The sequence below is a fragment of the Rhinoderma darwinii genome, chromosome 8 (assembly GCF_050947455.1).
Source record: "Rhinoderma darwinii isolate aRhiDar2 chromosome 8, aRhiDar2.hap1, whole genome shotgun sequence".
NCBI lineage: Eukaryota > Metazoa > Chordata > Amphibia > Anura > Rhinodermatidae > Rhinoderma > Rhinoderma darwinii.
In genome coordinates, this window is record NC_134694.1 from 84,599,610 (window position 1) to 84,743,788 (window position 144,179).

General features: G+C 43.3%; 3 protein-coding genes across 3 annotated transcripts; 1 reads left to right on the forward strand and 2 right to left on the reverse strand.

Moving 5' to 3' along the window:
* Positions 1–1,554: 1,554 nt before the first annotated feature.
* On the reverse strand, positions 1,555–45,994 carry LONRF3 (LON peptidase N-terminal domain and ring finger 3). The gene is made up of 12 exons (XM_075835860.1): positions 45,292–45,994; positions 24,749–24,867; positions 23,564–23,686; positions 20,826–20,978; positions 17,483–17,726; positions 16,658–16,748; positions 14,658–14,772; positions 13,889–14,010; positions 12,114–12,272; positions 4,667–4,829; positions 3,374–3,523; positions 1,555–2,054 (listed from the first exon to the last, which is right to left on the reverse strand). Exons 1-12 carry the CDS (start codon positions 45,911–45,913, stop codon positions 1,896–1,898), a joined length of 2,220 nt encoding a protein of 739 aa, XP_075691975.1. The 5' UTR covers positions 45,914–45,994; the 3' UTR covers positions 1,555–1,895.
* Positions 45,995–101,611: 55,617 nt separating this feature from the next.
* Positions 101,612–114,223, reverse strand: COMMD5 (COMM domain containing 5). The gene is made up of 7 exons (XM_075835862.1): positions 114,032–114,223; positions 110,753–110,913; positions 110,186–110,214; positions 106,263–106,313; positions 105,898–105,993; positions 104,141–104,216; positions 101,612–102,036 (listed from the first exon to the last, which is right to left on the reverse strand). The coding sequence occupies exons 1-7, from the start codon at positions 114,186–114,188 to the stop codon at positions 101,935–101,937; spliced, it is 672 nt and encodes a 223-aa protein (XP_075691977.1). The 5' UTR covers positions 114,189–114,223; the 3' UTR covers positions 101,612–101,934.
* An 8,159-nt stretch (positions 114,224–122,382) lies between these two features.
* Positions 122,383–138,245, forward strand: FAM199X (family with sequence similarity 199, X-linked). The gene is made up of 6 exons (XM_075835863.1): positions 122,383–122,812; positions 124,253–124,472; positions 127,194–127,343; positions 132,296–132,457; positions 132,850–133,110; positions 137,944–138,245. Exons 1-6 carry the CDS (start codon positions 122,646–122,648, stop codon positions 138,112–138,114), a joined length of 1,131 nt encoding a protein of 376 aa, XP_075691978.1. The 5' UTR covers positions 122,383–122,645; the 3' UTR covers positions 138,115–138,245.
* The last annotated feature ends 5,934 nt before the right edge of the window (positions 138,246–144,179 follow it).

The window sequence follows — 144,179 nt, forward strand, 5'->3', positions numbered from 1 at the left end:
CAGCCGTACCGGCATGTGCAGGCGCTTGAACGCCGCGTCAATTACGGCCGTAATTAGCGCTGCTATTCATTGGAGTCAATGAATAGCGGCTCCAATTACGGCCAAAGAAGTGACAGGTCACTTCTTTGACGCGGGCGTCTATTTACGCGCCGTCATTTGACAGCGGCGCGTAAATACACGCCTCGTGTGAACAGACAAACGTCTGCCCATTGCTTTCAATGGGCAGATGTTTGTCAGCGCTATTGAGGCGCTATTTTCGGGCGTAATTCGGGGCAAAAACGCCCGATTTACGGCCGTAAATAGGCCGTGTGAACATACCCTTAGGTATAGCTTGTATTTTCAGTCAGAAACGACAAATTACCCACAACACGATTCTCGTATCTTCGATGTAAAAGAAGCCAAACACATAATGGGAAGGAGGAAGCTATGGTGATTTAGGACTCGAGTATACTTGAATGTTTTTATGGATCAGGAGTTGTTTTTGTAGGCTACTTGCCTGTGGGAGTATTCTGATATGGTTGGCAGACTCTTTTCATTCAGGTTGATTTTCAGTTTGTTGGTAATTTCTTAGCTTGTTAATATTTCTGTAATATCAAGCTGCAGCTTCTTCTTGATAGGATCACCAACTGAATTACATGAGAACTGGTATTATGAGAGTGTCACTTGGCTACGAATAAAGACTTCTGAGGCTAAAAAAGACTTTGTGAAATAATATATCCTTAATCCCGCTCACCTGGGGTCCGTGGAAACATCTCAGGGGGTACTCCACACTTCTAATGTCCCTTCTTAACATCAAGCAATCAGTCATGCTCCAGAGAAGTCCTACATGGAGAACTCCCAAGATCTTCCCATTATGGGACCTCAGGGTAAGTAAGTTTTTGGAAAGGGGGGAATCAAGCCTAACTTAACATATTAAATAAGGTAATTTAAACCCATACATGGTCTTCCTTCTTTAGCCAAGACTTTTCTGAATTGTGGTCCCAATCATGACAGATTTCATAGGCATCATGCACATAGGCATATTACAAATCCATGTTCTACGAATCCATAGTACGGTGCCCATAGCCTACTATGGGCCCACACTGCACCGCTGTATGCCTCGTTTTCTTTGGAGGGTTTATTTTTCCCCCTCACATATTCTATAGGAATCTGTAAGATCAAAAATATGGGAAATATTCTTTAGAGGCATTGATTCCCTCCTCAGAGGCACCATACGGGGCACACAAACAGTGTATTGCGAACCCATAGGGACTCGTAGCTGCTTTGCCATGTGCATGAGCCCTTAACATTATGTAGATTTGTCTATTTACTGCTTTTATGGAAAATATTTTTTCCTGGGAAAGGAAATCTCGTGCAAATATTCAGACATCAGCATAGACATTTACTGACTTCCTCCAATGTCCCTCCTTACAAAAATAATATATTTAATCACACAAAGTAAATATAAATGGAAAAGTGTGTTTCTCAAATTTTTTTTAATTGTTTTTTTTTTTTTAAATTATAACAAAACTTCAATAACAGGAAATAAATATAGCAGTCAACAACATTTTTCCTTTTTTTTTTTCTTTTAACCATGAATCAGTACATCAAGCAGGAGAAATGGTAATGAAAAAATAAATTATTAAGCGTAATGATGATCACAAATCTGTACAGCTCTGTAAAAATTCAGATTTTGTATAACAAAACTTTATCAAAATTTTGAATTCCAAAGAAAATATTTGTATACTGCATTTGATATAAAAGGCGTCCAGGCTTTTCAGCGATTTCTTTCATCAGTTGAAAAAAAAATTGCAGGTTAGTTTGAAGGAGTGAAGACCTTGCAATTTGTAACGTGACAAATTTCTGGCACGTACAATATGTATGCACTTGATGGAATGTAACTAAGTACAATGGCATTATCGTGTTCGTGTACGACACATAAAAAGTAGAACACGCCGAATACTGGTTAATCGATCCTTCAGTGATGTCATAGCAAGAAAAGGAAGCTGTGCCCTGCTCTCAAGAGGAAGGACAGCTAGAATCCACCAGCACCATGCAGGACCATTGGGGTTTACCTGGAAAAGACAAGGACTAATGTGAATGCACATATTTTCTTCAATTACATAATATCAACTATCTGCCCAACATTGATTGTTCTGAAATATGTTTTTTTAAAGAACACTTTCCCAGCTGGTAAAATCTAAAAACAAAACATTTAGCGAGCAGTTTATTATGACTAGAAGAACATGTTATGTAAAGTGTTTTTTACTGAGATATTGCTGATGTCAGATCACTGGGACGTATAAGGTGGTGAAGGTTAAACCATTCATCAACTAGCAGACTGCTTAGTACAAGACATAAATAATGTCATCTCACAAACTTTGATCATGGGTGTAAACAGAAGAACAATCGCTGCACTTGAATTGTTGCAGAGCGGAAATTGTTACGTTTTCAGAGGGTTGGAGCACAAGTAAAAAAAACAACTGAACACAAAACCTGTGCTGTTAAATGGCTATTGGAGTTGAGTGGAAGAATGTTATGACTCGTACAATCACAGACTTGTAACAGTCACATAACAATGCAATGCTGGACATTACAACGTATAGGGATGGATAAAAGGTGGTCCAACACTATTTACAGACGTAATTCTGGTGTTTTTGCCCCGAATTACGTCCGAAATAGCGGCTCAATAGCGTTGGCAAACATCTGCCCATTCATTAGAATGGGTCTTACGATGTTCTGTGCAGACGGTCATTTTTTTACGCCCCGCTGTCAAAAGGCCTGCGTCAAAGAAGTGCCTGTCACTTCTTCAGACGTAAATGGAGCCGTTTTCCATGGACTCCATAGAAAAACAGCTCCATTTAACGTCTGTAATGGACGCAGCAAAAAGCTCCTCAACATGCCATTACGGCTGAAATTACGGTGCGGTTTTCTCCGGAAACCAGCACCGTAATTTCAGCCGTTTACGGACGCTGCCGCGTGAACATACCCTTAAGTAGGTGGTCGTAATAAAATGGCCAAGTGTATCAATGTGTCATTTAAAAAAACAAAAACATCCCAGTGATGGATTCTGCCCAAGTATTGTTGCTTGTCATTCCTTCTATAAATGTAACCCCTACATAGCCCATGATCAGCCTACAAGAACACAAGGGGTCTGCGAAACCCTGTTTGGTAAGTACTGTCCTAGACTATGGAAGCAGAATCTGACCCAGCACTATAGACTAACAAGCCATACCAGTCCAGTGCCATACTGACTAGTACTGAAGTGATAGGGGTGATGGGTTGACTACTTGTGTAATGATGTTGGGGCAGAGCTGTTGCATTTTTCATAGCCTATTCCCTTAAAATCTCTTTTACACGGATAAAGTATCAGCATTTTATATTACCCATTTACCTGTAAATCTATTTCCTTGGCAGGCATAGGTCCAAAATGACTCAAAATGCGACTTTTTAGTGCTGGTTTCAGTGTTGTAAACCAAGTGTAAGCTTGATCGTACACAGAATCGTGCAATGCAAGCAATTCTGCATAATTTTCTCCCTGTACCTGCAAGACAAGGAGGAGTACAGTAACTTAGTCATTAACGGTCATTTTACAAACAAACAAAATTCTGAAAATCCTGAAATTGATTTGGTCATATTTTATCTTTTTGGATTTTGTTAAGATAGTCGGTGAAGGAATGTGACCGTGAAGAACAACAGACTTGGTGAATTGTACTCATAAGTCTGCCTGAAAGATTTACAAATTCCTATTGTTCGAGTTAAAAACTTTCACTTTAGTCCTATTACAAAATACAGGCAAGATGACCAGTATAATGCAAAATATAATATCGTTGATCTTCTCCTTTGTTTACACTAACCAATAATCAATATGATTTGCTCAGAAACGAGGGAATCATGACAATTGTCGGCGAGTGTAAACGGGAGCGTTCAGGCTGAGTGCATAGGACAGCGTGAGTTGTAAATATGTCCTTGTGAATCAGCATCATCCACTTCCCTTCGTTACCACCCAGCTTCTGGCAGTTCAGACACACAGCGTGTCCTCGCTCATCCGACGCGATGAAGTTCCTGTGGGAGGAAGTGAGTGACGTCACAGCGTGATCTCGCGAGGACACGCTGTGTGTCTGTGCACTGGCAGAAGCTGGGTGGTAACGAAGAGAAGTGGATGATGCTGATTCGTCAGCATCATACACTTCTATTCACAACGCCCAGCTAGTAAAACAAGTAAAAACGCCCAGATGTTACACACACAATACACGCCCACTTGGACATAACTTTAAACACGCCCAGTTGTACTTAAGAAAGGCTCATTTGCATAAATATAAAAATGGTCATAACTTGGCAAAAAATGCTCGTTTTTGAAAAAAAACAAAACGTTACTGTTCTCTACATTGCAGCGCCGATCTGCTGCAATAGGAGATAGGGGTTTGAAAATCTGGTGACAGAGCCTCTTTAAGATCTGGTTAAGCAAACCAAGACATATGGGATTATTATTTTAGCTGCAATGTATGATTTTTTGTGTGATTTGGACACAAACTGCAGCAGTAGAAATCCTTGAACTGATGGCTAGCAAAATAGCAAAACGTGTCTTGTCATCTGGAAACGACAGCATCCAAATAGCCACCAGTGAAAGGGTTAAAGTATAAAATACGCAAACCACTCTATGTCTAAAGGAAGATAAAGCACTTACTTTTTCATCCTCAATATACTCTATATCAGCTGTGTTATATCCATCTCGTTGACTATGTCGAATGACCTTAAATCTCCTTTTTCCAATGCTATCCACTACAGAGCGGCCATCAGCAAAGAACTCCACATTCCGGATCTCCAACATGCAGCCGTAATCTGCAAACCTATAAAAAGGGGAAAAATACAGAAAATTAAAGGGTCTCAATAGAGTCTGGCCTCTTTTACCCGGCAGTATTTTAGATCATTATTTATAAGCCAAAACCAGAAGCTTTTTTGGTGTTCATTTTGACGCAGAAACCACGTCTGAATCAGTGCCAAAAAAATGCCCCTAAGCTCCCTTCAATAAATTCATTGGGAAGTAGAGGCATTTTTTTTTCTGGGCGGATCTTGTCTACTCGCAGAAAAAGAAAGCGTCATGCCCTATCTTGGAGCAAATTCCACTGAAATCAATTTCAAAATCCGCCCCAAAAGTCCAAAAATAAAGTTTGAGGCAGATTTTCCTGCCTGACAAAAAAAACAAAAAACTGTGTAAACTAGGCCTAAGAGTCTAATTAAAATATATTTTTTTAGATTAAGTGTTTTGTTTTTTTAACAGTGGGGGATCTCCAGAATAGTGGCATTTAAATAAAACATTTTTGGAAATGTTGTTACTATAGGCAAAATGGACAGTTATTCTGTCATATAAGGCGCATAGACTTTACTTCATAAGAACTAATTCACTTAATTTAAAAAATACACCAAGTATTTAGTACAAGCGCAAAAATCTAATTCCCACAAAGGGCTCCTGCACAAGGCACAGCCGTGTGCTTGGAGCCTATAAGGCATTGCACGAAGGCGGTACGGCACCATTGCATGGAACCGCACTGCGTCCGTGTGTCGTCATACAGTCTGTCAGGTACAGAGGTATTTTCTCAGTTTAGTATTGCTTCAGTGTTTTAGACTAGCTCCGGGTCTTGGCCTACAGACCCTGATTGAAAATCCTGACCAAAATACTGCCGTGTGACAGAGACCATGGGCCCACTGCACACTGGATGGAAAAGTTGCAGAATTTCCGTGCAGAATTTCTGTGTGGAAATTCCGCAGAGTTTACGCAAAATAGATGTTGCAGATTGAGAATCCACGACGCAGGTCAATTTCTAGGCCATGTTCACACAGGGTGGACACACCAAATTGTGGGATATGCCATTTAAGGAACGGTCTATGGTGAAATGCTTTTCTCTACATCATATATTCAATATGTTCTCTGTCTCTTGAACAACCTGGGCCACCCACATAATGCGAGCGCTGTTTATGTCACATCATATATGTATGTATATATATATATATATATATATACACACATACATACACTACCGTTCAAAAGCTTAGGGTCTCTTAGAAATTTCCTTATTTTTGAAAGAAAAGCACAGTTTTTTTCAATGAAGATAACATTAAATTAATCAGAAATACACTCTATACATTGTTAATGTGGTAAATGACTATTCTAGCTGCAAACGTCTGGTTTTTAATGCAATATCTACATAGGTGTATAGAGGCCCATTTCCAGCAACCATCACTCCAGTGTTCTAATGGTACATTGTGTTTGCCAACTGTGTTAGAAGGCTAATGGATGATTAGAAAACACTTGAAAACCCTTGTGCAATTATGTTAGCACCGCTGTAAACAGTTTTGCTGTTTAGAGGAGCTATAAAACTGACCTTCCTTTGAGCTAGTTGAGAATCTGGAGCATTACATTTGTGGGTTCGATTAAACTCTCAAAATGGCTAGAAAAAAAAGAGAGCTTTCATGTGAAACTCGACAGTCTATTCTTGTTCTTAGAAATTAAGGCTATTCCATGTGAGAAATTGCCAAGAAACTGAAGATTTCCTACAACGGTGTGTACTACTCCCTTCAGAGGACAGCACAAACAGGCTCTAATCAGCGTAGAAAGAGAAGTGGGAGGCCCCGCTGCACAACTGAGCAACAAGACAAGTACATTAGAGTCTCTAGTTTGAGAAATAGACGCCTCACAGGTCCTCAACTGGCAGCTTCATTAAATAGTACCCGCAAAACGCCAGTGTCAACGTCTACAGTGAAGAGGCGACTCCGGGATGCTGGCCTTCAGGGCAGAGTGGCAAAGAAAAAGCCATATCTGAGACTGGCTAATAAAAGGAAAAGATTAATATGGGCAAAAGCACACAGACATTGGACAGAGGAAGATTGGAAAAAAGTGTTATGGACAGACGAATCGAAGTTTGAGGTGTTTGGATCACACAGAAGAACATTTGTGAGACGCAGAACAACTGAAAAGATGCTGGAAGAGTGCCTGACGCCATCTGTCAAGCATGGTGGAGGTAATGTGATGGTCTGGGGTTGCTTTGGTTCTGGTAAAGTGGGAGATTTGTACAAGGTAAAAGGGATTTTGAATAAGGAAGGCTATTACTCCATTTTGCAATGCCATGCCATACCCTGTGGACAGCGCTTGATTGGAGCCAATTTCATCCTACAACAGGACAATGACCCAAAGCACACCTCCAAATTATGCAAGAACTATTTAGGGAAGAAGCAGGGGGCTGGTATTCTATCTGTAATGGAATGGCCAGCGCAGTCCCCAGATCTCAACCCCATAGAGCTGTTGTGGGAGCAGCTTGACCGTATGGTACGCAAGAAGTGCCCATCAAGCCAATCCAACTTGTGGGAGGGGCTTCTGGAAGCATGGGGTGAAATTTCTCCCGATTACCTCAGCAAATTAACAGCTAGAATGCCAAAGGTCTGCAATGATGTAATTGCTGCAAATGGAGCATTCTTTGACGAAAGCAAAGTTTGAAGGAGAAAATTATTATTTCAAATAAAAATCATTATTTCTAACCTTGTCAATGTCTTGACTATATTTTCTAGTCATTTTGCAACTCATTTGATAAATATAAGTGTGAGTTTTCATGGAAAACACAAAATTGTCTGGGTGACCCCAAACTTTTGAACGGTAGTGTATATATATATATATATATATATATATATCATGCCCTATATGCCTTTTTGTGAAGTAGAGAGTAGTGCAGGATCATAGTGGAAACAAATGTGTTGTATTTTATAAGGGCACTATGACTAGATTTTAGATGGGCTATGCCATTTGGCTGGCGCAATAGGCAGGTGCTATGTGGCCTTAGTGTGGGCACATTCCACCCTCCCACTGGTGTCAGTATTGCAATAATAATAAGGGTTGGTTTTGGAGGGGTATGTAAGGGGTGGAGAGAATACATCTTAATAACTTGCTGTGTCATCACATGCTTCTAGTCTTCTTTGCTTGAGACTCCTAAAAGGCAGATAGACATTATTGTGGCTCCCAAAAGAAGTTTGCTGCCATGACATCATTCATTGCTGAGCATATTAAAATGTTTTGTTCTACTCAAGAAAGGGCAACATTATTGGACCAACTGGAGAGTTAGACTAGGAATATACTGGCCCAAAGTTACTGATCAGTTTATGCAAGTTTTTGACATAAACTGAGCCCTAAAAAGTCAGAAAATATGGCTAAAACCATTTTGGTGCAAAAACTTGGCACTTTTCTAGGCACTCGCAAGTTTTAAAAGTTCAGAGAAAAGTGGGCGTGGTCTACAACTTTTAGACAGATTTATCAATACTAAAGCCAGAAAATAGTGCAAATTTTGCAGCAAATTTACGCCTGCTTTCATGTTCTTACATTAAGACAAAATTCGCCAAAATTATAATGAGGCGTGCATGCGCCTTTTAATAAATCAACTCCATGGTGTAATAAGGATGCATTTTGCTCAGCATTTCACTTATACAATATAATTACTATATTAATATAGTGCTAAAGTTGGGATGCAGGGGTGGGAGCAGCGAGGCATAATACGACTGAGTCAGTTGTACGAGGGAGACATATTCAAATCCTTTCAGCAATTAAGGGAGGGGTTTCAGTTGGATTCCCGCATGTTCTATCAGTACCTGCAGATTCGGCACGCTGTGCAGACACAAGCTGCTAATGTAGACATGACGATGTTGGAATATATTGCGAAAGCAGTTACGTCAAGGGGGTTGATCTCATTGGTCTATCGCACGTTACTGTCGGAACATCTGGGAGATCTTATGGCACCAGTCAAAGCTACATGGGAAAGAGATGTGGGTCCTATTCCTACGGACCACTGGGAGGCTGTCTTGGCGTCATCATGTACTTTGTCTATTAATGTAGCGCAACGGAGGTCCCAATTATTTCTGATACATAGGGTGTATAGGACCCCCTGGGTTCTGAAACGGATGGGATTACGGGCGGATGCCAGGTGCCCTAGATGTCCGGAAGAAAAGGCAGACATCTTTCACATGTTCTGGTCCTGCGGGAGATTGGGGACCTTATGGAAAGAAATGTCAGAGTTAGTGGGCCGAGTGTTTGAGGTGCAGATTCTATTGGATCCCGTGGTTATGCTGCTTGGGTATGTTGGTGATTTGGAGGGGGATAGGATGACAGGGCTGGCAATTGCAAAAATATTATACCAGGTTAGGAAGGGAATAGCAAAACACTGGCTGGATGCGGAACCACCCTCGAAGCAAGAAATCATAGGTGCGCTTAACTCTCAGGTTCTGAAGGGATATAGGATATATTCCAAGAGGGGGTCCAGGAACAAGTTTGAAAAACAATGGGCTAGGTGGATTGATCACTCTGGGTGTGCTTCCTCGGAACTCCTGGCGCTCCGCGCGCTTGTTTCAATCTAAATGGTCCTGAGGTTCCAGGGAATACTACTGGCACATGGGGCACTGGAGCAGGGGTGGCGGGGTCCCACATTCAGGAATGGTGCTACTGACGGGAGTGTACATATGGGGAGTTGGAGTGGGATGGGGAGCAGAACTGGAAAGGAGAAGGAGATAGGCTATGGAAGCCTGTAACGTGATGGCCGGCTGGGGGTTGCAGGGGGGAGTTGGGGAAAGGGGAATGTTTTGTTGGAAATACATGCTTGGGTCCTTGAAGTTATGTTTTCACAATTTATCAGATTGTATAATGACCTGTACTGATATGGAGTTTGTTGAATAAACTTGAACTGATTAAAAAAAAAAAAATAGTGCTAAAGTTAAATGAGTAGGCACACAACCTTTTTTGGTCCAAGGGCCACATGGTTGGATTGCAGTACTCGAAAGCGCTGAAATTAAAATGTTTCGATTTTACTGTTCGGATATAAGAGCTTTATGTATACTGTATAAACTGTACAACGCCTTTAGGTCTATAACGGAGTTCTAAGCGAGGCTACAGCGGCCTGCCTGGCTGCAAACAAGCGACATCACCTTATAGCCTTAGTTCTGTTCACATATTTCTTTATCAATTCCGTTGTTCTGCTCCGTCATAGTGCTGGATCCGTCGCACAAGTGACACCAATGATGCCCGACAGACTACTGACTTATAATGTGGTCCATCAAATTCTGTCATGGTGTTTGCCATGTTACAGGAAAAAAATAGCGCTACATGATATTTTTTGAAATGTGACAGAATCTGTGACAACAGAGCCTCCAACACAGATGTGAACTGAGCCGTGGTACGGGTGCTACTGTGAAGGAATAATTTCAAAATTCCATGTTTTGTATTTTGTGTCAGTATACACTGCACAGTGTGATATTCATTTTTGTCTTTTAGTTTGCCTTGTAATAGTCTGCAGATGCTCTGTAGATTACTTAAGGTATTTCTTCTTGGCAGTAAAACAGTTGATAGAAAGGAACAGTTTGGGATGGAGCTCAAGGTCAGAGGGAGGAATTCTCCCTTTGCTGATTACAATATGAGTTATGCTCTTTGTTCTGTGTTTTATAAATATACGCTGTGTATGATAATAAATTGGAGGCTTTCTTTTTGAGAACATGGTCTCAGACTGATTTGACTCACCGAGCTCGTGTATATATATACCAACTTCTAATTTGGAACCTACAGAAATCAAGGCGTAGTGGTACCGTTGCGACCACACTACTTAGGAGCAAAGAGAGAGTGATCATATAATCCTATAGTACACAAATGAGCCCAAAGTATATTTAACCAAAAACCAATAATCAGAGAGATCGGGCTTGTGGTAAATAAGAATGAATATACTTGAACTGATTCACAGGCAGCATGACTATTAACTTGTTATTACTGCAAGGCATGCCATTCTGTGTCATGGCGGGCAGGACAGACCATGCATAATTTGTCTAGTGCAGTTTGTTAATGCTTAGCACTATAGACCACAGAGGACTGTCACTTTGTGCATTGACTGTTCCTCCTACCATAGATGGCATAGAATGCAATGGCAGGTTGCATGAGGCCCAGTCTGTACATTGTACTTGTCTGGTGTAGAGAATAAATGCGAACTTATTTGTAATATGTGTCCACACCCAAAGGCACCACAGTTTCCCTATAATAGTTGTGATGAGTAAAACCTATTTCCCCTACTGACAAAGGATTCATCCTTGGGTTTATGTTTGTGTAAGGCAAAGCTGTGTGCACGGAGACCTTACGGTCCTGCACTTCGTATTTTCTGTGTATCGTCATATGGTGCATCCATGTAACACCAAATTCTCCTCCACAAGCAATGACCCTGGGGGAGAATTCCTCCATAATACGGCATCTGATGGAACATGCCACCATTTTGTTTCTTACATATTCCCTATAATTCAGTGAACCAAACCTTCGCGTGTCTCTGTATGAAATCGGAGACATACACAGGTGTGGTATTGGCCCATAGATTTCTATGGGTGCCTTATTACAATTCCATACAACACAGATCTGTAATACTGGTGTGGACATGCGGAAATAGTAATATAATTTGGTTATTTTATCCACAAAAAAAGCACACGATACAAAAGGTTTCATCGACTTCTACCAGGTACTCTACTTGTTAATGAAATCATAACACATAAAGGGGTTGTCTCACAACAGACACTTATGGCACATCCACAGAATATTCCATAAATGTTTGATAGATGCCTACTCTCCTCCAGGACCCACATCTATCAGGGATCCCTCGACCCTGTTCTTCCCGGTGAGGCAGCTGCTGGCTGGCCGCATCCAGGTGAAAGCTCAGTGCAGAAGCGGCCAGGGATTCCGCAGAGCTACACTGTTTCTGTAACGCCAATAAAAGTGAATGGGAGTTACAGAAATAGCGTCGCTTGCAGTCCTACGCTGTTTCTATAACTTCCATTCATTTCTAGAGCAGTTACAGAAAAACAGTGTAGCTCAGCCGTTTGCGTAATCCCCGCTCACCACTGCACTGACCCTCCGCCTGGATGAAGCAGGCAGCAGCCGCCTCACCAGGAGTGACGAGGTCGGGGAATCTCCAATCTGAGGATAATTGCTAGTCCCACTGAGATAGGTAGGGAACCGCATCTATCAGAAATTGATGGCATACTAACAAGAGTAGCTAAGAACAATTGCTCTAGTTGAAGAAAAGGCAGGTGGATGAAAATAACCTAAATCTATGTAATATCCTAAATTTACCTACCCTTTAACAGAGTCTCCGATACACATGCCAAACTGCTTGGTACCAGTTTCCATGCATCTTCGAATCATCAAGCGATAACAAGGTTCAAATATGTGTAGTGGACATGGTACTGTAGGGTAAGCCATTGTACACACAAATATGGGCACATTTGTGTTTAAACTAAAAGAGAACAAAACAGGGACCATTCAAAATCAAGTGAAATCGAAATAAAATTCAGAAAACTGTATTGACAGTGTCATGCACCTGTTAAAGGAGGTAGTACTTAGGTGGACATGACCTTCTCACAACCTTCCCTCTTTGGCTAGGGATGTCTTTAAAGGGTAACTAAACTTTTAACATGTCATAGTGACGTGCAAGACGTTTTGATCTTTGGGGGTCCGAGCACTGACGTCCCCACCGATCGCTAGGGTGAGCGCTGTGCCGCTTAGTTTCTGACCAGCTTTCCTCTGAAAGCTAAGCCAGTGGTGTACGGACTCAGACTTTCTATTGAGCACATACAACGCTCCGAGGAAAGCTGATCAGAAACAAAGCGGCACAGTGATCACCCGAGCACTTCTGCTGCTTCGTATTAGCGATCAGTGGGGATCTCAGTGCTCAGACCCGCAACAATCAAAACGTCTGACGTGTCACTAGGACATGTCAAAAGTTTTTTCCAAAGTTTATTTATTCTTTAAAATCAATAATGTAAAACAGTTTGTATGTCTATAGTAACGCCAATTCAAAATTACACAATTTTAAAGGTTACAAATATAATTGTTTCCTTATATACAAAGTGTTTTAGACCCATGCTACACTGCAACCTGTTGGACAACAAATAATATAATGTCAGTGTTGTGTAATTTACATGATCTTTTAAGATTTACTGTAAGACTTTATTCACACGAACGTGTTTTACATCCGTGATACGCGCGTGAAAATCACGCGTGTCGCACGGACGTATGTTAGTGAATGGGGCCGTTCAGACAGTCCGTGATTTTCATGCAGTGTATGTCCGCTGCGTAAAACTCACGACATGTCCTATACTTGGCCGTTTTTCACGCATTACGCACCCATTGAAGTCAATGGGTGCGTGAAAATCGCGCACGGCACACGGAAGCACTTCCGTGTGTCGCGCGTGATTCGCGCAACAGTAGATAAACAAATGAAGGAAAAAATAAAATCACTTCATTTATTTTTCTAAACATCAAAACCGCGTGTCATAAGAATGGCATATGCGTGAAAATCACGCAGACACGCACCATTCACTGATGACACACGGAACTGGAACGCACGCAAAACGCTGCATTTTTTGCGCGCGCAAAACGCACACGCTCGTGTGAATTCGACCTAAAGAGAAGCCATGTCACTAGTGTGAATAGAGATTTTGTACTGACTGAAGTTACAGTCTGTATTATACGAGTCAAAAGTTTGCTGACAGAGAACCTCTGACAACTTAGAATTCAGTGCAGGTATTACAGAAGTTCATACATTACATTACCCAGAAAGGATCTCATGAGAAAAAGATCTTTACAGACACTGAACAAGCAGGGTATGCTGGGAGATTTCATCTCAACAGGCTATGAAATTCTGAATGCCACTTTGAATAAAAATGACTTATAATACAGGCTTTAACTCAGGACAAAACAAGCCAAGTCATGCAGTGTATTTACAAAGTTACTCAATCTATATGTCAACTGTAAAATGTTGTTCAAAGATGCCCATATGCTTTATATCAGTTCAAACCAGCGGGCACATGGTTTCATGGATATATAGCGTTTTATTCTTTGTGGACTTACTTGGAAAGTTCTGCTATTTCCTCTTCATAAACCATCTTCCTTTCTTTGAGTTCCTCAGGAAAGTATTTGGCTATGAGATCTTCCATCAGCTCAGTTATACAAAACTTCCTTATGGCCAGGTACTGAGAACGAATGTTGGAAATATTAAATAAATGGAAATGATTTGTAAGCTGTTGGAGGAGTTGAGTTGAGAGATACTGAATGAACATTTTCACTTGTCTTGAATTTGTTTGAATGAAACATTACTAAGTTAAAACTTAACAATTCGAAACACAGGGATAGCGTCATCTCTCTTTTAGAAATACGTCTACGTTCCCTGGTAGACATCACAACTCCATAGTCATACGATCCTCCATTTGTATGTTAAAATGTGCTGTACTAACAGAAATTCCCTTTTGTAAGACTACAATAAAAGCCTAAATGCAATACAGAATTAGGAATACCCATACTGCTCAAGAGAAAATCCACTACCATACCTCCACTGTTTGGCCTTGTACTCTCTGCTATATAACGTAATGCCTTAGATAGTATTAATACTAGCTGATGGTGAGGAATGTCCTAAAATATTGAAGGGCAACCTGTCAGGGAAACAATCAGACAGATCCTTGATGTAGTGACACCTTCTAAGTCACCCTCTTACGTACCGATTATCTGAATCAAGCCTTATACGCTAATCCATCCTTACTTCTAAGTGCTCATATCTAGGTGGCCTGTTTGGTATAGTAATAGTTTAGTTTACACAATGTTATAAAGCTATGACGCAACAAACCTCACATAGGTCTTCTTTGCACAATGGACACTTGGGGTTGTGGTCAAGGCATCGCTCAAGACATTTCAGGCAATATGTGTGTCCGCAGGGAGTAGTAACTGGTTCATATAGCAGCCTGCAGTCAAAAAAGTAAACAACAACAACAATATCTTGCAACAAGAGAAAGATATGTGTGAGTCATCTATGCAGTACAACGTCGGTCTTTACTGAAAGGGAGTCCTATGGAACACCTGTGAGGCTGGCTAAAACTTTACTGTGGCAGGAAAGCCTTGAACATATACTATATGCTCACATTTGAATATCAAGCACTTCTATAGCAACATTGGGTTGTATTAAGAGGGTCATAGTCACAACTACAGCACAAACAGCACCAGTAACCATATATTACCTTACAACTTTTTTCTCAATCTGAAAGTTTTTTGTTGCCTGAAAAGTAGAACTGGGTTAATGCCAGCTTGGTTTTTAGGCTGGACAATGGGCAATTGGTTAATCCAGGGAAAGGAGGACATACTGCCCTTTAAAAAAAAAACAAAAAAAAAAAACAGCCTATGATAAATAAGGCTACATAAGCTGCGAATAAGGCAGACTCCCAGCGTCTGAGTGGGCACTTCATATAGACGCTTCCCTTTGCTCTACTCTCATAGGACTATACTTTACATGCAGCATTTGTAGATTATCCAAAATACCTGTAATAAAGACAATGAACGCTGTGGGTGTAAATACACAAACATGCATAGTCCTTACTAATCATGACTATTCTTAGTTAATGGAGATCACCAATTTTTTTTTGCACTGCCGCCTTAACCATTTTTCATCCAGCGGTAGATATTTGGTCTACTATTATAATTTCTACAAGTAAGGGTGGCCATACATAGGCAAACGTCTCACCAGCACTCACTAGTCAGTGAAACGCCTGCCCGCCCTAAGCCCCCTATGCATCACTGGCACATATTAGAACAGGTTTCTCAGTTTTATATGATGTGATATTAAACACTGCTGATCATAGGAAGCACTGAATATCTCCCTTCTTCAAAACATGGCTATGTTGATTCTAAATAAATTCTCATTTTGGCTCCTAAATGTATAGGGTACTATAGATATTAATACATGTTGTGTATCTATCCTTAGAAGTAAAACACACATATAGTTGTAAAAATTCTCAAACTGAATTTCCATAAATTCTATTTTTTTTATCTAAATAGGCTCAATATTCTGTGCTGATTAATTTCATAAAGAGTACCTACAATTATACTGACATTATATAGAAAAACGACTATAGTGCAGGAGCGTGAATGTTTTTTCTAAATTACTTATATTAGCGGTTCTGCTTCTAAATAGAGCGTTGATTGTCTATAGTCTGTGCTGTTGACTGCTCATAACTCAGTAGGAGAGAGAGCGTCCTGCTCGTCTCCGTGGCTCCCGCATCCAGAACGGCCGTCAGCGCCGTAGAATGTAATCTGATACTACAGCGTTGGCGGCTGTTCTTTAAAGTGTGATTTCACTTTGAAACTGTGTTGTAGTATTTGACTGGAGAGTTGGGTGGGTATACCATCAACTTTAAGTGATTTCTAATCTTGCAGCTGATTGGGCTCAGAGGAGTAACTTGACTGCATCCCCTGTAGTTACGCTCCTGATTGGGGCTTTCAGTGCCCCAAAAACCATCAAACTCGTTATATTCATTCTACTGGTGGCCACATAGTTGCCTGTAGAGGCTATAGGATAATGTCACTTTTCCACCACAAGATGTGTGAGGAGACAGGCGGAAATTTAAGAAGGAGTACCTCTGAAGTCTGTACAGGTGTTAATGGCCAATAGTAGACTGGGTGAGACAAGTATTGGAAATCTTCATTGGTACAAAAAGCCACAGTTAGCTGGAAGGTTAGAAGCACTGGTATTAGAGCAATTGGCTGTTATTTAAATGTGGTTCTCCAGTCACAACATCTGTACCAAATATTCACTTTTCGGATATGAAATTGTTTAATAGAGGAAAGAAGCGTTACCTCATACAGAGAGAACAGTCCAGATCTGATGGGTCAATGTATGAAGAGACAGAGGATTCTTGGTCTCCACCGGTTGTAGATACGGATACATCTACAAAAAAAATTACAATTACAACCCGGATTTAGGGAAAATATTTCTACACTAATATGATATTTTCTCCTCGTGCTCAGACAATGTTCATTCTGTCCATGATTTATACATGTATTTGTATGAATTAGACAGAAAAAAGTTGTGGCATACTGTAAAGGATCTGCCAGGCACAACTTCTGTGTATACTCCCATAGGTAATCAGTCTGCACCTGAGTCTATGTCTCTGAGACTGACTCCATCTTCCACCACTCAGCATGGCAGGCTTAGGAGTGGGAGAGCCTATCGCAGCCTGGCCAGGCTGGCCTATCGCAGCTAGCTCCGTCTGGCCAGGCTGCGATAGGCTCTCCCACTCCTAAGCCTGCCATGCTGAGTGGTGGAAGATGGAGTCAGTCTCAGAGACATAGACTCAGGTGCAGACTGATTACCTATGGGAGTATACACAGAAGTTGTGCCTGGCAGATCCTTTACACATACTCTATTGGATGCCATAACACAGAGGTATTCTCCCCTAGAAGCAAACAGCGGCACAGAGAATACCTACGGCTTCTTAGTACAGAGCCACAGGGACTCCGTGCGCCTCTGTACAGGCTCCTTGTGTATGACACAAATACTGAGTGAAAGTTGGACTATTGTTTGTCAAACAAAAAAATGGACTTTCGGAAATAATTGCGACCTACTTCTAAGCCATATTTGTCCGGACATTGCTACCTACTTCTAAACCATATTTGTCTCACCTCTTTTGAGGAGCTTGTAGGGCCCCCCTGTCTTTCTACCATCACTTGTATCATCTGAAGACAGCTTCCTCTTTAATGAGTTACACGTCAGAGGCATTTTTAGGGAAATCTCTGCTGATGAAGTCTTTTTGCTCTCCACATCAGTTTTATCTTCTGGAGTCTGCAAAAACTTCCATGAGGTTTTACACCCGGTTGGGCCAACGTTTTCTGGAAACATCAGGGATTTTTTATATTCCATGTTAACCTGGTCATAAAGATGCAAATTGTGTTTAAATGGATTAAACAGAAAAAAAAATTACTTTTCACTTGCAATTTCATGTTAAAGGGGTTGTCTGGACCACAACCGATCACCAGGGGTCGCATTGTGGAGAAGTTGTATGGAGCGGTGGCTCAGGGGATAAATGTCTGGAAAACCCATTTAACCATTAAATAATGTAAATGTGTGCAACTTCCTTATATACTTTTTGTTTCAACTCCTAACCAATGTCAAGATCTCTGCTTGCCGTCAGTGAACGTACCATGTCTAAGGATGAAAACCAGTTCAGAACTAATAACTCACAGCTGAGGGTTTGCTATAGTTATTTTCAAACTAGGGAATCTTCTATAGATTCGAGGCTGATACATGTAACCTATACCGATACGTTGAAAACTGAGGATTGAGATAGATTTTTGCTGCTGAAGTGCTTCGCTCGCAGAGGATTCAGAAGATTGCCTAGACTTGACACCGTTTTTAAAAACTCCCTGTGATATATATTAGGAGTGTACAGGTTTTCAGCCTACGGGTGTACACAAGGGCTTTATTATTTACTAACAAACGGAAATTTGTGAGGAATTGATACACAAAGTACATTAAAAAAAAAACTGCCTTTTTACAATAATGTTTTTGTTTTTTTTACCTAAAAGTGGAAAATCGGTTTAATATTTATTGACTTTTAAAAAACGATATAGCTATCCGGTCTTCATCTTTTAGGTTTCTTTTTAAAGTCATTATGTTCTGTTTTACTTATCTTCCTTATTCGTGGTCTAGCCCTTTTAGTATTTGCCATTTTCGCTGTCCTTGCATGACATTTCTGGCCAATAATCCAGTAATTCTATCATCTAAGTGGTCAATTTGTCCCATTTCTTCTAGAACATTAATATCGCAACTTCGTATTGATAATAATTATTCTGATTAACTTGTCCGTATCAGTGAAAACAGCTCCATTCTTTCATGAAAGGGAAACTCCCTTATAAAGGGTACATCCACAACGTGGCGTAAACACTGGAATTTCCGATCTGATTTATTTTCAGTGCGGAAAGTCCACACTTTATTATAGTAGCAGCAAAGTGAATAAGGTCTGAACAAATCTCATCCACACCCTGCGGACAAAATGTGGAGAAAACAAGTGCAGAAAATGAACAGTAGTACGGAAATTCAAACTGCAGCATGCACATTTTTTCTTGTGAAGACGCTGCGGAATTTCCGCACAGAAAATCCTGCAGTGTTTACGCTATGTGTGAACATACTGTTAGGCCTCATTAATACACAAAATTTTTCTGGCAACTTAAACTGCATCAAAAAACGCTTTTAAAAATGCAAAATTATTAAAATGTAACATGCATTTTTTTTTATGGCGTTTTTAGTGGCTTTTTTATTTGGTGTTATTTTATACATGCTTTTTTTTATGGCGATTTTGAAATCCTATAGAGAAGCCTATGGGAAAAACACCAGAAAAAATGCCATATCCAGAGCATGTTGTGTTTAGAAAATATCGGCACTGACCACAAAATTGCCTCAAAAGCGCCACAAGACGAAACTCAGTTGTGTGTAGCGCATTTTATATTTTACTATAGACTTTATTTAACATCTGACCACACCAAAAAAAAGCCAGTAAAAAAGCCACTAAAAAAAAAAAAAGAACAAAAACGCTGTGTGAATCCAGCCTAAGGGTATGTTCACACGGCCTATTTACGGACGTAATTCGGGCGTTTTTGCCCCGAATTACGTCTGAAAATAGCGCCTCAATAGCGCTGACAAACATCTGCCCATTGAAAGCAATGGGCAGACGTTTGTCTGTTCACACGAGGCGTATATTTACGCGCCGCTGTCAAATGACGGCGCGTAAATAGACGCCCGCGTAGAAGAAGTGACCTGTCACTTCTTTGGCCGTAATTGGAGCCGCTATTCATTGACTCCAATGAATAGCAGCGCTATTTACGGCCGTAATTGACGCGGCGTTCAAGCGCCTGCACATGCCGGTACGGCTGAAATTACGGGGATGTTTTCAGGCTGAAACATCCCCGTAATTTCAGCCGTTACGGACGCCCTCGTGTGAACATACCCTTAGGCAAATTTCACATGCCAGTATTTTGCATCAGTATTTGGCCCAGTTCACACAAAGGCTTTTTACGCTGATTTTGACGCGGAAACCGCTACGGAATCAGCAGCAAGACAAAGCCTAAACCGCTTCCTGTTGATTTCAATGGGAGACGGGGCGTTCATTTAGCCACTCGCAGTAAAAGCGGCATGCTCTTTCTTGCTGTGGTTCCGCCTCTGATCTCCCATTGAAAACAATGTGAGGCAGAGAAAGTGTTTCTTACCCGCAGCGCTCAATAGCCGCTGGTTAAAAATGCAGCGAAAACCGCAAAAAGCATTTGCAGGCAGGTAAAAATCAGCCTCAATTTTTCTGCCTGCAAAAAAAACTCCATGTGAACAGGGCCTTTTGAAACCAAAACTTAGAGTGGGTCCAAAATATGGAAAGGGGTACAATGCTTTTCGTTATACTTTTTCTTTGTTTGTTTCACTCCTGGTTTTGACTTCCAAATACAGATACAAAATACTGACAAAAATACTGCAATGTGAAAGTGGCCGTATACAGCTTGTCAGGTGCAAGTTCTCGTAGGCTGGAAGTGCTGGATCTCTCTATATGAATGCTAAATTGCTACACCTCTAATCTGGTGTGACTCGTACATAATGACATCCGTGGACAGGTCACTGCTGCCCCCACGTTCAGTGAACTCATCCCCCTCTAGTATCTGATGATCTGACTGTGGATATTCCAATGACATTAAACCCCTGGAATATTCCAATGATGTCACCGGCTATTAATAAGAAACATACAAACTGAAAAAGAAGACTGGGTGTAATGGAGAAATGAAAAGTGCTCCTACAGAACAGGTTTGTGATACCCTTATGACGGTTTCACCTGTCATTTTCTGTTCGATAATGTACAGCGCTACAGCAGGTGATGACGCTATATACATCAATATTAGTAACAGAATGAAAAAGTAGACATAAATCTAATACATGTTATTTTGTAAAACACAAACACATAAAATAAAGCCAGCACACCATTTTACTAACCCTATATAATCTCTGTGCGGTACCGCTGTAGTCTGAGGTGCATAGTGAATTTGTAAGACTTCCCTTTAGCCTTGAGGGATGTGGTGGCATCATTTGGAGGATATCTGGCAAGTCTCCCTGACTGTGTCCAGGACTTAACATGTTAAGCAGCAACTGTGGTTATAATAAAACAATAATATATTTATTCATATTATAAAGTACATAAATACTTGTACATCAAGACCTATTCAGAGATAAGAGGCGATGCTGGTTATGTGGGCTCAGTCATTAGAACTTTGACTGAACTTAATCTGCTGGGTTTACATGAGGTGATTATTCTACAATCTGACTGGGAATGTTGGATTGCAGCAATAATCTCCTATAAACTCATGATGATCAAGATTGTCAGGTTTTTTTTTTCATTTATGACGTAGTCCTTCAGTCACTAATAAACAACCTCCTAATTTCCTGTCTGCATTCACTTTTCTTGGCTCCTTGACTTCCCCATAAACATACACACATTGATCAGCCGAGCAAAGCATGTTTATTGCTATACGGAGGGGATTAGCAATTGTAAGAGAATGTTCACACAACCTATTTTCAGACGTAATTCGGGCATTTTACGCCTCAAATTACGCCTGAAAAGACGGCACCATTACACCTGCAAACATCTGCCCATTGCTTACAATGGGTTTTACGATGTTCTGTTCAGACGAGGTGTAATTTTACGAGTCGCTGTCAAAAGACGGCGCGTAAAAAGACGCCCACGTCAAAGAAGTGCATGTCACTTCTTTGGACATTTTTGGAGCCGTTTTTCATTGACTCCATTGAAAAACAGCTCCAATTAAATCCATAATGGATGCCGCACAAAACGCGAGTACTTGCAAAAACTTCCGAAATTCAGGAGCTATTTTCGCCTGAAAACAGCTCCGTAATTTCAAACGTATTTTGCGTTTGCGTGTGAACATACCTTTAGACACTTCTGGCAACATTTATTTTGCGAAGGAACAAAGCATCGGACATATTAAACCTAGAATGTCCAACATCCAATACATTGTATCCCCGAGACCGCAAACATCACAGGACAGACTACCTCGAGATACATTAGCTTGTCTGGGGATCCCATGGCAAGTCAGGTAGCAACCCAGATCTCCATGCTCCATCGCTCAGATCTCCATTGCCACTCTCATTGTGCGCTACTAAGGCAATGTTCCCACAGGCAGGATACGCTGCAGTTTTTCTGCCATGAAATCTCAAAAAACCTGAGGTAATTCAGAGACAGAAATCCACATCAAATAGTGTGTTTTACTTGTGAAGCATTGATTAAAGCAAACTTTGTGTGCACCTGCGGATTTCCAGCGTAAAGGCTATACAAAACGCAATAAAACTCCACTTGCGTATTTTAGTGTGGAATTTATACTCCCCATTGAAGTCTATGGGCCAAACACGCAGCATCTCCGCACAGAATACGCAGCATAAATTGACATGCTGCAAATTTGAAAGTCGTACCGCAGAACACTTGTTAGGGTATGTTCCCACAGGCTGGATACATAATGGATAAACCGCATCAGATTAATGTGCGGGAAATCCGCAGCGTTTACAGTAGCAGCAAAGTGAAGGGGATTTCAACAAAACTCACCCCCACGCTCTAGCTAAAATCTGCACATAATTTGTGTGGAAAATTACCTGCGCTGCGGATTTTGAGCGGAGATGCTGCGTTTTTTCCCCATAGACTTGTATGGGCAACATAGAAATTGGTTGTCAAAAAGTTGTATTCTGCTGCGGTTTTTACAGCGATTCTGCAGTTAAAACCGCAGTGAATCTGCAGCTGCAAATAACGTTTTCTACAATCAATGCATCATACTAAATCTGAAGGTAAAACCACTGTGGAAAATGTGCAATGATTTCTGCCGCTACATCAAGTTTCCACAGCAATATGCGCATCAAAAATGCATTGTTTGCTGCGGATTTCTATGACTGATTTTTCTGTGATGGGAAATCTGCAACGTATGCGGCCTGTGAGAACATACCCTTAAACTTGCTATGATATGCTAATGCATTTATCACACTGCTGTTTATAACCTCATTAAAAATAATGGGTTTAATTTTTATCCTAAATTAAGTATATTTGGGTGGATTTATAAACTGAAATATCACAAAACAGCATATTTTTAAAGAGTAACTATGTCAGAAGTTTTGATTGGTGAGGGTCCGAGCACGGAGACCCTCACCAATCGCTAAAACTAAGCGTCAGAAGCACTCGTGTGAGCGCTCAGACGCTTAGTTTCTGTTTGCCAATGTAGCAGTGTACAGGCTCAATAGAAAGTCTATGAAAGGCTACATCGGCTTTCCGGAAAAAGCCAAACAGAAACGAAGCGGCTGATCGCTCACAATGCACTTCTGCCTCTTTGTTTTAGCGATTGGTGGGGGTCTCAGTGCTGGGACCCGCACCAATCAAAACTTCTGACATGTCACTATGAAATGTCAGAAGTTTGTTAAGTTACCCTTTAGGATGGCCATACAAGTAGGATAGCTGATAACAACTATCTCCCGACTGATTATTCTAAGGAAGAGAGGAAGACAAATGATTGCCAGACCCCTATAAACATTAGAATGTCAGGGGGATTCACTGATATTAAAAAGTGTATTGCCAACATTATAAACATCATTATTATAGAGTAAGATGTCCTTATGCTCGAAATACCGGAGTAACACATGTTCAAATGTAACAGTAGGTAAATCACAGTTTCTTACGCTACCTTCTGAGCTTCTGATTTTGCCGTCTTATTCCCAGAATCAAGTACGAGACAGTAAAGGAATTCTTTTAAAGCATCTTCAGTTTTTCCTAGGTTCACCAGTGCTTGTGCTTTCCTCAGATGCCCCTAAATATATATAAAAAAAATAATCACTAAAAAATTCAAAAAAAATAAATCTATGAATTTGATTTTGGTAGCTGTATGTGATTATATATATATATATATATATATATATATATATATATATATATATATAAAATCACTGTACTCATGGAAAAATTTAGGGAGTGGTTTCCTAGTACATGGGAACCCCCTTCCCTCCCTGGGCAGGTCAGGTCAGTTAAAGCGCTTTGAAATAGGTTGCACTATATAAAGATTAGTATTATTAAATAAAAACAATGTATTTCTGTGGCCACTAAGTGTTCAATAGAAGCGGCATAAATCGAATATACAGAGAGCTCCCTCTAATGGCGGCTGGAGGCAGCCAGAAATTTTATTATACGACTATGGCTGTGTAAAGGGAAGCAGGACATTTGGAGCTCTGTGTCAGAAAAATAATTCAGGACCTATTTAGATTAAATTTAATTATAGGTACTGTCCTGTCCTAGACAACCACCACTACTAACCCCTTACAGCCCTAAACCATATAATAATAATTATATATTATTAAATAATATTGAGTTTTAACCAGTAAACCGCCCTAGACTTCCATGGATATTAGATATCAACCCATAACCATTCTAGACCGACAAGAATAATGGATATTAATATTAACCCCCTGACCCCCCTAGATCACCAGGGATACTAGGTGTTAACCACTACGCATCTCTAGGTCTCCAGGCATACTACACTAACCTCTAAACCCGCCTATGCAAAAATGTATGATGTATATGTAGAAAGGCAAAGTTGGCACATAAAGTGTAATCAGGGGTAGAGGGATAAGTAGGGGAAATTTGCCATCTCGCCTGGAATCCCCACTTTAAAAATGCTGCATTGGCCCCTAGTATTATATTGTATTGTTGTATACCAAACCTCCATCCATTCCAATTCTGAAGATGATTAAAAACACAGTCCACATAAAAAGGGCACACTGGATGGACCTCTTTTTCTGCCATCATGCTTCAATGTTTGTGGTATATCGTTATGCATCTAGCTATAAGTATTAAAAAATGCTTCTCGAATACTTACTTTTAACCAATATGGCTGTAACTTGCAAGCAATTTCAGCATCCTTCAGTGCCAATTCATAGGACTTTAGACTGAGGTGAATCATGGAACGGTTGCTATACAGTAAATGGTCAAGTGAAACTGTAACAACAAACAGCACAATATGATATTAATGGGACATTATTATACAAAAATTACCTCTAAGGCCCCATGCACACATCCGTGACCATTTATATGGGCGCAAAACATGGATAAGCAAAACACGGACCGCACACGGATGAACAGAATCGGTGAGACTGATCTGAAGAAACTGACAGGAATATTACCTGTCGGGAGTTTTACGGATCGGGCACATGGATCCGCAAAAAAAATGTATGTGTGTATGGCTCCATTGAAATGAATGGGTCAGTGTGATATCTGTTAAAAAAAACAAACAGATAACACACTGAAGAAAATAACTGGCGTGTGCATGTGCCCTAATGCCTCATGCACACGGCTGTTTTTGACGGGATCGTAGTGGCACCTGATAGTCTTCACTTCAGCGAGTGAATCGGGTCCGTGAAAAATTATCCGAGTCTCCCATCCGAGGAAAGATAGAACATGTCCTATCTTTCCTCGGATCACTGACGGGACTCGGCCGGCGCACACGGTCGTGTGCATGAGGCGTTAATCTTTATTTATTTTTCATCAAAAGTGTCTCCTATCTGGTCATTTTGTTCAGTGATGTGCTGCACTATTGTAATCAATTTATATAATATTCATTTTAAAGGAGCGGTTCTTTATACCCTGAAATATTTCTAGTGCATACTAACATTGGGGGCAGGCATTGTAAAAGCTGATAAAGCTAAATTGTTGACCTCACTAATGCTAAAAACGAGAACGATAGACAAAAAAATGGGGATTAGACTTGAAAGATTTGTCTGGTTTAGAAAACCCATTTTCAAATACCCTATTAGGCGTCATGCACACGACCGTAGCTGTGTGCACAGTCTGTGATGATGGCATGGACGGCCCGAGAAGTGTCAATCACAGGCTGTTCGCAATCACGGACTGTGCACACACAAGAGTGCATTGAATTCGGACCACAAACGCGGCACGTAAAACGACATGTCAATAGGGTATAATGTGCCCTATACTATCCGCAATTGCAGCTCCGCAATTGCAGATTGTATTTAGACACAAATGCACAGTAGTGTGCATGGTGCCTTAGAGAGTTTTGAGCTAAAGAGGTATTCCAATCTTAAACATTTAAGGTGCCGAACCTCCTTTATCCCTATATGTGAGGGTCCCAGAGGTAGGGCCCGTAACTATCCTATGAATATGCCATATATGCTTAAGATGGAAATACCCCTTTAATAGAGGGAGTTCCACTGTCCAAGATCTTTATCTATAAGCGAGAGTGGAGAGGAGCTACAAAGAGCGTCTCATGCTTTATAGGACCAAGTATGTCCGTGCATTTTAATGAAGATAGTGTTAGGACTTGTCCACACACAACAGAATTGCTGCAGAAATTTTCTGAAGCAATTCCGTTGAAAAACGCAGACATTCCGCTGCGGCAAAAACGTGTTTCCGGCAGAAAATGGTGCGTATTTTACTGCGTTTTTCCCAATGTTAGGAGATGGAGACATATCCTGTGAAAAACGTAGCAATTCTGGTCACTTTCCGCAGCAGGAATTTACATGCTGTGGTACGAAAAATACGCACCGCAGGTCAATTTCTGTTCGGAATTATTACGCAGCATGTGGATGAGATTTGTTAAATCTCATCTACTATGCTGCTACTGTATTCTGCTGCGTTTTTTCCATGCGAAAAAACATGGCAATTCCGCAGCGTGTGGACGAGCCCTAATTACCTGTCCACACGTAACGGATTTGCTGCAGAAAATTTCTGCAGCAATTCCGCAGAAACTAGCAGGATTTCCGCTGCGGAAAAACCGCACCATTTTCTGTGTGTCTTTTACTGCAGAAAATGGTGCGTATTTTTCTGAGTTTTTCTCAATGCTGGGGGATGGCGACATCTCCTCTGAAAAACGCAGCAATTCAGTCCACTTTTCGCAACAGGAATTGACATGCTGCAGTACGAAAAATACGCACCACAGGTCAATTTCTGGTCGGAAATTTTACGCAGTGTGTGGATAAGATTTGTTAAATCTCACCCACTTTGATGCTACTGTATTTTGCTGCGTATTTTCTGTCCGCAATTCCGGACGGAAAATACGAAGCAATTCCGCTACATGTGGACGAGCCGTAATGCTTCGTTTCTTTTGTGACGGCACTTAGGAATGAAACACTTGCTTCCAGTTTTCACCACAGATTATATTTGATGACTGGGGGTCCTAGCAGCAGGACACCCTGTGATCTGCTTATAGTTGAAGGACCCTTTAAACAAAAAAGGGATTGTACAAAATAGAAATCCACTTTAACCTTTCTTTAAAGAAAACCTGTCACCAGCATTTCACCTATTGGACTCTACTCACCCCTTGCTGGCCACTGCTGTCAAACGGTCATTGCGTTTGACATAATCAGGGACACATTGCGTTTGACATAATCAGGGACACAGTGTTTGGTTCTATTAGAATTAGAGGAGCATTGTATGGCGCTCAGTGGCACTGATACGGGGCCCGCCGGCACGGCCCCCCCCCCCTTGGCCGGAGGCTCTGCTAGCAGCCGCTATGGCTGCTACAGAGTGACGCCACTGAAGGGGTTGTTTCTACAAAAGACATGCATCCCCTATCCACATGTCTTGGCGTTATCTACAGGGGGAGGGCTGTATGGCGTTATCTACAGGGGGAGGGCTGTATGGCGTTATCTACAGGGGGAGGGCTGTATGGCATTATCTACAGGGGAGGGCTGTATGGCGTTATCTATAGGGGGAGGGCTGTATTGCGTTATCTACAGGAGGAGGTGTATGGCGCTATCTATATGGGGTGCGCTGTGTGGCGGAACCTATAGGGAGGCACTATGTACAAGGGGGGTTGTATGATACCCAGGGGAGGGGGGGCCCCAGTCAAAAGTTTGCTATGGGGTTCTGTCTTTCCTAGTTACGCCCCTGACGGCGCTATTGTATTTAGAAGCGTTGTGTGTGGCACCAAGAGACTTTTATCTTCGTTTATAGGTGCAGAAATGTTTGAAAAGTGAGAAGCTGAAGACATCTGAGTGGAAAACTGCAGAAATGGGCTGTGGGCGGGAGAAGTCATCATAGAGGTCTGGACCGGATGGAGACATCACCTGTGAGTCACTTAATGTAAATGTTTATTCTGCCTCTAATCAGTAATGTAGTCACTGTATGATCTGCAGCGAGATAATGGGTGGTATGATTTTTTCTTTTGTGAGGCTGCTAGTGATATAGGACAGCCATGGGGATGTCATTCATAATCTGGTGTGCGCCATTTCAATTTCCTCCTCAGGCAGAAGAAAAGCTAGAACCGGGCCTGCGCACGCACCAGAACATCGATGCGCAAGTGCGGGATTTCGTGTGTGCGAGGAGAGGAACTGTCAATCAAAAGCAAGGAGGCGGGGTTAACTCAAAAAAAGGCTTGAGGAATGAGGCTATGACTCAAACTCATTAGCATATGGCACAGGATCACTAAAAAATTGAATACTAAAGATACAGAGCCTACTTAGAAGATAATTATAAGTTATATAAAAATGATTTTTCACCAACTTCCATGAGGTATTGTTGGGTTAATAGTGAAATGTTGGTGACAGGTTCCCTTTAACTCCTGACCAACAATCTTTGCATGGATAACTGCTCAGTCCATCTCTCCAAACTTTTCTTTTCAACTTTAGATTGAGGTTGCCAGCAGGATTGCGCACAGTCATTTAGGAGCCATTACCAGTCCAAATCTCCCTGTCTGCGCTGAGAAGCACAGGGTGAAACCGTATTACAGTTCATTTAGCTCTTTATATAAAATCACAAGTCTGAGGCCTCAGGCACACGGCCGTGCCCGTAATTAGGGTCCGCAATTACAGGCACGGCCGGCCACTGATGGCCGTGGACAGCCACTCACATTTTCATCCCGTGTTCCTATATATAAAGTATGAGAACACAGTCCGTAAAAGCAAAAGATAGGACAAAAGATAGGACATGGCTTTCTACAGCACGGACACCTTCCCGCAAATATACGGGAAGGTGTCCGTGGTCAATAGAAATTAATGGGTCCGTAATTGCGGACCGTAATTATGGTCCGCAATTACGGACTAATTCCACGGTCGTGAGCATGGGGCCTGACTGTGTGTTTGTTTGTTTTTCTGTAAAGTTCAACAAAACTTAAGAAGAGAGATTATGAGGAGAGCTGATATAATTCACAAACCTATAGTGATTTTTTAATGCACATTAAAAGATTTACTTCTTGGACCAGATATAAATGAACGGCCATTATAGTTTAATAGCCGAGAATTCTCCAGCTCATTTTAATAATCTGTTAACCAGAATAAGTGCCCTCAGGTGGTCAGAAGATTTCATATACATCCAGGTACATCAAGGTTGTTAGGTCAGTAATAATGTTAATGGGAAGGAAGCTCATGAAGTTTCTAATTATCATTTTTCCATTACAGTATATGTTCCAGGAGAGTAGTCACTTGGGACGGAAAGTCCATAACAATTTATAAAATGTAAGTAGGTCTTCATAGTATCTAATCCTAGAGAAATATGTCTCAGGTCTAGTATTGTAGTAAACTATGGTCTGAAGACTGGAAATAATTTTGATTCTCAGTCTCTTATATTCTAGTTGTATTCTCAGGAATTTACTAAACAGGTCTGCATAAGTTGAACTCTTCCAGAAGGTTAGTAATTATTAGACGGTTTTTCTACTACAAAAATGCTAAAAGGCTATGTACACCTTTGAAAACTTTTTTTTTTTTTTAAATAATAATGTCAATGTGTTTAGTGCAACTTTCTAATTCCTTTTTAAAAAAATTATTTTTACTTCTTAAGCTACAGCTGCTTTGCATTCTGTATACAGAGCAGCTGTATTGTGCGATGAGACCTGAATCCGTCAGGTCAGCGGTATGGACTTATATGTGAGATGTCATTAGTAACAACTCGACCCGCAGGACCCACTGTCACTGAACCAGTCACTGCCTCTCAGGGCCGGCCTTAGGGGTGTGCGACCTGTGCCATTGCAAGGGCGCATAACTCAAGCAGGTGCGATGGCTCCCTTCCCCTGTTGTGTTTTAGAAGTGCCCTGGTCTGGCAACTCAGCAGCTGCATTTCCGCCCGGGCGCTTCTTCTTTCAGTGGCGTCGCTACCGATGTAGCAGCCATATCGGTTGCAAGCGGCGACACCGGGCATGAGGGCGCCCGTCAGGATGGGTCCCCCCTTGGCCGGCAGCGACGCCACATTATCTCCATGCTCTGCTATCTACTTTTGCCACTGTAGCTCCCTGAAGGAGCGGAATCCCCCTGTGGCCAGGGATTCCACTCCTGACGGAGCGCTTGATGTCTCTGTCCATATATAGACAGTTACATCAGGGGCAACTTGTGAAGCGGAACCCCTGTCCACAGCGTTGCGGACGCAGTGGCCGGTAATTTGGCTCCAGGATTCCGCTTCTGGACTGAGCGCTTGAGGTCTCAGAGATGTCAGGGGCTTCTCCTGGAGTGGAATCCCTGGTCATAGCGTCGGCAACGCTGTGGACGGGGATTCCACTTCAGGAGTTGCCCCAGATTTCACTCTCCATATATGGCCAGAGACATCAAGTGCTCAGTCCAGAAGCGGAATCCTGGCCACAGAGGGATTCCGCTCCGTCAGGGAGTTACAGTGGCGCTATCTAGAGGAAGGGGGGGGGGTGCTATCTACAAGGGGGCTGTGTGGCACTACCTACAAGGGGGCTGCGTGGTACGGGCTGATGGTCATTTTAGTGAGAGTGGGAGGCTGATGGTTATTTTACTGTGAGCGGGTGGCTGATGGTCTTCAAGTTGTTTCCACCTCTGACCTCCAATTAAAATTAATAGAAGGCAGAAAATACCTGCGGAACTCGTTTGAAGTGCTTTTTTGCCTGTGTCTTTTGCCTTAGCTTCAACGGCTTAAAAAAAAAACCACTAAAAAAAAAACTCAACTAACGCTGTCAATTGAAAATCTGCCTCAAAATTCCTGAATACCTGTTTTTAGCCATTTTTTTTCTTTCTCTAAACTATTTTTGGTAGGGGTGTCCTCAGGAAAAAAAAATTTCCAGGGGTTCCTCGAGTTCGAAAAGTTTGGAAAACTGTGTACTAGGCTACAGGATCAAGCCGGCGTACACAAGGATCCCGTCAACGGCGTTGTGGAGCAGCTCTGTTCGTCTTGGGAACAGGACCTAGGTGAGTAAAAATGTTTTTGTTTGGGGGCACTGTGTACATAGGGGATGTGGGGGCTGTATGGCACTGTCTACAAGGGGGAGGTGGGGGATTATGGCACTGTCTACAGGGAGGCTGTATGGCAAAATCTACAGGGTGGCATTATCTACAAGGGGGGCTGTGTGTGGCAGCCAGGGGAGGGGGGATTTATACATTGTGGAGGCCACTAAGTGGACATAATACTGTGTGGGCACAATTAGAGGACAAAATACTGTGTCCTTAAGGGGTTATAATATATTATAATAATACTGTATATATATATATATATATATATATATATATATATATATATAGTGAAGGAAATAAGTATTTGATCCCTTGCTGATTTTGTAAGTTTGCCCACCGTCGAAGACATGAACAGCAGGGGCGTAACTAGGAAACACTGGGCCCCATAGCAAACTTTTGACTGGGGCCCCCCCCTCCCCTGGGTGTCACACAACCCCCCCCCCCTGGGTGTCACACAACCCTCCCCCCTTGTAGATAGTGCCTTTTGATAACGCCATACAGCCCCCTTTGTAGATATCTACAGAGGGGGCTGTATGGCGCTATCTACAGAGGGGGCTGTATGGCGTTATCTACGGGGGGGACTGTATGGCGTTCCCTACAGGGGGGACTGTATGGCGTTCCCTACAGGGGGGGACTGTATGGCGTTCCCTACAGGGGGGGACTGTATGGCGTTCCCTACAGGGGGGGACTGTATGGCGTTCCCTACAGGGGGGGACTGTATGGCGTTCCCTACAGGGGGGGACTGTACGGTGTTCCCTACAGGGGGGACTGTATGGCGTTCCTTACAGGGGGGGACTGTATGGCGTTCCTTACAGGGGGGGACTGTATGGCGTTCCTTACAGGGGGGGACTGTATGGCGTTCCCTACAGGGGGGGACTGTATGGCGTTCCCTACAGGGGGGGGGACTGTATGGAGTTCCCTACAGGGGGGGACTGTATGGCGTTCCCTACAGGGGGGGGGATTGTATGGCGTTATCTACAGGGGGCTGTATGGCGCTATCTACAGAGGGGGCTGTATGGCATTATCTACGTGGGGGCTGTATGGCGTTATCTACAGGGGGGACTGTATGGAGTTCCCTACAAGGGGGGCTGTATGGCGCTATCTACAGGGGGCTGTATGGCGCTATCTACAGAGGGGGCTGTATGGCACTATCTACAGAGGGGGCTGTATGGCACTATCTACAGAGGGGGCTGTATGGCATTATCTACGTGGGGGCTGTATGGCGTTATCTACAGGGGGGACTGTATGGCGTTATCTACAGGGAGTCTGTATGGCATTCCCTACAGGGGGGGTCTGTAGGGAATGCCATACAGCCCCCCCCCCTGTAGGGAACGCCATACAGTGAGCCCCTCCTGTAGGGAACGCCATACAGCGTCGTCCCCCCTGTAGGGAACGCCATACAGCTTCGTCCCCCCTGTAGGGAACGCCATACAGCGTCGCCCCCCCCTGTAGGGAGCGCCATACAGCGTCGTCCCCCCTGTAGGGAACGCCATACAGCCCCCCTCCTGTAGGGAACGCCATACAGCCCCCCTCCTGTAGGGAACGCCATACAGCGTCCCCCCCCCTGTAGGGAATGCCATACAGCGTCCCCCCCCTGTAGGGAACGCCACACAGCGTCGTTCCCCCTCCCTGTAGGGAACGCCATACAGCATCCCCCCTCCCAAAAAAATGCGACCTACAGTGTGTCCTAATAAAAGACATGTATCCCCTATCCACAGGATAGGGGATACATGTGTGATCGCTGGCAGCGATAGGGAGAACGGGGGACTGAAAGTCCCCTGAAGTTCTCCATGACTAACCTCTGACTTCCGGCGTCTGCACAGCTCACTAAAAATGAAAGGTGCGCTGGTCACGCATGCGCACAAACGGGACCGGCGCTCCATTCATTTCTACGGAGCTGCCGACACAGACCCCGGAAGTCCGAGGTTTGTGATGGAGAACTTCAGGGGACTTTCAGTCCCCCGTTCTCCTTATCGCTGCCAGCGATCACACATGTATCCCCTGCCATGTGGAGAGGGGATACATGTCTTTTGTTTAAGGGCAGAGCGGGGAGATACCTCCCTGCTCTGCCGTACTGTTCAGTGGCGTCCCGCTGTAGCAGCCATAGCGGCTGCTAGCGGAGCCTGCGGCCATGGTGGGGGCCTGTGCCGGCGGGCGACACTGGCCCCCTCATGCCGCGGGCCCCGTAGCAGCCGCTACTGCTGCTACGGCGGTAGTTACGCCACTGATGAACAGTCTAAAATTTTTAGGCTAGGTTAATTTTACCAGTGAGAGATAGATTATATTTAAAAAAAAAACAGAAAATCACATTGTCAAAATTCTATATATTTATTTGCATTGTGCACAGAGAAATAAGTATTTGATCCCCTACCAACCATTAAGAGTTCAGCCTACTCCAGACCAGTTACACGCTCCAAATCAACTTGGTGCCTGCATTAAAGACAGCTGTCTTACATGGTCACCTGTATAAAAGACTCCTGTCCACAGACTCAATTAATCAGTCTGACTCTAACCTCTACAACATGGGCAAGACCAAAGAGCTTTCTAAGGATGTCAGGGACAAGATCATAGACCTGCACAAGGCTGGAATGGGCTACAAAACCATAAGTAAGACGCTGGGTGAGAAGGAGACAACTGTTGGTGCAATAGTAAGAAAATGGAAGACATACAAAATGACTGTCAATCGACATCGATCTGGGGCTCCATGCAAAATTTCACTTCGTGGGATATCCTTGATCCTAAGAAAGGTGAGAGCTCAGCCGAAAACTACACGGGGGGAACTTGTTAATGATCTCAAGGCAGCTGGGACCACAGTCACCAAGAAAACCATTGGTAACACATTACGCCATAATGGATTAAAATCCTGCAGTGTCCGCAAGGTCCCCCTGCTCAAGAAGGCACATGTACAGGCCCGTCTGAAGTTTGCAAATGAACATCTGGATGATTCTGAGAGTGATTGGGAGAAGGTGCTGTGGTCAGATGAGACTAAAATTGAGCTCTTTGGCATTAACTCAACTCACCGTGTTTGGAGGAAAAGAAATGCTGCCTATGACCCAAAGAACACCGTCCCCACTTTCAAGCATGGAGGTGGAAACATTATGTTTTGGGGGTGTTTCTCTGCTAAGGGCACAGGACTACTTCACCGCATCAATGGGAGAATGGATGGAGCCATGTACCGTCAAATCCTGAGTGACAACCTCCTTCCCTCCACCAGGACATTAAAAATGTCTCGTGGCTGGGTCTTCCAGCACGACAATGACCAGAAACATACAGCCAAGGCAACAAAGGAGTGGCTCAAAAAGAAGCACATTAAGGTCATGGAGTGGCCTAGCCAGTCTCCAGACCTTAATCCCATCGAAAACTTATGGAGGGAGCTGAAGATCCGAGTTGCCAAGTGACAGCCTCGAAATCTTAATGATTTACAGATGATCTGCAAAGAGGAGTGGGCCAAAATTCCATCTAACATGTGTGCAAACCTCATCATCAACTACAAAAAACGTCTGACTGCTGTGCTTGCCAACAAGTATTAAGTCTTGTTTGCCAAAGGGATCAAATACTTATGTCTCTGCACAATGCAAATAAATATATATAATTTTGACAATGTGATTTTCAGGTTTTTTTTAAAATATAATCTATCTCTCACTGGTAAAATTAACCTAGCCTAAAAATTCTAGACTGTTCATGTCTTTGACAGTGGGCAAACTTACAAAATCAGCAAGGGATCAAATACTTATTTCCTTCACTGTACATACATTATATATATATATATATATATATATATATATATATATATATATATAGGTCCGACTGTGTAGTCAGGTACTTACTATGTTTTCATTGTTTACACTTTTTGTTTTGTAGCTGGACTATCATATCTGATCCACTGATCTAATTTTTAGCCTGGTTTACAAAAATAGTTGTTTATAAGTAATTTTACACCAACACATACCAACAAATTGTGTTGCCGTAGCAACCAAATCCTCCGAGATGGAACAAGACATCTTGAAATTTACCAGAGAATGAAAAACATTCAATTGTGGTGTTCTTTTAGGTCTTTCGTATTGAGATTGACTAGACTCAACCACAACGTGTGAATTGACGCTATACCTTACACTAGATAGGCCTAGGTATAAGGGAATCCTGCCTGCCCACAGGCTCTCACTAAATTAGCAATGGGGCCGATTCTGGTTCTGGGCCGGCTTCCCACATAGTGCAAACGCTGCGGAATTCCACAGAAATTCTGCAGCATTTACAGTAGAAGCAAATTGGATGATGTTCAATGGGTGCGTGAAAATCACGCATGCCCCACGGAAGCACTTCCGTGGGACAAGCGTTATTCACGCAACAGCAGTAAAAGAATGAATGTAAACAGAAAAGCACCCCGTGCTTTTCTGTTTACAAACATCCAAACGGAGTGTCATAATGATAGCGGCTGCGGGAAAATCCGCGCATCCATATGAACAGGGCACACAGAGCTGTCAAGTGCCTTTTGCGTGCGCAAAAACATCACGTTCATCTGAATCAGCCCTTAGGGTGTCTACAGGATTTCCCTAGAGTTTTCCTTAAATGCAATGTATTATTACAATGATTTTCAGGGGGGGTCTGCGGAGGTGCCCACAATACCATTCACTGGCCTGCAGCTGAGAAACAAAATGCAGATTATTGTAATATTGACCTATATTCTAATAGGCATGGGAGCAGCTTACATCGCTGTGTTATATAAGAGAAGTTATTCATACTCGCTCTGTCATTTTCATACCGTTGGCAATTGTTTTACCATTAATTGGGCTACATTGTGGCTCTCTGTGTTAAAATTTGTCACCTCAACACAAAATTAGCTACGGCTCTAAAATAGCTGTTAGTAAAGCGCCATTTCACACTAACAAATGTCAACAAAGTGTGTTGTCATGGCATCCGGATCTTAATGGAGGGAACACAATAGTAAAGTATTCATCGGGTTGTTCTTCACATCATGCTGCCACTATGTTCATTCATAGCAGAGGAAACAAAGGAAAACAGGATGCCAAATAATTAAAGCAAAGGGCCACCTCTGTTTAATCGTTGCTTGTATTCTAGGAGATAATATTTTTAGCAATTCCTTCGTTTACTATATATATATATATATATACCTGAATTACTAACTGAACTGATTGAAGTAATAAGAAGGTGCGAGAAGATCAAATTCCCTGTGGCTGAAGGGAAGACGTACATTTGCGATATTTTTTCCCAGGGAGCATTGCCCTTAAAGGGATTTTCCAGTCCTAAGAAATTGATGGCCTATCCTCAGAGAAGGACATCAATATCTCATCGGTCGAGGTCTGACTCCCGGCACCCTGCCGATTAGTTGTTTTGAAGGGTCTGCGGCGCTCGTACAAGCGCTGCTTCCTCTACATTTCTTTTACTGCTCAGATTGTGAATCGCCGAGACACTTGTAACGGCGGTTCACAGTATTACAGCCTTCTCCCATTGAAGTGAATGGATAAAGCAAGCATAAAAGTATTACAGTCTAATGACACACCCAATATTAACCAAACTTAGATGTACATAAAGGGGTTTTCCCAAGATTAAATGTTATCCCCTAACCACAGTATAGGTGATAACATGCTGATCGGTGGGGGTCCAACCGTTAGGACCCCCACCGATCTTGAGAACTGGGATCCCGTTCCTCTAAATGAATGGGACTGCCAGAGATAGCCGAGTACAACGCCTGGCTATCTCCGGCAGTGCCATAAAGAATGAATTGAGCAGCAGGGCACATATGGGTTCCCAGCGGTCGGACCCCCACCGATCAGCATGTTGTCACCTACCCTGTGGTTAGGGAATTACATTTAATCTTGGGACAACCCCTTCCATCACAGAAAGGTGAAATTCATACGAACATGTGCATTTTGCGCGTGCAAAAAAACGCAGCATTTTTTGCGGGTTGCAGCTCCGTGTGTCATCAGTGTTTGGTGCGTGGCTGTGTGATTTTTGCGCATATGGCATCCTTATGACAAGCGGTTTTGAGGTTTAGAAAATGAAATTAACGAGGTGGTTTTATTTTTCCCTTCATTTCTTGAACAAATGTTGCGCGAATCATGCGTAGCACACGGAAGTGCGTCTGTGTGCTGCGCGTGATTTTCACTCACCTATTGACTTCAATAGGTGCGTGATGCACAATAAACGCACAAGTATAGGACATGTCGTGAGTTTTTACGCAGCGGACGCACGTTGCGTGAAAAACACGGAATGTCTGAACGGCCCCATTGACTAGCATAGGTCCGTGCGACGAGTGTGATTTTCACGCGAGTATCACGGACGTGAAATACACTCGTGTAAATAAGGCCGAAGTCTGTCAGCAGCTGGAACCCCAACCATTCTTAAAAACAATTAGAGGCTGCTGAGCTGCTTTAATGCTGCGGCCCCTTCTTTGAACGTAGCTGGGTTGGAATTCCCTACAGTAGTGGGGTACAGGGAAAAACTAACAAGGGGTTGCAGCGCTTAACCAGCGATGCGGCTCCTTCATTCTTAGGATCAGAAAGAAGGGTAAAGCCAAACGTGGCAGATTTATGGTGCGGATTCCGCATTTCAAACCTGCAGTAATTTACAGTATAATACAAGTGTATGGGGTCTTCAAAAACTCATTCTTGTATGGAGAAGCTGTGGATTTTCGCAGCGGATTTCACCCTTTGCAATGCTGAAATCTGAGACCAAATCCACAAGTATTACATGTGGATTTGGCTATGGCTTCATCGTGGATTTGCGGAATTTATTCGCCACATCTGGCTTCAACCTAATGGCATATCCTAATGATATACCATCACTTTCTGTGACAGGAATACCCCTTTAATGTACACATCGCTATGACGTGATTATATAAAGAATTGACTTGCCCAGTACATGAAAGCTATAATATTGTATAATAGGAAGATTAGCTTTAGATTGCTGTGTATGTACTAATCCTTCTACGACGAGATCAGTTTTAAGTGATTTGCTCGGTTGTACACAATTCCTATTTGTGTAGTTGCCTACAAGCGCTGACAATGAGCTGCATTGTCTGTTCTAGATATACATAAGCTCAATAACGTTTCATTCTCTGTTTTATAAAATTGAAGTACATTCGAATATTTCCGCTGTATAAAACGTACACAATAGCTCAGCGATCTAGTTAAATGACAGTTAATGTTGGAAAAGGTTGCAAATGTTTGACCCAGTTCTTTGTTACCTCACTGGTTATGCAAGCATTGAAGAGGGAGGAGGGGTAGGAGCGCTGGCAGACAGTATATTCTTCATGGTTATGCAACTCTGCTCTCCTGACCCACTTTCTCAACATAGCTCCACTTCCAAGGATCAAGCCGGTCAGACTTCTTATAAGAAGTATGTTGTATGCCACCGAGTCTGCGAAATATGTGCCAGCTCAAAAACATAATACTTCAGTACTAACAAGTGAAATCCCTAAAGTCAAACGCTCAAATCCTCCGCATCGCACAGGGCATCAGGTAACACGGGAAATGTAAAGAGATTTGTAAATATTTTTGAAACGGAATAAAGTAATAATTTTTCCATAATATGTTGTTTATAAACTACTTTAAAAGATTTGTCTGCTTGAGCTGATATTGGGGGTCCCCTGATCGGAGCTCCCTTTTATTATCTACAGGACTGAACTGTTGATTGACAACAATGGACACATCGGGGCAGATTTACTATTTCAGTTGGGCCACAATTTTGGCGTACATGCTGCGTGCCACATTCATTAACTGTTTTGGACACTTATTTCAACAGGGTCGACGAGGGGCGAAGCATGAAAGGGGTGTGGTTTTTCAAAGGGGAGTGGCTTAAAATGTGACACCGTGCACCAAATATGCGCAAAAACATGGTGTAAACTAAAGGCCCTTTTACTCCGGCTGATAAACGCTAGTTTGCTCCTGATAGGGCCCCCCAGAGCAGTATTGCTTGGGGGGGGGGGGGGGGACACATGATGGCATAGGGGCCTTCATGTTACGATTTTATTGCTGGTTCATTTAATTATTATATTTTTGTTAGGTGGTTTGGTCCGTCCGTCCCCCCCCCTTCTTTTCCCTTATATCTTGCAGTTGGTACTTACCTACCTTTTCCAGAAGATTCTGATATTCTGCCCAGCACCAGGTTACTGTCGCTGATTGGTTGTCTAATTACCGGGGAGATTCTTGGAAGCGTCTATTCTTCTGCCCAGCACCTGGACTTCGTCGCTGATTGGTCATTCAGTCTGAAGGCGGAAAGATTTTGCTTTAAAAAACCCAGCTTTCCCGCTGTTTCTGTCAGTTCCAGATTTCCTAGGACCAGCGTCCCCACCCTCCCTTCCAATTTATTTAATTTCTGCTTGTCGCAACGTCTTATTAGTGGGGTTTTTGTCTCTTTTGCTGGGTGGACTGAGTTTTAGGCCTCATTTACACGAGCGTAATATACGCGCGTGCGACGCGCGTGCTTTTCACGCGTGTCGTACGCACCTATATTACTCTATGGGGCAGTTTAGACAATGCGTGAATTTTGCGCAGCGTGAGTGCGTTGCGTAAAACTCACGACATGTTCTATATTCGTGCGTTTTTCACGCAACACGCACCCATTGAAGTCAATGGGTGCGTGAAAACAACGCATGCCACACGGACGCTACTGCGTTGCATGCGCGAAAATCACGCAAGAGCTGTCAAAAGGATGAATGTAAACAGAAAAGCACCACGTGCTTTTCTGTTTACAAACATCCAAACGGAGTGTCAAATTAGAGATGAGCGCACCGAACTTCACCGGGTTCGGCCGAACTCGTTTTGACCGAACCCGGCAAAAAATGTTCGGGTACGCGACGTCAGGAGACAGTCACTGCCCACGGTGCTGAAAGACTTAAACTGTTTCAGCACCATGGACAGTGACTTTCGATCGCCATATACATATACGTGTAAAAAAAAACAGAAGTTCGGACTTACCGATAAGTCCCGGCTCCTTCCTCCAGTCCGACCTCCCGGGATGACAATTCAGGCCAAGTGACAGCTGCAGCCAATCACAGGCCAAGCACAGGCTGCAGCCAATCACAGGCTGCAGCGGTCTCATGGACTGCCGCGTCATCCTGGGAGGTGGGGCCGGATGACAAGAGAGGGACGCGTCACCAAGGCAACGGCCGGGAGACCGGACTGGGGGAAGCAGGAAGTTCTTGGTAAGTATGAAAGTCTTTTTTTATTCACAGGTTGCTGTATATTGTGATCGGCATTCACTGTCGAGGGTGCTGAAAGAGTTACTGCCGATCAGTTAGCTCTTTCAGCACCTTGGACAGTGACGGGCGTCGACTACCTCATCTCTATGATGGCGGCTGCGCGAAAATCACGCAGCCGCGCATCATACACGGATGACACACGGAGCTGTCAAATGCCTTTTGCGCGCGCAAAACGCAGCGTTTTTTGCGCGCGCAAAACGCACACGCTCGTGTAAATCAGGCCTTAAACTGGTTTATTATTATTATGGTGATTTTTAATTTATAATGGTTTTCATCATTTATTTGGTTCAAGTATTTATCTTATTGATTCAAGTATCAATATCTTTTGGTAACCCTTAATAAAAACATTGCAGCCTTTTTTATCCACATATTTTTGTCATGCCCGTAATGACAATTCCGCGATTACTGGCACGGACGGCCGCAGACAGACACTCGCATTTTCGGCCTGTGCTCTGCTACAAAGTATGGGAGCATGGCCCGTAAAATGTAAAGGAACGAACATGTCCTATCTTTTGTGGTACACTTCTACGGCCTGGACACCTTCCCGCAAATATACGGGAAGGTGTTCGTGGTCAATAGAAGTGAATGGGTCCGTTATAGATGATTTTTCCGGTCCTGTGCATGGGGCCTAAAACTTAGGCCCCATGCACATGACCGTAAATTTGGTCCGCAATTACGGACCGTAATTGCGGATCAAAATACGGTTCCGTTAAGTTCTATGGCCCATTGACACCTTCCCGTATATTTATCTGAAGGTGTCCGGGCCTTAGAAAGCTTCCGTAAAAAATAGGACATGTCCTATTTTTATTTATTTTACGGACTATGCTCCCATACTTTATAATGGGACCACGGCCCACAAATGCGGGAGACTGTCTGAGGCCGTCCGTGCCCGTAATCATGAACCGTGATTACGGGCATGGTTGTGTGCATGGGGCCTTAGACAGGAATAGGCCGGATTCACAGGAGCGTGTGCGTTTTGCGCACGCAAAAAACGCGGCGTTTTGCGCGTGCAAAAGGCACTTAACAGCTCTGTGTGTCATCCCCGTATGATGCATGGCCGCCATCATTATGAAACTCTGTTTGTATGTTTGTTTCATTCATACTTTTGACTGCTGTTGCGTGAATCACGCGCGTCCCACAGAAGGGATTCCGTGGAGTGCGCGTGATTTTCACGCACCCGTTGACTTCAATGGGTGCGTGATGCGCGATAAACGCAGAAATATAGGACATGTCGTGAGTTTTACGCAGCAGACACCCGCTGCGTAAAAATCACGGACTGTCTGCACTGCCCCATAGACTAACATAGGTCCGTGCGAGGTGCGTGAAAATCACGCGTTGCACGGACATATATCACGTTCATCTGCATAAGCCCTTAGAGTGTATTCATACTGTGCAGTTTTGCCACGTAGTTTGCCGCACAACCAAGAATTGTACTGCAAAACCGCATGCGTTTTACAGCAGAAAATAGCGGTAAACAGACACACGTTTTCACAAAGCAGTTTTCAGCCGCGCAGCAAAAAAACATCAAAACTGCACCATGTGAATACACACACAAAGTAAATCTGCCCCATTGATTTCAGTAAGGCCTCCATTCACACGAACGTGTCAGTTTTGCGCGCGTAAAAACTGCAGCTTTTTTCTTGCGTTGCAGTTCCGTGTGACATCTGTGTACAGTGCGTGTCTGCATTTTTTACTCTCGTTTGTCATCTCTATGTCACTCGTTTTTTACGTCAGCAAAATAAACTGAAGGTGTTTCTTTCCCTCTATCATTTCTGTTGCGTGAAAAACGCATGGCACTCGGATGTGCGTCCGTGTGCCGTCCGTGATTTTTATGCATGTCTGAATGGCCCCATTGAATTGCATAGGTCCGTGTGACGCACTTAACACGGACGTGAAATACGCTTGTGTGAATAAGTGCCCTGTAATGAGAAATTATACAGCAGCTCTCTCGCAGGTAACACCTGATTTCAGGGGACAGCGGAAACCAAATCCCTCCATTCAGGTTTTTTTTTACTAGCATTGACCGATATCTGAGCTGCGGTGGCCCAAAACAGATAATCCCTTTAGATTGTACAGTGCCTGGCTCGGATGATAATCTCTTGCCTGATCAGAAGCTATAAGGCATACAGGACACTTCAGCTTCACTAGTTTGCACTGGTAGATTATATCCAGCATATTAGCAAACAAGGGAAAACAAATATATTAGGAAGTGGTTTTATATACAGTATATATATATATATATATATATATATATATATATATATATATATATATATATATATATAGCAATGTATATATTAATAGTAAAGGTTGTCTAGTTTTATCTACATAATGGTTAACATTGTATAATGAAAAGTTATGCAACATTATACTGTAATCCGCTTGCTTCACCGAATAGAAAAATAGTTGATATTCAGAGACAAACCCGTCGCTCACCTTGTCCTGTTACATTATTTTAATATAGCCAATCCTTAATAAAGCACAGCGGCAGCCTAAGGCTATGTTCACACCTGATCTCTATATCTCCGTTGTTTTACTTTGTAATAGGAGCAGAACAACGCAAATAATGGCAGTGACGGATCCGTCGAATGAAGGACAACACCAGTGCCTTACAGGCCCTATTAGGGCCGGTCACAGACTAAGGGTAGGTTCACACGAGGTCATTACGTCCGTAGTTGACGGACGTATTTCGGCCGCAAGTACCGGACCGAACATAGTGCAGGGAGCCGGGCTCCTAGCATCATAGTTATGTACGACGCTAGGAGTCCCTGCCTCTCCGTGGAACTACTGTCCTGTACTGAAAACATGATTACATCATTAACGCAGCTTGTGGATGAGATTTGTTCAAATCTCATCCACTTTTCTGCTACTGTATGAGGGCTTATTCAGACGAATGTATAATACATCCGTGCTACGCGCGTGATTTTCACGTGAGTTGCACGGACCTATGTTAGTCAATGGGCCCGTTCAGACTGTCCGTGATTTTCACGCAGCGTATGGCCGCTGCGTAAAACTCACGACATGTCCTATATTTGCCCGTTTTTCGCGCATCACGCACCCATTGAAGTCAATGGGTGTGTGAAAACCGCACACGGCACACGGACGCACTTCCGTGTGCCGCGCGTGATGCGCGCTACAGTAGTTAAAACTGTGAATAAAAACAAAAGCACCACGTGCTTTTCTGTTTACAAACATACAGAGTGTCATAATGATGGCGGCTGCGCCAAAATCACGCAGCCACGCATCATACGCTGCTGACACACGGAGATGTTATGGAACTTTTGCGCGCGCAAAACGCACACACTCGTGTGAATACGGCCTTATGGTGCAGATTTTCCGCAACTAAATCCATTACGGAAAATCTGCCGTATTTACGCTATGTGTAAACTTACCCGAAGGCCGAATTCAGACAAACATGGGGAAACTCCGACGTGAAAAATGGATGTGCGGGTCCCACTTTCACGGATCCCCATAGACTTGAGTCTATCGAGGGATCCGTGAAAACGGAACAAAACAGGACATGTTCTATTTTTCATCGGACCCTTCACACGGTCCGTTGAAGCAACGGCCGTGTGAACGGCCCCATTGAAATACATTCGGCTATTGTTTTAATGGCCGTCACATGGACGTATACTACGGTTGTCTGAATTCGGCCCAAGCGTGCAGCCAGATATCCACATGTTATCTGCATTGTCAATCTACATGTAGTTTTAGATTAGATTTTTACTTGTGGATTTACATAAGTATCATTTGAGGATTTCCATCGTTAATAGAAATAGATGAAATCCGCCAGAAGTCCTAAAATCTGTACTAAATGGTAAATTCAGTCCTGGTTCCCCAGCACGTAAACTAGGCCGTATTCATGTTAAAAAATGTCAGGCCACGAGCCTGTTGTAACCTTCAGAGGCAGCACATCACTACAGAGGTAGAAAATCAGTTATTCAACCATTTGTGCCACATTTCGGCTCCACGTGAGCCTGGTTTATCAAGACGTACAGTGCAATGATAAGGTTATACGACTTTTCTACCTGCTACCTGGTTCTATTATAGTCCAACATTGCAGCTTTGCACCCCAGGATACATATAACAGCAGGATCCAGATAAGTGCTGTCACAGGATACAGAAAGTTGTATGCCGACCCCAAAAACATGGCTGCTAACTTTCAAAAAAATCATTACTTTTGTCCATAGGCTCGGTTTGGAATTGCAGTTCAGCCCCATTACCATGAATACGACGGAGCTGCAATACCCCACAAAGCCCATGGACAAGAGTGGCGCTGTTTCTGGAAGAAAGCAGTTCTTTTTATAATCTCATAAAACCCCTTTATATCCTATATAGAGTAACGTAAGAAAGCGTCAGGAGTCAGTAAGGTTACAGCAGACCAATGAACTTATATAACCACAGTCTACTCCAGGACATTCACTTCTATATACTCTGTACCCAGGTGAACGGTTGCTCTCACAGTCTGTTTTGTGCTCACTTTTTTGCATAGTGTTAATATTATACAGGTGCAATGCCTAGAAGTCATACAAATTAACACAGGTAACGTCCTACATTTAGGATCGTATTTTCTGGAAAACCTACATTAATTAACCATTTGGTTATCACAAAGGAATGTCATTAGATTATTAATTAGAGTATTAAAATTATATATATGCCATTTGGATGACAAAATGTCCTTTACGAGGGACAGACTAGACCGGTCAGACAGTTTTATACCCATCGCTGTATTTATTAACTGAATGGTGGCATTTTTAGGAATATGGTACCAAGACAGACAATAAAATCGACTATTTCAGCCAATACTCTATTTTGTATGAGTGTCAGGATATATATATATATAGATATGACCAGTGAAAGGTTCAGAGGATCATCATGCAGTATTTGGGCTCATGCCAGGCTAGATCTGAGAGCCCTGTGTGAAGCGGACAGAAATGCCATGACTCTGTGTGTGATCTCCACAGTGTGATCAGATCACATAACTCAGAGACAATACAAGGTTCTTACCTGATGAGATTGCTTCATTGTATTTGTCCAGTGCATCTTGTACCCGGCTGTCACTGAGCATGGCATTGCCTTCATGTCTGAGCTTGGCAGCCTGGACCTCACAAGAGAACCACTTAGCTGTGATGTTACTCAGGAGCACATTGACTCTGTAATGATATTCTGTGCCCTCCTGAGTCACCCTGCACATTTTACACTGGCTCCTAGTTCTCGGCTTCTCCAGGCACTTCTTACAGAACGTGTGCCCACATTTCAGAGTTACAGGTTCGTATAGGAAGCCATGGCAATCCTTACAGGTCAGGATCCCCCACTGTGGGCACAGGGGCAGCGATTCTCTTCCTTTGAGCTGATCTGCCAAGCAGGACACCAGGGTCTCCAGCTGTTCCACAGGCAGCTTCTTCTGGGCAGCAGCTTCCTGATACAAATCGAAGGCATCCTGCAGTTTACCAGAGCATGCCAGGCACTCTGCCCTCCTGAGCAGCAGCCCCCAGTCCACCACCCCTGACTGCTGCTCCTGCAGCTGCCTCTCATAGATCTCACATGCCAACTGGAAGTTTTTGGCTTGGAAGGCTTGTGCCGCAAACTCCAGCATCAGGCTTGTACTGCCTTCCTCCTGGGTGCCCATGCTGACCCCCGCTCCGTCTCTCACTTCACCCCTCGTTTCTTGAGTCGCTTCATTCCTGCAATACGGCTAATAAGAATTCTTCCAGCCAAGTGTTATATAAAAAGCCCGTCACGTGATGCACAGCAGCGCCTCCCATTGGTTGTTCGTCTTCAAATTGTTACAAAACCTCTCTGGGTTTTGTAACAAGGTTGCAGTTGTCATTGTCCGTGATCAAATGTCGAAGTAAACTAATGATAGTGCCCTCCCAGCCCAGAGCTCAGGAGCTATGAGTATACAATGTATAGAAGGCTATATACAGAATATAATAATATAATATGATTAACTCCTAGCCCAGAGCTCAGGAGCTATGAATATACAATGTATACAAGGCTATATACAGAATATAATATAATATAATATGATGAACTCACAGTCTACAGCTCAGGAGCTATGAATATACATACAATGTATACAAGGCTATATGCAGAATATAATATAATATGATTAACTCCTAGCCCAGAGCTCAGGAGTTATGAATATACATTATATACAAAGCTGTATACAGAATATAATATATAATATGATGAACTCACAGCCTACAGCTCAGGAGCTATGAATATACAATATATACAAGGCTATATACAGAATATAATAATATAATATGATTAACTCCTAGCCCTGAACTCAGGAGCTATGAATATACAATGTATACAAGGCTATATACAGAATACAGAATATAATATAATGTGATGAACTCACAGTCTACAGCTCAGGAGCTATATGTATGCAAAGCTGTATACAGAAAATAATATGATACCCTCCCAGCCCAGAGCTTAGGAGCTATGAATATACAATGTATACAAGGCTATATACAGAATCAGGGGCGTAACTAGGAAAGACTGGGCCCCATAGCAAACTTTTGACTGGGGCCCCCCCTCCCCTGGGTGTCACACAACCCCCCCCCCCCTGGGTGTCACACAACCCCCCCCCCCTTGTAGATAGTGCCTTTTTTACAAACCCCCCCTTTTGATAACGCCATACAGCCCCCCTGTAGATAACGCCATACAGCCCCCTCTGTAGATAACGCCATACAGCCCCCCTGTAGATAGCGCCATACAGCCCCCCCTGTAGATAACGCCATACAGTCCCCCCTGTAGATAACGCCATACAGTCCCCCCTGTAGGTAACGCCATACAGCCCCCCCTGTAGATAACGCCATACAGTCCCCCCTGAAGATAATGCCATACAGTCCCCCCTGTAGATAACGCCATACAGCCCCCACTGTAGATAACGCCATACAGCCCCCTGTAGATAACGCCATACATCCCCCTGTAGATAACGCCATACAGCCCCCTCTGTAGATAGCGCCATACAGACCCCCTGTAGATAACGCCATACAGCCCCCCTGTAGATAACGCCATACAGCCCCCTCTGTAGATAACGCCATACAGCCCCCCCTGTAGATAACGCCATACAGCCCCCTTTGTAGATATCTACAGGGGGGACTGTATGGCGTCATCTACAGAGGGGGCTGTATGGCGTTATCTACAGAGGGGGCTGTATGGCGTTATCTACAGGGGGCTGTATGACGTCATCTACAGAGGGGGCTGTATGGCGTCATCTACAGAGGGGGACTGTATGGCGTTACCTACAGGGGGAGCTGTATGGCGTTACCTACAGGGGGGGGCTGTATGGCGTCACCTACAGGGGGGACTGTATGGTGTTACCTACAGGGGGGACTGTATGGCGTTATCTACAGGGGGGACTGTATGGCGCTAACGCCATGCAGTCCCCCCTGTAGGGAACGCCATACAATCCCCCTGTAGGGTACGCCATACAGCCCCCCCCTGTAGGGTACGCCATACAGCCCCCCCCTGTAGGGTACGCCATACAGCCCCCTGTAGGGAATGCCATACAGCGACCCCCCTGTAGGGAACGCCATACAGCGCCCCCCTGTAGGGAATGCCATATAGCCCCCCCTGTAGGGAACGCCATACAGCCCCCCCTGTAGGGAACGCCATACAGCGTCCCCAACCCCCCAAAAAAATGCAACCTACAGTGTGTTCTACAAATAACATGCATCCCCTATCCAGGATGGATAGGGGATACATGTGTGATTGCTGGCAGCGATAGGGAGAACGGGGGACCGAAAGTCCCCCGAAGTTCTCCATGACTAACCTCTGACTTCTGGGGTCTGCGCAGCTCAATAAAAATGAAAGGAGCGCGGGTCACGCATGCGCACAAGCGCGCCCGGCGCTCCATTAATTTCTACGGAGCTGCCGACACAGACCCCGGAAGTCCGAGGTTTGTGATGGAGAACTTCAGGGGACTTTCAGTCCCCCGTTCTCCTTATCGCTGCCAGCGATCACTCATGTATCCCCTGTCCTGTGGATATCCTGTGGATAGGGGATACATGTCTTTTGTTTAATGGCAGAGCGGGGAGATAACTCCCTGCTCTGCCGTAGTGTTCAGTGGCGTCGCGCTGTAGCAGCCATAGCGGCTGCTAGCGGAGCCTCCGGCCATGGTGGGGGCCCGTGCCGGCGGGCGACACGGGCCCCCTCATGCCACGGGCCCCGTAGCAGCCGCTATGGCTGCTACGGCGGTAGTTACGCCACTGTACAGAATATAATAATATAATATGATTAACTCCTAGCCCAGAGCTCAGGAGCTATGAATATACAATGTATACAAGGCTATATACAGAATATAATATAATGTGATGAACTCACAGTCTACAGCTCAGGAGCTATGAATATACAATGTATACAAGGCTATATACAGAATACAGAATATAATATACTATAATATAATATGATGAACTCACAGTCTACAGCTCAGTAGCTATGAATATACAATGTATACAAGGTTATATACAGAATATAATATAATATGATGAAATCAAAGCTGTATATAGAAAATAATATAATACGATTCCCTCCCAGCCCAGAGCTCAGGAGCTATGAGTATACAATATATACAAGGCTATATACAGAATATTATAATATAATATGATTAACTCCTAGCCCACAGCTCAGGAGCTATGAATATATGTATATAAAACTGTATACAGAAAATAATATGATATCCTCCCAGCCCAGAGCTCTGGAGCTATGAATATACAATGTATACAAGGCTATATACAGAATATAATATAATATTATGAACTCACAGCCTACAACTCAGGAGCTATGAATATACAATGTATACAAAGCTGTACACAGAAAATAATATGATATCCTCCCAGCCCAGAGCTCTGGAGCTATGAATATACAATGTATACAAAGCTGTACACAGAAAATAATATGATATCCTCCCAACCCAGAGCTCTGGAGCTATGAATATACAATGTATACAAGGCTATATACAGAATATAATATAATATGATGAACTCACAGCCTACAGCTCAGGAGCTCTGAATATACAATGTATACAAAGCTGTATACAGAATATAATATAATATGATGCCCTCCCAGCCCAGAGCTCAGGAGCTTTGAATATATAATGTATACAAGGCTATATACAGAATATAACAATATAATATGATTAACTCCTAGCCTACAGCTCAGGAGCTATGAATATATAATGTATACAAAGCTATATACAGAATATAACAATATAATATGATTAACTCCTAGCCTACTGCTCAGGAGCTATGAATATATAATGTATGCAAAGCTGTATACAGAGGCAGAGACACTCCCCCCCCCCCCATTGCATCTATGACTGCCCTGTTGAATTACTTCCTGACGAATCGCCACCTCAAGGTCGAGTTTATCCTCTCTCCCTGCCAGAGACTCTAGCCATGTCTGCCTACGTTAAGGAGAACCTCGAGAGAGGGTTCATCCGGAAGTCATCCTCCCTGGCAGGAGACAGATTTTTCTTAGTGAAAAAAAAGGACGGATCTCTTCGCCCATGTATTGACTACCGGAGTTTGAACCAAATTATGGTCAAGAATAAGTACCCCCCTACCACTCATCTCCGAACTGTTTGATAGAATTTGCGGGGCCAAGCTGTTCACAAAGCTGGATCTACGCGGAGCTTATAACTTGATTCATATCCGCAAGGGTAACCAGTGGAAAACCGCATTTAATATCCGAGACGGCCATTATGAATACCTCGTGATTCATTTTGGACTATGTAACACCCCAGCTATGTTCCAGGAATTTGTGAATTACATTTTCCGAGACCTACTGTATGTCAGTGTGGTGGTCTATCTGGACGACATCCTGATTTTCTCACCTGATTTGTTGACACATTGGAGGCACGTTCGCCATGTCCTCTTGCGGTTAAGGGAGAACTGTCTATATGTTAAGCTCGAGAAATGTGTATTCGAGTGGAACTCTTTGCCCTTCCTGGGCTACATCGTGTCTGACCGTGGTCTCAAGATGGATCCAGAGAAGGTGAGATCCATTTTACAGCGGCCACGACCTCAGGGTCTTCGTTCCATACAACGATTTCTGGGATTTGCAAACTTCTATCGGCAGTTCATCCCGAACTTCTCATCTCTGACTGCCCCAATCTCGGCCCTCACCAAAAAGGGGGTGAACGGCAAGGTCTGGACTCCGGAGGCAGAATCAGCGTTTACTGATCTCAAGAGCGCTTTTACCTCATTATCTGTTTTTCATCACCCTGATGCTTTTTCTTCTGGAGGTGTACTCCTCTTCCGTAGGTGCGGGAGCACTACTGTGCCAAAAGAATTCCAAAGGCAAGATGGTGGCTTGTGGCTTGTTCTCCAAATTATTCTCCCCAGCAGAACGCAACTATTCCATCGGGGATCGGGAATTGCTGGCCGTCAAGTTGGCCTTAGAGGAGAGGAGACACTTGCTGGAGGGTGCTAGTCATCCGATTATCATCTATACAGACCACAAGAACCTTACATACCTACAGTCGGTCCAGCGGTTAAATCCACACCAGGCCAGATGGTCGTTGTTCTTTGCCCGATTTCAGTTTTTGCTTCACTTCCATCCTGCAGACAAGAATGTGAAGGCAGACGCCCTGTCTCGCTCCTTCGAGACCAATGACTTTGAGGAGATCCCTCAATACATCATAGACTGCTGTTCCTTACCTGGCAATGCCAGCAACAACAGTCAGTTGTCTCCCTGCCGGCATCTCCCTCCTAGGAGACGCCAGCACTCGCGGCCCGGCTGGTCCAGCTTTAACTGGTAGGTGCGCGCACAGTCCCGGCCTTAAAGGGCCAGTGCGCGCACATGTTTAAAGTTCCCTAATTAAACCCTGCCCATCCTGGACTATACGAAAGGCTGTGATGAGTGCTGTTGTAGTTTTTCCATGTCTGTATTGGAAATGGCCCCTTAGTGTTTTCCTGCTCCCAGTGTTCCCTTGTCCTGCCTCCTATATCCTGTACCCCGTGCTGCGCCTTGTTCCGAGTCTGTATAGTATCTGAGCCGTACCTTGCCTTGCCTGCAGGAATTTTCCACGTCGACTGTCGCCTGTCCTTCTGGATACCATCCGCCACATCTGGAGCAACCCACCAACTCCAGCCCCATCTGTGGCAGAGCCCTTGCCACCATACCCGTGTGCTACACTCCTACCATAGACTTTGTGCGTAGACTGTGAGTTGGTCAGCTGCCTCTCCGCTACGGTGGAGCGGCCTAGTGGGTCCACATACCCCAGGATCGTGACAAAGCAGCTATATACAGAATATAATATAATATTATGAACTCACAGCCTACAGCTCAGGAGCTATGAATATACAATGTATACAAAGCTGTATACAGAATATAATATAATATGATGCCCTCCCAGCCCTGAACTCAGGAGCTATGAATATACAATATACTGTATACATGGTTATATGCCGAATATTATACTATAATATGATTAACTCCTAGCCCACAGCTCAGGAGCTATGAATATACAATGTATACAAAGCTGTATACAGAATATAATATAATATGATGCCCTCCCAGCCCAGAGCTCAGGAGCTATGAATATATAATATATACAAGGCCATATACAGAATATAATAATATGATGAACTCACAGCCCACAGCTCAGGAGTTCTGAATATACAATGTATACAAGGCTATATACAGAATATAATAATATAATATGATGAACTCCCAGCCCAGAGCTCAGGAGCTATGAATATACAATGTATACAAGGCTGTATACAGAATATTATATATAATATAATATAATGAACTCCCAGCCCAGAGCACAGGAGTTATGAATATACAATGTATACAGAGCTGTATACAGAATATAATATATAATATAATATGATGAACTCCTGGAGTTATGAATATACAATGTATATAAAGCTGTGTACAGAATATGATATAGTATGATGCCCTCCCAGCCCAGAGCTCAGGTGCTATGAGTATACAATGTACACAAAGCTGTATACAGAATACCAAATATAATATAATATGATGCCCTCCCAGCTCACAGCTCAGGAGATATGAACATACTATGTATGCAAAGCTGTATACAGAATATAGAATATAATATATAATATAATGACTTCCCAGCCCAGAGCTCAGTAGCTATGAGCATACAATGTACATAACGCTGTATACAGAATATAATATAATACAGTGCCCTCCCAGCCCAGAGCTTAGGACTATAAGGATACAATGTATACAAAGCTGTATACAGAATACAGACTATAATATAAGGCCCTCCCAGCCCAGAGCTTCGGAGCTATTAGTATATAATATACACAGACAATGGATAAAGAATACAAAATATATAATATGCAATATAATTTATTATGATGCCCTCTCAACCCAGAGCTTTGGAGATATTAGTATACGATGTACAATGCATTCGGAAAGTCTTCAGAACCTTTAAATTTTTTGACTTTTTGTTATTTTGAGGCCTTGTTTTAGAATAAAAAAAGTAACGCTTTTCCACATCATATTGCACTCAATACCGCATAATAACAAAGTGAGAACAGAATGTTAGTAATCTTTGCTAATTTATTGAAAAGGAAAAACTAAAATATTGCCTTGACATCAGTATTCAGACCCTTTACTCAGGACTTAGTTAAAGCATCTTTGGCAGCGATAACAGCCTCCAGTCTTCTTGGGTATGATGGCACAAGGTTTGCATACCTGGATCTTGGGATTTTCTGCCATTCTTCTCTGCAGATCCTCTCAAGCTTTGACAGGTTGGATGGGACAGTCGGTGGAGAGACGTTTTCAGGTCTCTCCAGAGATGTTCGATAGGTTTCAAGTCAGCGCTCTGGCTGGGCCACTCAAAGACATTCAGAGTTGTCCGTAAGCTACTCCTGTGTTATCTTGGCTGCGTGCTTAGGGTCATTGCCTTGTTGGAAGGTGAACCTTCGGCCCAGTCTGAAGTCCAGGGCACTATGGATCAGGTTTTCATTAAGAATATCTCAGTACTTTGCTCCATTTATCTCTCCCTGTCCCAACCACTGAAAAACACCCCCACAGCATGATGGTGCCACACCGTGCTTCACTATAGGGACAGTATTGGGCAGGTGATGAGCAGTGCCTGGTTTCCTCTAGTCATGATGTTTAGAATTGAGGCCAAAAAGTTCAATCTTGGTTTCATCAGACCACAGAATCTTGTTTCTCACAGTCTGAGAGTCCTTTAGGTGCTTTTTTGCAAACTCGAGGCGGGCTTTCATGTGTATTTTACTGAAGTGAGGCTTTTTTCTGGCCACACTACCATAACGCCCAGATCGGTGGAGTGCTGCAGTGATGGTTGACCTTCTGGAAGTTTCTCCCATTTGCACACAGTATCTTTGGAGCTCAGCCAGAGTGACCATTGGGTTCATGGTCACCTATCTTACCAAGGCCCTTCTCCCCGATTACTTAGTTTGGTGTGCCGGCCAGCTCTAGGAAGTGTCCTGATTTTTCCATTTAAGAATTATGGAGGTCACTGTGCTCTTGGGAACTTTCAGTGCAGGAGACATTTTTTTGTACCCTTCTCTATATCTGTACCTCTGCACAATCCTGACTCTGAGCTCTACAGGCAGTTCTTTCCTCCTCCCGGCTTGGTATTTGCTCTGATATGCATTGTCAGCTGTGAGACCTTATATAGACAGGGGTGTGTCTTTCCAAATCACGTCCAATCAAATGAATTTACCAAAGGTGGACTCCAATCAAGGTGTAGAAACATGATTTAAATGAGAAAGATGATTTAAATGAGAAATGGGAGGCCCCTAAATCTCAAGGGTCATAGCAAAGGGTCTGAATACTTATGTCCATTCGAAATGTGAGTTTTTAATTTTTAACAAAGTGGAAAGCATTTCTAAAATTATGTTTTTACTTGATCATTATGAGCTAATGAGTGCAGAATGATGGGAAAAAACGCACATTTTTATTTTATTTTAGCACAAGGCCTTAAAGGGGTTGTCCAGGAATACATTTTATTTATATTTTAACTTAAAGAGGCTCTGTCACCACATTATAAGTGCCCTATCTTGTACATAATGCGATCGGCGCTGTAATGTAGATTACAGCAGTGTTTTTTATTTAGAAAACAATCATTTTTGACGGAGTTATGACCTATATTAGCTTTATGCTAATGACTTTCTTAATGGACAACTGGGCGTGTTTTACTTTTTGACCAAGTGTGCGTTGTGGAGAGAAGTGTATGACGCATGCCTTGCTGTAAATCTCACACAAACCTTACCGGTGTCAGGATTCTGATTCGACATCCCGTCCTGGCTGGTAGTGATCTCTATTCACTGTCAGAACACTTGAGTAACGTTAATGTGTGTGTACGTGGCTGCACATAGTGATTTGCAAGATCACTATGTGCTGTGTAAATGAATGGGGAGAAGTGTATGACGCTGATTGGTCAGCGTCATACACTTCTCTCCACAACGCCCATTTGGTCAAAAAGTAAAACACGCCCAGTTGTCCATTAAGAAAGTCATTAGCATAAAGCTAATATAGGTCATAACTGATCATTTTTCTAAATAAAAAAACACTGCTACATTTACACTGCTACATTTACAGCGCCGATCACATTATGTACAAGATAGGGCACTTATAATGTGGTGACAGAGCCTCTTTAATTGGACATAAATAAGTAACTTTCTAATATAATGTCAATTTACCTCTGGCTTTGTTACTCTGTTCTGATTAGCGGCCACGTGATCGCACGAGAGTAAATTTTTCATTTCCTGTGACGTTTCGTGTCTTTGCTCCCCAGCACTTCTTGCTGAACAAAGGCACGGCACGTCATCAACTACATTTACAGGCAGTGGGCCGGGCGGATGTTTTATGAGCTCTTCAGAGCTCCGCCTCCTCTGGTCCCGTCACCTGTAAACATAGTTGATGACGCGCTGGTTCTCTACACAGCAGGAAGTGCTGGCTTAGCAGAAACATGGAACGTCGTCTCTGTTTGTACACCCCCCTCCTCAAATCTCGGAGTTCCCATAGTGCCTGCCCGTCTCATCTCATCGCCCACGCCGCCCCCCATGGCCCTCAGACCCCGCAGGGATGATGGGGGTTATAAACAGGGATGATGGGGGTAATATACAGGGATGATGGGGGTTTTATACAGGGATGATGAGGTAATACACGGATGATGAGTAATACTCAGGGATGATGGGGCTTATATACAGGGATAATGAGGTAATACATAGGTATGATGGGGATTATACACAGGGATGATGAGGTAATACACAGGGATGATGGGGTTTACATATAGATTGTATACAGGTATGATGGTGTTATATCATCCCTGTGTATAATCCCCCTGCATCCCTGTGTATTACATCATCATCCCTGTTTAAAACCCCATCATCCGTGTGTGTATAACCCCAAAATCCCTGTGTATTACCCTCAACATCCCTGTATATAACTTACATTATCCCTGTATATAACCCCCATCATCCCTGTATATAACCCCCATCCTCCCTGTGTGATAATTACTGGTTGTGTGTGACCAGGGAATGTGAACATAAAGGGGTGTGGTAGTATGCAAATAGCTGAGATGCTGTGGAGGGAGGAAGGGGGATGTAAGCTGTCTCCTCAGATGCAGCAAGGGATCATGGGTATGGTGGGTTACAAGGCAGGAAACAGACAGGAACAGAAGCAAGGGATGTAAACAAACAGAAACAGCAGCAGTGATAATTGAGATCAAACAGAAACGTATGTACGACTGGATCTATAGTAAACAATATAGACAGACAATGGGTATAGATACATTATAATCTAATAATACAGTAGTATAGCTCATTATAATGCCCTCCTAACCAAACATTAGGATCTTTTAGCATACAATCTACAAAGATACGGAATACAGAATACAAAATATAATATAACGCCTGCCAGATGCTTTGGATCTATTAGCATACAAACTACACAGATTTTGCATGTAGAATGCAAAAAAAAGTTGGCCAAATATTTAAACATTTTTGCACCAAAAACAATGAAAAATATTGTGATATTTATGAAAACCCCAGCAAAACTTTTTCAGACACATATGATTGTGTTGAAACAAAAAAATGGATGTAGCCTAAGATTTGCTCCAAGCTCGACTCATTCATAAAGATACATTCTCAGCGGTCCCCTCTCCACTGACCTCTGCTGTTCTACACAAGTGGTAAGATAACCATTGCTGGTGAGGGCTGATGTCCAAACGCACCAATTATATAAAATTTATATACACAAAAATCTATTGTTGTGTATTATAGAAGATATAATACAGATCAATGGAAATAATATTCGTATAAACATCACACTGTCGATCATACAGAGATATGTGGCGCTACATAAGTGCTGCCTGTCTCTTCCGGCAGAAGCAGTCTGTCACAGATCGCTTCTCTTATTTCAATCATTGATGCCACATGCACACCATATGTTTCATCCAGAATTATGGACCGTAATTACGAACCGTTATTACGGACCCATTCATTTCTATGGGCTACGGACACCTTTCTGCATTTTTGTGGATGGTGCATGGACTCCCCATAGAAGTTTATGGGCGCTTCTGTAATTACGGACGGCTACAGATGTGCATCCGTAGCTGTCCGTAATTACAGAAGCATTGCTATGCGACGCCAGGGGATTACCCTAGATTACTCTATGTTTTTTTGTGGATCCGTAAATACGGATGCATTACAGATGCACTACGGACCACATTTACGGATGGATGAAAAATACGGTCGTGTGCATGAGGCCTGATTAACTGACATGTAGTTCTCGCTGTCTATTTAAAAACAAGGTTCTTCATCAGCTGCGGCATATAATACAGTTCTGTGTCCCTGCTTCTGTAGTACATCATAAAATACATCTCAGGCACTACAGACCTTCTTTTAAAAAGACGAGGACGTTTTATATAAATTAATTAATGGTGGACAGGAATCCTCCTCTTAGGCCCCGTGCACATGGCCATAGCCATATTCACGGTCCGTGATTACAGCACGGACGGCCGCGGAGTGTCATCTGCGGCCGTCCGCAATCACGGACCGTGCACACAGAAGATGTGCATTTATTTCAATGGGACTGAACCGCAATTGCGGACCATAAAATGACTTATCCTGAGTTTTTACTTTCCATAATTGCGGCCCCCATGCGGTCCGTGTAAACCACGGTTGTGTTCATGGGCCCATAGAAATGAATGGGTCCGCAATTCATCCGCATTTTTGCGGATGAATTGTGGACACAAAAATACGTTCTTGTGCATGAGGCCTTACTCTTCAAAAATAGGTTATGCAGCAGCTGAGGTGTGTATTATAAGGAATAATATATGCCCTACTATAATTAATAGAAGTCACCTCAGAGTGGTGCGACCTGTATAAGTGCCTCATTGTTTTATAGGGTCATGAAACCAGGTCCGCACCGTCCATGAGGAGAGATTAGCTTCTCGCTTCAGACAGCCTGCTGCCTCTCTGAGGGGGCGGCACCACTGAAACGGCCACTGCCACCCCCTCCAATAATAGTTGTACCTGTGTCTATATGGCGGGGCAAGTTCCGTGTCCGACCATTCAGCGCCTTACAATGATGCTGATTGGCAGGGCAGATTGACTTGCCCTGCCAATCAGTGCATTTCAACTATGCTAGCGGCGAGATGACGTCATCGTGCTGCTTCCATTGTTGAAAGGCGCTGGTTGGCAGGGCAAGTCATTCTGCCCTGCCAATCAGCGCCTTTCAACGACACTAGCGGCACAATGACGTAAATGCGCCGCTTCCTTTGTTGAAAGGCTCTGATTGACGGGGCAAGTCATTCTGCCCTGCCAATCAGCGCCATCGTTCAGCTCCAGCAGGAGCTATATGTAAGGCACAATCTACAGAGGAGTCTATATGTGGGACACTATCTACAGGGAAGGCTATATGTGGGACACAATCTACAGGGGAGGCTATATGTACAGGGTGGGCTATATGTGGGGCACTATATGCAGGGGGCGCTATATATGAGGCACAATCTACAGGGGAGACTATATGTGGGTCACTATATACAGGGGGGCAATATGTGGGGCATCATCTACAGGGGGGCTATATGTGGGGCACTATAAACAAGGGGCGCTATATATGGGGAGCTCTCTACAGGGGGGCTACATGTGAGGCACTATCTACCGGGGGCTCTATGGGGGGCACTATCTACAGGGGTTTCTATGGGGGCACTATCTACAGAGAGCACTATGAGTGTGTGGGACAGTGTATGGTGCTATTATAATCAGGGACACAGTGTATGGTGCTATTATAATCAGGGACACAGTGTGATGGTGCTATTATAATTAGAGGTGCAGTGTATGGTGCTATTATATTTAGGGGTGTAGTGTGTGTCACCATGAGAATTTTATCTTCGTTTATAGGTGAAGAAATGTTTGAAAAGTGAGAATCTGAAGACATCACAGCAGAAAACTGCAGAAATGGGCTGTGGCAGCGAGGCCTGGACCGGAAGGAGAAGAAAAGAGAAAAAGAACAACTAGAATCTGAGATCGTCCCCGGTCAGTCACTTAATATAAATGTTTATTCCTCATCTAATCAAAACTGCAGTCACTGTATGGTCTGCAGAGAGATGATGGGTGTATTTTTTTTGCGAAACAGCAACTCCCAGCATAGCCTTACCATTGTTTGGTCTATGCTGGGAGCTGTAGTTTTATGCCGTACAAACATATACGTCAGGGGTTGCACTAAATTGAGCTGTATTTGTGCTGGTGCTGTATATATGTACTAAGCTTGGTTCTGGTGTTGTATTTATGTACTGAGCTTGGTTCTGGTGTTATATTTATGTACTGAGCTTTGTTCTGGTGCTGTATTTATTTACTGAGTTTTGTTCTGGTGGTGTATATATGTACTGAACTTCGTTCTGGTGTTGTATATATGTACTGAGCTTTGTTCTGGTGCTGTATATATGTACTGAGTGTAGCGTCCATGGCCGCGGGCTGTCGGGTTTACTCACCTCCCGACGCCCACAGCCATGGGTCCGTCCTAGGAGACGCCAGCGCTCACTTCCGCTCCATTCTGCTGTGTCCCGTAGGGTGCACGCGCACCCTTAAAGGGCCGGCGCGCGCACAAAGGATATCGTCATCATCATCAACTGCCATGATTTCCTGGTCTATAAGAAGGCCCCAGGCCTTCTGATCCTTGCCTGAGCGTTGTTAGTCTATCCCAGTCTGCCTCGCAAATGGTCCCTTAGTGTTTCCCCGTTCCAGTTGTTACCCGTGCCCTGTTACCTGGTCCTGTATTCCGTATTGTTCTTGTTCCTGTGCCTACCAGTGTTGGAGTCGTGTCTACTGCACCTGCTGTCGTTTGCCACGTCCAGCGTCGTTTGCCACGTCCAGTGTCTTCTGCCATGTCGTGTCGTTTGCCACGTCCAGTGTCTTCTGCCATGTCCAGTGTCTTCTGCCACGTCCAGTGTCTTATGCTACATCGGATACTGCCCGCCACGTCTGGCGCTACCTGCCGCACCAGCCCCTATCCGTGCTGAAGCCACAGCCACCGTCTGGACTACTTCAGGTACCCAAGCATTGCTATCTGCTATTGACTTTCGTATAGACTGTGACCTGGTCAGCTGCCTCCCCGCTACGGCGGAGCGGCCTAGTGGGTCCACATACCATGTGACCGTGACACTGAGCTTGGTTCTGGTGCTGTATATATGTACTGAGCTTGGTTCTGTTGCTGTATATATGTAGTGAGCTTTGTTCTGGTGTATATATGTACTGAGCTTGTTCTGTTGTTGTATTTATGTACTGAGGTTGGTTCTGGTGCTGTATATATATGTACAGAGCTTGGTTCTGGTACTGTATATATGTAATGAGCTTGGCTTTGGAGCTGTATATATGTACTGAGCTTGGTTCTGGAGCTGTACTATACTACCGTTCAAAAGTTTGGGGTCACTTAGAAATTTCCTTATTTTTGAAAGAAAAGCACAGTTTTTTTTCAATGAAGATAACATTAAATTAATCAAATATACACTCTATACATTGTTAATGTGCTAAATGACTATTCTAGCTGCAAACGTCTGGTTTTTAATGCAATATCTACATAGGTGTCTAGAGGCCCATTTCCAGCAACCATCACTCCAGTGTTCTAATGGTACATTGTGTTTGCTAACTGTGTTAGAAGGCTAATGGATGATTAGAAAACACTTGAAAACCCTTGTGCAATTATGTTAGCACCGCTGTAAACAGTTTTGCTGTTGAGAGGAGCTATAAAACTGACCTTCCGTTGAGCTAGTTGAGAATCTGGAGCATTACATTTGTGGGTTCGATTAAACTCTCAAAATGGCTAGAAAAAGAGAGCTTTCATGTGAAACTCGACAGTCTATTCTTGTTCTTAGAAATGAAGGCTATTCCATGCGAGAAATTGCCAAGAAACTGAAGATTTCCTACAACGGTGTGTACTACTCCCTTCAGAGGACAGCATAAACAGGCTCTAACCCGAGTAGAAAGAGAAGTGGGAGGCCCCGCTGCACAACTGAGCAACAAGACAAGTACGCTAGAGTCTCTAGTTTGAGAAATAGACGCCTCACAGGTCCTCAACTGGCAGCTTCATTAAATAGTACCCGCAAAACGCCAGTGTCAACGTCTATAGTGAAATGGCGACTCCGGGATGCTGGCCTTCAGGGCAGAGTGGCAAAGAAAAAGCCATATCTGAGACTGACTAATAAAAGGAAAAGTTTAATTTGGGCAAAAACACACAGACATTGGACAGAGGAAGATTGGAAAAAAGTGTTATGGACAGACAAATCGAAGTTTGAGGTGTTTGGATCACACAGAAGAACATTTGTGAGATGCAGAACAACTGAAAAGATGCTGGAAGAGTGCCTGACGCCATCTGTCAAGCATGGTGGAGGTAATGTGATGGTCTGGGGTTGCTTTGGTGCTGGTAATGTGCGAGATTTGTACAAGGTAAAAGGGATTTTGAATAAGGAAATCTATCACTCCATTTTGCAACGCCATGCCATACCCTGTGGACAGCGCTTGATTGGAGACAATTTCATCCTACAACAGGACAATGACCCAAAGCACACCTCCAAATTATGCAAGAACTATTTAGGGAAGAAGCAGGCTGCTGGTATTCTATCTGTAATGGAGTGGCCAGAGCACTCACCAGATCTCAACCCCATAGAGCTGTTGTGGGAGCAGCTTGACCGTATGGTACGCAAGAAGTGCCCATCAAGCCAACCCAACTTGTGGGAGGGGCTTCTGGAAGCATGGGGTGAAATTTCTCCCGATTACCTCAGCAAATTAACAGCTAGAATTCCAAAGGTCTGCAATGCTGTAATTGCTGCAAATGGAGCATTCTTTGACGAAAGCAAAGTTTGAAGGAGAAAATTATTATTTCAAATAAAAATCATTATTTCTAACCTTGTCAATGTCTTGACTATATTTTCTAGTCATTTTGCAACTCATTTGATAAATATAAGTGTGAGTTTTCATGGATAACACAAAATTGTCTGGGTGACCCCAAACTTTTGAACGGTAGTGTATATACTGAGCTTTGTTCTGGTGCTGTATATATGTAATGAGCTTTGTTCTGGGGATGTATATATGTTTGAGCATGGTTCTGGAGCTGTACATTTCAGAACTTGGTGCTGGAGCTGTAATTATATAGAATATATTTATAATAACAAAATTGCAGGGCCGATGGAATTGTTTTCAATTCATTTTCTAGTTAATGGAAACCTGTCAGGTAGTTTTAACCCCTTGAACCGCCACCATGCAGTAATACATGACCTGACAATATTTCCAAACATTCCCCTGTATGTTGTTTTCAGATGCAGAAAAATCTATAAAATCAACTTTTATACATTATATGCTAATTACTCAATAAAGGGTCATGGGGCGGTGCCGCCATCCTGAAGAGTCACATAGTCCTGCCTCCAAACCCAACTTTCCGTGTTTGATTGACATCACTACCAGTTTCCTCCAACTTTCTTGGATGCGCCGTTGCCTTGTACTACTTGGGCATACACCGTGCAGCGTGGTGTACTCTGCCCGGCACCACAGCGCATGCCAGTACAAGGCAATGGCGCCACGGCGCATCCACAAGAGTTGGAGGAGGCTGCTAGTGATGTAGAACAGCCAGGGGGTTGTCAATAAAAATCTGGGGGGCATCATTTCAATTTTTGCCTCAGACAGCAGAAAAGCTAGAATCGGCCCTGCACGGAACACCTTGGTGACTTCTAATATTATTCTAAATTATAGTAGGGGGGACATTATCCCTTATAGTATATAAAAACCTCCCAACCCAGGGCTTAGAAAAGTAATTCCAACATAGATAATGATGAAATATCACTAAGATATAACATGATATTCAAATGGATGGGTTAGACTGATCGGACACCCACAATTCCTAGAACATACAGACACCAGCGCTATGTAAAGTGCAAGCGCACCTTCAAGTTTTGTTTTTACAACACAGCACCGCTGCTGACTTGGAGCTCCCAAGAACTGCAGCATAGCCCTATCATTTTGAATGAGGCAGTGTTGCAGTATTAGTCACTACATTATTTTAAAGACCCCCCTCCCCCGCTCTGCCTCTCAATCAGCTGATTGCAATTCCCCTGTTCTAATATTTACACTCATTGCTTGCACCCCCTGCAGGAAAAACCGACATAATATCTCACCCATGAACAAACAATAGAGCTTTATTGAGTTCTTTTGTTTACATGTGCAAATTTTAGTCTGCCAGTCTAAAGCCATACACATGAGATAGATGTCACCCTACAGTTATAACATTTAGCAGATGTTGAATCCAACCTCACCATTAACATTCACAATTGGCTAAATATGTATGGTAATTACAGCCTGTAGTATAGTCCAATTCTGCATTCACAATTCTGAAGGCTTCAGAAATTAAATCTCCCAGCATTCCTTGCTGCCTCAAGCTCTTGTCTGCACAGAGCATGCACTAGTGATTTTCAGTCTGGGTGTAATCTTCACACCAGACGTTATATAGTAATTTATTGAAAAAACAAAAAGAAAAAAGAAACTTAGCTAAACTGTTAGGGGTAACTACAAGACTGTTCAGTGTTTCTAATGATGACCAGCGGAACTGTAAATATAGCTCTGGGTTATAATGCAGACTGTACCTCAGGATCAGTACAAGAAAAGTAATGCAATGTATTTATAGTTACTCCCTGTCGTGTAGATTATATGTGTATGTGTGTATATATATATATATATATATATATATATATATATATATATAAAATCAGAGACTAGAAAAATTTGACTTAAAGGGAAGGTGTAATGATTTTTTTTTTTTATCATATTGCTTTTAATAAAATATAAACAAAAATGTTATTTATTAGTGTTGTGACTAAACTTTTTACTGTGTTTTTACTTTTACTTCTCAATGGGGGCTGCCATTTTTTTTTCATCTCTGTATGTGTTGATTAGCGACACATACAGAGATAGAATACGGCACATACAACCCCATAGAGAATGCGAATGGGAGCCGTTCCATTCACAGAAGCGTACGCCGTGTGTGTGGGAAAGGCGCATGTGCCGCTCCCACACAGACCAAAATGTAGGTCGTTCTTGGAGCGAAATCCGGCGCCATTTTCATGTGGACCGGAAGCCGCTGCCGGACAGTAAGATGACGACTTCCGGCCGCGGCTTCCGGCCATATGTTCAACGAAGCGAAGGCGCAAGGAGCGTAGACCAGCGGAGGCGGCAGGAGCAGGTAATTTATGTTTGTGTATGTGATGTGTGTATTATGTTTGTGTATGTTCGTGTGATACTGTCTGCTGAGCCCTGTATCTAATCCTCCTACACTGTGCAGTCGCTCAGAAAATGGCGACACACAGTGTAGGAGGTTTGAAGACCTTCAAACCCCTCCTTCTCCTGGCACTAGCCAGAATAAGGGAGAGGGGATTGTGTGAGGACACTAGAGGAGAATGTGTCCACCCCAAATTTGCAGCATAAATCAATGAGTTTGCTTTACCACAGTGACCATGCTGCAATTTTGGTTACTGCTCCCTCTAGTGACCAGCACATGGAAATGTTATAAATTAGAATCTAATTTATAATATTTCCTGACTTGTGAAAAAATTAAAAAAATTAAAACAATGTGTAATCACTCAAATACTAATTGTTTAACTGAAAAAATAAAATAAAAATTTCTAGCGACACATTCACATTAAGCCTTAGAGATGTTCTTATTGATATGTACAAATATATGTGTGGTCAATAGAAAGAACTAGCATGTGATTTAATCTTTCCAAGAACTGTAAAAAGGACTTTCATTACGTGTGGAGGAAAGGCAATTCAGATATCAATATAGAAAAGTGTTCTTTACAGTTAGAGTAGTTAAAATATGGATTCTAAATCCATAGGTATTGGAGTTGCAGCTAAAACATCTTCCACTCTTCTACAAGAGGTCAAGCACAGATGTTGGATGATGTTGCACTAGTTTCCTAGCATAAGAACATTGTAAAAATATTGCGGTCAAGCTGAACGCCATATTCATGAAAACCCCAGGAACACTTTTTCCGACACATATGATTCTGTCGAAAAAAAAGTGAAACCAGGCTTCAGAGTTGCTCCAAGCTCATTTATAAAGATTTTCTGTTACTTTTGATTAATCTAGTAGAGAGACTGGTTGTGCCAGTCTTAATAATTCTCCCCCTATATCTTCTCATCGGTCACTGTGCCCCTAAATATTGTACGTCTCAGTGTCCCTCTTAAAAAAGGCTCTGTCACCAGATTTTGCAACCCCTATCTCCTATTGCAGCAGATCGGCGCTGCAATGTAGATAAGAGTAACGTTTTTGTTTTTTTTAAAACAAGCATTTTTGGCCAAGTTATGACCATTTTTATATTTATGCAAATGAGGCTTTCTAAAGTACAACTGGGCGTGTTTAAAGTTATGTACAACTGGGCGTGTATTGTGTGTGTACTTCTGGGCGTTTTTACTTCTTTTAGTAGCTGGGCGTTGTGAGTGTATGAGTGTATGATGCTGACGAATCAGCATCATCCACTTCTCTTCACAACGCCCAGCTTCTGGCAGTGCAGACACACAGCGTGTTCTCGAGAGATCACGCTGTGACGTCACTTCCCCAGGTCCTGCATCGTGTCGGACGAGCGAGGACACATCGGCACCAGAGGCTACAGTTGATTCTGCAGCAGCATCAGCGTTTGCAGGTAAGTAGATACATCGACTTACCTGCAAACGCCGATGCTGCTGCAGAATCAAATGTAGCCTCTGGTGCCGATGTGTCCTCGCTCGTCCGACACGATGCAGGACCTGGGGAAGTGACGTCACAGCGTGATCTCTCGAGAACACGCTGTGTGTCTGTGCACTGCCAGAAGCTGGGTGTTAACGAAGAGAAGTGGATGATGCTGATTCGTCAGCATCATACACTCCTAGTCACAACGCCCAGCTAGTAAAAGAAGTAAAAACGCCCACATGTACACACACAATACACGCCCACTTGTACATAACTTTAAACACGACCAGTTGTACTTTAGAAAGCCTCATTTGCATAAATATAAAAATGGTCATAACTTGGCCAAAAATGCTACTTTTTAAAAAAAACAAAAAACTTTACTGTTATCTACATTGCAGCGCCGATCTGCTGCAATACGAGATAGGGGTTGCAAAATCTGGTGACAGAGCCTCTTTAACAGTGCCTGCTACAATGGGCCCACAAAGAGTGCGTTTGGCTAATACCTTCTCAACGGTCCCCTCTCCACTGACCTCTGCTGTTCTACACAAGTGGTCAGATAACAATTGCTGGTGACGGCAGACGTCTGAACGCACCCATTATATAAAATTTACAAACATCTCACACTTGCCATTGTGTTTGGTGATATAAGGCTTGCATGCAACTTTTCGGCCATGAAAACCTGTGTCCTGAAGCTCAGATTTTCGTGCTGATGTTACTGCCAGAGGAGGTTTGGAGCTCTGCAGATTTTGAGGCAGCAGAGCATTGGCGACTTTTATGCACCTCAGCACTTGGCGACCCCGCACTGTAACTTTACGTGGTCTGCCACTTTGTAGCTGAGTTCCTGTAGTTCCTAAATTCTTCCACTTTACAGTAATACCACTCACAGTTGATTATCGAATATCTAGGAGGGCAGAAATTTCACTTACTGACTTGTTGCAGCGGTGGCATCCAATTACAGTACCACACAGGAATTCAGTGATCTCTTTAGAACGACCCATTCTTTCACAAATGTTTGTAAAGGGGACTGCATCGCTAGATGCTGGATTTTATATACCTGTGACAATGGTACTGAATGATACACCTAAATTCAATAATTAAGAGGTGCGTCCCAATATTTTCGTCCATGTAGTGTAGTAATGGCCAAGACTATGTCAGCATTCCAAAGAGTGCTTGTTGCTTTCTAATGACAAACGGCATTGAGGGTTATAAATAATTTAATAATGATGCATAATTCATCTGAGAAAGTTTGGACTTTATGAACATGTGTCTTTTTTTAACCTAAGAAACTACATAAAGCTAGTGATCAAAGGTAGACATACCTTTTAAACCCACAGTCTAAGAGTTGCTCAACGTTAGCTCATTTTCGTATCACGATTTATGGCCAGGTACTTCATTTGTGTCGAGAACGCTTCCATCCCATATGTCGAATGCATTCATAGGCTCCCATTGGTATACAGTAACATACGTTGGGAGTTTACGTTTGGTGCATATGTAAGGACATTTTCACAAAACATAAACCAGAAACATTGTGAGAAGGGAGCCTTAGGTGAATAATTTACCATAAAACGGTTAAGAGTTGGATAATTGTTACAATCCTTTAACGTGGAGAAATAGATTATTTTTTTTTTTATTACAAACCGTTCGCTCACCGCGTTTCCACTGCGTTAGTTTATATAATGGATTGATTCCACGTCCAAATGTTGCAGGTGCTTGAAAATACTCCCAAAGGAATCCTGAGTCGGCAGCAGGTATACAAGGCAATAGAAGTGGACAATAAATGGTGTATCCAGCACTCTGTATATAAAAAATGATGGCTTTATTCGGTCATTTTAAAACAGAAAGATTAAAATAAAAATCCAGGGACCATGCTTACGCGTTTCAGACTGCTAGGGTCCTAATAAATGGTGTATCCAGCACTCTGTATATAAAAAATGATGACTTTATTCGGTCATTTTAAAACAGAAAGATTAAAATAAAAATCCCGGGACCACGCTTACGCGTTTCAGACCGCTAGGGTCCTTAGTCATAGCTTGACTAAGGACCCTAGCAGTCTGAAACGCGTAAGCATGGTCCCGGGATTTTTATTTTAATCTTTCTGTTTTAAAATGACCGAATAAAGCCATCATTTTTTATATACAGAGTGCTGGATACACCATTTATTGTCCACTTCTATTGACAATCCTTTAACATTTACAAATAATGTAGACTAAAGGACCTTTTACACTGGCCAATTATCGGACAAACAGAACGCTCATTCCCGATAATTGGCCAGTGTAAACAGGGCAACGATCAGCTGATCGTATCGTTTTAAACACTGAAACTAGTATCGTTGCCGGCAGCACATCTCCCTGTGTATGGGGACGATCGATCAGAGCAACGACCGCTTATCCCCATACATAGCTCCCAAAGAAAGGAGCAAACGAGCGCCGATCAACGGTTACACGTAAGGCCTCATGCACACGACCGTGTTTTTGCGTCCGCAATTCCCCCGCAAATCCACGGGAGAATTGCGGACCCATTCTTTTCTATGGGGCCGTGCACACGACCGTAGTTTTTGCGGTCCGTGCACGGCCCGGGAACCCGGACCGCAGAAAGTACGGACATGTCCTATTATGGTCCGGAGTTGCGGTCCGGGCTCATTGAAAACAATGGCCCGGCCATGTGCATGTGCGGGCGGCTTGCGGCTGACAGTCCGCTGACAGTCCGCAGCCGGCCGACACGAAAATCACGGGCGTGCACACGGCTACGGTCGGGCTACGGTCGTGTGCATGAGGCCTTACAGGTTGGGCCGTGTAAAAGGACCTTAAGTGCATAATCATATTCATATTGCCTCCCCTGAAATATCAAGCGTAAACTATATAAATGTATTTTGTTGTGGCACAAAGCAGAGTGTACATGCTGGTCTGGAATAGTATACTGTGTGATGCTAGGGCTCAACATAGCACATGGTGTAATTTAATATACCACATGAGGTTGGCAGAAAATCAATATACTAGGTCTGGAGAAAGCTGGAGAAGGTTATTTTTATTACAATTCAGTGAAAGCTATAGGGAACATCTGGAAAGTGCTTTATCACAGGCACCATTGAAAGAGATGTGTGGATAGAAGAACATCAAAAAGATGGTGAAGGCATATTTTCTTTAATTTTACATCTTATATTAAAAATACAATTAAAAAGTGGAGGTACAGTATGTATATGAAGAAAGACTAGGCTGGCCTTACATATCAAGTGGAAATCTGATGTCAAATGAATGATCTTATAAACGTTATGTATGCCCTATAACTGTAGTATTGCCCAATAGAGTATGTACATGTGTAGAATGTTAACCTATAAGGCCATGTACACACATAGCGTAAACACTGCAGATTTTCCACAGCGGATTTCATTGCGGAAAATCTGCAGCGTATTACAGTAGCAGCAGAGTGGATGTGATATTGCAGTAGCAGCAGAGTGGATGAGATTTGAACAAATTTTGTGTTATTTTGAGTGGAATTCCATGCGGTTTCAAGGACGGTTGCGCTGTGTACTTTGTATATAAATATATAAAACAGTACCTTAAAGGAGTATTCTGGTTACAACAAGTTACCCCCTATCCATAGGGTAGGGGGTAACTTGCTGATCGGTGGGTGTTCGACAGCTGGGACCCCCACCGTTTACGAGAACGGGGGTCCCGAACCATTCATTCTCTATGGCAATGCCAGAAATAGTCAAATGCTGTACTCGTCCTATTTCCGGCGCTCCCATAGAGAATGAATGGAGCGGCAGTGCGCATGAGTGACCTGCCGCTCGGTTCAAACAAGGGTTACGGGACCCCCATTCTTGTAAACGAAGGTGATCCAAGCTGTCGGACACCCACTGATCAGCAAGTTACCCTTTACCCTATGGATAGGGGGTAACTTGTTATAACTGGAATACCCCTTTAAATTTTTAAAATAAAAAAGTAAAAATAAAGTAATGTTAAATAATTTATTTTTTTTAAATACACCCCCCCCCCCATTTTTTACAATAAACCATAAAATAATAAGCTCAATACATAAAATATACACACATTCGGTATTGTCCCGACCGTAATAACCTGCACAACAGTATAAAATAAAAAAAAAAGGCTTTTTTTCACTTATTAATGTGAGGCAAGGGGTGTTATGAATTTTATACCTCCATGTGCCTCTCACTAATAGTAGTTAACCCCATCATGTACCTCACACATTAACCCAATGTTGTTCATTATGACTGAGAAACACGATGGGGTTAATTACTATTAATGTTAGGCACACGGAGGTTTAAAATTCGTCACACCAAGCACCTCACATCTGATAATGGAAGAACTTTTTTATTATTGTTGGCAAAGTATCGTTTTGGTATCGAGAATCGCAATACTACACAAAGTATTGGTATCGAAGTCCAAATTCTGGTATGGTGACAATCCTAATGTAATGTACTTACTTCAATTGTATCTGCGTCCTTAGGAAGCGGATACAATTGAAAGCGCAGGTGAAACAAGGGCACCATTTGTTTCCTTCCTCATCATTTAATGCTTTCTTGTGGCGCAGACGGTGCGATGACGTCATCGCATCAACGGAAACTTTATTGCTGAGCCGTGCCGACGCTAGTAACTCCTAGTGCGGGGATTCCGTTGTATCTGAGGAAATTCTTGCACTAGGTTTATAGTGGCACACGCACCCGAGATGCGCCAAAATTCTAGCGCATCCCGGGTGATCCTGTGTCACTTACAAGGCTTAGTAAACTAAGCAGTGACAGCGCTAAGATGTCATTGGTTCGTTTACATCACGTGGTGGCCAATGAACTTTTATGTAAACTAGTTTACATAAAAGTAGGCCAATGAACTGAGGTAACCTGGGACCATGTGATGTAAATGAACCAATGACAGCTAAGAGCTGTCACTGCTTAGTTAACTGTCACAGACCAAGGACGGCAAGTATGATAATGGTTTTGCTTTTGTACTTATTAATGTTACTAATGTTGTTTTTTTTGTGGGTTTTTTTTTTTACAAGTCCGGTCGTTGGACTACGTCGGATTCGACGACTACTTTAAATACAGCGTTTTTATTTTCAATAAATTGGTTAACGAGGGTTGTGTAGGGGGTTTTATTTAAATAAAATATTTTGTCTGTGTCTGTTTTTTTTTAAACTATATTACTACTGCCTTAGTAATGGTGACTGTCTGACTGGCTTAGTGTTAGCTGGTGCAGAGGCTAACACTAACCCCCTCACTATCACTAGGGCGGCCGCAGGCTGGTATTATTAGGTTGGGAAAGCCCAAAAACAATGGGCCTTTACACCCTGGTAATGTGAGGGTGCTGCTGCTCCTATGTTGTATCTGGCTGGTAATGAAAAATGTGGGGGACCCCATGACGTTTTTTTTAAATAAATAATTGAAAAAACAACTTGGGGTGCTCCTATTTTTCATAAGCAGCTAGATACAATAAAGCTGCAGCAGCCTAGCATTACCAGGGTGGGACGGGCCATGGTTTTTCGCTTTCCCAGGATAATAATACGAGCCTGCATCTGCCCCGGTACCCAACTATCACTGCAAATGGTCGGCTACTGGATTGTACCCGGCTCTTCCTAGCAACGCTGGTGGTGGTGGGTATCAAGGTAATAATGGGGGAGGTTAGTGTTAGCCTTTTCACTGACTAACACTAAGCCCGCCTTACTAATGAACGCTGTCTTTCAGACAGCTGCCATGAATAAGGCAGCAGTAATGAGGTTAAAAAAACCACCTACACAGAAAAAATATTTTATACAAATAAAAGTCCCACACAAACCTCATTAACCATTTTATTGAAAATAAAAACGTCATCATCAAAGTAGTCCTCGAATCCGACGTAGTCCAACAACCAAACCTGTAAAAAAATCCATTAGTAACACTAATAACTAAAAAGGCAAAACGATTATTATACTTACCTTCCTGGGTCTGTGACAGTAAACTAAGCAGTGACAGCTCTAAGCTGTCATTGGTTAGTTTACATCACATGGTCCTCCGTTCATTGGCCCAGTTTTAAAAGTAGGACGATGTACTGAGGTAACATGTACTGAGGTAACCGCCAGGGCATTTTTTGCTCCTGTCGGGAAGGGGGGCCGCTGCAGGAGAGTTTGCAGGTAAGTAGCTACATCGACTTACCTGCAAACGCCGATGCTGCTGCAGAATCATCTGTAGCCTCTGGTGCCGATGTGTCCTCGCTCGTCTGACACGATGCAGGACCTGGGGAAGTGACGTCACAGCGTGATCTGCCAGAAGCTGGGCGTTCTGAAGAGAAGTGGATGATACTTCTCGTCAGAACTCCCAGCTAGTAAAAGAAGTAAAAACGCCCCGATGTACGCACATAATACACGCCCAGTTGTACTTTTAATTTTCAACACGCCCAGTTGTACTTTTGCAAGCCTCATTTGCATAAATACAAAAATGGTCATAACTTGGCCAAAAATGCACGTTTTTTAAAAATAAAAACGTTACTGTAATCTACATTGCAGCGCCTACCTGCTGCAATAGCAGATAGGGGTTGCAAAATCTGGTGACAGAGCCTCTTTAAGTGTCATAAACATTTAATTATTAGTTTTTCAATTAAACTCATGGATGGTATTGTGTCTTAGGCCTCTTTGGATCATTGTAATCAATCTCAGACACCTGTGATAATTAGTTTGCCAGGTGTGCCCAATCAAAGGAAAACTACTTAAGAAGGACATTCCACATTATTAAGCAGGCCACAGGTTTCAAGCAATATGGGAAAGAAAAAGGATCTCTCTGCTGCCGAAAAGCGTGAAATAGTGCAATACCTTGGACAAGGTATGAAAACATTGGATATTTCAAGAAAACGTAGGCGTGATCATCGTACTGTGAAAAGATTTGTGGCTGATTCAGAGCACAGACGGGTTCGTTCAGATAAAGGCATAATGAGGAAGGTTTCTGCCAGACAAATTAATAGGATTAGGAGAGCAGCTGCTAAAATGCCATTGCAAAGCAGCAAACAGGTATTTAAAGTATCGTTTTGGTATCGAGAATCGCAATACTACACAAAGTATTGGTATCGAAGTCCAAATTCTGGTATGGTGACAATCCTAATGTAATGTACTTACTTCAATTGTATCTGCGTCCTTAGGAAGCGGATACAATTGAAAGCGCAGGTGAAACAAGGGCACCATTTGTTTCCTTCCTCATCATTTAATGCTTTCTTGTGGCGCAGACGGTGCGATGACGTCATCGCATCAACGGAAACTTTATTGCTGAGCCGTGCCGACGCTAGTAACTCCTAGTGCGGGGATTCCGTTATATCTGAGGAAATTCTTGCACTAGGTTTATAGTGGCACACGCACCCGAGATGCGCCAAAATTCTAGCGCATCCCGGGTGATCCTGTGTCACTTACAAGGCTTAGTAAACTAAGCAGTGACAGCGCTAAGATGTCATTGGTTCGTTTACATCACGTGGTGGCCAATGAACTTTTATGTAAACTAGTTTACATAAAAGTAGGCCAATGAACTGAGGTAACCTGGGACCATGTGATGTAAATGAACCAATGACAGCTAAGAGCTGTCACTGCTTAGTTAACTGTCACAGACCAAGGACGGCAAGTATGATAATGGTTTTGCTTTTGTACTTATTAATGTTACTAATGTTGTTTTTTTTGTGGGTTTTTTTTTTACAAGTCCGGTCGTTGGACTACGTCGGATTCGACGACTACTTTAAATACAGCGTTTTTATTTTCAATAAATTGGTTAACGAGGGTTGTGTAGGGGGTTTTATTTAAATAAAATATTTTGTCTGTGTCTGTTTTTTTTTAAACTATATTACTACTGCCTTAGTAATGGTGACTGTCTGACTGGCTTAGTGTTAGCTGGTGCAGAGGCTTACACTAACCCCCTCACTATCACTAGGGCGGCCGCAGGCTGGTATTATTAGGTTGGGAAAGCCCAAAAACAATGGGCCTTTACACCCTGGTAATGTGAGGGTGCTGCTGCTCCTATGTTGTATCTGGCTGGTAATGAAAAATGTGGGGGACCCCATGACGTTTTTTTTAAATAAATAATTGAAAAAACAACTTGGGGTGCTCCTATTTTTCATAAGCAGCTAGATACAATAAAGCTGCAGCAGCCTAGCATTACCAGGGTGGGACGGGCCATGGTTTTTCGCTTTCCCAGGATAATAATACGAGCCTGCATCTGCCCCGGTACCCAACTATCACTGCAAATGGTCGGCTACTGGATTGTACCCGGCTCTTCCTAGCAACGCTGGTGGTGGTGGGTATCAAGGTAATAATGGGGGAGGTTAGTGTTAGCCTTTTCACTGACTAACACTAAGCCCGCCTTACTAATGAACGCTGTCTTTCAGACAGCTGCCATGAATAAGGCAGCAGTAATGAGGTTAAAAAAACCACCTACACAGAAAAAATATTTTATACAAATAAAAGTCCCACACAAACCTCATTAACCATTTTATTGAAAATAAAAACGTCATCATCAAAGTAGTCCTCGAATCCGACGTAGTCCAACAACCAAACCTGTAAAAAAATCCATTAGTAACACTAATAACTAAAAAGGCAAAACGATTATTATACTTACCTTCCTGGGTCTGTGACAGTAAACTAAGCAGTGACAGCTCTAAGCTGTCATTGGTTAGTTTACATCACATGGTCCTCCGTTCATTGGCCCAGTTTTAAAAGTAGGACGATGTACTGAGGTAACATGTACTGAGGTAACCGCCAGGGCATTTTTTGCTCCTGTCGGGAAGGGGGGCCGCTGCAGGAGAGTTTAAAAAAAAAAATAAACTGACCTGATCAATAAGGCAGGGGAGGGGATGTTAATGGGGTAGCATTGAGCATTTATTTTAGGGTATGTCCACACGTAGCTTAAACACTGCAGATTTTACACAATGGATTTAATTGCGAAAAACCCTCAGCATTATTGAGTGGCAGTAGAGTGGATGATATTTGAAAAAATCTTATCCACACGCTGCGTAATTAATCCATCGAAAAATGTTCATAAATTGACCTGCGGTGCGTTGTTTTTAATCCGCAGCATGTCAAATTTATGTTGTGGTATCGCTAGTTTTCTGTTGCAGGTTTTCCAAATTGATTTCAATGGGAGGTAGAACCTGCAACAATTAGCACATGTTGCGATTTTTGCGGCGGAAAAGCTGTGTTATTAGGGGTGTTAGCCCTAAAAGTGCCTAGGGCAGCACAATCTCTAAATATGGCCCTGAACACGCACATACTGGAACATAAATACTGTACATACATAGAGGGACATATGTAGACAAACAGGCAAATATATATACACACATTCTGGAATATATACATAGAGGTAAATACATATACTCCGTGTTCCAAATTATTATGCACCTTGGATTTAAAGAGGCTCTGTCACCAGATTTTGCAACCCCTATCTGCTATTGCAGCAGATAGGCGCTGCAATGTAGATTACAGTAACGTTTTTATTTTTAAAAAACGAGCATTTTTGGCCAAGTTATGACCATTTTTGTATTTATGCAAATGAGGCTTCTTAAAAGTACAACTGAGCGTGTTGAAAAGTAAAAGTACAACTGGGCGTGTATTATGTGCGTACATCGGGGCGTTTTTACTTCTTTTACTAGCTGGGCGTTCTGACGAGAAGTATCATCCACTTCTCTTCAGAACGCCCAGCTTCTGGCAGATCACGCTGTGACGTCACTTCCCCAGGTCCTGCATCGTGTCAGACGAGCGAGGACACATCGGCACCAGAGGCTACAGTTGATTCTGCAGCAGCATCAGCGTTTGCAGGTAAGTAGCTACATCGACTTACCTGCAAACGCCGATGCTGCTGCAGAATCATCTGTAGCCTCTGGTGCCGATGTGTCCTCGCTCGTCTGACACGATGCAGGACCTGGGGAAGTGACGTCACAGCGTGATCTGCCAGAAGCTGGGCGTTCTGAAGAGAAGTGGATGATACTTCTCGTCAGAACTCCCAGCTAGTAAAAGAAGTAAAAACGCCCCGATGTACGCACATAATACACGCCCAGTTGTACTTTTAATTTTCAACACGCCCAGTTGTACTTTTGCAAGCCTCATTTGCATAAATACAAAAATGGTCATAACTTGGCCAAAAATGCACGTTTTTTAAAAATAAAAACGTTACTGTAATCTACATTGCAGCGCCTACCTGCTGCAATAGCAGATAGGGGTTGCAAAATCTGGTGACAGAGCCTCTTTAAGTGTCATAAACATTTAATTATTAGTTTTTCAATTAAACTCATGGATGGTATTGTGTCTTAGGCCTCTTTGGATCATTGTAATCAATCTCAGACACCTGTGATAATTAGTTTGCCAGGTGTGCCCAATCAAAGGAAAACTACTTAAGAAGGACATTCCACATTATTAAGCAGGCCACAGGTTTCTAGCAATATGGGAAAGAAAAAGGATCTCTGCTGCCAAAAAGCGTGAAATAGTGCAATACCTTGGACAAGGTATGAAAACATTGGATATTTCAAGAAAACGTAGGCGTGATCATCGTACTGTGAAAAGATTTGTGGCTGATTCAGAGCACAGACGGGTTCGTTCAGATAAAGGCATAATGAGGAAGGTTTCTGCCAGACAAATTAATAGGATTAGGAGAGCAGCTGCTAAAATGCCATTGCAAAGCAGCAAACAGGTATTTAAAGCCGCTGGTGCCTCTGGAGTCCCGCGAACCTCAAGGTGTAGGATCCTTCAGAGGTTTGCAAGTGTGCATAAAGCTATTATTCGGCCGCCCCTAAACAATGCTCACAAGCAGAAACGGTTGCAGTGGGCTCAGAAATACATGAAGACTAATATTCAAACCGTGTTGTTTACTGATGAGTGCCGTGCAACCCTGGATGGTCCAGATGGATGAAGTAGTGGATGGTTGGTGAATGGCCACCATGTCCCAACAAGGCTGCGATGTCAGCAAAGAGGTGGTGGAGTCATGTTTTGGGCTGGAATCATGGGGAGAGAGCTGGTAGGCCCCTTTAGGGTCCCTGACGGTGTGAAAATAACCTCTGCAAAGTACGTAGATGTTATGGCAGGAAGGAGGGGAAGGGGACAAGTGAGCCCTAATCTACCCACCGCTCTGTCCCTGCCTACTTGAAACGACCCGCCCTAGGCGACGGGGTACAACTGGGCGGCGGTCCCTACGCTGACTAAGTGCAAGGGAATACAAACAGGGAACAAGCAAGGGAAGGGGCAGTAGCCCACGGAACACCGTAAGGAAACCAGAGTGGTGAACGAGCCAGTCAGGATCAGGATGTCACGAAGAATACGAACACAGAGCAAGGAGCAGGAAGCAAGCCGGGGGCAGAGCGAAGCAGGATAAGCGGAACTGAAGCAAGGCAGAAGCACGGCAGAAGCAGGCTGGAGCAAGGCAGCAGTGGGCCAGGAAACCAGGAAGAATCACAAGCAATGAGGAAGAGAAAACGGCAGGTATAAATGGACAGGGGGTGGAGCTAACTCCGACTGACCAGGCCGCGATAGGCTCTCCCACTCCTGAGCCTGCCACCCTGATTGGTGGGAGCCGGAGTCAGACTAAGAGGTCCGGCCTCAGGTGTCGATTGATTAATCCTGGGAGTATCCACAGACGTAGTGCCTGGCAGATCCTTTACAGTACCCCCCCCCCCCTTTTATGAGGGGCCACCGGACCCTTACTAAGAGGACCTGGTTTAGTGGGGAAGAGAAGGTGGAACCTCCTGACCAATACCCCAGCGTGAACATCTCGAGCAGGTACCCAAGTCCTCTCCTCCGGCCCGTATCCTCTCCAATGGACCAGGTACTGGAGGGAGCCCTGGATCATCCTACTGTCCACAATCTTGGCCACCTCGAATTCCACCCCCTCAGGGGTGAGAACGGGAACAGGAGGTTTCCTCGAGGGGGTCCAGGACGGGGAGCAGCATTTAAGGAGGGAGGCATGAAAGACATCGTGTATGCGAAAGGATGGGGGCAGCTCCAGACGGAAGGATACAGGGTTGAGGACTTCAATGACTTTATAAGGCCCAATAAATCGGGGAGCAAACTTCCTGGACGGGACCTTAAGGCGCAAGTTCCTAGACGACAACCACACCAGATCCCCGACGACAAACCGGGGGTTAGCAGAACGTCTTCTATCAGCCTGAATCTTTTGTACGCTCTGGGACGCCTCTAGGTTCTTCTGAACCTGGGCCCAGACTGTGCACAGTTCCCGATGAACGTCCTCTACCTCGGGATTATTGGAACTACCAGGAGAAACGGAGGAGAACCGTGGATTAAACCCAAAATTACAGAAAAACGGGGAGACCCCTGACGAGTTACTGACCCGGTTATTCAGGGAAAATTCGGCGAGGGGAATGAATGAGACCCAATCAAATTGACAGTCAGAGATGAAACACCTTAAATATTGTTCCAGGGATTGGTTAGTCCTCTCCGTTTGGCCATTAGTTTCGGGATGGAAGGCGGAGGAGAAGGACAGATCAATCTCCAACTTTTTACAAAAGGCTCTCGAAAATAAAGAAACAAATTGTACCCCTCTGTCAGAAACGATATTGACTGGGACCCCATGGAGACGCAGAATGTGTTTAACAAACAAAGAAGCTAACGTCTTGGCGTTAGGTAGTTTCTTAAGGGGCACAAAGTGGCACATCTTGCTGAAGCGGTCTACTACCACCCACACCACCGACTTGCCTTGAGATGGAGGCAAATCGGTGATAAAATCCATGGAGATATGGGTCCAAGGTCTCTGGGGAATGGGCAAAGAACGTAGTAAGCCCGCAGGTCGGGACCTAGGGGTCTTGGACCTAGCACAAACCTCACAAGCGGCGACGTAAGCCCTAACGTCTTTAGGCAACCCAGGCCACCAATAGTTTCTGGTAATGAGGTGTTTGGTACCCAAGATGCCAGGATGACCAGATAGTGCGGAGTCATGGTTTTATGTTATGGCAGGAAGGAGGGGAAGGGGACAAGTGAGCCCTAATCTACCCACCGCCCTGTCCCTGTCTACTTGCAACGACCCGCCCTAGGCGACGGGGTACAACTGGGCGGCGGTCCCTAGGCTGACTAAGTGCAAGGGAATACAAACAGGGAACAAGCAAGGGAAGGGGCAGTAGCCCACGGAACACCGTGAGGAAACCAGAGTGGTGAACGAGCCAGTCAGGATCAGGATGTCACGAAGTATACGAACGCAGAGCAAGGAGCAGGAAGCAAGCCGGGGGCAGAGCGAAGCAGGATAAGCGGAAGCTGTAGCAAGGCTGAAGCAAGGCAGAAGCAGGCTGGAGCAAGGCTGTAGCAGGGCCAGGAAACCAGGAAGAATCACAAGCAATGAGGAAGAGAAAACGGCAGGTATAAATGGACAGGGGGCGGAGCTAACTCCGACTGACCAGGCCGCGATAGGCTCTCCCACTCCTGAGCCTGCCACCCTGATTGGTGGTAGCCGGAGTCAGACTAAGAGGTCCGGCCTCAGGTGTCGATTGATTAATCCTGGGAGTATCCACAGACGTAGTGCCTGGCAGATCCTTTACAGTAGAGTTTATGACTGACCACTTTCTTCCGTGGTACAAAAAGAAGAACCGTGCCTTCCGTAGCAAAATTATATTCATGCATGACAATGCACCATCTCATGCTGCAAAGAATACCTCTGTGTCATTGGCTGCTATGGGCATAAAAGGAGGGAAACTCATGGTGTGGCCCCCATGTTCCCCTGACCTCAACCCTATTGAGAACCTTTAGAGCATCCTCAAGCAAAATATCTATGAGGGTGGGAGGCAGTTCACATCAAAACAGAAGCTCTGGGAGGCTATTCTGACAACCTGCAAAGATATTCAAGCAGAAACTGTCCAAATACTCACAAATTCAATGAATGCAAGAATTGTGAAGGTGATATCAAAGAAGGGTTCCTATGTTAACATGTAACTTGTCCTGTTAAGTTTTTTTGGATTGAAAGAGCTTTAGATTTCTGTAAATATGACCTCCTGATGCTGCAAATTCAACAAATTACCATTTTCGTTCTCTTTACAACCTTTAAAATGTTTTGATCTCTGTTGTGCATAATAATTTGAAACAGTGCATTTTGAGTTTTTTACTTCTAAAAAAAAAATCTGTTATCATTAGGAGATTTGTTCAATAAAATTCGCATTATACTAAAACGGTTGATGGCTTAAAGATTATACTGACTGTCATTTGCATCGACTATTTAGGAAAATCAGCGAAAAATAACATTTGCATAATAATTTGGAACGCGGTGTATATATATATATATATATATATATATATACACACTACCGTTCAAAAGTTTGGGGTCACCCAGACAATTTTGTGTATTCCATGAAAACTCACACTTATATTTATCAAATGAGTTGCAAAATGACTAGAAAATATAGTCAAGACATTGACAAGGTTAGAAATAATGATTTTTATTTGAAATAATAATTTTCTCCTTCAAACTTTGCTTTCGTCAAAGAATGCTCCATTTGCAGCAATTACAGCATTGCAGACCTTTGGCATTCTAGCTGTTAATTTGCTGAGGTAATCGGGAGAAATTTCACCCCATACTTCCAGAAGCCCCTCCCACAAGTTGGATTGGCTTGATGGGCACTTCTTGCGTACCATACGGTCAAGATGCTCCCACAACAGCTCTATGGGGTTGAGATCTGGTGACTGCGCTGGCCACTCCATTACAGATAGAATACCAGATGCCTGCTTCTTCCCTAAATAGTTCTTGCATAATTTGGAGGTGTGCTTTGGGTCATTGTCCTGTTGTAGGATGAAATTGGCTCCAATCAAGCGCTGTCCACAGGGTATGGCATGGCGTTGCAAAATGGAGTGATAGCCTTCCTTATTCAAAATCCCTTTTACCTTGTACAAATCTCCCACTTTACCAGCACCAAAGCAACCCCAGACCATCACATTACCTCCACCATGCTTGATAGATGGCGTCAGGCACTTTTCCAGCATCTTTTCAGTTGTTCTGCGTCTCACAAATGTTCTTCTGTGTGATCCAAAAACCTCAAACTTCGATTCGTCTGTCCATAACACTTTTTTCCAATCTTCCTCTGTCCAATGCCTGTGTGCTTTTGCCCATATTAATCTTTTCCTTTTATTAGCCAGTCTCAGATATGGCTTTTTCTTTGCCACTCTGCCCTGAAGGCCAGCATACCGTAGTCGCCTCTTCACTGTAGACGTTGACACTGGAGTTTTGCAGGTACTATTTAATGAAGCTGCCAGTTGAGGACCTGTTAGGCGTCTATTTCTCAAACTAGAGACTCTAATGTACTTGTCTTTTTGCTCAGTTGTACAGCGCGGCCTCCCACTTCTCTTTCTACTCTGGTTAGAGCCTGTTTGTGCTGTCCTCTGAATGGAGTAGTACACACCGTTGCAGTAAATTTTCAGTTTCTTGGCAATTTCTCGCATGGAATAGCCTTCATTTCTAAGAACAAGAATAGACTGTCGAGTTTCACATGAAAGCTCTCTTTTTCTAGCCATTTTGAGAGTTTAATCGAACCCACAAATGTAATGCGCCAGATTCTCAACTAGCTCAAAGGAAGGTCAGTTTTATAGCTCCTCTAAACAGCAAAACTGTTTACAGCGGTGCTAACATAATTGCACAAGGGTTTTCAAGTGTTTTCTAATCATCCATTAGCCTTCTAACACAGTTAGCAAACATAATGTACCATTAGAACACTGGAGTGATGGTTGCTGGAAATGGGCCTCTATACACCTATGTAGATATTGCATTAAAAAACAGACGTTTGCAGCTAGAATAGTCATTTAGCACATTAACAATGTATAGAGTGTATTTCTAATTAATTTAATGTTATCTTCATTGAAAAAAACGGTGCTTTTCTTTCAAAAATAAGGAAATTTCTACGTGACCCTAAACTTTTGAACGGTAGTGTATATATATATATATATATATATATATATATATATATATATATATATATATATATATATATATACACACAAACACAGGCACATCAATACACAGACAGGAACATATACAAATACATAAAAGGCACATATACTGTATATACAAGCAGAAAGACACATTCACATTCATATACCCATATATACACAGTGCAGATAATGTAGTAGATGTTACCTGCAGTCCTATGTAACATCACAAATAACAGTAATAACTCTCTGAGTATAGATAATGTAGTAGTGTTACCTGCAGTCCTATGTAACACTACAGAATACACACTAACTCTGAGTAAAGATAATGTAGTAGATGTCATCTGAAGTCCTATGTAACACCACAGATACCACACTCTGATAACTCTCTGAGTACAGATAATGTAGTAGTGTTACCTGCAGTCCTATGTAATAGCACAGATAACACACAGTGACACCTCTCTGAGTACAGATAATGTAGATGTTACCTGCAGTCCTATGTAACATCACAGATAACACAGTGATCACTCTCTGAGTACAGATAATGTAGTAGTGTTACCTGCAGTCGTATGTAACAACACAGATAGAACACTGATAACTCTGAGTAAGGCATCATTTACACGAGCGCAATATACGCGCGTGCGACGCACGTGCTTTTCACGCGTGTCGTACCGACCTATATTAGTCTATGGGGGCATGCAGACAGTCCGTGAGTTTTGCGCACCGTGAGTCCGCTGCGTAAAACTCACGACATGTTCTATATTTCGCAGTTTTTTGCGCATCACGCACCCATTAAAGTCAATGGGTGCGTGAAAAACACGCAGGTCGCACGGAAGCACTTCCGTGCGAACTGCGTGATTCGCGCAACAGCTGTCAAACTCTGAATGTAAACAGAAAAGCACCACGTGCTTTTCTGTTTAGAAACATCCAAATGGAGTGTCATAATGATGGCGGCTGCGCGAAAATCACGCAGCCTCGCATCATACACTGATGACACACGCAGCTGTTAAGTGCATTTTGCGTGCGCAAAACGCCGCGTTTTTTGCGTGCGCAAAACGCACACGCTCGTGTAAATCAGGCCTAAAGATAATGTAGTAGTGTTACCTGCAGTCCTATGTAGCACTACAGAATACACACTAACTCTGAGTACAGATAATGTACTAGTGTTACCTGCAGTCCTATGTAACACCACAGATAACACACTGTTAACTTTCTAAGTAAAGATAATGTAGTAGATGTTATCTGCAGTCCTATGTAACACCACAGATATCACACTCCATAGACAATTACCATCTATCCATGCTCACAGGCTTCATTCAGGACTGGCTGTGGGCGGAACTTCCTCCTCTCCTCTTGCTCCTCGGCTCTTGTTTCCTCCGTGTGTGTAACGAGGAGCAGAGGACAGAGCAGAGGCAGAGCCCAGTGGCACCCCCTACATGCTGGGAGGGTGCAGCGCAGGTCGCAAACACCTAAGGTCCGCCCTGGTGATAACTTTGGAATGCTTTTACCTATCCAAGCGATTCTGGGATTGTTTTCTTGTGACATATTGTACTTTATGTTAGTGAAAAAAATGTGGTCGATAAATTCAATATTTATTTTTTCTAAATTTGAATGTATCTGCTTGTGGAACAGATAGTAATACCACACAAAATAGTTACTAGTTAACATTTCCCATATGTCTACTTTGTGTTTGCATTGTTTTTTGAACGTCCTTTTATTTTTCTGGGATGTTACAAGGTTTAGAAGTTTAGCAGCGATTGATCACATTTGAAAGAAAATTTCAAAAGGCAATAGCAAATTTTCAGGGTCCAGTTAAGTTCTGAAGTGGCTTTGAGGACATTATACATTAGAAGGTGCCCATAAATCACCCCATTTTGAAAGCTGCATCCCTCAAAGCATTCAAAACGCATTCATTAGAGGTGAAATTTACAAATTACATTTTTTTCCCCAAAATGTATTTGTAATACATTTTTTTTCTGTACCACAAAAGGGTTGTACCAGAGAAACGCAAGTCAATATTTATTTCCAGATTCTGAATTTTTTAGCAATATCCCACATGTGGCCCTGTTATGCTAATGGACCAAAACACAGGCCTCAGAAGCAAAAAAGCACCTAGTGGATTTTGGGGCCTCCTTTTTTTTAGAATATATTTTAGGGTAGGGCCACATGGAGCGGCCCTGACACGGTCGCAACGTGGCCAACAACCGCGCCAGCACCATGTTCGGTGCGGCTGTCAAACAGCCTGTTAGTGGCCGCATGTTAACGCGGGTAAACCGTCCCTTTATCTGCAAAATCGTGCAGCCATGAATTAATACACCCTTTATGGCTGCACAATTTTGCAAATTACAACAACTTACCCCCTATTCATTCTCTATGGCAGTGCCGTAAAAAGCTGAACACTGCACTCGGCTATCTCCGGCGCTCCCATAGAGAATGAATGGAGCGGCAGTGCGCATGCGCATGCGCATGTAACCAGAATACCCCTTAATGAGGTATTTGACAGCCGCTCCTACATGCCAGCGCGGTTGTTGGCCGCGTTGCGACCGTGTCAGGGCCGCTCCGTGTGGCTGTACTCTTAGGCACCATGTCAGGTTTGAAGAGGTCTTGTGGTACCAAAACAGTGGAAACATCCCCCAAAAGTGACCACATTTTGGAAACTACACCCGTCAAGGAATTTATCTAGGGGTATAGTTGGCACAGGTGTTTTTGCTAAATTTATTGGAATTAGTCTGTGAAAATGAAAATCGACTTTTTTTCTGAAAAAACATAGACATTTTTTATTTTTACAAGGAATAAAGGAGAAAACGCACCCTAAAAGAACGTCCTTCCGTAAGTCCCTGCCTAGCTGCCGGACAATTGTCCCGTACTGTAGTCATGTTTTCAGTACGGGACAGTAGTTCCACGGAGAGGCCGGGACTCCTAGAATCGTACATAACTATGATGCTAGGAGCCCGGCTCCCTGCACTGTGTTTGCTCCGGGACTTGCGGCCGAAATACGGTCCCTCCATTACGGACGTAATGTCCTCGTGTGAATCCAGCTTAATACTTTGTGAGATAAAAAAAGTATTAATATTTATTAGATCTCTTCAGGAAAAGCAAAAAAGTATTTCCCAATTCTTTATTAAGAGGTGGTCTTTCTGAAAAGACCCAATTCCGTTCTGAAACTTAAAACACTATATTGCCAAAAATATGTAGACACCCCTACTAATAATTAAGATCAGGTTTTTTTTTAGCCGTTCCCATTACAAACAGGTGCCCTAAAGCACACAGTCATAAAGAGCTCAGTGACTTTAAACATGGCACTGCCATATAATGCCCCCATGTCAGTTCATTATATTTCGCATCGGCTAGATCTACCCCGGTCATGTGTAAGTGCTATTATTTTTTATGTGGATGCATCTAGGAGTAACAGATCAGTCACAAAGTGGTAGAACACACAAACTCACAGAGCGGGGCCGCTGAGTACTCAAGCGTGTGGCATGTATCACTTACTAGAGTTCCAAACTGTCTCTAGAAGTGACATCACACAAGAACTGTTCATCGGGAGCTTCATGAAATGGGTTTCCATGGTTGAGCAGCTGCACACAAGCACCACCATGCACAATGTCAAGTGTCAGCTGGAGTGGTGTAAAGCACACCGCTACTGGACTCTGGAGCACGGGATACATGTTCTATGGAGTGATGAATGACATCTCACTATCTGGCAGATGCCAGGAGAACGCTGCATTGTGCCTACTGTAGAATTTGGTGCAGGAGGGATCATGGTCTGGGGCTGTTTTTCAGGGTTTGGGCTTGGACCCTTATTTTCAGTGAAGGGTAATGTTAATGCTAAAGCATACAAAGCCATTTTAAACAATTGTATGTGCACAAACCGAGGTTCACAAAGACATGGTGTGATAGGTTTGGTGTGGAGGAACTTAAGTGGCTGCACAGAGCTCAACCTCAACCACAGTGGACACCTTTTGGATGAACTAGAACGGAGATTGCGAGCCAGACCTTCTCGTCCAACATCAGTGTCTGGCCTCACAAATGCTCTTTTGGCTGAATAGGCACAAATTCCCACAGACACACTCCAAAATCTTATGAAAATACTTCCCAGAAAAACGGAGGTTATTGTCCAACTCCATATTAATGCCCATGGTTGTGGTGTGTAGGTGTGATAGTCAGGTGTCCACATATTTTTGGCGATATAGTGTATATGGCTCATGGATAAAGAACAACAGAACGTTCTGGAACTTTTCATTATACAATGAATAATTTTTATTTACACAAAACCGGAAAGCCTTTTTTTTTAAAAAAACTGCCACACTATTAATTTGTGTGAATGAGGCAAATGGAAAACAGGCAGTCATAAAACAGTGTATAGCTTGCCGATAGGGAAGATGTGTGGGATTTTCAGATTGCAACCAATGCTAGCAATTCATTCATAGTAAGATATTAGGACATTTCGGTTTAAACCTGATATAAAGATTTATCCTTCTCGAGTTTCTGGGATCTGTCCGCACACAGTGAGACACACAGATGGCTATGCAAAAAAAGAGTATGGAATTCACCATAATAGACCTAATACCGTCAAACTGCCCGTCTGCATGCCATAGAGCCGGTTCTCATGCAAATGAATCTATAACTAAAAGTCACCTTACACAAGATCAAGTGTAGTCTCTGTTATCAGTGGTTGAAAGGCCATTGTGCGGAATAGATCTACAGTACTCAACGGTCGTAGTCATAAGAGCTTGGTGCACACTGGGGGATTAAGGGTCGCCCCCTTGTGGGCAACCAGCAGTCACCAGATTTATTTTTCCTATGACTTTATAAACCAAACAATAGGCTGTCGATTGTTTGTGAATGGCAGACCGTTGGCCAAAAAAATCCAACATTGCAGATTGTCATTTATCAGTCGTTTCTGCAAAAGAACATTAAACATTAAAACGAGATAATCATATGAAATAGTTGCTATTGGCTATTTTGGCTTATTTTCTATCTAATGTGTATGGTGACCTTAACAGGTTCAGGACCGGACTATTTTGATCCTTTTTGCTATTTTAGAATTTTTAGGCTTAAAGTTTGAAAAGAATAGTAAAAAAAAATAAGCTTTTTTACTTTTTAGCCTTTTTTTTCTGGTAATAACAGTTTTACCCTAAGGGCTTATTCAGACGAAGGTTATATACGTCCGTGCAACGCGCATGATTTTCACGAACGTCGCACGGACCTATATTAGTCTATGGGGCAGTGCAGACAGTTGCATTATTTTTCCGCAGCGTGAGTCCGCTGCGAAAAAGTCACAACATGTCCGTTCTTTGTGCGTATTTCACGCATCACGCACACCACACGGAAGCACTTCCGTGGGTCGAGCGTGATTCGCGCAACAGCTGTGAAAAAGATGAATGAAAACAGAAAAGCACCTCGTGCTTTTCTGTTTACAAACATCCAATCGGAGTGTCATAATGATGGCGGCTGCGCGAAAAGCACACAGCTGCGCATCATAAGGGGCTGACACACGAAGCGGTCAAGTACCTTTTGCGCGCGCAAAATGCAGCGTTTTTTGCGCGGGCAAAACGCACACACTCGTGTGAATCCGGCCTAAAATAGACCTTTTATTTGTGATTGGAATTGTCTACCATGAATTTTAACCCCTTAATGACCGCCCTTATTTAAACCTTCATGACCAAGCCATTTTTTACGTTTTTCCATCGTCGCATTCCAAGAGCTATAACTTTTTATTTTCGCGTCGACATAGCTGTATAAGGTCTTGCTTTTTGCGGGACAAGTTGTATTTTTTAATAGCACCATTTTGAGGTACATATTATTTGCATATTATGCATTAACTTTTATTAACTTTTTTTGGGGGGGAATAGAAAAAAACCTGAAATTTCGCCACTCTTTTTCGCGTCCTAAATCTACGCCGTTTCCATGTGGTATAAATAAAACAATAACTTTATTCAGTGGGTTGTTACGATTGTATGTTTTACTACTTTTACACAGTAAAAATGCATTTTTTTCAAAATTATTTGTTTTTGTGTCTCCATATTTGAAGAGCCATAACTTTTTTTATTGTTCCGCCGATGCAGTTGTATGAGGGCTTTTTTTTTGCGGGACGACTTGTAGTTTTTATTGGTACCAGTTTGGAGTAGATGCGACTTTTTTATCACTTTTTATCACATTTTTTTTAAGTCAGGATTCACAAAAAACAGCAATTTTTCCATAGTTTTTTTATTTAATTTTTTATGGCGTTCACCGTGGGGTTAAATAATGTAATAGATTTATAGTCGGGGTCGTTACGGATGTGGCGATACCAAATATGTGTAACTTTTTTACTTTATTTTTGTTTTTTAATAGTAAAGCAGTTTGTAAGGGGAAAAAGTGGATTCTCATTTTTTTTCCCCACTTTTTTTAAATTAACTTTATTAAACTTTTTTTTTACTTTTTTACTAGTCCCACTAGGGGACTTTAATATGCGATTCTCCGATCGCTATTATAATGCACTGCAATAATTTTGTATTGCAGTGTATTACTGCCTGTACGTTTAAATCGGACAGGCATCTGCTAGGTCATGCAGCAGGCATTCGCTACAGGCAGACCTGGGGGCCTTTATTAGGCCCTCGGCTGCCATCGGAGACACAGACACTCGGCGATCTTATCGCCGGGTGTCAGTGGGATGAGAGGGAGCTCCCTCCTTCTCTCCAAAACCACTCAGATGCTGTGCTCGCTATTCAGCACCACATCTGAGGGGTTAAACGGGTGAGATCGATACTAATATCGATCTCACACGTTAGAACAGGGACGCCCCCAGCTCTCAGCTGCCTCTGGCAGCTGAGAGCAGGGAGATTTGACAGCTCCCTGCTCTGTTTACTTATTCCGATGCAGCGCCTTAAAAAGTATATTGCATCGGAATAAGGCCCATTAGTGACCGACGTAGAAACACTATGGGCCGGTCACTAACGGGTTAATATATTACATGTCTATTTTAGGGTAATTGGCTCAGTGCTAGCGTTACAATGATTGGCAGGGGGGAATGTTTTTTTTTGGGGTGGGTATTTTATGTTTATTTATTATTAATTTATTTTGCACTTTATTTTAATTTTAGTTTTTTTATTACTATGGTCTGTCCCTCAAAGGTTAGGAAAGACCTTTGGGGGACTTTATTTTTTTTTCCTTTCTTCTTTTACACCATGTTTTTCCACTGTAACTGGGGAAATCAGCCCTCTCATAGTGACTAATAGGGCTGTGTTGGGTCTAGTAAGACCCAGCAGCAGTCTGCCACTAACGGCATTCCGGCGATCACGTAACCAGTCACATGATCACCGGGACCAATAGAGACAGCGGCGCTGCCGCTATTCATGTACACAGCGCTCATTGAGCACTGTGTAAAAGAGAGAAGATAGAAGCAGCAAAACCTATCCTCTCCTCGGGGCCCCCGGCAATCACTGACTGCCGGAGACCCGACCTTCAGCTGCCTGATCGCCCAGGCAGCAAGCTAAAACCGGCGCTGTAAATAGTCTATGGCGCAGGTTTTAAGGACCCTGACCTCTGGCCGTAAATACACAGCCAGCGGTCGGGTACCGGTTAAAGAGTAACTATCGTTTCAGCAAACGTTTAACATGTCAAAGTGAAATGTCAGAAGTTCTGATCGGTGGGGGTCCAGGTGCCACCCTCCTAGACTTTATGTCTTCAGGCATACTGGGATTGTCGAGCGAGAAGAAGAGGCAAAGCGCTCTGGTTAGAGATTCTGCCCGTTCGTTTTAGCTATCAGTGGAGATCTCAGTACTCGGCCCCCCACCGACCAAATATTCTGACATGTGAAAAGTTTGCTGAAACCAAAAGTTATTCTTTAAGGGTTAAACTCATTCTTTAAAAAATATTTAAACTTTAGAGCAGGAGTTTCTGGTTTCACAGGTGGCTGAGGCAGGCAGAGCAGCTTGTTATATACTTTAGGAATGACTGAGCTGAATATAATCTGTTGTCAGGTTCTGTGTCGTAGAGGCATTACGTGACTGGTTACATAGGAGCGGTGACATTACATGACCAACTTATATTATGCAGTCATGTGCACTGACAGCTTGTGTACCTTGGAAATTATACAACCCCATTTTACCAAATTTGAAGAACGTTTATTCAGCTATTAACTGGAAATGCTAACCATTTAATAATACATTTATTTTTTTCAATTAACTGGTTGCCGACACAGGACGAGAATGCTCGTCCTGAGCGGCGAGTACTTGGTGCATTAGGACGAGCATTCTCGTCCTGTGACAGCCGTCCGTGCGGCCACGGCCCCGCTCTACCAGCGGAGAGGAGAGAAACATCTTCACTCCGTCGTTAACCCTTTGAACGCCGCGATGGAAGCTGATCGCGGCATTCAAAGAGGGGGGACTGCACATTGATCGAGTCACAGAAAATAACAGTGACGCGATCAAAGCCCACAACTCATATGGCCAGACAGCCCAGGGTCCATTGAAGGACCTCAGGGCTGTCTGATCATATTTCCTGTTGTTAGGGCATACTGAGGTACGCACTAACAACTGCCTGTGTACAATCAGTAACAGGCTAATGTACTAGCATATAGATCTATGCCAGTACATTACAGTTACAAAATCAAAATGATAAATCCCTTTATGGGATTAAAAATAAAGTTAAATGAATGTAAAAAAAATTTAATAATAAATAAATAAATAAAAAGTAAAAAAATAAACAGAAAAACACATTTTTTTTATAATAAACTTTTTAAAATATAAGTCCCAAAACATGAAATAATATAGACATATTTGGTATTGCCACGACCGTAACAACCTGTACAACAAATGTATAACATTATTTATGATGATCGGTGTATGGTGTAAAAAAAAATATATATTAAAACTGCTGCAGAACTGCTTTTTTTCTGCAATTTCGCCAAAATAAAAATTTATAGAAATTAAACGATAATGTATTTGTACCAAAAAATGGTACCTACATAAAGTAAAACTCGTCCCGCAAAAAACAAAGTCTCATACAACTACGTCGTAGAAAAAATAAAAGAGTTATGAGCGTCGGGATGCAAAGAGGGAAATAAAAAAAAATTGCTCTGTCCTCAACGCCAAAATTGGCCGTGTCCTTAAGGGGTTAATCAAATGATATAAAGAATTGGAAAAGCAAAAGCAATTCGTCAACTACCTCAAATATATGAACTAAAACCAAATATTTTAGTAAAAAGATATACAAGGATTATGCAACGTAGAAGAGTGAAAGTCGGCACTGCTGCGATCAATATTCCTCCGGGCGTGCGACAGATCGCTGCCTAGGAAACGCACCAGGTAACACGGTGCAAGTCAAGGTAGGTGCTCGGCTCCAACAGATAAGTCCATCAATATAACAAAAGGTAAGAAAGAAAAGGAGCCGCACTCACCCAATTCTGACGGATTTCTTTTCTTTATTGCTCGTAAGAAAAATTGTGTGTGTGTGTTGGGGGGGGGGGGGGTTACGCAGACAGTGACAGGCAACAGCTATTTAGCGTAAAACACTTTCTCAGAAGGCTTAGGAAAGCGTTTAACACAAAACAGCGGTTTACTTTTTTTTTACGAGCAATAAAGCAAAGAAATACATCAGAATTGGGTGAGTGCGGTATTTTCTTTCTTACCGTTTGTTATATACAAGGATTATAGTGGTGTTATTTATGATCATAAGAATTTCCCCAGAACCGCTCTCAATTACAGATGCAATTACAACAGAATGCAAAAATATTCATCCAGAAGTGACTTCTATTTTTCTCTTATTGAAGTCAATGGAGAAAACAAAAACTCCAGGGATTCAGCATATTGAACTGCAGGGACTCAAAAACACGCTCAGCACTAACACAGCTTGTAAATCCCAGAGACCTGTTTCCTCATTAAAACCTGTTTATTCAGGTACGTAATAGGCCTTCTCAATGAATTACATTATCAAAAAGTTAAATTATTTCAGTAATTCAATTCAAAAAACGAAACTCATATTATATAGATTCATTACACACAGAGTGATCTATTTCCAGCATTTATTTTTTTATACATTTTTTTATTTATCAATTTTTACAAACATAACACGTTAATGCCAAAAGAATATGCAACCATATAGCACTTCGGCGCGCAGGCCGGCATATGTGGTTATCCTGTATGGTAGATGTACAAACAGAGTATTGTCAAACAATAATTGGGGCTCACCCCCTGCATCCTGAACCTGCAGACATGCACTAAGGCCCACAGCAAAACATATCTTAGAAGGAGGTATGAGAAAGGAAAGGAGAAAAAGAGTAACGACAGAAGAGGGAAAGGAAGGGACGACTTCCGTTGTTATATGTCATGCAGAGAGTACAAATCAAGAGGCTACGATGTTCCTGAATTCCAAAGATGATTGAAACCTGACCCAATGATACCAAGTCTTGATGAACTTGGCGTGAGTGCCTCTCATGGATGCCGTGAGATCCTCCATCCTCATGATCTCCTGTATCTTATCTAACCACATGCTGAGCGACGGCGCACAAGATTGTCTCCACAGCGCTGGTATGCAGGCCCTGGCAGCATTCACCAGATGGCGGACCACAGAGCGACGATATGAGAACAACAGAACCTCGCACAGATGGAGCAAGAAGAAGGCCGGTGTGCACGGGAGTGGGAAGTCCGTGAATTTGGAGGTGATACGCCACACTTCTGACCAAAAGGCAGTCAGCCTCGGGCACTCCCAAAAGACATGTAGTATCGTTCCCACCTGGTCACCACATCTCCAACACAGCGGGGAGACCGCCGGAATCATGGCATGTAGTCTGGAAGGCACCCCATACCAGCGCGTTAAAATTTTAAATCCCGCTTCCTGATACGTGCTGGCCATGGACGATTTATGTGTCAATGTGTATACCCTATCTTGTTGTTCCGCCGAGAGTGTGATTCCCAAATCCCTTTCCCAACGTAGCAAATATGTGGGTGTGGAGAGGGTAGATGGGGAGATCAGTAGGGAGTATAATCTGGATAGTGTGTGACGCATCGAGCCAGTGCCCACGCAGAGGAGTTCAAACGGAGTTTTGACCCGAGCATGTTCCGCAGGGTTAGGCAAGGACACCAGGAAGTGTCTCAGCTGAGTGACCTGCCAGGGAGTGAGGGGGGGAGGGTCTGTCAAAGACATCAGTTGCGGGCCAGTCATCCACGACTCCCCGTGCAGCTAATGAGAGGCGGGCACCTGCCTGCAACCAGCTCCTAAATGGACCCCCCTCCCGTCCTGGAGGAAACGCCATGTTACCCAAGACTGGAAACAAGGGGGACGGAGAAGGGGAGATCTCTGTACGAGGAAAGACCTTCGACGCAACTGCCAGTGAGGGCCCTATCGTCGGGTGTGTCCTTGCTGGCAGAGGGGTATCCCTGCCCAGCCAAGGCAGGGCCTGCAGGGGGACAGCCATAGAAGACTGTTCCATCGACACCCATTGTTTGACCTCTGTGTGGCGGAACCAATCCAGGATGCGCGCCAAGTGCGAGGCCTGGTGGTAGGAGACAAAGTCAGGGAGCCCCACGCCCCCTTCACTCTTAGAGCGAAAAAGCGTGGAGCGGGCTATACGGGCCGGTTTCCCCACCAAAATGAAGCGGTGGAGTAAGGACAACAAAGCTCGGAAGAAAGTGCGGGGGATGTGGATCGGTAGGGCTTGGAAGAAGTACAGTATCCGCGGGAGAATGTTCATTTTGAAGATTGCACATCTGCCGAACCACGTGAAGGTACCCTTCGTCCAGGAATCTAAATCGCTCTTTACACGTTGAAGGAGAGGAGGATAGTTAACTGCATAAAGGCGAGATAGATCCCTGGAGAGTTGGACCCCCAAGTATTGAAGCGAGTCTATGGCCCACTTAAAGGAGAAGGACCCCGACAGGTCATCCACTAGGGACTGCGGCAGTGATATGTTGAGAGCCTTAGACTTCTGATAGTTAATTTAGAAATTTGACAGTTTCGAGTATCTACTCATCTCCGCCATGAGGTTGGGCAAGGAGATCCTGGGCGCAGTGAGGAAGAACAGAAGGTCGTCCGCATACGCAGCCACTTTATGAGATCTTCCACCCACTGATACCACCGCTATATCTGGGTTAGAGCGAACCCGACAGAGGAAGGGCTCCAGGCACAAAATAAAAATCAAGGGAGACAGGGGGCATCCCTGCCGCGTACCATTGGAGATAGAGAGCGGAGAAGATAAGGTGCCGTTAACCTTAACCCTGGCAGGAGATGAGTAGAGGCTCGAAATCCATTGCATCATGTGGGAACCCAGCCCGATGTGCCGCAAAGTGTCCGACATGAAGTCCCAGTCTACCCTGTCAAAGGCCTTCTCCGCGTCCGTGGACAGCAGCAGCGTGGGCAGAGACGAGGCAGTCGCGTGATAAATCAGATTATTTGCCCTAGTGGTGCTATCCCTAGCTTCCCTAAGGGGCATGAAGCCCACCTGGTCATAGTGGATCACACTGTGGAGAAAGGGGGTAAGCCTATGGGCCAAGATCTTTGCGAACAGCTTGAGATCTACATTAAGAAGTGAAATGGGGCGGTAATTATGGCAGCTGGTGGGATTCTTTCCTTCCTTGGGTATAACCGTAACGTATGCCCAAAAGGCATCCTGAGGGAGAGAGCACCCGTCTGTGAGGGAGTTATAGGCCTGCAGGAAATGAGGCGCGAGAAGGTCTGAGCAGACCTTGTAGTACTGAATGGGGAGACCAACCGGGCCCGGCGCCTTCCCCACCGGAGAGTCCTTCAGTGCCCAGGACCACTCCTCTGGCGAAATCGGCTCTTCCAAAGCCGCTAGAGCTTCCTGCGGGATACTTTTCATCCCCGAGGAGCGGAGATATGCCTCCATCTGCTACCGTCTAGTTCCCCCATCTGCGGTAGGAGAGGTCCGCGGGAGATTGTAGAGTGGTAGTACGCCCGGAAGACTTCCGAGATGTCCTGGGGGCGGTGCAAACCCCCAGCTCCAGGGACCTGTACCTGGGGGACATAGGTACGTGACCTAGTTTTCCGCAATGCCCGTGACAAAGTCCTACCTGGTTTGTTACTGAATTCTGAGAAATGTCGCCTACACTTTACTAGGGAGGCCCTAGCCTTAGCAAGACAAAGAGAACGGACCTGAACACGCAACTGCCCCAGCTCCGCCCCCACCACCCGGTCCAGGGAAGTCTTGTGGGCCTGCTCGAGGAGGTGTATATGAGATAACAGTTCACTCAAGTGAGCCGTCTGCTCCCTTTTAAGTTTAGATCCGATCCGGATGAAGGAACCCCTGATCACGCACTTATGTGCCTCCCAAACACTAAGCGGACTTACATCTGGGGATACATTCATAGCAAAATACTCCCGTAGGTCCCTGTGTATTTCTGAAATTACCGTCGGGTCCTGCAGGAGCGAATCATTTAACCGCCACTGCCAGGAGCAAGGGTGGGCTGCAGGGAGACAGAGAGTGTGATGAGGGCGTGGTCCGAGAAAGTTATGTTATCTATAGAGACTGAGGAGAGGTTGGAAAGATGGGAGTGGCGCAGGAAGTAGTATAGTCTGGTGTATGTGTTGTGGGAGGCCGAAAAGGTGTAGTCATTTGTCGTCGGGTGTATAAGCCGCCACGCGTCTATCAGTTGGTGTTCATGTAGCAACCAACGCACCCGGCGGTGTGCCGACCTGGGTAACGAAGAGTGTCCACGTGAGGAGTCTATAGTCGGGTTCAATGTAAGGTTCAAGTCCCCCCTAGTATGAGAGTGCCTTCCAAAAAACCCTCCAACTCCGTCAAGACCCTTTCAAAAAAGGCAACCTGACCAGTGTTAGGGAGATAGCATGTGGCCAATGTGAACAGTGTGTTAGCCAACCTACCCTTCACGAAGATATACCGTCCCGCTCCATCTGTACAAGTCTCCACGTGCTCCCACGGAAGAGAACGAGAGATCAAGATAGAGACCCCCTTGGTTTTGGAGTCCGGCGAGGTACTGTGATACCGCCCGGAAGTGAGTTTCCTGGAGAAACGCCACATGCGCTTTCTTTTTCAATAGAAGACGGAGGATGGAGGATCTCTTCTCTGGAACGTTCAGACCCTGTGCATTCAGGGAAACAACCGTAATGTTAGACATGTGGAGCGACAGTAGGAAACCAAAAAGGGAGAGAAAGGCGGGGAAAAAAGATGGTTACCCCCGTAGAGAGGGGGAGGGCCAAGAAGAGGCACACTAGCGTCCCACTAACAGCGGAGTACAGAACCCCTAAACAATACTTTGCGTATTATGTCGGACCCGGGAGAAAACACCCCCTGAACACGACACAACAGCGTGGAAACCTAGTGGGGAACATAGAAGGACAGCGGTGTGAAGAGGTGATCTCCCTGAGACTCACCACCAATTGGGACTGAAGTAGTATAAGCCCCAAAGAGAGCAGACCGGAACCCCGGACTCAACCGGCTAACTGTAACGGGTGTATGTAGGTTCCTGACCTCCCACCGCAGCGCAGTGTGAGGGGGAAAAAGGATCCCCGAGACAATCCCCCAGACCTCACAGACTAGACCCCCTGGCCCACCTAAATTCCCTTTTGGCCTAACCACAGTCCCTCCCACAAAAACCTGAGAAGAAACCTGGGGAGAAAAGGAAGGGGGGTTAGACACTCATAACAAACAGACCCCCACTGACACCCTCATTGGTACAGAGATACTCTAGCCTTCTGGCCACAGGCCGATCACTTTTTTCGGGACGAGCGCCGTCCAGATGCCCGTTGCTCGCGAGAACCGTCTCTAGGAGGAGGCAGAGAAGGGCGCACAGAGTCCGGGTACAGACCCCCCCCCCCCCGGGGAAGAGCGACGGCGGCGGCTCCGTCCAGTCTGGGAGGCGCACTGGGGAGATTTCTAGGAAACGGAAGGCTGCTTCCAAATCGTCCGGTGAGCGAACAGCGAAGGATTGCCCCTGTCGGCGGAGAATGACGTGGAAGGGATGGCCCCATCTATAGGAAGCGCCCGCTTCTTTGGTAGCCTCGAGCAAAGCCTCCATGCCACTCCGCATTGATGCAGTAATTCATGCAGGAGCCCCGACCAAGTATTGAGCGCATATACCGTACATACTTTTCAGTAGGCCAACATTTCGGTATTAAAAATCATTTTTGAAATTGGGCTTATTAAATATTGTAATTTTCTGAGACTAAATTTAGGGTCTTCATTAACTGTTACTATAATCATATTCATTAAAAGAAATCAATGCTGGAAATAGATCACTCTGTGTGTAACGAATCTATTGAATATATGAGTTTCATTCTGCCACAACAGCTCTGCTCTGCCAAGACATGGACTCCACAAGATCTCTGAAGGTGTCCTGTGGTATCTGGCACCAAGACGTAAGCAGCAGATCATTTAAGGCCTGTAAGTTGGGTCTCCTCCAAAAATCAGACTTGTTTTTCAGGCAAATCATAGAGATTTTCGATCTAACTGAAATCTGGGGAATTTAGAGGCCAAGTCAACACCTTGGAATCTTCTGTAACGTTCAGAAAACCATTCCTTAACAATTTTCCACTCCTCTGAAATCCCATATATCATGGAAGAATCTATGATGGAAATTCACCCCATTTTTGACATATTATACTTTATATGAATCTTATATGCCATGTTTTTTTTTTTATGAAACAATGAATTGTTTAAAAGGTACAGTGTCATGATTATTTTTTAATTCATTTGTGTTTTTATTTAATAAAATATTATATTGACTTTATTAAATTTTTCTCAAAGTTTTTTTTATTGAGGGTATGTTCACACGCACTGCTTTCAGACGTAATTCGGGCGTTTTACACCTCGAATTACACCTGAAAAAACGGCTCCATTACTCCTATAAACCAAGCCCAAAAATCTGCCCATTGCTTTCAATGGGTTTTACGATGTTCTGTTCCCACGAGGTGTAATTTTACGCGTCGCTGTCAAAAGACGGCGCGTAAAAAGACACCCACGTCAAAGAAGTGCATGTCACTTCTTAGGACGTTTTTGGAGCCGTTTTTTCATGGACTCCATTGAAAAACAGCTCCAATAACGTCCGTAAAATACGCAGCGAAAAACGCGGGTAGTTACAAAAACGTCTGAAAATCAGGAGCTGTTTTGAGGCGAAAACAGCTCTGTAATTGCAGACGTATTTTGCTACTGCCCTAAACATACCCTAACACTTTCTTACTTTACTGGGGGCTGCCATGTTTTGTTTCATCTGTGTATGTGTCTCTTAACGACAAATACACAGATGGAATACGGCAGCAGTGCATAGTACACAATGAACAGGAGCCGTTCAGTGCATCTGCCATCTGCCTCTGTACTGCGCAGCCGCAGTTCAGAGCCACACAGCAGAGAAGCTGGTTTGTAGGGAGATAGCAGGCACCATTATGAAGGTAAAGGGGTGTGTGTGTGTGTGTGTGTGTCTCTGTCTGTCCCCCGCTCTCATGACCCCCCCCCCCCTGCTGTAACTGTGTGTGTCTGTAGGTAGCAGTGCTGAGTGTGTGTGTGTGTGTGTGTGTGTGTGTAGGTAGCAGTGCTGAGAGTGTGTGTGTGTGTATGTGTGTGTGTGTGTGTGTGTCTGTAGGTAGCAGTGCTGAGTGTGAGTGTGTGTGTGTCTGGAGCTGTGCGCACTCGCGTCTGTATGCAGCAGTGCTGAGTGTGTGTGTGTGTGTGTGTGTCTGTATGCAGCAGTGCTGAGTGTGTGTGTGTGCGCGCTTGCTCAGTAATGCTGTGTGTGCAGTGTGCGCAGCAGAGCTGTGTCCTATTTTTGTGCATCGGAGTATGCACGGGCGCCGTTAATCCTTCATAGCCGCTTATCAGCTGTTTTGAAGAATCAGCGGCGAGCACCACACACACACACACACACAAGTCCCCCCAAACATGCAAAATCAAGTGTAATCAAGCAGTTTTTTTAATGCGTTTTTTTGGCACATAAAATGCAAAAAAAAAAAACTATCAAAGACACGCTGTGTGAATCAGTCAACTGAAAAGTCATTCACTTCACTTTCATCATTCTAAGGGTATGTTCACACGCAGTGTTTTCAGACGTTTTTCGGGCCGTAAACATCCTGAAAAACGGCTGAAAAATCGGAAGCAGAACGCCTACAAACATCTGCCCATTGGTTTCAATGGGATATACGGCGTTCTGTTCCGACGGGGCGTTTTTTACGCGGCCGTTTTCCAAAAATGGCACGTAAAAAGACGCCCAGCAAAAAGAAGTGCATTTCACTTCTTGGGACGATTTTGGAGCCATTTTTCATTGACTCTATAGAAAAACAGCTCCAAAAACGTCCGTAATAAAAACGCCGCCAAAAACGCGAATTTGATTAAAAAATGGCTGAAAATCAGGAGCTGTTTTCCCTTTGTTTAGTAAGCGCGTGAACATACCCTTAGCCTTTCGGTGTGTCCTATAGTTTCTGCCATTTGTACAATCACACCCAAAATGGCAGCCGGACACTGCTTAGCAATTTGAAGACACCTTTTCCTGGCTTGTAGGAGGGGGGGGGGGGTGAGATTCCCTCCCACATTTAAGGCAGCTCTGAGTCAAGTTGCTTTGCCTTATTCACCTTGCTGTAATTCTGGGAAGTGCTCACTCTGGTGGCCAACATAGGAAAAAAATGTCAAATTATTATTTAACTTTTAATACTTTCCACCATGTGGAAGAAAAAAATAAATACAGCAAAAAACGTAAAAAATATAATAGAAATAAGTAACTTACTTAAAAAAAATAAAAAAGTTTCATTCGCGACACATTCCCTTTAAGGGCATAGGAGAAATAGATCTCGTGAAGACCTCCTGTTTATCTTTTTAACTTTAGGAGTCATCTCCAATCCTCTAACTACTAGAGAGATATTGGCAATATTAGAAAATGGGCTGATAAATCTGTGTTTTTGTCGTGGACATATCAAATCGATCGTGCTTTCTTTTCTTGCTTCTGCATTTAACTTTTCCTGCACACCAGATAATAGATGTTACGGTTAACATACAGTTATGATAATCAAATCCTCTGAAAACTATTTCATAACACTAGAGTTTGTAGAAATAAGGGATTAATGAAAAGTGCACTTAAAAAATTTAATACAAGAAACCAATAACAAAAATATATTTACATGTACTGATATATTACAGGTAACATTCTGAGCTTAAAGGGGTCCTCCATTTATAATAAATAAAGTTAATGAAAACAAGCACGTAATTTCCTTATGACTCGCGAAAACAATGTGGAGATCTTAAGGACCACAGCTAGAGGGACAGAAGAGTGTGTATATATATATATATATACACACACACACACACACACACACACACACACACACACACACACACACGTGAGCCCAGATGTCCCGTAAACAGGTTCTTATTCATGGACATATTGATTTTAGACACACAGACATGTCTCCCACCCGGGGCCCAAATTACTGTACAATGTATATTTTATTATGTGCACATTTCAACTAAATTTAATTTATTTAAAACAAAAGACAACATACTGGTGCTTAGATAATGACAAAATGTATTTACACCAATAGGTTTTGGTTCCACAGATACAAACAACAACAACAGACCCTGAAATACATAAGAATAAGGACTATAAAATGGTGAAGTACAAATCTTAAGAGACATTTCTGCTTGTTAGTCACTAGTTTATTGTAAGGCGTTTAGCTAGATTTAGTGGCAGCACATACTTTCCTTATTGACATTTGGACCACAACCATAAAGACATGATACATGGGTTTACACGGCACGATTCTGTAATGATCCAACATGTAAATCAGAATAAATTTAATTGGCAATGATCGTTATCAATGGAAAACGATCGTTACAAGTCATTAAAATGCAGATGTTATCGCTAGATGTGATTAAATTAGTTGGATTGTACAATTTATTGCAGTGTGTAAAACCCCCCTCAGGCGATGTTCACACGGCATATGTTCAGGCTGAAAAATACGAAGCAGATTTCACGAGAAGAGAGCCTCAGAAATCCAGGCCTTTTTGGAGATGATTTTCAAAGTGTTGTTTGATTTTTGCAAGCGTTTTTGAAGTGTATTTTGAAATGTAAATGGGAAAAATCAGCTTGTAAATGCTGAAGAAGCGAAGTCACTTTTTTACGAGGCGTTTTTTTAATTCATCAGACTACGCAGCGTATTTCCTATTGAAATCAATGGGAAGTTGTTTGCTGGCCTATTTCAAGTGTATTTGGGGGCATAATACGAGCGTTACACACTCCAAAAATATGCTGTGTGAACATGGGTCAAAGATATTTGTAGGCCAAATGATTGTTCAGCTGACAACGATCATTCCCCACCACCTCCAAAAACAGGACTGTTCAGCTTCGCTACAAAAGTATGTTATTTCAAGAGAAAAGCGGATGCCAAATATCTAAGGTGCCAATTATCTCTGCGGATACAAAGAATCCAATAGGTTAAGTGCCAACCTGTCTGACCATTGCTTCCTCTGAAATAGGCATCGGCAGACAACATGGCACGCTAAAGAGATTGGAAACACGATGTGAATAATCCATTTAGGAGTAGACCAAAAGGACAATTATTAAAGGAATTATCACAGTAAGGCTGAATTCACACGAGCGTGTTCAGTCCGTGATATACGGTCCGCAGGTCGGCCACATTTCCCGAACTGAACACACTGCAGGGAGCCGGGCTCCTAGCATCATAGTTATCTATGACGCTAGGAGTCCCTGCTTCTCCGCGGAACTACTGTCCCGTACTGAATACATTGGAAATATATAACCCCAGCACACACAGAGGTACGCAAAAGATCCAGATGCAAACAAATTTAAGTTTTATTGCAACAAAAGATGGTAAAGTTGAGGTGGAAAGCGACTTGGTAAAGACGTTTCGGCCGAACCTCGGCCTTTGTCACGGTCGCTGTAAGACGATATCACTGGTATGGGTTGTCCGCCGGATATTCGGACACACAGGGAATATCCGGCGGACAACCCATACCAGTGATATCGTCTTACAGCGACCGTGACAAAGACCGAGGTTCGGCCGAAACGTCTTTACCAAGTCGCTTTCCACCTCAACTTTACCATCTTTTGTTGCAATAAAACTTAAATTTGTTTGCATCTGGATCTTTTGCGTACCTCTGTGTGTGCTGGGGTTATAGATTTCCAATATTGTGGGATTCTCGTCCCTACCTTACTAGCACCACGCCAATTGATTGAGGAGTGCATCCCAATATCTATTTTTGATTCCGTACTGAATACATGTTTTCAGTACGGGATAGTTTTCCCGCAGCGAGGCAGGGACTCCTAGCGTCATAGATAACGATGATGCTAGGAGCCTGGCTCCCTGCAGTGTGTTCAGTTCGGGAAATGTGGCCGACCTGCGGACCGTATATCACGGACTGAACACGCTCGTGTGAATCCGGCCTAAACCTCATTCACGCGGCAGAGCTAATAATTCATACAGACTCTGATAGAAAAAAAACCCTCTGTATGATTTTGTATTATATCAGAGGCAGACGACGGAACAGTAGGACCCCATGCATGAGTTTGCTATTACAGCCCCGTACAACACGTAACCATAATATGATTGTGTGCATGTGAGACGCATTATGGAGTCACACCCTAAATCAAACATCGGCCTGAAATCAGCAAGAAACCTGGGTAGGCACAGACAGGATTCTGGATAATTCCCATTTGGTCAGTCCTGGATTTTCAGAATGTTCTTCTTCTCAAGGTCATTCATTTCTTTCAAGAGCAGAGCAACATTATACCGCAGATCCTGGAATTTAGCAACTGGAACCTGGAAAATGCCAAATGTTATATACACACATTAAGATTATAAAGAAAATCAATACCTAAAGCAAAGAAATGTGTGTTATACAGCAATATAGAAAAAAAGAAAGATGACAGACAAATCACTGTACAATAAAATGATTTATATGTAAAAAAAAATAAAAAATAAAAATAAATTATATATATATTTTTTTTTATATAGGGCCAATATTTTCCCCAGCTGTACAATAAGTTAGGGAAATAATGATATACAATTATAATCAGTAACAATATAAATATCAGGAGAGAGTAGGTAGTTACAGTAAGAACAAGGGTATTTGTTGCACTACTGAATAAGCTAATGAGCAACCAAGATTAAAGTGAACCTGTCAGCGACTTTATGCTTTTCTCTATGACGGCAGGATAAAGTTATCGATTTCAGCGGTCTGTCACTTATGTGTGAATGTTATTTTATTTCGAGAACGTACAGTTAAAATGTTGCACCACCTTGCGAGCGCTGTAAGGAAAAAATCTGGTGTAATCATGAGCTGCCTCTTTTCCCCAGCGCTGAGTGACAGCTTTCTCCCTATTACCGTGCATAGAGAGCTCTAAATCACAGGTAGCTGGGCAGGGCGGAGCGGCAGCGAATGAGTGCGCAGGACTCCTCCCTCACAACGCTCACATCACGCTGCAACTTTTAAACTGTAAGTTCTCTAAAATCACATAACATTCACATGTAAGTAACAGACCGCAGGGCTCCTAGCATCATAGTTATGTACGACGCTAGGAGTCCCTGCCTCTCCGTGGAACTACTGTCCCGTACTGAAAACATGATTACAGTACGGGACAGTTGTCCCGCAGCGAGGCAGGGACTCCTAGCGTCGTACATAACTATGATGCTAGGAGCCCGGCTCCCTGCACCGTGTTCGGTCCGGTACTTGCGGCCGAAATACGTTCCGTCCTTTACGGACCGAACATGCTCGTGTGAATCCAGCTTAACTTTTACATTTTTAACTAAATTGCGGGAGATGGGTAACCAGTGAAGCGACTAGCAGAGAGAAATGGTCTGGTGGATAATTCAGTATGTATATTAGTGAAATGTGCCATAAAAACGTGCCCTGTATATGTTAATTATATATTGGTCCACAAAAATATTTGGTTTCAGAGGACGATTTCTTATGGTACCACATAAAACCAGTTCATTGTATTATTTTCCAGCATTATATAAAGTAATATAGATAGAAAAGGGGAAAATATGGTTTTCCTTGGTTATTTCAACTTGTATTTAGTGGATTTAGGTCACAAAATAAATCTATACTTATTTTGTGTAACACTAAGTATGTGCCCTTCAACCAACATCTGATGAAGCTACGATGCCCATAACCACTGCCCTTACTTTAGTTTTAAGCTGGTTTCCCTTCCTTAGGTTCTTGGTGTCATTCACACAGAGCTGCAAAGCATCCTTGTACAAAAGGTTTTACGTTAACGAAAACATACGGTGCCCTTAAATAATAAGCTGTAGCGGTGTTTGCCACTGTTGTGACGAGTAAATAATTACAGGAGTTCCTCATCAGGTCGGATTGTCAGCGTGTTCTAAATGAGTGATAGAAGAACTCTTCTTGTCAGCAAAGTATAGGGACTAACTATAAAAACTGGTAACTGACCAGCAGCAAACAGCCAATCACCAGCCCAATAAACACATTCAGGAATTTTATTATTATAAAAAACAAAAAGTTACTGTACTTTTAGAAAACCTTTGATATGTCAAAGACATATCAGAAGCTTTGATCGGTGGTGGTCCGGGTGCAGAGACCCCCACCATTAACGAGACAAAGTGGCAGAAGCGCATAACTAAGCGCTCTGCAACTTCGGCTGTGATTGGTGTTCCTCGTCAGCATAATGACGGGCTCACATAGAACGTCTAATAGCCTGCCGATCACAGAAGAAGGTGCTGAGCGCTTCTGCACCTTAGTTTCAGCGATGCTGGGGGTCTCAGCACCCGGCACCCCACTAATCAAGACTTCTGATATGTCGCTATGACATATCATAAGATTTCTGAACGTACAGTCACTCTTTAAAAATAAGTTAAAAGTAGAATGCACCATGACACCTAATATCTAAAGGAAACTTACTTCAAAACGGTGGGACTCTCCATTGGAAAGCTTCATCTGCATTAGAATAGACGGCTGCAGTGCCCGGGAAAGAGAGCTGAAAATATAGAACATTTTTAACAAGATTTTTAATTAATACTTAAATACCTAAAGGGGTTATTCCCATCATAGAAAGTGTCAGCATATCACTAGGAGATGCCATCACTTACTGATTGGTGGGGATATGACTGCTGGGATCCCCACTGATCCCGACATTGAAGGGACCACAGTGCTGATTTAACTTTGCGTCCCCTCCTAAGTTTTTCCCTGCACAGTCAGCGGCTGGGAGCGCTGTTGTGCAGGAAAAACATACAAGGATGCAACAGTAAAGAAGCCCATTGATTTTCAGGATCAGTGAGGGCCCCAGAAGTTAGACCCCCCCCCCCCAACGATCACAAAGTGATGGCCTATCCTAGCGAAATGCCATCAAATTCTGTGATAGGAAGCAGTTGGACCTCCAACGATCTAGCATGCATCACCTATCCAGGGCTGGAATACCCCTTTAAAAGGGTTGTCCGGAATTAAAGAAAAATGTTTGCGAATAGCAGGAAAGATGATAAAATGACAAACAAAAACCATACTAACCTGTTCAATCCGCAGCCACTCCAGTGTCACCGCTCCGGTGTTCCCTGCCGATCCTTGTTGACTTCCCTGCATTCACGTGACGGTTGCAGTCTTGTGCATGAACAGCACGTCATCACTACAGGACAAGTCAACAAGGGCCGGCGGAGACCACCAGAACGCCAGTGCTGGGGGATTAATATAAAAATCAATTCTCAATAACGGATCACTGTTGATAGGACAACGTATGTTAAGGCAGGGTTCACACGACCTATTTTCAGGCGTAAACGAGGCGTATTATGCAATACGTCTGCAAACATCTGCCCATTCATTTGAATGGGTTTGCCGACATACTGTGCCGACGACCTGTCATTTACGTGTCGTCGTTTGACAGCGTAAATTGACTGCCTCGGCAAAGAAGTGCAGGGCACTTCTTTGCAACGTAATTTGAGCCGTTCTTCATTGAACTCAATGAAGAGCAGCTCAAGATTTACGAGCGTCACAGACGCCTCGTATATTACGAGGAGGAGCATTTACGTGTGAAACGAGGCAGCCGTTTTCTCTTGATAACAGTCTGTCTTTTCACACGTAAATGCCTGCTATCGTGTGCACATACCCCAACACTTCATTGGAACGTATACTTTTTACAACATATATGTTTTCTTCTGAACTTTAAAAAAAACCAACAGTGTGCGTTCACCAAAACGTCGCGTGAAAGGCCTAAAATCTCCCGACGACGCCTGTTTCACCTCTTCTACACCAGTTCCTCTAATTTCCATTTAGATCTGTTGCAATCACATAGCAATGCTTACAGAATAGTTAGGGTATTCTCACCCACGGCAGATTTGGTCAGAAATTTTTGTGGCTATCCCATTGATCTGAATGGAGAGACCCATGTACATGCTGCAGAAACAACCATATTCAGATGTATAGAATCAATTTTTTTAGTCGCAGAAACTTCTCCACTAAATATGCCGGATGTGAATACACCCTTAAAGCTAAAAATTGTTCACGAGACAGAACCCTCTGATCGTATTTTTACAATTTTTGTGGAAGCCTCCTTTATTAAAATGCAATGTGCACCAACTTTTTTATACCAGCAATGATGTTTTCAGGTATACGTAGCCGGCTAAATAATGCTGTAACATACGAATTAAATAATATGAACACGTTATTACCTGGTGGAAATCGCAACATCAACTCTCCATCTCAAATCCTCCACATTTGGCAATCTAATACTTTGTTTCGAAGCAGCATCTTCAAGAAATGGTCGCCTGCATGAAAAGTCAACCACGAACATTAAAAACGAAGGCTGTTGATATCAGATCTATTCTTGCAAAGGGGCGCAATTCCAATAATAGATGTATATTTAGGAATTCATTGATGGACTGGTGTAGATTTACTAGCGGCTCACAAAAAGGCGCTGTACCACTTTTATAATGCAGCTGTGTAATAACTAATAGACATTATCATATACATACATGAGTAATAACTAACAAAAAAATGATATAAAACATCCCTATGCTGATCATATCATACTGACCTGTTTCCATACACAATATTAGCAAAGTCCTCTATAAACTCATCCGGGATTCTACAAAGAAAACAAGGACATTCAATATGTCAAAAATTGTAAGATTAAAAAAAGTACAGAAAGTGGGAATATTTGATATCATTTTGTTATAGAACTTGTGTGATAGAGAAATTCATGACAAGTAACTACAAACAGTAGAACTAGACGTGGGAATTTGTCGTGATCAGGACACCGCAACAGCCGTAGGTTTTTTTAAAGGAATTTTTTTCATTTTTATGCAGCTAAGGCTGGGTTCACACGACCTATTTTCAGACGTAAACGAGGCGTATTATGCCTCGTTTTACGTCTGAAAATAGGGCTACAATACGTCGGCAAACATCTGCCCATTCATTTGAATGGGTTTGCCGACGTACTGTGCAGACGACCTGTAATTTACGCGTCGTCATTTGACAGCTGTCAAACGACGACGCGTAAATTGACTGCCTCGGCAAAGAAGTGCAGGGCACTTCTTTGCCACGTAATTTGAGCTGTTCTTCATTGAACTCAATGAAGCACAGCTCAAGATTTACGAGCGTCTCAGAGCGTCTCAGACGCCTCGTAAATTACGAGGAGCATTTACGTGTGAAACGAGGCAGCTGTTAACAGTCTGTCTTTTCACACGTAAATGCCTCTCATCGTGTGAACATACCCTAAAATGTAAAGAGGTATTCCCGACTCAGACATTTCTGGCATATCCAAGCTCTGGGATCCACATCTATATGAAGAATTGTCGTACCACAACCCCTGTGAGGCCTGCTGAGCGGTTTACACAATTCCCATAGAAGAAGCCACCTCTCCATTCATTCTCAGCCTGGGTGTGGTAGCAGGCAGGCGTCTATCAGACATTCCCGTGGATATGCCACGTGCGTCTGAGTTGGGAATACCCCATTAATCATAGTGTAATGAGAAGTAATGTAAATTTCTAACATGCTTTCGGTTTCAATTCCTCGCTGTTTTCAAGATCTCCGCTGGCAGTCAGCAAATGGGATTTTTTTGTTGTTTACATCTAGAAGCTGAAATCATGTGCGAAACACAGCTCTAAAGGTCTTTTACCAGAGAGGTCACTAATACAGTCAGTTCACACGTCTTCTCCACCAGGTTTTTGTTGGTCTTTGGGCCTGTTCACATCAGCGTTGACTTTCCGTTAGGGGTTTCCCGACGGAAACCTCCGATCATTCTATGTAGTATAAACAACACAAGCCTAACCGACCCATTCCTAAATCAATGGGGGGGGGGGATTATAATGGATTAACCAAACATAAGAACGGATGCCTCCGAACAGAAGCCAGAGTGAACAAAGTCTGAATGATCCGTCAACATGATCACACAGCAGCACCAAAATAAAATAAATCCAACGGGATTCAACAGGGTTCCCCTTCCAGGGTTTTCCTTTGAAACAAAAAAAAAATAAAAAAGGGAATTCAGTCATGCGATTCCTTTAAGATGAATCAGCCGAGGTGGTCACACTAATCAGATATAGACCACAACGTCTAGCAGCACCGTCAATGTAAACTTGGGTGGCAGTAGCACCTACTGACTTGCTTTAATTAAGTCTGTGGCCATCACAGATCCTCTTTAAATTAGAACTCTAAATTTAAAGAGACTCTGTCACCACATTATAAGTGCCCTATATCCTATATAAGGAGATCGGCGCTATAATGTAGGTGACAGCAGTGCTTTTTATTTAGAAAAACTATTTTTACCACCTTATTAGCGATTTTAGGTTTATGATAATTACTTTCTTAATGGACAAGTGGGCGTGTTTGTTTGTTTTTTATCCATCTATCTAATGTGGTATGACGTTTGGTCATAATATATATATATATATATATGGTGATATTTCACCTTTGATGATCCGCGATGTGTGTGCACAGTGGGCTCCTAGGCATGCATTGGGTCCCCCTCTCTACACTCTCTCTGCATATTTTAGTGCCTGATCTGTTCTTGCCATAGCTTTATCTGCCGGAACTAATTATCGAGTTATTATATATATATATATATATATATATATATATTCTCAATGCCATAGTAGGCTCTCATCCTTAATACTCTTGTTGTCCTAAATGCATTCCTCTAATTGTTACTAGTGCTCCTGTATACATACCGCTTTCTATCATTGTATATGGGCAACTGCGACGGCCTTGCCCAAGATGGATGCGGTGGTCCATGGCTGTCGTGCGCATGCGCGGGACCGTTCATGACGTAGTCCACGGCGCAACATGGACTTGAGCTCTGTGCAGTTGCACACTGCTCACTTCCGGACGCTGTGGACTGCGTGATTGAGGTGCCGCCTCTCCTCGTGCAAGCGCCAGCTGAACATCCTATCGACAAGTAAGTGCGGTACACTTTCAGCTGTGTACCTCCTATTTAAATCCTCTGGTCACACTCTTCCAGCACCCCCTGACGAAGCCAGGTGCGAACCGCGCGTTGGTGTGTTCTGACAGTGTAATGGCTCATGGTGGGCTCTGGTATGGGTGTCATGAGGTGTTAATGATTTTCCTATGATTGTTACCATATATTTTTTGTGGTCATACTTCAGGCATTTGCTGTGTTATATTGGTACAAGTATATTTATACCCATGGTACATACTTCATATTTTATGATATAGTATGCATAGTACCACCATTGTTTGCCCTGCCTTATATTCAACACTGTCTATTTCTCTGTACTGATTGTACATTGTTTTTATGGGTGATTATTTTTAAAGTGTCTTGATCAACTGTGTTGTGTGTCTTCAATAAAGTCTTTTTGTATCTTTCTACGATACGTTTGATTTGGTCTTATTGCAGCATGTAGGGATAACTTTTTGGTGTTTTTACTATTGACCAAGTGGGCGTTGTACAGAGGAGTGTATGACGCTGACCAATCAGTGACCAATCAGCGTCATACACTTCACTATATTCATTTAGTCAGCGCATAGTGACACTGCGTTGGTCACTATGTGCTGTCTTATACTAACACATTAACGTTACTGAAGTGTTTAGACAGTGAATAGACATTCCTAACAGCCAGGATGGGATGTCTATTCACAATCCCGACACTTCGGTAACGTTTGTGTGGGACTTACAGCAGAGCAAGCATAATCTTGCGAGATCACGCTGCAAATGACAGGTTACAGCGAGATTACACTTGCTCTGCTGTAAATCCCATACAAACGTTACCGAAGTGTCGGGATTGTGAATAGACATCCCGTCCTGGCTGGAAGGAATGTCTATTCACCGTCAGGACACTTCAGTAACGTTAATGTGTCAGTATAAGACAGCACATAGCGAACAACGCAGTGTCACTATGCGCGGAGTAAATTAATGGAGAGAAGTGTATGACGCTGATTGGTCACTGATTGGTCAGCGTCATACACTTCTCTGTACAACGCCCACTTGGTCTAAAGTAAAAACACGCCCAGTTGTCCATTAAGAAAGTCATTAGCATAAAGCTAAAATCGCCAATAACGTGGTAAAAATAGATCGTTTTTCTAAATAAAAAGCACTGCTGTCACCTACATTATAGCGCCCATCTCCTTATGTAGGAGATAGGGCACGTATAATGTGGTGACGGAGCCTCTTTAAAGGCTATGTAAACCTTTGTAGCCTTTTTTATTTAATGTATGTGTTTAGTGTTCTTGTTTTACATTTTTCTAATATACATTTATCAACAAATTTTATTTTGTTTTAGCGCTACAGCTTCTGTACATTCAAGCTGCATAACGAAGCCACAATATAGCCCTAATACCGATCACATCTAAGTTAATGAAATATATTGTGTCATGTCAGAGGCACACAGGAGCCGCTATCAGACCAGCTGACTGACTCATTCAGATTAAAACAGTGTTATGCAGCTTCAATGTATAGTAGATATATAGAAGCTACAGCACTGAAAAACATGGTGGTCTTACCGGAGCTCCTTCAAATCTTCTTTAAAAGCCTATAAATGAGAAATGACACATAGATTAGTAATAGGTATGTAAAGTGTAGTTCCACCTTAGGACTACATCTCTGCATAATGTACAGGAAATTACTTAAACCGCAATCTCCTAATACACTATATTTTCTCAAAATGGCCCACATTGCAAAAGGAGCAAGTCGACAGTGCCCTAAATTTCAGATAGATGTGGGTGCCACCTGTATGTTGAGAACAGAGCTCAGCTCTTTCCGTCACTCCCATAGTAGTAAATGGAAAGAGTCGTCAACATGCGCAGTCACCTCGCTGTTCATTCGCTGCCTGGATGCCGTGGCCACCTCACAAGGGGGAGGGGGGACCCTCGTACTTGACATATGTGGATTCTGGCACCCGCATTTATTAGACATTTACAGCCTATCCTATGGATATGCCATAAATGCTTGTGAAGGGTATCTTGAATAATTTATGTGTTTTAGGGGACTGCTGTATAAGCTCGAGAGTCTTAAAGGGTATTTAAGACTGGTAATAAAGAAGATACTATAAAAACGCTCGTCTTCCTCACCTCCTGTTTAAGTGCTGATGCTGAAAGTCTGAATGCCACACGTAAGAGTGTGTACGAGCCAGAGATGACAAAACTGAGTTGTTCTTCAGATATGGAGGTAGTTTCCTGTAAAGTTTTCACAGATTCTGAGCTGTCTTTGCCTTCAAGAGCCCCCACCACAGCTAGAATAGAAAAAGACACCATTTATCGGATCACAAATATGATTCACTGTGCCACCCTATTACATCAACCCTGCTTATAAGGGCTTATTTAGACGAACGTCTAATACGTCCGTGCAACGCACGTGATTTTCACGCACCTCGCACGGACCTATATTAGTCTATGGGGCAGTGCAGACAGTCTCTGAGTTTCACGCAACGTGTCCGCTGCGTAAAACTCACGACATGTCCGTTATTTGTGCGTTGTTGGCGCATCACGCACCCTTTGTAGTCAATGGGTGCGTCAAAATTACGCATGGCACACGGAAGCACTTCCATGGAACGCACATGATTCGCGCAACAGCAGTAAAAAGTATGAATGAAAACCGAAAAGCACCACGTGCTTTTCTGTTTACAAACATACAAACAGAGTTTGTCATAATGATAGCGGCTGCGGGAAAATCACGCACCCGCACATCCTGTGTGAGGACACACGGAGCTGTTACAACGCACATGCTCGTGTAAATCCGCCCTAAGGGCGATAGTTGTATATGAGGTCTATGAGGATCTGTCATGGAAACCTCTTTAACATAACGGCTATTAGACTCCCTAATAAACCGTTTCCCAAACTGTGGGTTGCGACCCCCTAGGGGGGGGGGGTTGTGTGAAGACCTCCGGGGGGGGGGTCGCGAGCCACTCACCGATGTACCGGTTTCAACTGTATCTGTATCCTTAGGACATAGATACATTTGAATTCTATGCTGGAGCAAGGAGTTGACGGCTCCTTGCTTCAGCATTCACTATGTCGTGAGCGGCTCGACGCAGACAGGCGCGATGTAGTGACGTCATCGCGCCTGCAGACCGGAGGAGCAGAAGGATCTCCTCCACTTGTCGTGGGAACGGGGATAGGTGAGTAATTTTTTATTAGGCACTATGGGGGCATTATACTTGGTATGGAGGGGCCCGCTATGGGGCAATATACTGTGATGGGCAGCTATAGGGGCATTATACGGAGTAGGGAGGCGCTATAGGGGCATTATAACGCGTAGGGAGGCGCTATAGGGGCATTATAACGCGTAGGGAGGCGCTATAGGGGCATAACGCGTAGGGAGGCGCTATAGGGGCATTATAACGCGTAGGGAGGCGCTATAGGGGCATTATAACGCGTAGGGAGGCGCTATATGGGCATTATAACACGTAGGGAGGTGCTATAGGGGCATTATAATGCGTAGGGAGGTGCTATATGGGCATTATAACGCGTAGGGAGGCGCTATAGGGGCATTATAACACGTAGGGAGGTGCTATAGGGGCATTATAACACGTAGGGAGGTGCTATAGGGGCATTATAACACGTAGGGAGGTGCTATAGGGGCATTATAATGCGTAGGGAGGTGCTATAGGGGCATTATACTGTATGGGGGCCTACTCAAATGTGTTTTGCCTCCCCTTGCTAAACCCTTAGCTATGCCTCTGATGCCCACTGATAGATGGGTCGCATCACATGACCCACTATTGGCGACCATAGTCAGGCATCAGCGACACACAGCAGAAGGATACCTCGAGCCCACCCCATCCCCCACAATTACCATTGTTTTCGATGTTGCAGGGACTTATGCTTTGAATGGAGCCACGTACCAGCATCTAAATATGAATGATCTTGACATACGTCAGACGAAATGGGGCTAAGTACAGTAGTGGAGGGTCCCAAACAAAAATCTCCACCAAAAGTGGTTCCCGGCCTCAAAAGGCTTGGGAACCACTGCCCTAATAAAACGGAGCAAGTTGTTTCAGGCTGTATTCTAATCAGTGCGCCCTTTACAGCTGATCAACAGGGAACCCGCAGCCCCACGTGATCCTTCTTCACCAATCAGCTGAAAGGAATGTACTGATAAAACTTGGCGGATCTCTTGCAGATTTTCGGTGCAGTAGCGCAGCATAAATACGAATGGGGTTTTGAGGGCGGGCTCTGGACTTGAAAACCCGCTGCATTCCTATTATGTCACAGTTTTGTCACGAATTTCACCCTTTGCAATATGGAAAACTGATGTGGTCCGTATTCCTGGCTGCCACGGAGAGGAAGATAATGGTCAGATCAAAGCTCAGGTATTTCTTTTTAACGGTGCAGTAGTTGGTGGCTCCGGAGACACCAGCAAAGGACTGAGGTTTTTTTATTTAACCGCCTGCGCACTGCTGAACAACTGAACACGTATGGCTGGTTTACATATATCTCTGCAGGGACGTTTCTGAACGTCGTTTATTACTTTTCCTGTCTGAGCGCTGTGCATACAGTCCAGGAGTCCCGGTGATCACATGATCGCTGGGTAGAGCATCTAATAGTCCAAGGTCAGCTCTGCGGTGTCTCTCAGGACCCTGTATGTCTCCTGTAAGCCGGGCTAATATGTCAGCCCTCGTCACAGGGGAAATAAGCAATACAAAAAAAATTTATGTTTAAGGTGTTGCCGGGTTCCTAAAAAGAATAGGCATCAATATCTGATCGGTCGGGGTCTGACTCCCGGGACCCCTGCCGATCAGCTGTTTTGAAGGGGCCGAAACGCTCGTACAAGCGCGGTTTCTCCATTCCTTTACTGCTCACACCGTGAATCGCCGGCACACTTGTAGCTGCGGCTCACTTTACTTCAGCCTTCTGTCATTAAAATGAAAAAGTTATTTTATAACCTAATGGGGGCACAATGTGTGAAATAAAATAAATAAAAGAAGGAAGAACGAACGCCAACGTTTGCCTGATCTGCAGCTTCTAGCTCCGAATCTGTCACCATTGAAGTCAATGGTGATGAAAACGGAAACCTATGCTTTCCGTTTGTCTCAATTTGGACTCCGTTCATGGACGACAGAAAGCTCAGATGGAACTCATGAACGGAGTCTCGACGCAGATGTGAACGAAGCCTAAGAAAAAAAAACGTTATAGCTTATACTTATAAAAAATAAAAAAGGGTGGGGGAACTGCCAGGCCCGGTCCTGAACTGGTTAAAGAGCTGGAAGTAGTCAGAAATGAACGTTTGCGATCATAAATATGTTTTTGGAGTTCCCCTTTAATTAACTATGTGAGACTTTTCTGATGTTCTGTACAGGAAGAGCCCAGAACTCACCAGCACCACCATAAGCAGCAATATATAATCCTCACCCTTCAGAATCTTCCTAAATACATCCTTGTCCAAGTCCTTCAGATGTTTGGCCATGCCCTCCACCTCTGGGGGTATCCGGGCGCCCAAGTAGCTGGTCCGGTCATTATTAACGACGGAGGAGGACTGATAAGGATGGACGGACCTGACCGATGTCATCTTCCACCCGCACACGCACTGCACAGACTCCCTATCCCCTGTCATGTGATATGCTCAGAATGTGTCATGTGACGGCTGAAGGAACAGACCGTGAGACTATCTACACTGCAGCCCTACAGTTTGACAATGTCAGCGCCATCTGTAGGCCAATTAGATTATTGCAAGTTACTTGTGAAGATGTAGCAATGGGATCGCCTGGGCATACAACATACTGAGCGGGGGGCTTCATTATGATGATTTTGCCCAATTCAGCTGCGATGAGGCTAACAAACATTTGGCTTCAACCAGATGAATTTTGTGTAAACCACAGAAAGATTGCTCCAAATGTAAAAATAATTGTACAAGTGTAGCCACGGCCCACGATTCATTTCCATCCAACCACGTTTTGAAGTAAAAACAGAAATATACATGAAAATGTGAAAAACAGACACATTCGCTTTTTTTTTTTTACATTTTCCAATATCACCTAATACACAAATTGCATAAAAATAAAGCCCTATGTATCACAAAGACAAAAAAATTGTTTGAATAACTAAGGCTTCATTCACATCTGCGTTGGGACTCCGTTCATGGGTTCCGTCTGAGCTTTCCGTCAGGGGAACCCATGAACTGAATCCAAACTGAAACAAACGGAAACCGTTTGCATCACAATTGATTTCAATGGTGATGCATCCGGTGCAAATGGTTGCCGTTTGTCACCGTTGTGCAAGGGTTCCTTTGTTTTGACGGAATCAATACCGTAGTCGACTGCGCTATTCATTACGTAAAAACAACCCGTAAACGCCCCGAAAAACGTCTGAAAATACATAGGCTGAATGCCTCCAAACATCTGCCCATTGATTTAAATGGGAAAAACGGTGTTGCGTTACCACGGGGCGTTTTTTACGCGGCCGTTTTTTAAAACAGCTGCGTAAAAAAACGCCTCATAAAAAGAAGCTTGAGCTGTTTTTGGAGCTGTTTTTCATTGACAATAGAAAAACAGCTCCAAACACGGGCGTAAAAAACGAAAGTTGCTTAAAAAACGGCTGAAAATCAGGAGCTGTTTACCCTTGAAAACAGCTCCGTATTTTCAGCCATTTTTTGTTACGCGTGTGAACATAGTCTAAGGCTATATTCACACGACAGTTAATAAAATGACCATTCAAAAACTGATGAACTGTCAGTTCTTTGTGGTCGTTTTGCAACAGTGTGTCTCCAAATTTTTATCCATTTCCAGTCCGTCTGTCTGTTTTTAATGGCCGTTTGTTATCCATTTGCCATCCGTTTTTTATGGCGGTTAAAAAAAACGGATGGATTTGTTGGTTTTATTGTCCAAACCCCCTGAAAACACCACAGTGCCCATGTAGACAGTGCTGCAATGACCCTGTAGATAGTTCCCACATAGTGCCACAGTGCCCATTGAAGATAGTGCCACAGTGCCCACATACATACCTCCCAAACGTCCCGGATCCGGCGGGACAGTCTCGGTTTCTCACCGCCGTCCCGCCGATCTGCAAAATGTCCCGCTGGGCGCTGCATCCAAACAGCTGATCGCTGCTGACTGCAGCAGCGATCAGAAGAAGGCAGGAGTCTTGCGGCGGTGTTCTCACTGCAATCGATGCCGGCCCGGGAGTGGACCAGTCCAGTCACCTGACCTGTCATCTGACCTCACCGGTCAGGTGACTGTATTGGTCCACTGCCGGGCCGGCATCGACACCAGTGAGAACGCCGCTGCAAAACTCCTGACTTCTGATGGTGAGTGACGTCAAAAGCAGAGCGGAGAGTGGCAGCAGTAGGGCCGGCTACCTCTACCGCTCTCCGCTCTGGCGGCAATGTGGCACCTACATGGGGACTGTGTGTGGAGATATTTACAGGGGGGCTGTATCTGGAGCTATCTACAGGTGGGCTGTGTCTGGCACTATCTACAGGTGGGCTGTGTCTGGCACTATCTACAGGGGGGCTGTATCTGGCGCTATCTACAGGGGGGCTGTGTGTGGCGCTATCTACAGGGGTGCTGTGCCAGGTGCTATCTACAGGTGCGCTGTGTCTGGCACTATCTACAGGTGGGCTGTGTCTGGCGCTATCTACAGGGTGGCTGTATCTGGCGCTATCTACAGGGGGGCTGTGAGTGGCGCTATCTACAGGGGTGCTGTGCCAGGCGCTATCTACAGGGGGGCTGTGTCTGGAGCTATCTACAGGGGGCTGTGTCTGGCGCTATCTACAGGGGGCTGTGTCTGGCGCTATCTATAGGGGGGCTGTGTGTGGAACTATCTACAGGGGGGCTGTGTGTGGAGCTATCTACAGGGGGCTGTGTCTGGCGCTATCTACAGGGGGGCTGTGTCTGGCGCTATCTACAAGGGGCTGTGTGTGGCGCTATCTACGGGGGGGCTGTATCTGGAGCTATCTACAGGGGGGCTGTGTGTGGAGCTATATACAGGGGGGCTGTGTGTGGCACTATCTACAGGGGGGGCTGTGTGTGGAGCTATCTACGGGGGGGCTGTATCTGGAGCTATATACAGGGGGGTTGTGTGTGGAGCTATCTACAGGGGGGCTGTGTCTGAAGCTATCTACAGGGGGGCTGTGTCTGGCGCTATGTACAGGGGGGCTGTGTGGAGCACTCTACAGGGGAGCTCAGGTGGATGATTTTTCCATTGACCGGTAGCAGAGTTACACAACTGGAAAAAAAAATCCCCATCATGTAACTCTGCTACCTGTCAATTGAAAAGTTATCCACCACAGGGTCTCCCCCTTGACTTTCATTGTTCTCAGCCTTTTGGTTTGTCCTGCAGCTGCTGCCGCCGTGATGAGCAAATGTTATACCCAAGATAGGAAAATTAACACAAAGACGATATAACCTGAAATATAATATCTGTGATATCCAGACAGTCCAGAGATCCGCAGTGAGAATGTGCGCGCGTTATTTGCAGAAGGATCTGGCCGTGATTTAATGTGTTGATGCGGGATATTGGGCGTGGTTAGGGGCGTGGCTTAAAATGTCCCTCTTTTCCGAATTCAAAAGTTGGGAGGTGTGCTCGCATATAAAGTGCCAGTGTCCTCATAGTGCCACAGTGCCCATGTAGATAGCACAACAATGTCCCCTGTAGATAGTCACAGCCCCATATAGTGCCACAGTACCCATGTAAATAGCGCCACACCCCTGTAGATAGCACCAACCCCCCTTGGTAGACAGCACCACACCCCACTGTAGATAGCACCACACCCCACTGTAGATGGCAGCCCCCCCACCGTAGAAAGCACCCTACGTAAATGACCCCCCATGTAGATAGCACCCCCAGGTAGATAACACCCCCACATGTAGATAGCACCCCCTGTAGATAGCGGCACCACCGTAGATAGCGGCACTATAGCTCCCTGTAGGAGGGGAATCCCTCTGGCAGGGGATTTCACTCCTAGAAGGAGCCCCTGATGTCTCTGTCCATATATGGACAGTAACGCCATGGGCTTCTCCAGTAGCGGAACCCTCTGACCAGAGCGCCAGCCGGAGATTCCGCACTGGCAGGAGATTCTAGAGGTAGCCACTGACGTCACTATCCAAATATATGTACAGTAACGCCAGGGGCTTCTCCAGTAGCAGAATCCCCTGGCCAGCGCGTCGGCCAGAGATTCCGCTCTGGCAGGGGATTCCAGAGGTAGCCGCTGACTCCACTGTCCGTATATGGACAGTAACGCCAGGGGCTTCTCCAGCAGCGGAATCCCCTGGCCAGAGCGTCGGCCGGGGATTCCGCTCCTTCATGGAACTCCATAGAACTCTAACGTTCTGAAAACGGCCGTGCGACGGCCGTTACGAAAATGGCCGTCGTGTGAATGTAGCCTAAGGCCTCATGCTCACAACAGTGTTGGTTTTGCTGTCCCCAAAAACACGAGTCTGTGGCAGTCCGTCGGGTTAACAACAAAAAACCCTTGCGAATCTGGACATACAGAACCACAACAATTCACCAGTATTGGTGAATTCGCAATGGCGGACCGTATAATGACTTTTCCTGAGTTTTTGCGGTCCGTATTTGCAGCCCCCGCACTGGTCCGTGGAAATTACGGTCATGTGCATTTGGCCATAGAAAAGAATAGGTCCGCAATTTATCCGCAAAAATACGGTCTTGTGCATGAGGCCTAAGGGTAAGTTTACACATAGCTTAAATACTGTGGATTTTCCGCAACTGTTTTTGTTGCGGAAAATATGCAGCATGATTCAGTAGCAGCAAAGTGGATTAGATTTGAAGAAATCTCATCCACACGCTGCACAAATTCTGAGTGGAGAAAACACTCAGAAATTGACATGCAGCGGACTAAAAAAAACGCACCGCATGTCAATTGTATTTGCGTAATCACTGTCATTTTGTTGCGGGGATTACCGCAACAAATTACAGATGTTGCTATTTTTGCAGTGGAAAAGCTGCGATTCAGCAGCAGAAAACGCAACTTAGAAAAAAAAAAATCTTATACTTACCCAGAATTCTGTGTTTTTTGTGTCCTGGCCGGCCTCCTGGGATGAAGTTTCACAGGCTGCAGCAGTCACATGGGATGAAACATCATCGAAGGAGGCCAGCCTGAAGGACGGCAGAGGGACGTGTCCTCATGGCTACGTAGTATCAAACTTTTTTTTTTTTTACGTGCAGTTTTCCGCAGTGAACATTCCGCCTGAAAATCTGCAACACAATTTGGTGCGGTTTTACAGCCGGAAATTCCCTGCGGCACACAGGGCGGATACGTTGTGTGCTTTTACGCCGCATATCCGCCCTGTGTGAACAAAGCCTTACTGTTGTTTCATCAAACGTTTGACATGTCGTAGTGACATGCCAGAAGTTTTGATCGGTGGGGTTCCAAGTGCCAAGACCCCCACCGATCGCTAAAATGACCAGGGCAGAAGCTTTCACCCGAGTGCTTTACCTCTTCGGCTGCGATCGGCATTCCTAGTATGCCTGAAGATGGGCTTACATAGAAAGTTTATGAGTGCATCTTCAGCCAGATGACGGGCTTTCCACTTTCTATGTGAGCACGTCTTCAGTCATACTAGAATTACTGATCGCAGCCGAAGAGGCAAATTGCTCGGGTGATCGCTTCTACCCCTTTGTTTAAGCAATCGGTGCAGGTCTCCCCATCTTCACCCCCACCGGTCAAAACTTCTGACATGTCAAAAGTTTGATGAAACTAGTTACTCTTTAAAATCTCATCCACTTTGCTGATACTGTATTCCGCTGCAGATTGTCAGCCCGCAAATCTGACTGTAAAATCTGCAGCAATTCCACTACATGTGAACATAACCACACTGACTGATTCAAAAATGGGTCTAGATCTGAACACAGGGAAGAAATTCCCAAAGGAAGAGTTTAGGATTCAAATCATGACAGCATCTGGCTCTACAGCACATCAAACGGTGATACTCCGCTGCAAACAGCGCAGCATGGTCATGTTCTATACTGGGAGCCTTTGGGAATACTGGTGTAGCTGGACAAGAAGCAGGCAGAGGCTCACTTTATGCTTCTGCTGGTGGTTGTAGTCCTGAATTAACCAGAGAATCAAGAACTGAAGACAACCATAGATACAACCATTAAGGGCTTGTCCACACTTAACGGAATTACTGCAGAAATTCCGCTGTGAAAAAAACGCACCATTTCCTGTGTATTTTTTTACGGCAGAAAATGGAGCAGATTTTGTTGCGTTTTTTTTCAATGCTGGGACATGGTGACATCCCCTCTGAAAGACGCAGCAATTCAGTCCATTTTCCACAGCAGGAATTGACATGCTGCGGTACGAAAAATACGCACCGCAGGTCAATTTCTGTTCGGAATTTTTACGCAGTGTTTGGATGAGATTTGTTAAATCTCCCCCACTTTGCTGCTACTGTATTCTGCTGCGTATTTTCCGTCTGCACTCCCTGGCCTTTGGCTTCCTTCAAACAAACTTTTTTGTGTGAAGTTTTGGCCCAAAAAACGCATCACAAAAACACACGTTTCTTTTGGGAGAATGGTACATGTTTTTGGTTGCTTTGTTTTTTTGCTAATAGTGTGTTTTACTACCTGCATTTTTTTTTAGGTTGCATTTTTAATATTGCAAATCATGTGATTCAAAGATTATGTGATGCAAAGATTCCTAAAGCAAGACGCCACCAAAACCACCATAAAAAATGCAACACACATTGACACTTGCGCATTTTCAAAGAGGAAAAAATTCCTGATGGAGGTGTATGAGAGAAAAACGCCACAAAATAATGGAAAAAACGCTAAAGCCGGGCTTGCTGTGATTTTGGAAAAATGCTACTGACCCAAAAAATGCAAGTTAAAATATAAAAAAACGCCACCTAATAAAATGCTATGTTTGTAAGGCATTTTATATTTTCAGATTGACTTCAAGCTAACATCTGGCGCAGCATTTTTTGCCTCTAAAAATGTTGCAAAAAAAGTCACTAAAAACTTGGGTTTTACATTAAAACACTACGTGTGAATACACCCTAAGGCCTTATTTACATGAGCGTGTTAAACGTTTGTGTGACGGCCCTTGAAACAGCGACCGTCCCACGGATCTTTGTAATTCAATGGGGCCATTCACACGGCCGTTGTTTCAACAGACCGTGTGAAGGGTCCGTGAGAAAATAGGACATGTCCTATTTTTTCACGCTTCACGCATCCCTCCATAGATTCTCATCTATGGGGGATGCGAGACATCGCGTCCCGCAGCACAGAGCACGGATACACCTCGGACGTGAAAAACTGTCGTTTTTTCACGTCCGAGATGCGCAACGCTCGTGTAAATAAGGCTTAAAGGTGTTCTCCAGGATGTATCTTTTTTATTTATCCCTTTTATTCCTGAAGAACGAGAGGGCTTTATATGATATTTATTAAAAAATGTCTTTCCTCTCTACGACGCCCACTAAACTGAGCGCTATCCAGGTAAACATGTCGGTACAAGGGCGCCCCCACTCCGTCTGTGGTATGTACAGGACACCCGTACATTACACAGAGAGACTATTTGCATCAGTCGTGCCACATATGCACTGACAGGGGAGAGGAGCATCTACAGACATGAGCGCGCTGCAATGTTTACATGCAGCGACGCTCAGTTCAGATGACGCTGTCGATATGGAGGGAGTGCTTTTTTTTAATCATATTTTTTTTCATCATATTGCAACACCTCTTATTCTTCAAAAATAAGAGGGCTATAAAAAAGGAAAACAATCCTTTTTAAGTGAACAATCAAACTAGAAAAATGTTTATGGGGTCTAACCAATGTGTTCCAATGGTCATAGGTGGTTTAAAGTTTGTCCTAAGCTTTCCTGTTGTTACGGACTAAACCTTAATACCGGAATATTTAAAGGGGTTTTCCGCATTGGACAATCATTTTTTTGTTAGAGGGGGTCACATGACCATCAGCTGATGAATGGATGGGCCCTGCTGGGACTTCCAGTGATTTGGGAACCTTGAAGAAATGGTTAAATTTCCCTGTAGTGCCACCACAGGAGAAATGAGGTATTACACAAGTTCTAATTTAAATCAATGTGCTGTTATGTAATGAATTATGTTTGGTGCTAAGCTCTGGCTGATGAATAAAGATCCTAATTAAAGGGATTCTCCTCTATTAATTCAGAATGCCCTCATAAGGTACTTAAAGGGGTTGCACAGTTTTAGCAAATTGTTACACAATTTTCCAATATACTTTCTGTATTAATTTCTCATGGTTTTCAAGATCTCTACGTGTTGTTATTCAGGAGAATCATTCATTGTTTACTTCCAGTGGATATAATTCTGTCCATGGTCATGTGATGACACACAGGTGATGGGATCGATAGAAGACACTGATACAAATACTGTAACTCAACTGTAACGAGCCGTGCACCTGTGTGTCCATCACATGACCATACTGAATAACAACAAGCAGAGATCTTGAATATTGTGAGAAATTAGTGCAAAATTGTAGAACTTTTAATTATACAAAAAAAAAATAACATTCATTTGCTGAAACCAGACAAAACCTTTAAAACATTTTTTACATCAGTTTCAATAAAATACATGTGCGGCAATGTATATAATATTTGCATTGTTCAGCGTTAGGATAATCCGTTTCATTGCTGAGAATATTTTGCCGTGATCTTTTGTCCCAATAGTGAGAAACATGAACCGTCACAACTGACACTATCCTGCCATTACCCTCCACTCCTGTAGAGGGCGCTCGGCTTGGATAACACGTCCCCGTGTCACTTGACGCTGCTGACTGAACACGGCGTCACATGGGACGTACATGGCGAATGAAAGTGTCCCTGTCATTGCTCTCCTTTCCTGTAGGAGGCGCCAGACTAAGAGAGAGCGCATCCCGCAGGAGAGGAAGAAGGGCCTCATCCTAGGAATAGCTACGATAGCTGGGAGATCCCGGCACTGGTTCTGTTTCGTTATTCGGAGTGCTCTCCGTTGTGGCATGGGCGAACGGTGACAGAAAGGGCCCTGCCGCCTGAATCCAGCGACCTGCATCATGTCTGAAGGCCTGTACGAGAAGTTCCTGGCCCCGGACGAGCCCTTCCCCCTTCTTTCCCAGCGGGGCAGCATCAGTGAGGAGGGCTGCCTGGACGTTAGTGATTTCGGCTGCCAGCTTTCCTCCTGCCATCGCACCGATCGCCTGCACCGATTCCATTCCAACAGGTAGGTGGTCTGCACCATGGCCTGTGTGTCATAATCTTACTGTGTGGCCATTTATAGCCTGGATGGATTTATCTGTATGTTTGGTATTGGCATTTTCTCCAGGACGTATAAGCGATTTCCGAGCTATCGATCCTATACATTTGTACTAGTTCTGTTAATACATGATGAAGGTGTCGGGTATCTTCACAGTGACAAATCTGTAATATTCCTACAAAGTCATGAGCCATCCGAGTGATTAACAATGTTTTTATTTGTCATTTATGGTGGCATTGTTCATTCAGAATGCTTGTTATGGGTGGCGTGGCTGAGGTTTATGGACTCACAGCTAGGACAGGACCTGTATGGAGTTTGTATGTTATGTGGGGTGTCCTCTGGTTTTTCCTCCCACACTCAAAATATATATGATCATTGTGTCTTCCTCACCGGGACGTGGACGTGGCCTCACCGGGACGTGTCTGTACATGCAGTGGAAATCAAGGCCATTTAGTTATTAAGAATATGAAAATAGATTTTTAATGTCTTCTTACCTTCAGATTATACTCATTTAGTTACAGGCCTGAAGAGAGATTCTGATGTTGTGTGTGTATATGTATATAAAAAAAATCTCCATCTCCACAACCACACTGCAACTGACACAAGCCAGAAGTGGGCTTGTAGTCACCAGATTCCCGCTTTGGGCCTGTAATTTTCAAGCAATAGTATCCCAGCACGGTAGTATAATATTAAAAAGCAGTTTTCAATTGATTAAAGGCTAAGTAAACTTTTGACATGTCACAAGTTTTGATCGGTGCGGATCCGAGCACTGAGACCCCCACAATCACTAAAACGAAGCGGCAGAAGTGCTTGGGTGAGCGCTGTGCCACTTTGTTTCTGATCGGCTGTCCTCAGAAAGCTAAGCAAGCGGTGTACGGGCTCGTAGATTTTCTATTGAGCCCGTACGCTGCTTGAAGGAAAGCCAATCAGAAGCGAAGTGTAACAGAACTCACCCGAGCACTTCTACCGTTTCATTTTTGCGATTGGTGGGGGTCCCAGTGCCCAGACCCCATTGATCAAAATTTCTGACATGTCAAAAGTTTTATAAAAGTTTAGTTACCCCTTAAAGGGGTTGTCTCATGAAGTTTTGTTTGTTACATTTCCCCTGAAATGAATGACTGACTGTGTAATACGTGGACAGGGTCACCAGAGCGGTAGCTGCTCTTACTTTCCTGCTCTGGCTCATAAAGGAGGGGGGAGGGGTCCTGACTGAAACCCCCGCTATGATGTTCTCATGCCCCAATATGTGTACACTAAAGGGCCTTTTTTTTTTTTGCTTCTGGATTACATGGTTAATAGTGTCTCCTTTAATTCCTAACTCAAGCTTTACTCTTGGTCTGATTGAATCTGGGAAAGCAGTAAAATAAATTCTTGAAGAAATAACTTTTTGTGTTCTCCTATTGGTAGATGGAATCTAACGTCTTGTGGAACCAGCGTGGCAAGCTCCGAATGCAGTGAAGAATTATTTTCTTCGGTCTCCGTTGGAGACCAGGATGACTGCTATTCCCTCTTGGATGACCAGGACTTCACCTCCTTCGACCTGTTTCCAGAGGGAAGTGTGTGCAGTGATGTCTCCTCCTCCATCAGTACATACTGGGATTGGTCTGACAGCGAGTTTGAGTGGCAGGTAACTTAGACATCTTCATTTAGGGCATTTTTATAAACTTTTTTTTGTTGTTGTTACTATGTTTGTATAGGAATGACAATTATACACCTGAATAAGCACATTTTACTGTAAAAGGAGTTTTCCCACGAGGGCCATTTATGACATCTCCACAGGAGATGTCATAAATGTAAGATGGATTCGGGTCCCACCTCTGGGATCCACACCTATTTCTAGAACAGGGTCCCCTAAACCCCCGCTCTAGCTATTTGTGCTCACTCTGACTCCCGACCGCTTCCTGATTACATGGTCGGGAGTTACGTAAACATTGTAACTCGCTGAGCTATGCGGCTTCCGCAACTCCCATAGTAGTGAAGGGCTACGCGGTTTCCGTAGCTACCATTTAGTTCTATGGGGCTTACGGAAACAGCTCAGCTTAACGAGCTACGCTGTTTTCTCCTTTATGGTCGGAAATCAGCCGGAACACAGAGGTAGAACAGGGTTTAGGGGCCCCGTTCTAGAGATGGGTGCAGGTCCCAGAGAGATGTCATAAATGTCCCTCGTGGGAAAACCGCTTTAAGAGGGAACCTGTCAGCATGTCCATTATGCCCTATCCACAGGCAGCAGGATCTAGTGACAGGTGCTGTGATTAAAAGGCGCTGCAGCGTTTTGTAGTAACCATAGTTTTAACACGGGCTCGGGTCCGGTGTAAAGTGCAAGGCCTGGGGAGATGTGTCCTCTCGGCGGCTCCACTCAGGTTCTGCTAGATTGACAGTGATTGTGTAGTTTAGTGTAATCAGTTTCATCATCTAAAACATATTCATTGTATAATAAAAATTTCTGAATCTCTCAAATACTTTGTGTAGCAGTTACTTATGATTTTCAAGATCTCTGCCTACTGTGGGAAACTTGTATTTACTTCTGGGGAATAAAAAGCTGTCCTGGTCATGTGATGGACAGACTGCTGCGTGGCTGATCGATGTGGCAGATTTTCGGTGTAAATTCTGCACTGAAAATCCACAACAATGTGCAGCACTATGCATATGAATGGGGTTTTTAAAACTTGTAGCAGGGTAAACGTTCGGGTATGTGCACACACAAAATTAAAAACGTCTGAAAATATGGAGCTGGTTTCAAGGGAAAACCGCTCCTGATTTTCAGCTGTGTTTTTAGCAACTCGCGTTTTTCGCGCCGTTATTTACGGCTGTTTTTGGAGCTCTTTTTCTATAGAGTCAATGAAAAACGTCTCCTAAAACTGCTCAAGAAGTGACATGCACTTATTTTTCACGGGCGTTTCTTTACGCAGCCGTTTTGAAAAAATGGGTGCGTAAAAAACGCCCTGTCGGAACAGTATGCCATATTTCCCATAGAAATCAATGGGCAAATGTTTGTAGGCGTTCTGTTTCTGGTTTTCAGCCGTTCTTCGGGACATTTACGGCCCGAAAAACGGCTGAAAACCCTACGTGTGCACATACCCTAATGGTAAAAGTGTTCAGATTCAAGTCATACTGCAGGTTTCCAAAACCGCATCTTGCTTATTATGTCGTTGTGGATTTCACCCTATGCAATGCATGTAAACTGTGGATTTTGCTATAGATTTGCTGCAAAACTCGTTAATTAGAATTCTGTCTTGTATTGGGCTGAGCAACTTTGATCATCATAATACAGGACATATTCTTATTCTACAGTGAACAAGCTTTACTTGTTGAAGCTAGAATACTTTTTTTTTAACAAAAAGGGGTTATCCCACCACAACAATTTTAGATGAATGTTAAGCTTTTGATTACTAGGGGTCCTACCGCTGGGATTATCAGTATTCAATGGAACGGAGGTCCCGTGTGCCCTAAATGATGGAGCGGCGGTCGCACATGTGCACTGCTGCTCTATTCGTTCTCTATGTAACTGCCAGAGATAGCCAAGCGCTGCACTCAGCTATCCCCGGCACCCCCATAGAAGGCAAACAGAGCCGTGGCTGTGCAGTACCCCTCCATTCATATGTGGCACACAGGGGCGCCAGGTAAGCACATTCCTGTGATCCGTGGGGTGCCAGCGGTCGGACCCGCATCGGTCGAACCCCCATCGGTCGAACCCCCACCGATAAGATGTTTATCACCTATCCTATAGATAGGTGATTTAATATAGATTATAGGAAAACCCCTTTAACCCTTTGGCTATTAAGGTCTAGTTCACACGTAGTATTTTGGCACTGTTTTTGGTGCAGAAACTACGTCGAAAACAGCGCCAAAAAGCGCCTCCCCTAAAGAAGAAGCGACATGCCCTTTCTTCAGGCGCTTCCATCTCTGACCTCCCATTGACATTAATGGGAGGCAGAGAAAGCGTTTTTTTGCCCGCGGTGCTCAGTGGCCGGAAAACCACACAAGAAACGCAGCAAAGAGCGTGCAGGCAGGTCAAAATCTGCCTTAAAATACCTGAAGGAATTTTGAGGCAGATTTTTTCCTCCTGCAAAAAAACTGTGATCGGGGCCTATGGGGTTAAAGGAAATAGTGAATCTAGAATTTGTCTGTGCTTGTCATATTACAGCTGCACAAGCAGTCCTCAAAGTCCCTGTAAGTGGACTAGTTACTTGCGTACAACGAAACATGGGACTTTACCTGATAAGGCCGCATAAAGTGGAAAAATATATAAATACAATACATTAAGTAAAGTTGTACGTCACTCGCGCTTATAAATGAAACATTACTGTAATATACACTGCATTAAACCCATGTGTTTAACTCCCTCTAGTTGCCTGGAAGTGATATTGCAAGCGGCAGTGATGTGCTCTCCGATATCATTCCCAGCATCCCCAGCTCTCCTTCTCTCCCCTCCAAGAAAAAGAACAAACACCGGAATCTGGATGAGCTCCCTTGGAGCGCTATGACCAATGATGAGCAGGTAAAGTCACATTACGTGTACTGACTGAGTGAATGCGCCATTTCTAAAGCGGACCAAGTATTGGACTATTTGTTATTGAGTTCTTATGTATTTAATCATTGGAACATTGGTTGGTAAACAGACATAAAGCGCAAAATATTTTCAGCAATTAGAATGAATTTCTATTTACTCTTTACAAAGCATACAAAAATAAAAGCTAAATCTAATATGGCCTTTGGAATACATTTCTATCGGCCTGATCTCGTTTTATTAACATACATATAATAATGATCATGATTTGGAATATGTTATAATTCTATACATCATCAATCCGTGCATAAATATAAAAAACCTGTGCACTCCACTACTGATCCTGTGTACTTCATGTCTATAGTTTAAACTATATGGTTAATTACATACACTATTAATTTGACATACACACCCTTTTTTTTTTTTTCCAGACACGTTCCCTAATACATCATATGCCGAATAAATCACTGAAAATTAATATTTACTTAAAATCACCAAAAAACACAATACTTACCGATACAAGGGAATTTCAGACACCGGTTCCCAGCAGGATCATATTTGGCATATACTAAATACTCACCGTTCCTACAAAATTCTAATTGGGTAAAATTGATAAATCCTTTGCAGATGAATGTGCAACGCTTTAATAATCCGCTATAGGATTGTAGAGGTTTTACACATTTGTTTTCTGTAACCTGCATTCATGAACACGGCATGAAGTCTCCAATGTCTCAATAATCATAGAAGACATCATTCTAATATCACATAGATATTGCGGAGTCACAAGGTTGCATCCGATAAGTTGAAAATCAATGGTAGCTTCATACAGGGGGTGGTGCTGGTATTATGGCCTCTCACCTCCATGTACCTCTTATTAGAAACCCTTATGATTTAAGCCCTGTGGGGTAATAGTTTAGAGGATGAAAATTTGCTGAGGTTCAACCCTGGACATCTGTTTGACGTAATGGCCCCCCTCTAGTCTTAGTTAACCCTCACAATACTGGTCACCTTTATAGATGGCACATACCTTTGTGATATTCTGAAAAATGACTGGACAGGGCGGTTGTTTGGGCTCGCAAAAAAATCCAGGTATGGATTATGTATGTATTGGATGCAAGTGCCAGTCGTGTGGGTATAAATTGATGCCACAGGCCCTTCTACTGCACAGTGAGTAACACTGCTGGATCTCCACAAAGCGTGGAAGTCTGGCATGTCACCTGCTGTCACTAAGTAGTAGTCCTAACATTTGGGATGCTGCTTTACTAAACTACACCGGTAAATAGGTTATAACCCAGACAGATCAACAAAGTAAGTTATGTGGGGGTCTGACTCCTGGGACACGTACTGTTACCAAGGACAAGGGGCCCCAGATCCCCATTCTTGGCTTACGAGTACGACGAGCGCACACCGTCCCTCTCCATGGAGTTGCATCAGATGCGTTTTAAGAAGGTTATAGAGTTGTTTCAGGCACTAACATGTATCGCCTCTCCAATAGTAACAATCTTGTCTGTGGCACTAAAGATAGTTTGATCTAACGGATGAAACCCTCCCCCATTGGTCATCATGCTTTAATCCCTTAATGATGATGCGTACTGGTACACGGCATCCGTTAAGGGGAAGTATGGTGCGGGCTCGTGGGCTGAGCTCACTACATACACAGCGGGTGTCGGCTGTGTTATACAGCCGACACCTCACCGCAACGGGCGGAATCAAAGATCACTTTTATTCCGCTTGTTTAACAACTTAAATGCTGCGGTCAATCGCGACCAGGGCATTCAAATTGTTAGAATCCCCCCGCGGCACTATTGGCCATTTACAGTGGTTGTCATGGCAGCCCTGGGGCCTAATACAGTCCCCCAGGTCTGCCATCTTTGTACTCCTTTGAATTCCTGCCTCAGGCAAGGCATCAAAGGAGACTGTCAGAATCACAATATACTGCAATACATTAGTACTGCAGTATATCATGCAAGAGATCCAACGCTAGGGGGTCTAAAAAAAAAAGGAGAAAACAGTTAAAGAGTTTTATAACATTCCAAAAAAAAATATTAAAATTTCAAATAAATAGTTAACATAACTGGTATCGCCCTGTCCATAAAAGTCCGAACTATCACAATGTAGTGTTATTTAACCTGCTTGGTGAACGACGTAAAAAAATGAAAATATAAAACGTGCAAATTGCTGATCAATAAGTCGCATGTACCCCAAAATGGTATCGGTGAAGAATACAGCTCGCCCTGCAAAATGTAAGCCCTCACACTGCCAAATTGGTGGAAAACTAAAAAAGTTCTGGCTCTCCGACTATGGCGACACAAAACATATTTTTTTTTTTTTTTTAGCAAATAGTTTTGTTTTTATAAGAGTGGTAAAACATAAAACAAAACCTATGAATTTGGTATCGCCGTAATCGTATCAACCCGTAGAATAAGGTGAATATGTAGTTTTCACCACCTAATAGATGCCGTAAAAACAAACCCCCCCCCCCCCCAAAAAAAAAAATATGGCGGAATTGCTGTTTGCCCATTTCACCCCACAAGTAATTTTTTTTTCAGATTCCCAGTAAATTATGTGGTACGATTAAATGGTGCCATGAAAAACTACAACTTGTCCCGCAAAAAAAAAAAAGACCTCCTATGGCTATGTCGATGAAGAAATAGAAGTTATGGCTTTCAAAAGGCAGGAAGACAAAAATTAAAATAAACTCAAATTGGCCTGGTCTTTTAGGGGTTTAAAATTTGTTCTCAGTCGATCGTAAATACTAAGATTGTGGTGTTTTTAAATTGTATCATTGAACTCAAATATAGTATTTTCTGGGAAAAATCCTTCTTAGGCTATGTTCACACAGGGTATTTTGCCGAGTTTTTGGACGCGGAAACCGCGTCGCAAAACTCGGCAGAAACGGCCCGAGAACGCCTCCCATTGATTTCAATGGGAGGTGTCGGCGTCTTTTTCCCGCGAGCAGTAAAACTGCCTCGCGGGAAAAAGAAGCGACATGCCCTATCTTCGGGCGCTTCCGCCTCCGACCTCCCATTGACTTCAATGGGAGGCAGGAGAAAGCGTATATCTCGCTGTTTTATGCCCGCGGCGCTCAATGGCCGCGGGCGAAAAACGGCGCGATAATTGCCGTGAAAATCGGCGTGCAGGGAGAGGAATATCTGCCTCAAAGTTCCAAACGGAATTTTGAGGCAGATATTCCTCCCCCAAAATACTCCGTGTGAACATAGCCTTATTGTGTGATATGGTTGTTTTGTGCTTTCCAACCCACACTTGTCATATTGGTGTAAAGTTCACACGTACCGCAGAATTTCCATACGGGATTTCCGAGTGGATGTTCCTCAGCACAAAGTTGATGCGATTTGAACAAATGGCATCAACACGCTGCACAAAAAATTTGCAGAAAAGAGACAAACTGTCCTGCAGCGCAGATTCGTAATCTGCAGCACGTCAATTTCTCTTGCGAAGTTGCTCGGAAATTCTCCAGTATTTACGTTCTGACTTAGCCTTGTGTAAACATTGACTCATCTCTTGCCTGAAGAAAAGGTCTACAGGCTTTTATTTTTTTGCAGGATGACCTCTATTTTTTTAATGGTTGCATTCTGGGGTACATGTCATTTTTTTCAATAAAACAGAACCATCGCACAGTGATTTTTGGACTACTGTATCCCTATAAAAGACAATAAGATTGTCCCGGAGCTCCTATTAACATCAAACTCTCATCTCGCCCCATCCTTCCAGTGGACTAAATGTGACTGTTGTGTCCTTGAGGACGGGGTCTGGACTAACATAAGTCACATTTATCCAATTTAAAGTCCACCTGAAGGATGGGTGAGATCAGAGTTTGATGTTAATAGGAGCTCCCGGACAATCTTATTATTGGTACATGAAATTTATTGTTCAGCTTTCATAAAAATAAAAAAAACCCCCATCAACTTCATCATATCATTTTTTTTTTTTCCCGCTGTCTACCATGTGGTAAAGATAACATGTTAATGTTATTCTATGGGCCGGTACAAATATGTATAGGTTTTTTTTTTATATGTAATGTTTTACTTTGGCACAGTAAAAACAAGTTTTATAAAAATAAAAATAAAGTTATTTTTGTGTTGCCGCGTTCCAAGAGCCATCTTTTTTTTTTTTTTTCTTTTTTATGTCGAGGTAGCTATATGGGCTGTTTTTTTCCGGGATAGTTTGTAGTTTTTATTGGAATTAATAATTGAAAAAAGCAAATCAGCCATTGTCTTTTGTCCCACTAGGCTTTTGATTGCTTACATAATACTTTAGAATACTTAGTAACAGAGTATAGTGTTACACTGACAGGTAATCTATTGACCATGCCCCTGGATGCCATGTTGTGTTGCGGGGCGCAAATGGGCTGACAGAGGGAGTCCCCTCAGTCAAAGGCCTTATTTACACTAGCAGTTTTTTACGTCCGAGGTGCATCCGTGCTCTGGGACGCGATGTCTCGCCTCCCCCATAGATGAGTCTATGGAGGGATGCGTGACGCGTGAAAAAATAGGACATGTCCTATTTTCGCACGGTCCGTTGAAACAATGGCTGTGTGAACGGCCACATTGAATTACAAAGGTCCGTGGGACGGCCGTTTAACACGCTCGTGTAAATAAGGCCAAACACTTGAGATGCAGTGGTCGCTATTACCTGCGGGATCCAAGGGGTTAAACGTCTACATTTTTACTGCAAGACAATAACCAGTTGCTGAAAGGCTCCACATCAACAGTGGATCATTGGGGATTCCGTGGCATCTCCTGCAATCGACTATTAACAGCTATACCGACCGATAGAACTTGCTTGACCAAAGGGAGCAACTTCTTTAACTTACGTCTTTTTGGCTGGCACTTGTCCACCAGCTTTTAGAATGTATCAGGCATTGTTTTGTGTGCTTTATACTTGGATAATTTTACTTGTGTATTTTTGGGGTTTATTTCTAGGTGGAATACATAGAGTACCTCAGTCGAAAGGTCAGCACGGAGATGGGACTTCGGGAACAGCTTGACATTATAAAAATCATTGATCCTACGGCGCAGATTTCTCCTACGGACAGTGAATTTATCATTGAACTAAACTGCCTAACGGATGAAAAGCTCAAACAGGTTTGTCTCAGTTTTGGACATTACAGGTATGGAAACTGAGAAATTACACCTGAGCAGGATTAAATTGGGAGAGGGTGGAAGTAGCTAAAGAATGTCAGAATATGTAGAACATAGCGGGATTCTAGTACTGACATAGAAGCCGAACCTGAATCGCTGAAATGGTCATAGCCACAAAGAAGGGACATATACCATATACATGTACTATTTTTTTGGGAATACACCACATATTAATATTACAAAGCATTCTGATTGCCGGATAATACACTTTCAACAGTACTTCGAATGTGTGGTCTGTAAGGAAAGTGGAGCATACACCTCATTTTAAAATTGTGGTTTTTTTCTTTTTTTCGTTTAGCTATATCTTCTGTGCCCTTTTTTTCTTTAACCTTTAGGTCAGAAGTTATATTAAGGAGCATAGTCCACGGCAGCGATCCACACGAGAGAGCTGGAAAAGGACCACTTACAGTACGGCCAGTACAAGTGGTGTTAGCGGAGCAAGTGTGAGCAGTAGCAGCGCCAGTATGGTCAGCACAGCGAGCAGCAGCGGCTCTAGTGGGACCAACTCTGCCTCCAACTCAAGCGCAAACATGAGCCGAACTCACAGCGACAGCAATCTGTCTGCAAGCGCAGCAGAAAGAATTAGAGATTCAAAGGTAAATGTATGTCCTTAACATTTAGGCATATTTTCTCATTCATTTTTTTATTTATTTAAAAGTGTGATCTAGTGTCTAATAGAAAAACATAGTGCTGTATTCTGTTTAGTAGTTTCATTCACTTGCAGGCTGCCTACTTCATTCATTTCAGTGCGGGATGGGGGTGCAGGGAAACACTAGATGTATTACAGCCCTTTACTTCCTCTCTACTGATGTTCACAGCAGGATGGATCGAGAGAGTTAACACTTCTTGAGGAATTTCTCTTATTTAATATACACCTCTGTCTTTTCTTGTTCCTGCACATCAAGAAATAACAGACTTGTTTAATAATTTGTTGCCTTGTGAGTAGGGATGGACGGTGCATCGAAACTTCGATACTGTGCATCCCTAAACGGTTCGATACCGCTATTTCCTGTATTTCGATACTGAGCTGCGCAGCCGCACAGCTCAGTATAGTAATACATGAATGTATGGGAGCGCGGCTGCGGCTGTGTAATTCAGCCACAGCCCCGAATCCTGAGTCATGATAAGTTCGCGGGGTCAGGATGATGCGATGCGGCCGGCGCTGCACTAATGAGCGGCGGCACTGGAGACAGAACATGGCGGGCACACTACAAAACACCCCCATGTTCTGTCCTCCGTGCCTGAACTGCCGCTCATTAGTGCAGCGCCGGCCGCATCTCCTCATGCTGACCGCGCACGCACTTCCTGTCAGGAGCGGGGCAATGGCTGTATTACAGTCGCAGCCCCGCTCTATAACGGCGGAGATCAGAGAAACCTCTCATCTCCGCCGTTATTCCCCTGAATGCTGCGATCACAGCTGACTGCAGCATTCAGGAGAAAATGAGCAGGGGGGATGCCCCTGGTTTGCGTCACAGGGAATTCCTGTGACGCGATCGAGTGCCATACCATATATGGGCAGACAGCCCAGGGTCTATTGACGGACCCCAGGGCTGTCTTACCATATTTCATGTTGTTAGGACATACCCAAGTATGTCCTAACAACTGCCTGTGTGCTATCCGTCCACAGGCTGATGTACTGGCCTATATCTGATATATGTCTGTGCTATCTGTCCACAGGCTAATGTACTGGGATATATCTGATATATGTCAGTACATTAAAGTTTAAAAATAAAATAAAAACAAAGTATTGTTAAAATTAAAAAAAAAGACACATTCACCTTTTTTACAATAAACATTAAAATAAGTCTCAATACATAAAATATTCACACATTCAGTTCTTTTGCATCATTTATAATGTGTACGCTGTAAAAAAAAATGAAATAAACACGGCTTTCATTCACTTATTAATGTGAGGTGCGCACATTAACCCATTATGACTGAGAAACATGATGGGATTTATTACTATTAATGTGAGGCGCGTTCAAAATTCATCACACGTCGCGCCTCACATCAGAAAACGGAAGAATTTTTTTTTTAATTACTGTTGGCAAAAGTATCGAAATTGGTATCGAAATCGCAATACTTAACGAAGTATCGGTATCGAAGTCCAAATTCTGGTATCGTGACATCCTTACTTGTGAGTAGGTTTGCATAAATACAAAAATGGTCATAACTTGGCCAAAAATGCTCGTTTCTTAAAAATAAAAACGTTGCTGTAATCTACATTGCAGCGCCGATCTGCTGCAATAGCAGATAGGGGTTGCAAAATCTGGTGACAGAGCCTCTTTAAGCAAAATATATCCCTGGTTACAGAGCAGACTTGACTGGCTACAGAGTTTGGGTGTGTGTGGCTTTTCACTGACTGCCTATACTAGTCTATGGAGAGGGGAGGAGGAGCCGGGTGAAGGAGCAGAGTAAGAGACAAGACACAGGATGCTGGTAAGATTTCTATCTCATCCCAGTGGTGGGATAGATAGAGATAGGAGAGCAGATTCTCCTCTTCTATGTGTGCAGTGTAGGGTTGTCATAATACTAGAATTTGGACTTCTATTGATCCTTTTTGTAGTATTGGGATTCTTGATGCCAAAAGGATACTCTGCCAACAATAAAAAAAAAAATAATAAAAAAAAGTTAAAGTCCTTTTATTTTTTGATAGGGTTTAAGAATTTTGAATCTCCATGTGCCTCACATTAAAAGAAATTGACACCATAATGTACCCCATAATAGTCATAATGGACAACATAAGGTTAATGTATGCGGTACATGATGGGGTTATTACTATTCATGTTAGGCACGTGAAGGTTCAAAATTCATAACACCACGTGCCTCGCATTAATAAGTGAAAGCCATTTGTCTTTTCATTTTCATTTTTTACAGCACACACCGATCATAAATTATGCCATAAATTTGTTGGGCTTGTTATTACATTCGCAACAATACTAAATATGTGTATTTTATATATTGACCTTTAACCCGTTAGTGACCGCCAATACGCCTTTTAACAGCGGCCACTAACGGGCTTTATTCTGATGCATATGCCTTTTTTACGGCACTGCATCAGGATAAGTAAACAGAGCAGGGAGCTGTCAAATCTCCCTGCTCTCAGCTGCCAGAGGAAGCTGAGGGCTGGGGGCGTCCCTGCTCTGCCGTGTGAGATCGATAGAAGTATCGATCTCACCCGTTTAACCCTTCAGATGCGGTGCACAATAGCGAGCACCGCATCTGAGTGGTTTTGGAGAGAGGGAGGAAGCTCCCTCTCTCTCCCACCGACACCCGGCGATACGATCGCCGAGTGTCTGTGTCTCCAATGGCAGCCGGGGGCCTAATAAAGGCCCCCAGGTCTGCCTGGAGCGAATGCCTGCTAGATCATGCCGGAGGCATGACCTAGCAGATGCCTGTCCGTTTTAAATGCACAGGCAGTAATACACTGCAATACAAAAGTATTGGAGTGTATTATAATAGCGAACGGAGAATCGCATATTAAAGTCCCCTAGTGGGACTAGTAAAAAAGTAAAAAAAAAGTTTAATAAAGTTAATAAAAAAAAAAAAAAAAAAGAAAAACCCACCTTTTCCCCTTACAAAATGCTTTTACTATTAAAAAAACAAAATAAAGTAAAAAAAGTTACACATATTTGGTATCGCCACGTCCGTAACGACCCCGACTATAAATCTATTACATTATTTAACCCGCACGGTGAATGCCGTAAAAATTTAATAAAAAACTATGGAAAAATTGCTGTTTTCTTTGAATCCTGACTTAAAAAAATTTTGATAAAAAGTGATCAAAAAGTCGCATCTACTCCAAAATGGTACCAATAAAAACTACAAGTCTTCCCGCAAAAAAAAAACCCTCATACAACCGCATCGGTGAAAAAATAAAAACGTTACGGCTCTTCAAATATGGAGACACAAAAACAAATAATTTTGAAAAAAAAAGCGTTTTTACTGTGTAAAAGTAGTAAAACATACAAAAACTACAAATTTGTTATCGTTGCAATCGTAACAACCCGCTGAATAAAGTTATTGTGTTATTTATATGACACGGTAAACGGTGTAGATTTAAGACGTGAAATAGTGGCGAAATTTCAGGTTTTTTTCTATTCCCCCCCCCCCCCCCCCCCAAAAAAAAGTTAATAAAAGTTAATCAATAAATATGTACCTCAAAATGGTGCTATTAAAAAATACAACTTGTCCCGCAAAAAACAAGACCTTATACAGCTATGTCGACGCAAAAATAAAAAGGTTATAGTTCTTGGAATGCGACGATGGAAAAACTTAAAAAATAGCTTGGTTATTAAGGTTTAAAATAGGCTGGTCATTAAGGGGTTAATATTGCTTGTTTTAAAAAAAAAAAAAAAACTTTTTTTTTTTTTTTTTTTTTTTTTTATTTCAGATATTTTTATTTACGTTTTTTTATTAATTTTACTTTTCTACTTTCAAACTTCTAATGTACTGGCATATATCTATATGCCAGTACATTAGCCGGTGTACTGATATGTGTGTCCTAACAACTGCCTGCTAAGTATGCTTTAACAGGAAATATGGTCAGGCAACCATGGGGTCCTTCAATGAACCCTGGGCTGGCTGTCTATATAGGGTATGACCCTCCATCGCATCACAGGGATTCCCTGTGATGGGATAACCCCCGTTCTCATATTCCCCTTGAATGCTGTGGTCAGCTTTTTGAGGTTTCTCTGATCTCCGACATTAGGGCTGTGTATTACAGCCATTGATGCTCTTGATGTGACGTGGCCAGCGCTGCACTAGTGAGCTGCGTCGGCACTGAAGACAGAGAACATGGGGACGCTTGTCATGTTCTCTGTCTTCAGGGCCGGCGCCGCCGCTCATTAGTGCTGCCCCTGGCACATCACCTCATGCTAGTGACAAAATTTATGTTTTACAATACTAAGCTGTGGGGGTGCACAGCCTGGTCTAGAAATATATGAATTCACGGTATTGAATTGTTTAAGGGTGCACAGCCTTGAAATTGTATCGATGTTTCGATGCGTTGAACAACCCCTAGTGCAGTGTATAGAAGACATGATAGCCTTTAGGCTCCGCCTACTGATAATTAGAGCCTGCTAAGAGGAAAACTTTTAAATTCCACATACAGGTCATATAATGTCCAGAAATAGTGTTCTTCCTCATGAACACACGTGACCGCTTATTCTGAAAATCTCCTGAAAAGTTAGGTTCCCTTTAAAGCGTACCTATCATTAGAATAGGACCTACTAAACAAGAATATATTTTAGATGCCCTGCCCTTTAAGTATAACTAATTGACAGTATGTGTTTCTGCTAACTCGTGGTTACAATGTCAAATGAAAGTGTGGAATGGCCGTTTAATGAATGCTTAGGACTGATAGAAATAGAATTGAACTAGTGTGATGTGGTATTCTTTACTTGAATATAATGTATTTCTTAATGTAGAAACGGTCAAAGCAGAGGAAACTGCAGCAGAAAGCCTTAAGGAAGAGACAGCTGAAGGAACAGCGGCAGGCGCGAAAGGAAAGACTCAGTGGCTTATTTCTAAATGAAGAAGTACTGTCTTTAAATGTGAACGAGGAAGAGCATGAAGCCGAGGTCGACGTATTGATGTGACGAGGGTGAAACTTAGTGTTCTTCATAAGTCTCAATAAGGCTATGTTATCTGAGATAGATCCCCCAAACCTTCTGCCGTAGCCCCACAAACCACTATGAGCTTATCCTTTATAAAATCGCAGACAATAGTGTGGCTTTGGTGGACAATTATCTAGTATTTTCAACAGTCACTGGTCCTTTTTTATTTAGTTCTACAACCACATCCGAGCTAATGTGAATTCAACTTCTACCAAAAAAAGGACCGTATTGGATTGCAACAGGGTCTCTATGAAGATACCGACAAGGTTCCTCAAACCACGAGTACCAGATACTGAGGTTCTGTGGTGGTTGATAGAATATGAATTATGCATGTCATGCCAGTTTTAACTGCTTAGCATTTGTTGTCACAGTCTACAACTATCACGAAAAATGTGCATTGTATTCCTGACTATACGGTAGACCTGGGTACCAGGAGCAGTTTTTTCCTGAATACTGGAGTACAAAGTGGTGCTGACGGGTCATCATTACGCAATTCTGCAGGCAGGTAGGTGAAGTGCAGCATGGTCTCCTGCATTGGTTGCTAGGAAGTAGCATGTACCAAATATAAAAAAATACAGTCTGAAGACGTCCCTAATAAATGGTATACAATTGTTTGACCTAGAGTTTCCGGAGTAGCTGTCTTACTCATGAGTGTGCAAAAGGGAAATTCTGTTACACCTTGAAAGCACGGTCACTGTTGTGTTTTACATAAGGTAAGCCTGTCTGACAATCTAGAAATTATATAGTGAAAACTTGAATATTTATTACTGATTGAGGTTTAAATAAATGTAAACCTATGACACCATAATATACCCTTGGGCTTCATGCCCACTTCAGTCTTTTTCTTCATGGTGCTAGCCGTTTTTCTGACGGCTAGCACCCTGACCCATTCATTTCAATGGGGCCATGCACACTTCCGTTTTTTTGACGGTCCCGTTGCTCCGTTCCGACAAAAGTAGAGCATGTCCTACTTTTGTCCGAGATTCCGTGACCGTGTCACAAGTCAATGGGGCCGTCAAAAAACCTGAAGGCACACGGAAGGCATCTGTGTGACGGAGCCGTTGCCTAGCAATGGCCGGGCGGGCAGAAGTACATTAGAGATATTACACTAATCGGCAGCCACTTATCTCTATCCAGCACTGATAGAGAGAAGAGGCTGCTGATAAAAATAAAATAAAAAGCAGTTCATACGTACCCCGGTTGTTATCTTGGTGACGAGTCCCTCTTCTTCCTCCAGTCCGACCTTTCTGTGTGATGCGGCAGTCCATGTGGCCGCTGCAGCCTGTGATTGGCTGCAGAGGCGGTCACGTGGGATGAAGCGTCATCCCTGGAGGCCGGCCTTCTGACGTCATCCAGTCCGCCGTGACCGCTACTACAGCCTGTGATTGGCTGCAGCTGTGACATGGGATGAAACGTCATCCCAGGAGGCCGGACAGGAGGAAAATGCACGGAGTTCTGGGTAAGTATGAACTGACTTTTTTTTAATTAAAATTGTATTTTGTGAGCGCCGAGCATGGTCATTCTTCAGCGCTAGTCACTGTCCAGGGTGCTGAAAGAGTTACTGCCGATCAGTGCACCTCATTAACTCTTTCAGCACCCTGTACACTGACTAGCGCTGAACAACCCTTCTCTTTCAGCACCCTGGACAGTACCATGCTCGGAAACACGGAGTCCACACGGCCAACAAAACGGGCACACGGATCCGTCAAAACCGGCCACTAAAACGGTGAAGGAAGTGTGCACGAGGCCTTATACTATATTAAAGCTATGCAGAAATTGGCAACCGGAAAGGGCAATTTTATAGATGTATAGATCCCACTGCTGTGAACCCCAATATCTTTGGGGGAACTGCTCTGTTCGTGTTCATTTGTACCGCATCAGGGAAAAGTAATCAATGGGGTTTACTGATCCAGACAAGAAACTATTTCAGCATCTCCGTTGGAATTACCATCTTATCCATTTTTTTTTTTTATTTTTTTTTTATAACCTGTCAAATATTAGTGATTTCCACTTATCCCACACTGATGGCTACATATCTATTACAGACTTAAGAAGAACACTGTAATTCTCTCTGCGGATAACCTTACGCAGTGTTGAGATGGAAGCTGCTTACCAACCTGCTATTACCTGTATATATCTGTATATACCAATATTTCTGCACTCAATCTTTGTATAACCTGCTGGTGATTGAAGAGGCCTGTGGCACTGTTACTGTATCATTACTCTGTATATTCTGGTACCTAAGAAACTTTTTGAATTTGCTTTTATCATGAGCATTAAGCACTTTTTCATGCCACGATTCTGGGTTATCAGAACTTGGCTTTGTGTTAGCTTTTGCTTAAAATGGCATAGATTGTCAGAAGTCGTATCAGTGGGATTTTATTACTACTAAACGGTTAATAAAATAAGTCATTATTCTCTCTTAATGGTGATTAGTCAACTGGACCTTGGTATGAGTTACTTCATTTGTTGAGATATATATGTATGTATATGCGTGTGTGTGTATGTATGTATATATGTATGTATATGTGTATATATATATATATATATTACACATATACCAGGAGACACAAGGTTGGCTTTTGCTTCCACTTTTATTCTACAGGTATTGCAGCATTAGAAAACTACCGTGCCTTTATGGGGAAAAGAAATGAGGATGTACTTTTAAAAACCTAAGACTTACAGTATTGTTTTTTTCCTAACAGTTATTGCCATTTTTAGCTCTGCCCAACATCTTGAGGGGCCCCTATTTTATTAATGTCTACTATTAATGTGACACCTAGTACTTGGTTCACAGTTATCCCTAGTTCTTAGTGAGTTGGGAAAAGTGCCCATACGTGGTACAATCCTCTGAAGAAAATGTTTGTTCTTGGGCTTCTTTACAAATTATTGGTAGTTGTGCGAGTAGCCTTTTCATTCATGCTTAACTTGTTAGAATATTTGGGTGTAATTAAAAAAGAAAAAGTTTGAGGACCGTTTTATGGGTGATGCTGGCATAAGTGACCTAGATCTTGCCGAGCACAAAAGACCTTGTACATGTTGGCATGACGTTAGACCACAGCACAGACGAGCTGGAAAAAGTCATGGCAGCCTAATCATGCGTATGTAGGATGGTTTACTATTAACCATTTACATATAGTGAGCATCTGTACTATCCATTTCTAATATGTACGTTGTCAAAATCGGCAGCTGTAGGATATTGGCGCCTAAAGCTGGGGGCAGGGAATGTTTACAGATGTGTTGAGGCTTATGGTGGAAAGGGCAGAAGACGAAGACTTCTCAAAACCAGTGCAAAAGGTAGGTGGATTAGTTGCCCATAGCAACCAATCAGGTTCAAGCTCTTATTTTCCAGAGGCCCTTTTAAAAATTAAAGAAGCAATCTAATTGGTTGCTAAGGGCAACTACTCCATTTTTTCATTTGCACCAGTTTTCATAAATCTCTCCCACTAGGTTCTACCTGATTTCTTAGGGTATGTTCACACGGCGGGGGTCCGTAACGGCTGAAATTACGGGGATGTTTCAGCCTGAAAACATCCCCGTAATTTCAGCCGTACCGGCATGTGCAGGCGCTTGAACGCCGCGTCAATTACGGCCGTAATTAGCGCTGCTATTCATTGGAGTCAATGAATAGCGGCTCCAATTACGGCCAAAGAAGTGACAGGTCACTTCTTCTACGCGGGCGTCTATGTACGCGCCGTCATTTGACAGCGGCGCGTAAATATACGCCTCGTGTGAACAGACAAACGTCTGCCCATTGCTTTCAATGGGCAGATGTTTGTCAGCGCTATTGAGGCGCTATTTTCGGGCGTAATTCGGGGCAAAAACGCCCGATTTACGTCCGTAAATAGGCCGTGTGAACATACCCTCAGGGTATGTGCACACGTAGTGTTTTCAGGAGTATTTCAGGGCGTTTACGTCTGAAAAAACGGAAGCAGAATTCCTATGAACATCTGCCCATTGATTTCAATGTGAAATACAGCGTTCTGTTCTGACGGGGCGGTTTTTTTTTGTTTTTTTTTTTACACCTCATTTTAAAAAAAGGCACGTAAAAAGTCACCCACGAAAAAGAAGTGCATGTCACTTCTTGAGCCGTTTTTTCATTGACTATAGAAAAATGGCCGTGAAAAAATGCGAGTTTGCTTAAAAAACGGCTGAAAATCAGGAGCTGTTTTTTTCCCTTGAAAGCTCTCTCTATTTTCAGACGTTTTTTTAGTAAGCGTGTGCACGTACCCTTAGCCTTTGATAGCTGCATAATTTTGACACTATACAATGTAGTATAAAGTGTGAACCCTATAGGTGAAAAACAGAAACGGAGGACTCAGGTAGTTGGTGGGCTGAGATACACACAAAAACACATCAATATTGCCAAAAGCAAAACGATTAGCCCTTGTTTCCCAGGTACCGATTGAATGCTTACTAATAATAGAACTTTATTGTAAATGACTATTAAGCATACAAATGAAGATTAAAAGCGCAATGTGAACTGAAAGTCTCTATATAGTAATGCTCAGCAGTCTGTACTATCTGAGTGCAGAGTCAATCCACCATCTCTGATGGCCGCGCTGCCTATTTGCTGTGATGTCTGTGGTTTTGAAAGGAGAATATTGCAGGCTGCACTATTTTTCCTGTCAAATATGACTGAACGGAGCCTTTGACGGTAGCGTGATTGTCATGAATTGACGTCCGCGCTGACATAATACGGAAGGCTGTAAATATTTCTGGGGCTTGTGCTGTAAATGGCTGCTGTAATTGATATCAATTTACATCTTCTGATATATAAAAACTATTGTAGTAATAATAAAGTAATGTAAAGTCCTAGATTAAGGATAAATAACAATGTTACTATGTGTATATGTACGTTGGATTTATGTTCAGACTGTGGGTATGAGGCAGAATTATTTTTTTTGCCTGGAAACAATTGTGTATACTTTGTGGTCATAACAGGACATCTGCATTTCAACTTAAAATACAGTATATGTTGTAGCTGCAAATATGTACTTTTTTTTTATATGTTTGCGTAGGCCGAATTCAAGCAGCTTTGATATTGTTTCAATACCTCTGGTTCTGTTAATTCAGTTTACAGATGACCTTTCAGTAGAAGAACTATCACCGCTTAATAAATACTGTTTGCAAATATCATTTGTTGAATCTTTGTAATTGTCACTCCATTTATTCCTTTTCTTCTGCTATTAACATTGTATTGACCGCTACCGCATTAACTTTTGATACAAATGAATTGTAATCCATTTTGTGTGTTGAACTAAAGGCCCATTGTGACGGTAAGTGCCCAGTGAATACGGGAAAAAAAATCGGCAATAAATGGCAGCAAGGATTATTAGGCTGGAAATGTTCATCCCATTTTCAGTCATGATTTTTCAAGCCACCTACCATTTGTCAGTAGTTTGAAAAGTTGTTCCATGTGAATGATCATTAGATACAGTATATCCGGTTTGCTACTACGGGTACGTTTACATTTATTGGTTGTTTATGTACAGTACTATTTTATTTTTCACTTGAGCCAAAGGCATATTTTCAGATTTCGCTAGACTTCTGCCCGCATTTCAGGCATCCTGTTGGTCCATGGAGGCCACAATGCCCCCATTCACTTTATTTCGCCTTAATGCCCGCCCCATTAACTTGTTTAGCCTCCTTGCTTGTGCACCAGGGCGAGCAGATTGTGCCTGCCCCAATGGTAATGAAGGGATGATGGGGGTTATATACATGGATGATGGCTGTCTGGTATATAAAGGGATGATGGCTGATATATACAGGGATTATGGGGGTTATATACAAAGATGACGTCTGGTATATACAGTGTTGCTGGGGGTCCCTGTATAAAATGGTGTAACTACCTCTGTAGCAGCCATAGCAGCTGCTATGGGGCCTGCACCGGCACGGCCCCCCCCCCCCCCCATGCCCGGTGGCGCTGATACAGCGGTAGCGATGCCAAATTCAATAGTATCTGCGTCCTTAGAATGCAGATACTATTGTACACTATGGCAAAGCAGGGATGCACCTCCCCCTCTGCCGGTTGCCACAAGTTAGCC

Coding starts and splice junctions, on each gene's coding strand:
- LONRF3 (XM_075835860.1), bottom strand. CDS start 45,913: ATGGGCACCCAGGAGGAAGGCAGTACAAGCCTGATGCTGGAGTTTGCG. Junction 12,273..13,888: donor GAAATAGCAGAACTTTCCAA/GTAAGTCCACAA, acceptor GTTCTCTTTTAG/TTTAAACACAAATGTGCCCA. Junction 2,055..3,373: donor CCAAGGAAATAGATTTACAG/GTAAATGGGTAA, acceptor TGTCTTTTCCAG/GTAAACCCCAATGGTCCTGC.
- COMMD5 (XM_075835862.1), bottom strand. CDS start 114,188: ATGACATCGGTCAGGTCCGTCCATCCTTATCAGTCCTCCTCCGTCGTT. Junction 106,314..110,185: donor GAAGATTTGAAGGAGCTCCG/GTAAGACCACCA, acceptor TTTTCTTTGTAG/AATCCCGGATGAGTTTATAG. Junction 102,037..104,140: donor GAGAGTCCCACCGTTTTGAA/GTAAGTTTCCTT, acceptor GGCATTTTCCAG/GTTCCAGTTGCTAAATTCCA.
- FAM199X (XM_075835863.1), top strand. CDS start 122,646: ATGTCTGAAGGCCTGTACGAGAAGTTCCTGGCCCCGGACGAGCCCTTC. Junction 122,813..124,252: donor CACCGATTCCATTCCAACAG/GTAGGTGGTCTG, acceptor TCCTATTGGTAG/ATGGAATCTAACGTCTTGTG. Junction 124,473..127,193: donor ACAGCGAGTTTGAGTGGCAG/GTAACTTAGACA, acceptor AACTCCCTCTAG/TTGCCTGGAAGTGATATTGC.